General features: G+C 35.5%; 1 protein-coding gene, 2 long non-coding RNA genes and 4 other non-coding genes across 19 annotated transcripts; 4 read left to right on the top strand and 3 right to left on the bottom strand.

Annotated features, from left to right (window-relative positions):
- Window positions 1–60654: 60654 nt before the first annotated feature.
- LOC141707114 (uncharacterized) lies at window positions 60655–84402 on the top strand. Of its 13 annotated transcripts, none has more exons than XR_012568986.1 (7): window positions 60655–60946; window positions 61753–61831; window positions 62316–62442; window positions 62968–63107; window positions 76052–81594; window positions 82116–82227; window positions 82312–84402. It is a non-coding gene; the product is annotated as an uncharacterized LOC141707114 (long non-coding RNA). The 13 variants fall into 13 exon arrangements; XR_012568989.1 differs by having other exon boundaries at window positions 76052–82043; window positions 82320–84402; XR_012568985.1 differs by having other exon boundaries at window positions 76052–82043.
- TRNAQ-UUG (transfer RNA glutamine (anticodon UUG)) lies at window positions 62031–62102 on the top strand. Its single transcript has one exon. It is a non-coding gene; the product is annotated as a tRNA-Gln (tRNA).
- An 8106-nt stretch (window positions 84403–92508) lies between the features above and the next one.
- Window positions 92509–107258, top strand: LOC141707113 (uncharacterized). Its single transcript, XR_012568980.1, has 2 exons — window positions 92509–93961; window positions 106334–107258. It is a non-coding gene; the product is annotated as an uncharacterized LOC141707113 (long non-coding RNA).
- A 149-nt stretch (window positions 107259–107407) lies between these two features.
- On the bottom strand, window positions 107408–107479 carry TRNAP-AGG (transfer RNA proline (anticodon AGG)). The gene has a single exon. It is a non-coding gene; the product is annotated as a tRNA-Pro (tRNA).
- Window positions 107480–108749: 1270 nt separating this feature from the next.
- On the bottom strand, window positions 108750–111799 carry LOC141707112 (elongation factor 1-alpha). The gene is made up of 3 exons (XM_074510109.1): window positions 111647–111799; window positions 110083–110566; window positions 108750–109983 (listed from the first exon to the last, which is right to left on the bottom strand). Exons 2-3 carry the CDS (start codon window positions 110542–110544, stop codon window positions 109102–109104), a joined length of 1344 nt encoding a protein of 447 aa, XP_074366210.1. The 5' UTR covers window positions 110545–110566; window positions 111647–111799; the 3' UTR covers window positions 108750–109101.
- A 17269-nt stretch (window positions 111800–129068) lies between these two features.
- LOC141710151 (small nucleolar RNA R71) lies at window positions 129069–129175 on the top strand. The gene has a single exon (XR_012570685.1). It is a non-coding gene; the product is annotated as a small nucleolar RNA R71 (small nucleolar RNA).
- Window positions 129176–141299: 12124 nt separating this feature from the next.
- On the bottom strand, window positions 141300–141406 carry LOC141709871 (small nucleolar RNA R71). Its single transcript, XR_012570426.1, has one exon. It is a non-coding gene; the product is annotated as a small nucleolar RNA R71 (small nucleolar RNA).
- Between the last annotated feature and the right edge of the window lie 2773 nt (window positions 141407–144179).

Genomic DNA, 144179 nt, shown 5'->3' with positions numbered 1-144179 from the left:
CGTTAATGGTCATATTTTACGGAAAATTACAAAAGGGGTATAACGTGAAACGGGTTTTAAAGTTAAGGGATACAACTGCAATCTGCAATTTATCAAAACAGGTATACAACTTTGAATTTTGGCCAAAGTTCAGGGGTGCATTCTGCAATTCTCTTTAAATCAAAATACATGATATTTGGAAGCATACACTGGGCAAGAAGACTCAAGCATGATTTGGGCCCAGATCGAAATGCTTGAGACTTGAAAGCAAGAGTTTAACCACAAAACCTTTCACGAAAGTTATCTTGTGGATAAATTAACAGTAGAAATATCTCAAAAAAGATATGTCATAACATTTACATGTTTGAAATGATTATTTGCATAATAGCAGGAAAATATATTCTAGAGAAACTAAGAGAATTATTCGTGAGCACAAATATTTAACAATTACAAACCACTTATTTGAAATGATTATGTGCTTAGTAATGGGAAAATATATTCCCCAGAAACTAAGAGAATTATTCGTAATTATAAAATTGAACAATTATAAATCACAAGGTTAAAGACCCTAGTACAGGTCAACCTTAATCTAAAGGCAGAGGGCATGACGCATGAGCACCCTCGAATGCCTAAATATTAGGGATTTGTTGATCCCTAATAACGGGGATTGACACTTATTAAAAAGATTAATATAGTCCCAATGGATCATTAATGTTTTATTTTAAGAAATATATTACAACTGGAAACATATTAAATGAAGAAATTTTACAAATACGGGTAACTTGCTCAAAGGAAAAGGAGTATTGGTCCACCGAAAAGTATGTGGGCTTAATTCCTATATAATGATATATAGGCACCTTGAAAATGGATCCTAAGCACAGGACCAAGTCATAAAAAAACTCTAATTGTTTTTTCAAAATTACCAATCTCTAATTTTTTGGCTCTAAAATAATACTCGAACAAAATCTTAATTTGATTTCCGTGATGAAAATTGGCATCAATAATGTGTTAACGGTTTCAGCTTCAAGATCAAAAAATTTTAAACCAAATACAAATGCATTGCATATTTAAATAGCATATGCTATACTTTCAAAATCAATATGAACAAAGTAGATATTTACGGACTATATTTTATTACAATAAGACAGGTACAATGTTACAACACAAGATCACCTTGCAGTGATCACAATATCTTCTCCACTATCATAGTCATTCTATTTCATTACTTCCTTTTTTTCAAGAAATTATATTTCGTACTTCTTTTTATGTGTTTTGTTACTCTCAATATCTACCTTAACCATAGTGAAGTACAAATTTATATATGCGGCGCTCCTTGTAAATTCTTGTGAAACTTCTATACTCTACTGGATATTTATTTTATGTACCTACAGAATAAACACCTAGAGTTATTTCGAGTAAGTTTAAAAACTTATAGAAGAAACACTTCACAATACTGAGTAATCTGGAAACTTTACATAGAGAAAAAGGTGGTGAACTTTACCAATTATGTTATTATAAAACTTACATTTGAAAATACTATTACAAATACTTCAATTTTTTATTAAAATATAGGTGTCTAGGATGAAACTGATAAAGTTTAATAACGATTATACTTGACATTTTAAATCTAATTTAGAATCTCATAAAATATACATATATATATGTTATATATTTTATTACGATTTAATATAGGTTTTCATTTAACCCCCCCCCCCCCCGCCCCAATTACATGTTATGTTTATCAAATGTGTTTAATATGATTCATTAAATAACTAATATCATTTTATTAAGATTATTGAAAATTATAAATCTAAAAATTAAATACAATATTAAATAAATAGATTCATCAACATTACCTTTAGATATATCATATGTTAATACTTTTAGTACTCATTATTTGTTTCACATAAGTAGAAAAATTTTATGAATTAGAAATATCAGTCACAATCATCATATAATATCTGAGTCGTTCGTTTAAAGTGCATATCATGCATTTCATATTGGTCAAAATCATTTCACGCGGATCGCGCTAACTTCATATTTGAGTCGTTCATTTATTGTGTAATATCGCGTTGTCCAATTGTTGATCCAGGTGGTAGGCTTTTATTGGTGAAGATCATTTTGTGCGGATTACTTTTGCATCTTACCATTCGTCTATTAAAATTGTATATTATGTGTTCTATGATGATCCGCGTGAAAGTAACAAAGGTTCGTCCCTACCCTTAACAGATGTTTCTCCTTTCTTCTTCTTGTAGACCCATTTACAAATGACAATCTTTATGTCTCGAGGCCGCTTGACTAATGCCCAAGTATTATTCTTCTAAAGTGACTCCATTTTATCTCTCACTGTAGCAAACCATTTTGTAGACTCAGTACATGTAACTGCTTCTTTGTAAGTGGATGGCTCATCAAAGCTAGGATTCACCTCTTCAGCAACCTGTAGTGCATACATCACCATCTCTTCAAAATCATATTTCTTTGGAGGCACCCAATAATTAGCTCTCCTCGATCGATCAAGAGCCAAATTATGTTGATTCGCTACTAGTAATGATGAAACTGATAATTCTGATTCTGGTTGTGGTTATTGAACTTCCTGTTGTGGTTCACTCTCATCTTGAGTGACTCCCTGCTCCACCTGTTTCACAACACCACCACTTTCTGAAATAACAGTAGACTTCACAGTACAGTTAAACATAGAATTTTCATCAAAGACCACATTTTTACTTAGTATAACCCTATATTCGGATGGAGACCAGATTCTATAACCTTTAACCCCATCATCATAGCCTAAAAATACTCTTTTTTAGCTCGTGGCTCCAATTTTCCCTCATTTATATGATAATATACAGTACAACCAAAAACTCTTAAATCGGAGTAATCAGCAGGCTTACTAGACCATTTTTCAATAGGAGTTTTGAGATGAATACTTGTGTGAGGTCCACGATTAATCAGATAACACGTTATACTAACCGCTTCTGCCCAGAATCTTCTAGTTAGTCCAACATTAGAGAGCATGCATCTAGCTCTCTCTAGAAGTGTCTGATTCATAAGTTCTGCTACACCATTTTGTTGTGGTGTATCCCTGACTGTATGATGCCTATAAATCCCCTCATTCTTGCAGAATTCATTAAACTCAGATTAGCACAATTCCAGGTCATTATAAGTTCGCGGCCTCTTAATCTTCTTCCATGTTTGATTCTCCTTTATCTCCTTCCACTGCTTGAAGATCTTAAAGGCTTTACTTTTATGTTTTATGATGAACACCCAAGTCATTATTAAGAAATCATCAATCATTGACATAAAATATCCGTGACCCCCCAAAGACTCCACCCAGGAAGGACCTCAACAATCAGAATGGATATAATCAAGTGTGCTTTTTATTATGTGTGTTACTTTAGGAAACTTGTTGCGATGTAGCTTTCTAAAAACACAATGTTCACAAAATTCAAGACATGTGACCTTATGACCACAAAGAATATCAGTTTTTGACATAACTTGCAGCCCCCTTTCACTTATTTGACAGAGCCTCGTGTACCATAACCTGATCGTGTTTTCCTTTTCAATCTCAGAGGACACAACAACAACGAAACCTATTAATGTAGAACCTTGAAGAAGATACATTGTACCATGTTTAACACCTTTCAGAATCACATCAAAACTCTTACAGACATGGAGAACTCCACATTCACCTTGAAAACTGAAACCCTTGTTGTCTAACATACTCAGAGATATCAGATTCTTCGTCATAAGTGGGACATGCCTAACATCATTCAATGTGCAGAAATTAATATCATGTGTCCGAAGTTTAACCGAGCTTATCCTAACGGCCTCACAAATAACACTGTTAGCCAAAGAAATTTTTTCATCGTCCACTTGCTCGTAGATTGTGAACCACTCCATGCGCATACATATATGGTAAGACACTCCAATATATGGTAAGACACTCCAGATTCAAGAATCCACGCATCAAAGTGATGCGTATGATTAGCAACAACTAGAGCAATATCTTCTTTAGAATTATCAACAGCGGTACCTGCAATAGTACCCACCAATTTATCATGTTACTTCTTTTTCTTGGGACAGTCAGATTTTTAGTGCCCCTTCTCTTTACGATAATTGAAGACATCGTTAGATTTGGAACCCTTGGGAGCTGGTTTCTTGGATTTATTTTCCCCCCGAGTTTCCATGTCATGTACTCCTGCTGGCTACCAATCCAACAATCTGATTATCTGTACTTGTATCATCCGCCTTATGGCGCAGCTCTCTAGAATGAAGAAATGATATAACCTCCTCTAGAGAAATAATATCTTTACCAATAATAAACGATTGCACAAAATTCTCATATGATAATGGTAAAGAAACCAACAGCATTAAAGTAGCATCCTAATCTTCAACTTTAATATCAATATTACGCAATTCTGGTAAAATTATGTTTAACTGATCAAAGTGATCTCGACGAGGCATACCTTCCTACATTCGCAGACTAAACAGACATTGCTTCAGAAGCAACTTATTTATTAAAGACTTTGTCATGTAGAGACTTTCAAGTTTCAACCATAAACCAGACGTGGTATCCTCCTTCGTGATTTCAGTAATAATATCATTTGTATGGCACAACAGAATTATTGAGTGTGCCTTTTCTTCAAGACTGGCTATTTCGGCGCTTTCAGAAGCAACTGATTTCGTTTTCAATGACGCCCAAAGCCCCTGTTGCTTTAACAAGGCACACATCTTGATCTTCCATAGACTGAAACTGTTTCCCTTAGTAAATTTGTCGACCTTCACGTTAATACTACTAGACATCCCTTACATCTTTCTTCCCGAACTGAAATTCAAACCCTAGAATTAGAACCAGGATTTTATACAAGTTTGTTATAATGGAAGCAAGAAAGATTATAATAAACATAAAGAGGAGAATACAGATAGGCAGAAGAAACAAGTTTTATTGATCTTGATGATACAAATTACAGCATACATTTAGATTATGCCCTATAGAGTATATATAATACTCTCTAGGAGGTTACAGAAAAACCCAGAAAAATAGGCTCAAAATATATAGCCCTAGCGTAGAACATAAGATACTGTAAAGGTCGGGGGCGTTGCCCCCAAAGTTCCAGCATTTTGGGCATATACCAATTCAAGGCATATGCTAACATTATCAATACCGGTATAAATACTAAGTCGATAGTAATAAAACAAAAGTAAAATTTTCTTCAAACCATGTAATGAAAACTGATTACATCAGTTTCCAACAAATTTATTCAAAATACACCATTTCGAACAAATTTAACCATAATACACTAATTTCCAGGAAATTTATTCAAATTTAATTTGTCCAAATTGCTGGGATGTCTTTTAGTCTTTGTAAGCATGTATATTTGAATGCCTTTTCTCCCTCAGCAGGCGTATTGAAAATGACATTTCAAAAATAAAAAAGTTTTGAGAGAAAAGATTAGTGATTCTTTTCTTCTTGTACAAATTGAACATATTGGCTCTTAGAGTATGCACATGTGTGTGTGTAGGCACATGATCAAATAGAAACTAAACTTAAATTGGAAACTAGAAACCAATTCAAGCCATTAGATCAATCCAATCTAATGGCCCTCCTAAAAATCACCACACCCAACTAATCTGCACCCTCCCACACACAATCTCAGCTTTTTCCCTCCATTTTTAATTTGACTTTTTCCGTCAAACGGTAATTTTTTTAAATCCGAATTCATTGTATTTTTCTTCATCTCTCAATGATCAATTTGCATACCATATGTGTTATATTTTCAAGTAATTTTTTTAAAAAAAATATTTGGTTTCCGGTTTCTATTCTAAAATTGGTTTCTATTATAGTAGATATATATATATATATATATATATATATTAACATATATATATTTAGGGTTAAATGGCGTTTTGGTCATGCAACTGATCGAAAACTTATAGTTGGGTCATCCAACCCAAAAAACTTCCAATCACGTCATTTTACTCTTAAAACTTTTCATCCATGTCACTCGATGTTACATTCCGTTAACAAATTTACGGAATGCTAACTAAGTTTGGTGACTTGGCTTAAATAAATGCACCGGGGCATGTACAGTCAGATGAAACAGCTTTTTGATCACTCAACTGGCTCAAAATTTATATTGTGATCATCAAACTAAAAAAAAATCATTCAATTCACTGACCATTACGGCCATTAAAAGCTAAAAAGAAAACCGAACAAAGAGCTCTCCTACAATACCTCTTTTCTCTCTTAAAAAATTCTGGAACATATAAATGCAATAAATAAATGAATCAATATGTTATTCAATCCCCATATTAAAGTCGTTACATATCTCAAAATGGTTAATATCAAACTAGTCACTGAAATGAAGGTGATATATCAATTCATTTACTGATCTCAACGATATATCATTTTGATCATTAAAGTCATATAAATATCAAATAGATACCTCAAAAAATGCAACGCGAAAGAAATATTATATTTTGTTAAGTAATACACATTTTTTCAACGCTGCTATAACCAAATGAAAAGTTATGAACTCTAATATTTTAGATAAAATATCTAGATTTTAAAAATTTTATTCATTATTTATCTTTAATTAAGTAAGATAAATAAATATACATTTAAAATAAATAGTAAATAATTTTTTTAAAATCTAGATATATTATCTAAAATACCAGAATTCACAACATTTTATTTGGTTGTAGTTGCGTTGAAGTCACATGTATAGAACTTAACAAAAGATTATATTTATTTTCTCATCACATATTTTGAGGTATCTATTTGATATTTATATGACTTCAGTGATCAAAATGATATTCTGTTAAATTTGGTGAAGGAATTGATATACGGCCTTCACTTCAGTGACTACTTTGATATTTAACCATATCCCAAAATATCTCAGAAATTTTATTGGAATTTTATTTCAAAATACCAAAATTGTTCTCTAATGACACGTCATGATTTTATTTTTGGAGTCGTATGTTTGCACGACAGTCTCTTATAAGGATACATTTTTTAACAATTAATTTTTAAAATGACTTTTAACAACCCGTTCAACCCAACCCAAACCGAGCCAAACCGACGAACAAAGGGTAAGTTATATTGCATTTTTATTTTTTATGGGTCGGATTACAAAATTTCAAACTTTGGGTCGGGTTGCTAAAATACATTTAACCCGGCCAACCCGACCCATGTGCAACTCTAGTTTCCGTTAGTAAAATTATTGATGATAATATATGTATTTGTTATAAGGAGGTGTGGTAGGAGAGCCCTTACCATTGTTGTAGGAGACTTTTCGTTCGATTTTCTTTTCAATTTTTAATTAACATAGTGGTTAGGGTTCTAAATGAAAATTTCTTCAGTTTAATGACCAAATTGTAAGTTTCAAGCCAATTGAGTGACCAAAATGCCCCTTCATGCCATGATAAATTTATTTAAACCAAGTCACCAATCTTAGTCAGCATTCCGTCAAATTTTTAATAGAATATAACAGCGAGTGATCAGGATGAAAATTTTTAATCGTAAAATGATGTAGCTGAAAGTTTTTTGAGTTGGAGGACCCAATTACAAGTTTTCGGTCAGTTGAGTGACCAAAATATCATTTAACCCTATATTTTTATGTTACCCTTCTGCATGATATGACACCTGATATGATAATTTTGTCTCCGGTAACAAAAAAGACATGACAACTAATATGATAATTTTTTCTCGATAACAAATGAGGATCGATACTATAAAAATCATACTTACGGAAATACGTTTTTGTGTATTTAGGGTTTTTATATAGTAGGTTGCAAATGTTAATACTTTATGCAATACGGGTATTTTGAAAAAACCTCTAAAATAAAATTAATATTTAAAAAAATATGACTTGTGACCTTACAAATACGTACGTTATAAAAATTATCGGGATGATTGAGGGTCAAACCTAGAACCTAGGATAAACTTTTAAAATAATGAGAAATGGACCAAAATGTCACCATTTCGGTAAAAATGCCCAAAATGTTATTTTTGAGAATTATGGCCCAAGATTTCATTTCAAGAAGGGTTGTCATGTAACATTTTAAAAATAGGCCAAAACGCTACAAGAAGTAGCGTTAAGGCCCCTTTTAATTTTTAAAAATACATACCCCACGCTACATAAAGTAGTGTTTAGGTATTTATTTGTTTTTTATTTTTTAAGTTTTTATTGTGTATCACTTTGGGACCGGAAATATTACTTAATGTTACGTTTTCAACAATCATTTTTAAATTAATATTTTTAAAATTTTATGATGTACCATAAGTTAATAATTTTTAATTTTTTAGGGTTCAATAATCTCGTTTTGGGTCTAAGAAATTGTAATAACCCCAATTTTTGGAAATTTTTGAAACCCTTATGAATAGTGTTTTTGCTGAATGAGAAAACTGTTCATGCCACGCTATGTAGGGGTTCTGTTATTGATCTTATGGGATATTATTAGTACTCTATGTGGTATATAATAAGTGTATGTAAAGATCGTCTGAATCCAATTCTGAACACTTTGATTTTTCCCGGAAATCCACTAGATACGGAGAGAATTGAGTATAAGGTAACAGGATAAAAAGGATTTAAATTAAAGGATTATAAGAGAGGATCATAAAAGGAATACAATATATTGAGAAAGGTTAAGGGAACCTAAGTAATAAGATCCCGGGTATGATCCCTCAAACGATAAACGAGAACGAAAGATAAGCGAACCGTAAAACAAATAAGTGACCAAGAGACAAGCTTGTACAAGAAGCCAGGGATTGTGACATCATCAAACCACAAGGTGTGGACAAGTGGGAGCATTATGACATGTGCAAGGTGACATAGGCATGACAAGAAAGGAAGGAGATGTGGTGACTTTTTAACCACACAAAATCAAGGGCAACTAGGTAATTTACTAAATCAAACACAAAAACCAAGCCAACCAAGCCAAGCAAAATCATTTTCATCAAAAATCAAAAAGAAACCAAGGCATGGTTCATCATGCTCTCGGCTTTTACTATTGCAAATGGGCAAAAATTTCAAAAATTCAAGATCCAAGCTTCCTAAATTGGTGAGTAAATTCCCTAATCATCTTCATGCTTAGTTAGGGCTATATCATGAGTTTAAGCCATTAATTCCTTCTCAATCTTCTTCATTTAATCAAAGAAGAAGACTATAAATAGTGTTTTCAAGTTTTTAACTTGAAGTTTTTCTTGTTTTCTTGAAGATCCAAGCTTTCCTAAGACTTCTCAAAGCTTCTTAAGGCTTCCTAGCTCCTCCCACCACTTCAAGGAAGGTATACCATCTCCAAACCCTAGATCCCTATGTATTATAAGATGATTTTAATTAGTAGGATGATATTGTAGCTTGTTGTTGTGATTTAGAGTTTGGGATTTGGAACGGTAGTGAAATGGAATGGTAAATGTTGTGGTTTTGATTAAAAGAACTTAAGTATGATTAAAGTTAAGCTTAGGCATAAGTATGAATGATTAAATTGAATTGGTTGGGGTTGTTATGATGTGATAAGGATGGATGTTGGTTGTATGTTGGATTTGAGGTTGGTTTGTGGTTGGTTTTGAATGGCTTAAAATTGGGAAATCGCGTAAACATAGCCGTCGTAACGTCCGATTTTCTTTGGACTGTTTTTTTGCATAGCATTAGGACCCGAGAACCCCCTGCTAGATTATGACCACTGCCATGTTTAGATAGCTCATGTTACGAGCTTCGTTTTGATATGTAGTTCGTTCGATTCCGATGCACGGTTTAGGAGAAACGACCGTTTCAAGTAACGGCGTTTCGCGAACGAAACTTTTTCCCTCGCCTTACTTCGAAACATAGGTTAAAGACCAAAAAGGGTTAATTAATGTATGAAACATTTATGGTAAGTGTGTTAGGCAGTTGGTAAGACACTCGCGAAGGAATCGCTTTAAAACTCGTAAAGGTTAAATTATTAAAAATGGTGGAGCCGAGGATACCCGAGTGACTTAAGCAAATCAGTGAGCGCAAAACAAGCGTTAGAGTCTAAGTTAGTTAAAGTATAGATTTACAAGTGATTTTGGTTTAATTCCAACTTACTTGTTGTTTATAGGTTACCAGACTCGTCCCGAGCCTTTTATCACCCCAAGTCGCTCAGGCAAGTATTCTATCCGTTATACTGTTGTTGTGATGTATACATTTGTATATGCATGATCTTGCGATAAATGCATATTGGTTAATTAGCAAATGTTGCGATATATTGAAGCATGCTGATATGGTATATATATATGCATGCCTGTCTCATATTCTTGAGTTATATATCTGTTGGTTCAGTTGATAATACCTATGCTAAAGGATAGCGGTAACTTGCATATACCCTTAGTATAGGGACCTAAAGGTGAAAATATTTTCTAAAACCGGGAGTCGAGGATCCCGAGTAGATTTTGTATATATGGATATGGATATATATATATATATTTATATATATATATATGGTTATAGTTTTCCAAACTATTAATCGAATAAGGTTTATTCGATAACTTTAACTTTATTTTATTATTGAATATTATTTCGAATATAATTCGAAGGCGTATGACTCCTTTTATTTATTTATTTGAATATTCATTCGAGGACTTATGACTCCTTTTATTTTATTAATGAATATTATTTTGAATATTCATTCGAGGGCTTATGACCCTTTTATTTATTTATATGAATATTATTTTGAATATTTATTTGAGGGCTTATGAATCTTTTATTTATTTATCTGAATATTATTTGAATATTCATTCGAGGGCTTATGACCCAGTTTATATTATTTATTGAATATTTTTGAATATTCATTTGAGGATCTATGACTCCGATTATTTGCTGAGATATATTCTTTATTTTATTAAAGAATAAGGTGTAAATAATCAAACTTATTTTCGATTATTCAAATAAAGATAGTACTTTTATATAAGTATATCTTTGGTTATTTAATATCCATTTCAAGTATAAGTTTTAATACTTCTACTTCGATTATTTTTATAAGGATTATCTTTATGAGAATATTATTTAAATAATAATATTCAGGCATTTTTCTAAATATACTGGGGACTGATTTACTTCATTAAATCAGCTTTACTCCAAACACTCTTTAAAGTGTTTTCGAGTCTTCAAAATGATTTTTAAAAGTTAGAGCGGATCCCAAAACTCATTTTTATATTTAAGATCTTCCTTTTTAAGGGGATTTAAATACTCGCTCAAAACCTGGGGAATCCGGCTCTGTGGTGTATTTTATATTCGCAACAAGGTTGCTATTTTGATAAATGAATTGATTACTTACCCAATATTCGGGAAGTAAAATTCTTGGAACAAGTTAATCCATTAACAGGCATCGCCTGGGAAATATCGGTGAGTTTTCCTTTCCAACTAGATACGACTTCTTGGTGAAGCCGTATCAACAAGTTTCTACTTGGGGAAAGGGGGAACGAGCTTTACGTTTCAGAGTCATGGATTTCATCTGAACTAGGAGTGGCATAAGTGGCCGAGTAGCGCCGGCCCAGCCTTATTATATTGGCCCAAATGGCCTGGAAGTTCCGCTAAGGCGGTCCATTCCTTAGGAGTTCAGTGTTCGGTTGATAAGTAAATCCGACAGGTTCTCCTCTACATGTAGAAAATGGTGGGGTTGCACTACTACGACTGATCATCGTAAGTGGTCTTCCTGGCGCGGCAAACTCCCGTAATGAGTTCATCATCCAATTGGATATTTCTGCAACACTACCCAGAGCATTTCAATAGAAAGGCTACGGTTGGGCGATTGTTGAGTGTTGGCAGGGTCAAGTTTTCAAAATAATGTTTGCATCAAATGAAGTATCTCGTAACTTCATTTTATTTTGATGATATTTTAAAGATTTAATCTATTCAAATCTTGTCTTGTAGTTTCATCTATGTGATGAACTGTTGAAAGCTCATTATACTAGCTTCATAAATGATATAAGTATAGTGAAGTATTTGGTAACTTCATCCCTTGTTTCTACTTATATCTAGTAAGTAATTATCTTACTCGTGATAAAAGATTCTGGTAAGTATCCATTTAGATACTTATATTATTGTTATCACTACATATTATCTTGCAAGCTGTAAGGCTCACTCTTGCTTTATTTTTTCATCACACAACAACAGTTAGGAAAGATGGCCAGACTCCAGCAGACCCAGCGCAAGCGCGTGGGAAGCATCCTGCGTCTTCCCGATGATGTTGTGGTTGCTATAGCTGCAGAGGTAGATCTATTGGTAGATCAGGCATTCTATTTTTGAGAATCAAATTATGTATAATTATAACTTGTGGCAGATAATGGCAATTAACTGTAAATTTATCAAGTAATCATTTTGGGTTGTAATAACTTTTAAATTGTGGATTCAAAGACTTGTACTTATTTAAATTTCATCTCTGAGACTATAACGGGTTGTGGTGTGTGTTAGTGTGGGGTCACAGCATAAGGTTATTATTATTAATTAAGTGAAATGATATTGTGGAAAGAAAGACCGTGACGACCTGGATCCCCGACCCCGGATCTGGGGGTGTTACAGAAATGGTATCAGAGCTAAGCGTTATAAACCTCAGAGATGATGGGACGTTAAGATAATAAGTTCACTAAGATAATAAGAACTCTTGTCAAGTTCATAGTCGGACTACCTAACGTAGTACTGACAGTTAAAACCCTTATGGGAACCCTTATAAATGTAGCGATAGAAGCGTAGTTCGTTATCGTATAGAGTAGCGGGACTCCGAACCCTGAGGTTGAGGAGCAACAGCGCGATGATGTTTTATTACTAATTGGGGATCGGATTGTGGATCCGATAGAGTGTCCTAATGCAGGACCGGATGATGTTGATATTGAGGATGTAGCGGTTGAGGATGTTGTCCTAGAAGGGATAGTTGCTGAGAAGGATCCCATGGAGGATCCTGACAAGAATGAATAAAGGACCACTGATGAATTGATGACCATGGTTAGGTCGACTACCAGAGGTAGGATTGGTCGGTCACTACCAGAGGTTCGTTCAAGTTTGTAAAGACAGTAGCCCCTTTAACGCGGCTTACTCATAAGACTGAGAAGTTCGAATAGGCAGAGAAATGCGAGAACAGCTTTTAAGAACTGAAGCAAAGGTTGGTGACGGCCCCTATGTTGGCGTTGCCGGAGGGAAAAAGGAGATTTTGTGATTTGTAAGTGACGCTTCACATAAGGAATTAGGGTGCTTCTTATATAGCACAGCAAGATAATCGCGTATGCGTCAAGACAATTAAGGGAATTTAAAATTCGATATCCCTACCCATGAGCTTGGGCTCGTGGCAATAGTTTTGCCCTAAAGATTTGAGGCACTACTTGTATGGAGAGAAGTGTGAGATTCACAAACCATAGGAGATCTAGTACATTCTTACGTAGAAAGAGCTCAACATACGCCAGAGGAGGCGGTTAGAGCTAATCAAGAATTATGATTGGGAGATTCTTTATCCTTCGGGGAAAGCCAATATGGTGGCTGATGCCCTTAGTAAAAAGGAGAGACTCAAGATGATAATGTCTTCTGGAGAGTTTATAAGAGATTTTGAGAAAATGGAAATAGTGGTGAAGGTAACCGGAGCCGGTACCGAAAAGCTGTTTGAGATAGCAATACAACCCGAATTATTGGAAAAGAACATATTGTGCCAGTAAAAGTGATGAATGAAGGCAGAGAGCCAACAAATAGATATGAGATTAATACCGAGAGAGATGATAAGGGAATAATGAGGTATTCCTATAGAATTTGGGTTCCAAATGTTTAAGAGCTTAAAGATGAAATCTTAGATGAAAGCTAGTTTGAGGAATAAGAGTTAGAGCAAACCCTGAACGTGATAGTCAGGGAGGTTGCCACCAAGACAAAAGGAACCCATAACATGATGAAGTGGAAAATGAGGATTTAAATTATGTAAGATGACCCCAATTATGGGGAGTAGGAAGAAATATTTAGACTGAGGAATCAAAAGTCGAGTAAGGAAAGGAGACCCGAGATGGTACCCCTATACGGCAATTCATGGACCTGTCTAAAGAGAACTTAGACTATTATCCCCAACCACCACCCTGAGGAGACAGTACGGTGGGAAATTCTTTCATGACCTTTAAGTCGCTAAGCTCTCAGAGTTCCAAGGAACAAGCTGACCCAGTCGAGGCAAGAGCCTGGCTAAAGGAAATAGATGAATCATTTGAGACTCTAAATGATTGACGAACCACAAAAGACTGTTTTGTCACTTACCCTCCTAAGAGAGAGACCACCCGCTGGTGAAAGGCCAAGGAAGACACGGAGCAAGAGATTATAATAAACTGATTTAAGTTCAGTCAATTGTTTTCAGGAAAGTACTTCCCAAGGTTATGGAGATAGTGTAAAAGCTTAAGAGCCAGAACAAAGGCAGACGAGTATGATGAATTATGAATCTAAGTTGTAAAAGTTATCAAGATTCGTTCTGAAGACACGAATCCAGAATGACGGGATGTTTGAAATCAATGCTTATGTTGTGTTGGTTCATGAAATAACGATAAGAGAAAGGAATATAAAGGCAAGAGAGTTTGAGGAATGATAAGGGAGTTGGGTATGAGGAAACCCTAAAGACTCGTAGAAATAGAAATAGAAAAGTATGTAATCGTCCGGATGAGAGTGATTCACCATGAGTTAAATTGATGGTTGAAGGTATAAGAGATACATATATTTTATCCCCTGTAAGTTGGGAAGATTCGAGGAAACCTTGAGATAATTCGAAGGATAAATAATGAGACGCGGATAGACTGAGGAGACAAGAAACTAAGAAATTAAGAAAATTGGATGAAGGAAGTGACCTTCAAGAAGGTAAAGTGTAAGACCGGTGGCATGATACCCAGAAAGGGAGACGTCAGATATGAAAGATATCCCAACATTGAGATGACTGTTGAGATAAACAACAAAAGTAAATAAGGAATTATTAAGAAGAAGTTCACGTTGAACATGACCAATATCTTCCAGAACATCCATGTTATCATTACCAAATCAGGAAAGAAAAGCAGATGACCATTGTTATCTTTTGGAGGCCATATGGATTGACCTCAATTTGAATAAGGATGCTATTATGAAGTTAGGTATAGACTATCGAGGTGGGAATGATGAATAAGATAATCTATCAAGGATATATGACTTGATTTATCCATGGAAGGATGCAGGTACCTTTTAAAGGTGGAATTAAGGATAGAACATTGGTAACTTAAAATGAATCCTAGGGGAATGCATACAGGTTGGCATTTCACCCTTAATAGGGATAGTATGAGTTTTGACAGTATGAATTGAAAAATATTAAGGTAATGATGACCTTTAAGTATCAGTGGAGAAAATTTTTCAGAAACATATAGATAATGGTTCTAGTATTAGTAAAGGGTATGTTGATATGCCCTGTATCTAGGGAATACAGGAGGAACGAATCAAGGATAACCTTAGAGGTTTTACAAGGAGAAAGGTAATATTCAAAATTCTCAAGAATAGAAATGTTGATAAAGGAAATATGACGTAATTATAATGTTGCCAAGTGGGGCACGTGTTAAACCACGAGAAAGTATGGATCGAACCAGTAAAGGTCGAAATTGTTCAGGGCAATTAGGACCTAAGATAAAAGATGTTCTAAGTATGATTGAGAGTCAGTCATGACAAGTGATTAGCCTCTAAAGACTGAGGCAATAACTTATGGAAAAATGGTGATATTTTTTTTCCCATCTGATTTTAAGGAAAACATCTTCACTCAAGAAGTGATCGGAAATAAGGTAGAAAATTTATTTGGAGGTGATTAAAATGACATTGACTGTAAGGAAATTTTACTATCAGGAAAGGCCAAAGAGGTGGCCGACACTTTAAAGGTAAGAGGATAATTATAGGCGCTTGTGCCAAAGGAATGCAGTGATGATGGTTACAGCTATGAAGGTTGTATTATGGTTTGGAAGATTGACATTCCTTCTGATGACTGTGCAATACCCAACCGTAATAGTAGTTGGTAAAGGTTTAATTCGTGTAATCGCCATGAGCGGGCTATCTATCTTAGAAGGTCCTATCTTGAGAATAATCCAGGACCATGTTTCAAAAAGGACTAGATGAACCCTTGAGTTAATTCTTCTATTTAGGGCGTATGATTAAGAATGGTATTAACCTACTATCGTTGCTTTGATTGAAACTCTTCTGCACTTTTATCTGCTTCATGTCATGAAGGTACGTCAGAGTTTGGAGTGTTCTTCATCAATTGTGATTGATGGTTATTATGTTACCTCCTTAGAAGAATTCGATACGATATGTATGGACTCCGTATAGTTAGCTATTAAGACTTCAAGGAAAATGAATGACTACAGTAGGTCAGTGGTGGACCATAGTAAGGCAGCAATGATTCTGCGAGTAATGAGCTGATTACAACCGTGAGAGTTGTATTGGAATGGTTGTTGAGATTGAGTATCACTAATCGGGTCGTGGTAGTGTATAAGTTATCATTGATAGACTAATTAAGTAGAGTGTCTACCTATTGAATATTTATTCTTTCTTATCAATAGAGAGTCGTATTATTATACGAGGAAGGTTGCGGTGCAAGCATAGAATTCAAGTAACGATGATGTCTAGAATGAGATCCCAGATTCGATTTTTGATGTCGAGGGAGTTTCAAAGGTAATTGTGTATAAGCTCGAGGAAGGGCATGGGTCCATAGAATGATGGACGGGATAGCGAAAATATTTAGGCACGTGAAATGCGATGCTATAATACTTGATGTTGATATAAATACATATATGTTTTGTTCTTCTATGACAAACCTCTATAGTTCAGAGGTAGATCCCAAGCCAGATATTTTATGGCAATAAAATTTTTTTTATGAATATACAATTCTCTTCAATTCGTTCTTTTCTCTTCTTTTCATTTCATGTAAGCTGAGAAGAACAACCCTTCCAGAAGGGGAGGTATTGCCGAATGACTATCTATCTGTGTGATAGAAGCCGAGTAGGATACCAGCTATTGTTTAATTGCTTGTCAAGTACTAAAGGCTGGCCACCTTCTGTACTAACTATGCAATATAACAAGTGTTCATGATCATAGTGATCTCTCAACAAATTCCTTTACTTCTATTTGATTGATCAAATTTTGGAAAATAGAAACAACTGAAAAAGGAGTAATAAAATTGTGATAGTATTCGGGATGGGAACACATTCGTGATACTAAGGTTGACGTGGTTATTAAAAGGTTAAAGAACGCTAACGAGCAAAAGTATAACCAGTATAATATTAGAAACGGAAGGTGATAGCGATTACGAACTGGAAAAGAATGGGTATTGAGAAGCAAAAGCTATAATGATTAGAAGCTATGATGAGAGTCTGTGTAATAGACTTGAAAGAATTTGGAATGATCACTTAACGCGGATTAAGCTATCTTACGACAATAGATCATATGTCATTATCGAGATGTCGCCTTATGAGATCCTTGAGGGAAGACAATGTCAATCTCCCTTATGTTAGGATGAAGTTGTAGAGCGCAAGATGCTCAGACCAGTAGTGGTCCAAAGGACCAAGGATATAATAGATCTAATCAGAGGATGGCTGGTAGTAGCCCAAGATGGACATGATAAGTATGTTGATTTGACACGAAAGGATAAAGAGTACGAAATAGGGGACCTAGTAATGTTATAGGTATCCCTTGGAAAGGATTGATGAGATTCGGAAAGAAAGGAAAGCTAAGTCTACAATTTGTTGGACCCTTGGATATATTAAGACGTTTGGGAAGTTAGCATATGAGCTAGCCCTAACCCCGAACATGTAGCAGGTCGTAACGTGTTCCACGTATTAATGTTAAGGAAGTGTAATTCAGATGCCAGACAAATAGGGGCATATGAGCGCATAGACATGCAACCAGACGTAACCTATATGGAGCAACCAGGAAGGGTTATAGAGTGAAAAGGACCGAGTGCTTAGGAGAAGGGTTATCAAACTAGTAAGAGTTTGATGGTAGAACCACAATGTGGGAAAATTGACTTGAGAGTTAGAAAGTGCAATACTAAGAAAGTATCCCTATTTATTTCTATCTGATTCCGGGACGGAATCCTTTTAAGGAGGGGAGACTGTAATAACCCCAATTTTTGGAAATTTTTGAAACCCTTATGAATAGTGTTTTTGCTGAATGAGAAAACTGTTCATGCCACGCTATGTAGGGGTTCTGTTATTGATCTTATGGGATATTATTAGTACTCTATGTGGTATATAAGTGTATGTAAAGATCGTCAGAATCCAATTCTGAACACTTTGATTTTTCCCGGAAATCCACTAGATACGGAGAGAATTGAATATAAGGTAACAGGATAAAAAGGATTTAAATTAAAGGATTATAAGAGAGGATCATAAAAGGAATACAATATATTGAGAAAGGTTAAGGGAACCTAAGTAATAAGATCCCGGGTATGATCCCTCAAACGATAAACGAGAACGAAAGATAAGCGAACCGTAAAATAAATAAGTGACCAAGAGACAAGCTTGTACAAGAAGCCAGGGATTGTGACATCATCAAACCACAAGGTGTGGACAAGTGGGAGCATTATGACATGTGCAAGGTGACATAGGCATGACAAGAAAGGAAGGAGATGTGGTGACTTTTTAACCACACAAAATCAAGGGCAACTAGGTAATTTACTAAATCAAACACAAAAACCAAGCCAACCAAGCCAAGCAAAATCATTTTCATCAAAAATCAAAAAGAAACCAAGGCATGGTTCATCATGCTCTCGGCTTTTACTATTGCAAAAGGGCAACAATTTCAAAAATTCAAGATCCAAGCTTCCTAAATTGGTGAGTAAATTCCCTAATCATCTTCATGCTTAGTTAGGGCTATATCATGAGTTTAAGCCATTAATTCCTTCTCAATCTTCTTCATTTAATCAAAGAAAAAGACTATGAATAGTGTTTTCAAGTTTTTAACTTGAAGTTTTTCTTGTTTTCTTGAAGATCTAAGCTTTCCTAAGACTTCTCAAAGCTTCTTAAGGCTTCCTAGCTCCTCCCACCACTTCAAGGAAGGTATACCATCTCCAAACCCTAGATCCCTATGTATTATAAGATGATTTTAATTAGTAGGATGATATTGTAGCTTGTTGTTGTGATTTAGAGTTTGGGATTTGGAACGGTAGTGAAATGGAATGATAAATGTTGTGGTTTTGATTAAAAGAACTTAAGTATGATTAAAGTTAAGCTTAGGCATAAGTATGAATGATTAAATTGAATTGGTTGGGGTTGTTATGATGTGATAAGGATGGATGTTGGTTGTATGTTGGATTTGAGGTTGGTTTGTGGTTGGTTTTGAATGGCTTAAAATTGGGAAATCGCGTAAACATAGCCGTCGTAACGTCCGATTTTCTTTGGACTGTTTTTGTGCATAGCATTAGGACCCGAGAACCCCCTGCTAGATTATGACCACTGCCATGTTTAGATAGCTCATGTTACGAGCTTCGTTTTGATATGTAGTTCGTTCGATTCCGATGCACGGTTTAGGAGAAACGACCGTTTCAAGTAACGGCGTTTCGCGAACGAAACTTTTTCCCTCGCCTTACTTCGAAACATAGGTTAAAGACCAAAAAGGGTTAATTAATGTATGAAACATTTATGGTAAGTGTGTTAGGCAGTTGGTAAGACACTCGCGAAGGAATCGCTTTAAAACTCGTAAAGGTTAAATTATTAAAAATGGTGGAGCCGAGGATACCCGAGTGACTTAAGCAAATCAGTGAGCGCAAAACAAGCGTTAGAGTCTAAGTTAGTTAAAGTATAGATTTACAAGTGATTTTGGTTTAATTCCAACTTACTTGTTGTTTATAGGTTACCAGACTCGTCCCGAGCCTTTTATCACCCCAAGTCGCTCAGGCAAGTATTCTATCCGTTATACTGTTGTTGTGATGTATACATTTGTATATGCATGATCTTGCGATAAATGCATATTGGTTAATTAGCAAATATTGCGATATATTGAAGCATGCTGATATGGTATATATATATGCATGCCTGACTCATATTCTTGAGTTATATATCTGTTGGTTCAGTTGATAATACCTATGCTAGAGGATAGCGGTAACTTGCATATACCCTTAGTATAGGGACCCAAAGGTGAAAATATTTTCTAAAACCGGGAGTCGAGGATCCCGAGTAGATTTTGTATATATGGATATGGATATATATATATATATATATTTATATATATATATATATGGTTATAGTTTTCCAAACTATTAATCGAATAAGGTTTATTCGATGACTTTAACTTTATTTTATTATTGAATATTATTTCGAATATAATTCGAAGGCGTATGACTCCTTTTATTTATTTATTTGAATATTATTTGAATATTCATTCGAGGACTTATGACTCCTTTTATTTTATTAATGAATATTATTTTGAATATTCATTCGAGGGCTTATGACCCTTTTATTTATTTATATGAATATTATTTTGAATATTCATTCGAGGGCTTATGACCCTTTTATTTATTTATCTGAATATTATTTGAATATTCATTCGAGGGCTTATGACTCAGTTTATATTATTTATTGAATATTTTTGAATATTCATTTGAGGATCTATGACTCCGATTATTTGCTGAGATATATTCTTTATTTTATTAAAGAATAAGGTGTAAATAATCAAACTTATTTTCGATTATTCAAATAAAGATAGTACTTTTATATAAGTATATCTTTGGTTATTTAATATCCATTTCAAGTATAAGTTTTAATACTTCTACTTCGATTATTTTTATAAGGATTATCTTTATGAGAATATTATTTAAATAATAATATTCAGGCATTTTTCTAAATATACTGGGGACTGATTTACTTCATTAAATCAGCTTTACTCCAAACACTCTTTAAAGTGTTTTCGAGTCTTCAAAATGATTTTTAAAAGTTAGAGCGGATCCCAAAACTCATTTTTATATTTAAGATCTTCCTTTTTAAGGGGATTTAAATACTCGCTCAAAACCTGGGGAATCCGGCTCTGTGGTGTATTTTATATTCGCAACAAGGTTGCTGTTTTGATAAATGAATTGATTACTTACCCAATATTCGGGAAGTAAAATTCTTGGAACAAGTTAATCCATTAACAGGCATCGCCTGGGAAATATCGGTGAGTTTTCCTTTCCAACTAGATATGACTTCTTGGTGAAGCCGTATCAACAAGTTTCTACTTGGGGAAAGGGGGAACGAGCTTTACGTTTCAGAGTCATGGATTTCATCTGAACTAGGAGTGGCATAAGTGGCCGAGTAGCGCCGGCCCAGCCTTATTATATTGGCCCAAATGGCCTGGAAGTTCCGCTAAGGCGGTCCATTCCTTAGGAGTTCAGTGTTCGGTTGACAAGTAAATCCGACAGGTTCTCCTCTACATGTAGAAAATGGTGGGGTTGCACTACTACGACTGATCATCGTAAGTGGTCTTCCTGGCGCGGCAAACTCCCGTAATGAGTTCATCATCCAATTGGATATTTCTGCAACACTACCCAGAGCATTTCAATAGAAAGGCTACGGTTGGGCGATTGTTGAGTGTTGGCAGGGTCAAGTTTTCAAAATGATGTTTGCATCAAATGAAGTATCTCGTAACTTCATTTTATTTTGATGATATTTTAAAGATTTAATCTATTCAAATCTTGTCTTGTAGTTTCATCTATGTGATGAACTGTTGAAAGCTCATTATACTAGCTTCATAAATGATATAAGTATAGTGAAGTATTTCGTAACTTCATCCCTTGTTTCTACTTATATCTAGTAAGTAATTATCTTACTCGTGATAAAAGATTCTAGTAAGTATCCATTTAGATACTTATATTATTGTTATCACTACATATTATCTTGCGAGCTGTAAGGCTCACTCTTGCTTTATTTCTTCATCACACAACAACAGTTAGGAAAGATGGCCAGACTCCAGCAGACCCAGCGCAAGCGCGTGGGAAGCATCCCGCGTCTTCCCGATGATGTTGTGGTTGCTATAGCTGCAGAGGTAGATCTATTGGTAGATCAGGCATTCTATTTTTGAGAATCAAATTATGTATAATTATAACTTGTGGCAGATAATGGCAATTAACTGTAAATTTATCAAGTAATCATTTTGGGTTGTAATAACTTTTAAATTATGGATTCAAAGACTTGTACTTATTTAAATTTCATCTCTGAGACTATAACGGGTTGTGGTGTGTGTTAGTGTGGGGTCACAGCATAAGGTTATTATTATTAATTAAGTGAAGTGATATTGTGGAAAGAAAGACCGTGACGACCCGGATCCCCGACCCCGGATCTGGGGGTGTTACAGAAATATTAAAAAATTGAATTGAAAACACAACTAGTTTAACAATTTTAAACATTTTAGGGTTCACCAATTTCATTGTGGGTTTTGGAAATATTAAAAAAAATTAATAAAAGTTACACTAATTTAGGGTTTAGAGTTTAGAGCATAAACCCTAATTTAACCTATTATGAACCAAAAATAAAAATTTTAAATTAAACAATTTTAAAATTTAAGGGTGTAACTTTTTTTAAAATTTTTAAAATTTTAGGGTTCATAATAGGTTAAATTAGGGTTTATGCTCTAAACTCTAAACGTTTTGGGTTTTAAAAACACTTTAACATAATATTTTTAGTATAGGATTTAGCAATTTTTAATTTGGATTTAATTTTAAAAAAAAATATTATGTGTAAAACGTTACATGATGCCAAAACACCATCATGTAACGTTTTCCCATTAAAATGTTTTTTTTAAAAAGTGGTAGCACACAATGCTATATAATGCAGCGTGTGACTTGTAATTTTATTAAAAAAACAAGATTACAAAACGCTACACGATGTAACGTGATCAGTATTCTAAAAGTCGGCGATTAATCGCTGTTCTATAGGAAATCGAACTGATTAAGTGAAAAATCGGGTCAAAAATCTTTTTTTTACGAAAATCGGTCAAAAATCGGGTTAATTGGTCAAAAATTAGCCTCATTTGTAAAAAATATAAAAAATATTTAGAAAAGTAAAAAAAATAAAAAATATATACAATTGTAAAAAAAATTAAGAAATATAATAATCTCGTATACATATTTACTATTTTAAATGGTGAAATAATAAACTTTCTTATTTTTTATCTCAAATTAATCTTAAGATTATACATCTTAATAATTATATTTAGTTTAATAATATTCCATATTTTAAATTTATTTGTACAAGTATTTATTAAAAACTATATTTATAATCAAAATAGTAAAATAACTATAAGTATTTTTATTTATAAATAAAAAATAATTTTAAATTAGTTCTAATTAATAACCCGATTAATTATTCCAATTAATCTCCGATTACCTGATTAATCGCTGAAAAGTGCCTCCACCGATTAAATCTGATTCCCGTGTTAGGTCCCGAATTATCGTAGAAGGGGGGGTTGAATACGATAATCACTAAATTAAAAGTTCTTTCGAATCTTTAACGGATAAAATATTTAGTGCTCGGTTAGTGGTTTCGTGTTCTTGAGAGGAATAGTGTTTGGAACGATAAAAACAAGGAAGACAAGATATTCGGGGAAATATATATTCGTATAAAAATCCTCGAGGGTGTTGCTACACTCCGGTAAATAAAATAACCGGCTATAATCTAAGAACAATAAAGTTCCTTGCTACTACAAAGATTTACAAATTAAATCCTATACAATAATCTAGCTTTTGTTTGTACTAGGATTTAATTACCGGGTAACGATTATAATGCCCCTAAGAATATACAAGAGTTAAATCGGGCATTATAACGTTACTCCGGTGAGAAGTTAAACGGATATTCAAGTAGCTTGAACTCCTCTGTAAATCTCCGCTTCTTGTTTTTATCAGCTCTCTTTTTGTTGGAGAAGAAGATAAAACAGTTCTCTATTTAGATCTGCTGCAAGTGTAGACTTTATACATAATAAAATTGTGTGGCTGAGGAGAGAGTACTTATGTGGCGACAACTTTGTTCTGCTGTGGCGACAGGAGTGTGTGGCGACAACAGCATTATACTTAACCAAACAAAAAGGCTCTGTGGCGACAAAGGGGGGAGGGGGAATCTCTCTGGCGACACTTGCTATACTACTAGTACTGTACATCAAAATTTGGTTACTATAAAACTAACTCCCCTGTGGCGACACAGGGGGTAACTAGTACCCTTTGTACTTAATCAAATAAAACAAACTATGAACACGTTTGTTTGTTTTTGTTTATTCTTTTTTTATTTTCTTTTCTTTTTCTTTTTTTTTCGTTTTTCTTTTTCCTTTTTCTTTTCTTTCTTTTTCTTTTTGTTTTCTTTTCTTTTTCTCTCTTTTTTGTTTCTTTTCTTTTTAAGTTTAAATTGTAATTAAATTAATTTATAAAATAAACTAAAATATAACTTATATAAATAAACTAATTTAGATTTATAAAATAAACTTATTTAAAGTTTATAAGATAAATCATTTTAAGTTTATTAAATAAATTATATTAAAGTCCATTAAATAATTTATTTAATTTAACAATTAAACTTTGAGCTTCGCCAGTCCCCTGAGCTGTTTAGCTGTATATCCCGCGCATCTCTTCTCGTACTTTAACAGATAAACGTTCAATCCAAGTACGTTCCTCAACTTAACAATCCTTCTATAAATAATACTCAGATTCCTTTCACGAGCTGTTGACGCCTGGTGCAACTGGTCTGGTTCACAGACGACTAACCCCGATTCAGGTCTTCGTATTATAGCCTTGATTACATTGTTAAGCTTGCCTCAACTTTATTGCTTCAAACACTGACTGTCAATAAACAACTGTACTTTCACTGGAATCCTTTCTGGTACTTTAGACAACGTCTTCATTAACCTTTGTCTATACCATGTCTTCAATTCTTCAGATTCCTATGCTTCGAACACTGTCTATCTTCAATCAATGCCAATACACTGAAATCTTCCGGTAGCACTTGTATACTGAATCTTCAACCTTTCTGAGACCCTGAAAGTCTTTAACCTTTGTTCTTCACTGAGGCATGATCATATTAATGAACTTCTTTCAGTGACCTGTAGACAGACTTCAAGCTTTATTCTAATCTTCTGATTCTTGTATTTGTCTTATCTTCATTCTTCCTGATTTTTTGTGTAAACGTAGTATTATTAACCTGTCATGTTCTAGTGTTGTTATTGTGTTGAGTTATCACGTAACTGTTCATACAACTACGCAGTCTCACCAACAATCTCCCCCTATTTGATTGTTAAACTTAACAAATAAATTAAATAGAGAGGATAACTCAACTAACAACTAGAAAAAGTAATGTTCCAGGACTTGTAAATAATGCTACTGGTTTTCTGGATCAAATACTGCATTTCCAGATTTCTTGAGTAGTTGAAATGAAAGATGTTTGTTCCTCTAGCACTGAACTGATATTCAAGTAGTTTCATCTTCATTTCCTTGGTTCTTCAAATCTCTGCCAGATAATACTTCTCAGTCTTGAAGTAATCATCAATAACTTTTTTTGTACAACCACATTTCCTGTTGAGAAGCGCATATCTCTCTTGCTTCTCCTCCTATGAGAATCAACTGCTTAAAGGAGATCACCTTTGTCTACCACCTCTCCCGTAAAATAGGATCCGCAGATAAGAACTAATGGTATTCCCCTTTTGGAAAACAGCTTCTCCCCTTATGAAGAATAGTGATCAACCGAACCACTTCTTTTGATTACTAGGAAATCACCTTGTGTTTACCACCTCTCCCGTACAATAGGATCTGTAGTTACAAACAACAATGGTGTGGTGTAGTGTACATGTGCTTTACCTTGTTCCTCCTTCCTGCTATTTCTCCCTCTTAGTTGAGGAATCCTCTAAACTATTATATAAGCTTTTATCTCCCCCTAGAGAAGGAATGTATGTTGTTGTCTGAAGGAGTTCTCATATGTTACTTGGTTGGAAAAGAAATAACAAGTCATAGTCTGATCAACCATGTACCTTTAAATGCTGCAAGAATGACCTCACTGTTGATCATCATGTTCACCAATCTTCCCAACTCCTTATACCTCCCAAATGTGAGATCACCAAGTGTTACCAATTGTGAGCTCCCAAAGGTCTCGAAGTATTCTAATCTAAACTGTAAATATTAGGTCCCTAAGAGTTAGGTTCCAATCATAAACAGATTCGAGACCCGAAGTATCAAGAACCATGTTTAGGGATAGGGAATGGGATATGGTGTTTATGTCTTTCTTCCTCACTGTGAGTGTGTGATTCTGTTTCGTGTACCTCACAAGTGTTTCACTCTTCTCTCCACTCGTGTTTACACTCATTCTCACAAGTGTATCACTCCTCTCATTGCTCCAAAATCCAGTTGTACCTGCAAGGAAAATCACCTTAGCCATCCTTAAGGAGGTCACTGATGGTGCAATGGGAGTTCACAAATCCCCATCCTTGTTAGACTTGTCAGATGAATCTAAGTCATAATCTATAAGTTGCTAGTTTCCCTTTTAGGGTTCCAGATTTGAACTCTGGGAAGGTAAACAATGATCCAAATAATTTAGCATAAAGATCAAAGTTTCCTTCTAATGTCTGTGAAGACATTTCCTTGTGACTCATCAGGTAATATATGAATTATTATCGACATGTTGCCGATCTGCACCTATGTCAGATCCAATATCCGCAGATGCATCCAGGTTTATTAGTTCTCGGGAGGTAGACACTGACCACTGACATATGGCTATTGGATTAGTATCCTCTCCTAACACCTGTAAAGGCAATTGGTCCATTAAAGAACATTGAACAATCGAATCTGACCTTAAAATGGTCGAAACTCTTGTTTCCGTCAACTCATCCTTTATGTGTGTAACATTTCCTTGTGCATCAAGAATTGTTTATGTTTGAGGTGGTGACACTACATCGGATACCCTGGCCGACATGCAAATTTCAATAGACGCACCCTGTTGAGAGGATGAATCTAGTAACTGTTTTAGTGCCTTTTCAGCCATTACATCTTTTTGAGAAGATGTATGGGAGCTAGCAGTTGTCTTGTTTTAAATACTACTCATCTTTGTAGGAGATAGAGCTGCTGGGTTGACGTCAGAACCTTCCTTATGTGGTGCACTAAGGCACTTTCTCCCTCACGCTCGTTCATACTTCATTTTAGTGGTAAGAGAGTGTTGGTTGGTTATGTTTCTGTGTTTGTCTTTACAATCTGGGATATGAGTTGTGGGTTTTCAACCTCATGACTATCAAATGAAAGAATGCCATTGGAGGCTGAACCTGCATCACAGAACATATGGTAATATAGAGATAAAATGCACTTAAGATTTATAATGAATAAAAATTATGCATTTAATCTTTGAGAGAAATGATGTACAATAGTGATTTCAAAAAGATTTTAATGAAATAAGAAATCACCAATGTAGAAAGAAGTTTGAGTTTCTCTTAAAACTATTCGAGTACACAAGTCTGTTTTTATGCCTAAAAAGATAAATGATTTGACAAGACACGGACCGATGACCTAGCAGTATTAAGAAGAGAAAGAAAGATTTTGTCTTTTAATATGAATGAGTTTTTGTAAAAGTATTGATCACTAAGGGTAAAGTCTAAGCAATTCTCATTCATGTCAAAAGCTCCATAATCTATCTTTATAAGATTATAATCAACAGAAATTGTTTATTGATAAATAACCTTAATAAGAATGACTATGCTGTTGATTTCAAATTGTAGTGAATCTGTTAGATATAGCAACTCATATAAATCCACTAGAACTTAAAATCTCACAATTATCTGCAACAAAATATTAACAATATATCATTATATGATACTTGTCAAGTACTTATATACTAATAATTATGTTGCATCCTATTTTAAATATTAAAATAAGATATCAATGAATTAAATACCAATAATCTATCAAAAAGACATCAGTATTCAATTTCATATATCATACAATTGTTAACTCCTAACAACTGTAATATCTCAAACAATATTGGTTCGATAAATAAAGCAACATTAACCAACATTGACTTGTTTGCAATCTTATAAAAATATTCTAAGTTCCATATACTTTGATCCATTGAGTATTGCATCTATTATCAAAGTGTTTAGGAATTTGCAAATAAGTATAAAAATTATTCTAGGTGAACAACATATGGTTACTTCTAATAAAGCAAAATCTTCATTGACCATAGTTGTACTTCAAGAGATATTTTTATACTTTTTATATTAGTATAAGTGACTGAGGATAAACATTGATTACTTAGAGGAGTTTTAAGTAATGTCACAAATACTAATACTCCATAATTAGTTCATAGTTAAACACTTAACTAAATATCATTAACTGATATAAGTCAAGAATTAGCATTCAATTAATCATGCTACAATCATGATTCTTATTTCAGTAAATTCTTGAGATATCAGCATTGTTAAATTCACTAAAACCAAAATCTCATAATTAACTTATAACACATAAGTTACAATTAATATACTAGATATCAATTGTTGACAGATTTAGTTACAATCAATCATGCTGCTTATTTATTTTAAGTTAGTTTGAATTATGGAGCAAATAAAATCATTAAATTACTTCAATTTCCATAATCCAAACTACCCAAAATAAATACTTAAATATATAAATACTAAATATCTATGAGTTAGATACCAGCACTTAAATATTTTCATAATTATCCTTGAATAATCATCAAAAGGATATATGATTGATATACATGGCAATCACTCTCTGGATAATTAGTAATTTTAGAAATACTTTCTAAGCATATAAAATATTGAGAGTTTTATACACATAACTTAGAAAATACTTCAACTTTCAATATCAGTGATTTTAGAAATAAACATTGATTACTTAGAACAAAAATTCTAAATAATATCACTAATACTAAAAGTATCACAATTATTCGTACATGATACAAATAACTATGCTGCATATTATTTTAATATAATTTAAATTATGAGACTGATATAGAATGGAATTGTCTATAGTCATAATTTAAATCAATTAAAATAATATTCAAACTTAATGCTATAATACTCAACTACCACAAATGTATATGACATTGTAATCATGATAATCAAGATAGTAGCACTAAGTACGAGGTACTAGATTACTGATAAATTCACAAGTCCTTTAAATATTGAAGATTTAATACTTGTGAACTTATATTAAGAATTGCTTACAGATGGGATTTCGAACTAATATGCAATGAATGATATCCCACACTTACAAACCAGTCTTGAAAAATTAACTTTATCAAGTGATTTAATAAATGTTTCTGTCAGTAACTCTTTAACTAAAAGACATGCTCTCGAATTAAATGATACCTGGTGTGAAGGTGCATTATCATAGAGTGTTCACCAAGTTGTTGGATTTGAGGTTGTTTCTCATCATAACAAGAAATCAATCTTCTTCCACGAAGTTGACAGCTTCCTGAGATGCTTCTCCTGTCACTTAAGTTGACAGCTTCAGATATGCTTCTCCTGTCTTTATTACAACCTGCATAATCTATATCTATATAGCCAAACATGTTAAGCATAATATATTTAGGGTACTTTACTCCAAGAGTTGATAGTCCCTTAAGATATCTAATAATCTTGTTAATAGCTATAAGATTAGATTCTCTAAGATCCACTTGGAACCTTGCACTTGGCATCTTGAGAACATTACATGTGTTTTCTATTAGCATTTGAGTAAAGAGTGAGCTCGTCATGCCTCTATAGCTCGTCATTATACCTGAGCTGCACTGATCAAGCTTTAGTGGTTTCTGTTGGTAAGTAGTCTTGGCATGTTCAGAATCTTCTAAATTTTACATCTTCAGAAGATCCTTGTACTTACTTGTATTGCCATCATTCTTTTGGTTTACTCGTGCTTCTAAAAGAATTGTTCTTTTGGCTTGCTTGAGCTCCTAAAAGAATTATCCTAATGGCTTGCTTGAAGTAATTCCAAAAAGAATTGTAACCTATCCAACATGCTCCTCCATACCTACTCTGCAATTACTTAGCAAATAATCTTGCATAAGTTTGTGTTAGTAGACCAACGTATAACATTATCATTATATCAGAGCACATATATAACATTATATTTGTGCCTAGTGATAAGAGAGTTATTAATATGACGACTCTACTAGTTCATATTAAATTGTAACTTCAGTTAGAGTGCCATACCATGTCCTTGGTGATTTCTTGAGTAGTATACTAGTTCATACCAACCTGACATGAGCTTGTGAAGAAGAGATATACATTGACTTCCTCTTTATACTCACCAACCAGGAGTGCACTTGTACACATCTACTAGAGTCCAATTCCAAGTGTAATGTGCATCAGGTACCTGATATGTCGTAATATCCTCAAGTCTCGTTACTGGTGCTATCTGTTAGATACTGCTTCCTGATAATAACCTAGCATCCAGTTTGGCCTTGTCCCTAGTAACAATGTCATTGTCATCCAGTTTGACTTCTGGTTATCCTTGTACCAATTACAATATTGTCATTTGGTTTGGATACCAACTTCCCTATAATCTGCTAGCTGACTGATTGAGTTCATCTTGCTTTGCGATCACCCAATCAATCCGGATCTATCAGAGCTTTTATAACTTTCTTACTTTCTTCTTCAGATAGAAAACTAGAGAAATATTCATTCATACTCAGTAGCCCTACTAATCATTACTCTACCATCTGGATCACTTAAGAACTAGGCTCTGGGAATAACATAAATATCAAACCCTTTATCTCAGCAGATATGTTCTTGTAGTGTCCTCTTGATTTTCAATGTGGTGTTGTATCTGACTAGTTGATCCTTCTTTTTGCTTCCCCTAAGCTGTTGCTGGGATTACCTGAAAATCCTTACCCTTGCTGACTGGCTTCATTGAATTAATGAGTTATATTATACACTGCCATTCCACTGCTTGGATATGAATCATCAATACCATTAATTTCTCCTTTAACAGCTTGGAGCATTGAGTTGTTGAACTGCGCACTTAGACTTTTAATCATCTTCTGTTGATCAACCACAAATGCCTTGTAGGTTGTAGACTCCACTGAGTAGCCATGAAGAATATCCTCACAATTCTTAGCTGCAAATGCCAAGATCTTCAAACAACTGAAAATATTTCATTATTTGCTTCTGTTGGCCATTAACTAATTAATGGTCTTCATGTATACATCACGATCAAGGCTTGATCTTACTTGTTGCAAACTATTTTGACTGCTCCAACCCTTTGGTATTTAGAAAGTCTTGATTAGCTTGATATTTCCCTTGTAGCTTTAATCAAGTAATGGTTCTTCCTTTGTACCACTCCATTTTGATACGGAGCTCCCTGTGTTGAATATGTCTCAAATATAGTTGCTTTCAGCTTGATCTACTGATATGATCAATCACCATTTGTGATGTCTTGTCTTGAGAACGCATAAACAACAACTTTATGTTAAGAGTAGTCATCCACCATCACTAAGGTATATCTTTACTTTGATATGATGTTGTCCTTGACTTCTCTTTCTGACATGCCTCGCATTTATCATCCTTCTGAATTCCAGACGAGGCAGTCCTCTCACTAACCACTTTTCACAAAAGAGTTCCTTGAGTTAATGTTCAAGGGTGAGAGCTTCTAACTTACTCTTAATCAGAGCAAGCTTCTCAATCTTCCTGCTTCAGATGAGACATTAATCCTTCATTGAATTGACATTTTTGTCCTTTGATGCAGAACTGTATGATAAGAGGATTTGTGCCTTGATTCTCCAGCAAGGAAGTTACTTCAATTGTTATCAGTGACTCCAATGATTAGTTGTTATCAGTGATAGCAATTGTTGAATCCATGATGACATCCCTTTTCGGTATAGCTTGTCCCGTAGTGAGAACCTTTGCTGTCATCTCCAAAGATTACTGACGGAATAGCTTTTGTTCATCACATTTGATTGTGAGGCTCTTTCTTTGATCATGTGCCTTGAGTATTAATTACCAAGTATACATATGAATCAATTAACCTGTCATGTCCTGCACTCACAAATGGATTAACAGTTCTTGGTACCCAACTTATCAGTTTGGGTCCAGATGGATTGGAGATATTATTATAAACAGAGATAACAACAGCTGCAACTTTATCATGCTAAATCTTATCTTTGACTGGCCATTTTCTCCATTTTAATACCCTTGACAGATTTGTCTCTAGGCTAGGGGAAAAATGGTTCCAACCTTACATAAGGTGGACTGGCACTTTTTGCCCTATTGTAATCATAATCATGCTTTTTCTACAATTAATGCAAGTACTAAGAGATGCATTCATGGCATAAAGAATAAGCAAGCATTGTATTGGAAATACATGGCATTCATTCAGAAACATTACACATAAGAATTAAGCAATATAGGCATGATATAGAACAAACAGAATTAACAAATAAATCACTAATTCTATCTAGTCCAATCATGTTGAAGAAACTCATCTAGTTATCTCAATCCAATTATAAACTAACACATCTTAACAAACAATTCAGAATAAATGAATAAATCACGATGTAGTAGGATACAGAGATTAAGTATTAACAAAGGTCTTATATGCTGGAAAACATCTATCTCACTAAAGCAATTAATCATGTTCAACAAGTATTTAAACACATTTTTAAGATCATCTAAAGTAACATGAACAAGTTAAACATCAGTCCTAGTTACCAGAAAAATAATCTAGTGAACTAGTTCAGAATTATCTATGTGTGATCCTATCATGCTTGTGCGAGTGTTAAACTATTAGATATATTTGATAATGTCATGTCTAATATGATTTGTGTTTAGTTTTCAGATCTTACTTAAACAGGACAAATCAGTACTTAACTGAAATCAGCACTTATACTGAAGTCAGAACCTAAGTTATCAGTTCTTAAGGTTCAGGAGATATTTATCAGGAGATAATATCAGGACTTAAGGAGACTTTCAGATAAGGAAGGCGGCTGATTGAAAGGAAAGAAGATCAAGACAAACGTAAGAAAAGATTTGCATGAAGAAGGAATTCTATGAAGAATAGAATACTTAAAAGAAAAGATATCTGATTGATATATTTTAGGAAGCAGAATTATATTCCATATCAATTAGCGATTATCTTGTAACTGTGTAGTATATAAACACAGACATAGGGTATACACTATAAGTGTTATCATTATCGAGAATATTATTCATTGTAACCCTAGCAGCTCTCGTGATATTTGTTCATCACTGAGAGAGAACAGTTCCATATTGTAACAGAGTTTATTGCATTGAATAAAGACTATTTTCTGTTACTTGCGTTATTTGAATTCGATTTGATTATGCTAAACACTGTATTCAACCCCCTTCTACAGTGTGTGTGTGTGTGTGTGTGACCTAACAAGTGGTATCAGAGCAGATCTGTTAACACACAAACAGTTTAAGATCTAAAAACAATCATGTCTGAAACAGAAACTCCAACCAAGCCCACCAAAACTGAAGAACCACCAAAGACTCAAATCCATAGTCGATATGAGGCTATTAGAGTTCCCATACTGAAGCCATCTGAATATCCCATATGAAAGGTGAGGATGACTATGTTTCTAGAAGCTACTGATCCAGAATATCTTGACAGAATCCATGAAGGACCTCACAAGCCAACAAAACTCACTGTTGTAGTTGCAGGTGAAGCAGCAAAGTCTGTACCAAAGGAGAAGAGTGATTATACTGCTGAAGATATTGCTTCAATTGCTAAGGATGCTAAGGTACGACACTTGTTGCATAGTGCCATTGATAATGTAATGTCAAACAGGGTAATTAACTGCAAGACTGCAAAGGAGATATGGGATGCCTTGGAGACAAGATGCCAGGGAACTGATTCGATTAAGAAGAACAGGAAGACAATACTCATTCAAGAGTATGAACACTTTGACTCAAAGCCTAATGAGTCATTGACTGATTTATATGACAGATTTGTCAAACTCTTGAATGATTTATCACTAGTTGATAAAGAGTATGATATTGAAGATTCAAACCTTAAATTCCTGTTAGCTCTTCCTGAAAGTTGGGATTTGAAGGCAACAATTAGTGTAACACCCCCAAATCCGGGGTCGGAGATCCGGGTTGTCACGAGTTCCATTTCCCCTAATAATACTTAATCTTAATAATCAACCAACTAATGCGTACTGTGACCCCACAATATACACACACACCACAAGTTATAGTCTTAGAGATGAATACCAAAAAATAACACAAGTCATTTTATTCCACAAGTATAAGTCATTACACCTCAAAAGGGTTTCCGAATAAATTTACATATTTTTTGCCATTATTACAATTCATAAATATACATAAGTCTGGTACATCAAAAGTTGAAAGCCTAGCCTATTGGTAGACCCTACCTCATCTACAACGGCATCAACGCCTACAGGAAACTGTGGAACGTTTCCTATCCGCTCACGAATTGGGAGCTTGATCCTGTTCATCTTATCTATATGTTGTTGTGTGATGAAAGAAGAAAGCAAGGGTGAGCAACAAGCTCACCGAAATAATATGTATTATAATTAACAATATATGAGCATTCTCATAGTACTCATGAAAGTCTTGGTCAAGAAGAAATGAACCAAGTTTGTTATTTTAATGCGACGAAGTCGCAAAATATTCAGTATACATATATACTTCTCAAATCTTTGAAATCCTCTGACATGTATAATGTACACAGAGTTCCAGTTTATAACTGTATAAAAATATCGTTGCAAGGTGATCTAATATATCTAACCTTGTCTCAACGTTTTTGTGAAAATCTTTGTCATGCATAAGATAATCATTAACCAGATATAAGTTGAAAAGATGAAGTGTAAGTCATATGTCATAGCCTATTTGTATATTCGAGGATTCAACTCAACTCAAATAAGAATGTAATAAGTAAATAGTGGATCTACCGTCAAAAGAGATCTCACAGAGTAATATCTGTCAAAGGATTCAGAAACAAGGTTCATCTACAAACTTGAGGAATTAATTCACTGGAAGAAGTTCAAGAAATTGATCATGCCTCAGTGATATAAATCAAGAGTGTGGATTTAATCAAGTGACAGAGATCTCGTCAGAGTATCATTAATTACAAGGATTTAATCTGAAGAAAATCAAAGTATCAAAGTCAAGACATGAAGAAACGTCACGGAAGTTAGTCACTCATGAACCAGACAGTACATCGAGTGTCAACGTTGAAGTGGTGGAATTGATTCATAATTCTCAGTGATTTTCAGAAGATATTCAGAAGATTGGTTGCTGCTCAAGGTTAGTATTAATTCTCTATTAATTAATTAAGTCATATAATTTAATTAAGAAAATAAATTATATCTGCAAAGATTAATTTATTTGATTAATTAAATTAATTGATTAATTAATTCAGAATTAATATTAAGGTTTTTTAGAATTTAAATTGGATTAAAATTCATTTAAATTCAGCAAGTCAAACTGATTGTACTAGTATGACAATCGGTATGACAATCAATAGTCATACCGAAAGTCATGCTAGTACAAACAATTGTCTTGCCGAAAGTTACACTGGAAGAGAATTGTCTTGCTAGTTCAATCAGATTGTCTTGCTAGTACAAACAATTGTCATACCGAAAGTCTCTCCAGTTCAACAGATTGTCTTGCTAGTACAATTGGATTGTCTCACCGATTGTCATTGCAGTTCATTCTATTCTGTTATTTGATTAAAAGAAGCAGAAGCAGAACACAATCAATCATCCAACAATACAGAACCCGAGAATAAAAGAAAAAGAAGCAGAACAATATTTCATCTTCTCTGCAAAACTTCAAGATCAATTTCTAGATTGTAAAGTTAAATCCAATCAACTAGAAATCTTTATCTTGTTCTTGTGTAACAATATAGCGAATCAAAATCCCTAGAACTTAATCTCAAATTGCGTTTAGCATTTGAATCTTTTTATTACAAAAATAGAAAAAGTTCATGTCGAATTTATTCTAGATTTTTGATAATTAATTTGAGATTAATTCCTTGTAATCGATACAGTTGTTGTAACACCTTTCAAGTTTAATAATATTTTTAATTAATTTGAATTTTGTTTCAATTTTTTATTCCGCACTAAATTCGATTATTCGGTATAGTTTGTATTCAACCCCCCCCTTCTACAAACACATTGGGACCTAACATGAAGTTACAAGATACTCCAATATACTTATATCTTTTCCGAATACTACTTGAACTACCACCGTTCAAGTTATAATTAGTTTCAAAAGTTCATCACATGGATGAGAATACAAGATAAGATTTGAATAGATTCAGTCTTTGAAATATCATTCAAAAGAAATAAAGTTATGAGATACTTAATTAAGTCCCGATATATATCCATATATATCTCCCATACATTTCCTGAAAACCTCTGTCATGTAAAGTATGAACAGAGTTGTAATATCCAATGAATTTGGAAAGAAAAGAATTTTGGCATAAACCCGATATCTTGCTGATCAGGAAAAGATACCAATAAGTAACCTTTTCTACTGTAGATGGATGAATTCCTCGCCGATCATCACCCTGGCCGCATTAGGACCTCGCGCTAGACTGTTACCCGGCCACTCACGCGTGGATGGACTGTCACCCAGCCTCTTACACCTTCATAGACCGTACCCCGGCATGCCGCTTATGCCGACTCAATTAGATGGACTTACTTCCCGAACGTTGGGCAAGTAATCAAATTGTTTTCTCAAAACAGCAACCTCGTTGCGAATATAAAATACACCACAGAGCCGGATCCCTAAGATTTTTGAGCGAATATTCAAGTCTCCTTCGAAAGGAAGATCTTAAATCTGAAAATGAGTTTTGGGATCCGCTCTAACTTTTAAAATCATTTTGAAGACTCGAAAACATTTTTAAGAATGTTTGGAGTAATGCTGATTTAATGAAATAAATCAGTCCCGATATATTAGAAAATATCTGAATATTATTATTTAAATAATATTCCCATAAGGATAATCCTTATAAAAATAATTGAAGTAAAAGTTTTAAAACTTATACTTAAAATGAATAATAAATAACCAAAGATATACTTATACGAAAGTACGATCTTTATTTGAATAATCGAAATTAAGTTTGATTATCGAAACATTATTCTTTAATAAAATAAAGAATATTATTTAATAAATAAGCGGAGTCATAAGTCCTCAAATGAATATTCAAAATAATATTCATTAAATAAAATAAACGGAGTCTTAAGTCCTCGAATGAATATTCAAAATAATATTCATTAAATAAAGTAAGCGGAGTCATAAGTCCTCGAATGAATATTCAAAATAATATTCATTAAATAAAATAAAGTTATCGAATAAACCTTATTCGATTAATAGTTTTGAAAACTATATCAATATATATATATATATATATATATTATACTCGGGAACATCGACTCCCGGTTTAGAAAAATGTTCACCTTTGGGTCCCCTATACTAAGGGTATACACAACTACTGCTTATCTCTAGCATAGGTATTATGCAACTTATAAGCAATTGAATCGACAATTAGATATCAAGATTATGAAACAGACATGCATATATACCATATCACATGCTCCAATATATCGCAAGATTTGCTAATAACAATCATGCACTTATCACAAGATAATGCATATACATATATTTACATCATAACAACAGTATAACGGGTAGAAAACTTGCCTGAGTGTTCCGGGGTAGACTTAAGCTTAGAGTGGGTCCGGTAACCTATGAACAACAACATAAGCCGGAATTAAACCACGGTCGCTTAAGAAACTAGACTTTAACCATTTAGAGCCCTAACGTTCGCTTTCGCGCTTAACCATTCACTTAAGTCGCTCGAGTACCCTCGGCTCCACCATTTTTAATAAATTAACCATTAAGAGTTTTAAGGCGATTATTTCGCGAGTACCTTACCAACTGCCTAATACACTTAACATAATTGTTTCATACCCCAATTAGTCATTTAAAGTCCTTAACCAAGGTTTCAAAGTAAGGCGAGGGGTAATGGTTCGGTCGTGAAGCGCCGTTACTTAAAACGGTCGTTTCTCCTAAACCGTACATCGGATTCAAACGAACCACATATCAAAACGAAGCTCGTAACATGAACTATCTAGGGTCCACCGTTGACCTACTGTAGTCATTCATTTTCCATGAAGTCTTAATAGCTAACCATACAGAGTCCATACATCTCGTATCGAATTCTTCTAAGGAGGTAACATGATCACCGTTCATGATTCATGAAGAACACTCCTGAACTTGACGTACATATGACATAAAGCAGATAAAATTGCAGAAGAGTTTCAATGAAGGCAACGATAGCAGGTTAATACCATTCTTAATCATATGTCTTTATTGGGAGACATGCATCTCAAAGGTTCATTTAGTCATCCCGTAACATGGTCCTGGCTTATCTCAAGATAGTACCTTCTAAGATAGATAGCCCGCTTATGGAGATTATACGAATTAAACCTTTACCAAACTACTATTACGGTTGGGTATTGCACAGTCATCAGAAGGAATGTCAATCTTCCAAACCATAATACAACCTTCACGGCTTTAACCATTATTACTGTATTCCTCTGGCACGAGCGCCGATAATTATCCTCTTACACTTAAAGTGTTGGCCACCTCTTTGGCCTTTTCTGATAGTAAAATTTCCTTACAATCAATGTCTTTTAAATGACCTTCAACTAAATTTTCTACCTCATTTCCAATCACTGCTTGAGTAAATATGCTCTTCATTACGCCTTGGTAAAAAAATATATCATCACTTTTCCATTAGTTATTGCCTCGGTCTTTTAGAGGTTAACATTGTCACGATTGACTCTTGGTCATACTTAGGACGTCTCTTATTTTGGGTCCTTCTTGATTTCACCAATCTCGACCCTTATTGGGTCAATCTATACTTTCTTATGGTTCAACATGTGCCCCACCTGGCATTATTATAATTACATCACATTTCCTTTATCAAAATTTCTATTCTTGAGAACTTTGAATATTACCTTTCTCCTTGTAAAACCTCTAAGGTTATCCTTAAATCCTTCATCAGGTACACCCTAGGCACAGGGCATATCAAGATACCATTTACTAATACCAGAATCATTGTCTATATACTTCTTAAAAATTTCTCCACTGATCCTTAAAGGTTGTTGTTACCTTAATCCTTTCCAATTTATACTGTCAAAACTCATACTATCCCTATTAAGGGTGAAATGCTAACCTTTATGCATTCCCCTAGGATTCATTCTAAGTTACAGATGTACTATCCATAATTCCACCTTTAAAAAGGTACATGCATCCTTCCATGGATAAATCAAGTCATATATCCCTGACAAGGGTGTCTTATTCAATCATTCCCACCGAGATAGTCTATACCAATTTCACAATAGCATCCTTATTCAAACTGAGGTCAACACATATGGCCTTCAAAAGATAACAATGGTTACCCGCTTTTCTTTCCTAATTTGGTAATGACAACAGGGATGTCCTGGAAGATATTGGTCGTGTTCAACGTGAACTTCTTCTTAATAATTCCTCATTTACTTTTGTTGTTTATCTCAACAGTCATCTCAATGTTGGGATGTCTTTCATACCTGGCATCTCCCTTTCTGGGTATCATGCCACCGGTCTTACACTTCACATTCTTGAAGGTCACTTCCTTCATCCAATTTTCCTAATTTCCTACTTTCTTGTCTCCTCAGTCTATCCGCGTCTCATTATTTATCCTTCGAACTATCTCAAGGTTTCCTCGAATTCTCCCAACTTAAAGGGGGTATAATATGTACATCTCTTATGCCTTCAACCATTAACTTTAACTCATGGTGAATCACCCTCATCCTGAAGATTACATACTTTTCTATTTCTATTGCTACGAGTCTTTAGGGTTTCCTCATACCCAACTTCCTTATCATTCCTCAAACTCTATTACCTTTATTTTCCTTTCCACTTCAGTTTCTTTTTATTTTCCTTTCTCTTATCGTTATTTCATGAACCAACCCAACATAAGCATTGATTTCAAACATCCCGTCATTCTGGATTCGTGTCCTCAGAATGAATCTTGACAACTTTTACAATTTAGATTCATAATTCATCATACTCGTCCGCCTTTGTTCTGGCTCTAAAGCTTTTACACTATCTTCATAACCTTGGGAATTACTTTCCCGAAAACAATTGACTGAACTTTAATCAGTTTATTCTAACCTCTGGCTCCGTGCCTTTCTTGGTCTTTCACCAGCGGGTGGCCTCTCTCTTAGGAAGGTAAGTGACAAAAATAGTTTTTTACGCTTCATCAATCATTTAGAATATAAAATCAGTCCTCTATTTCCTTTGGCCAGGCTCTTGCCTCGGCTAGGTCAGCTTGTTCCTTGGAACTCTGAGAGCTTAGTGACTTAAGGGTCCTGAAAGAATTTCCCACCGCATTGTTTCCTCAGGGTGGTGTTTGGGAATAAAAGTATAATTTTTGTTTAGGCAGGTCCATGAATTTCCCCATAGGAGTACCTCTCGGTTCTCCCTATCTTGCTCGACTTCTGTTTTCTCAGTATGAAATGTTTCATCCTTCTCCCATAATCAGGGTCATCTTATACGTTAAAATCCTTGTTTTCCATTTCATTATGTTATGGGTTCTTTCTTTCTTGATGGCGACCTCCCTGACTATCACATTCAGGGTTTGCCCTAAATCTTATTCCTCGAACTATGGCTTTCATCTAAGATCTCGTCCTTAAGCTCTTGAACGTTTGGAACCCAAATTCTGTAGGAATACCTTATTATTCCCTTATCATCTTTCTCGGTATTAATCTCTTCTCTATTTGTTGGCTCTCTGCCTTCATTCGTCACTTTTTCTTGGCACAATATGATCTTTTCCAATAATTCAGGTTGTATTGCAATCTCAAACAGCTTTTCGGTACCAGCTCCGGTTACCTTCACTTATATTTCCATTTTCTCAAAATCTCTTATCAACTCTCCCAAAAACATTTTCATCTTGAGTCTCTCCTTTATACTAAGGGAATTTAGCCACCATTTTGGCTTTCCCTGGATGATAAAGAATCTCATAATCATAATCCTTGATTAGCTCTAACCACCTCTTCTGGCGCATGTTGAGCTCCTTCTGCGTGAAAATGCACTAGAGCACTTATGGCTTATGTAAATCTCGCACTTCTCTCCATACAAGTAGTGCCTCCAATCTTTAGGGAAAAACTATTGCCACGAGCCCAAGCTCATGGGTGGGGATATCGAATTTTATATTCCCTTAATTTTCTTGATGCGTACGCGATTACCTTGCTGTGCTGTATAAGAAGCACCCTAATTCCTTATGCGAAGCGTCACTACACATCACAAAATCTCCTTTTCCATCCGGCAACGCCAAAATAGGGGTCGTCACCAATCTTTGCTTTAGTTCTTAAAAGCTAATCTCGTATTTTTCTGTCCATTCGAACTTCTCAGACTTACGAGTAAGCCGCGTTAAAGGGGCTACTATCTTTACAAACTTGAACGAACCTCCGGTAGTGACCGGCCAATCCTACCTCTGGTAGTCGACCTAACCATGGTTATCAATTCCTTAGTGGTCCTTTATTCATTCTTGTCAGGATCCTCCACGGGATCCTTCTCAGCAACAATCCCTTCTGGAATAACATCCTCAACCGCAACATTCTCAATATGAATCTCATTCGGTCCCTCGTTAGGGTACTCTATTGGATTCACAATTTGATCTCCAATATGAAATAAAACATCCTCATGCTGATGCCCCTGAACCTCAGGGTTCGGTGCCCCGCTGCCCTATATGAGAACGAACTATGTTACTATCATGATATTTATTAGGGTTCCCATGAGGGTTTTAATTGTCAGTACTACGCTAGGTAGTCCGACTATGAACTTGGAAAGAGTTCTTATTATATTAGTGAACTTATTATCTTAACGCCACATCATCTCTGAGGTTTATAACGCTTGGCTCTGATACCATTTCTATAACACCCCCAAATCCGGGGTCGGGGATCCGGGTTGTCAGGAGTTCCATTTCCCTTAATAATACTTAATCTTAATAATCAACCAACTACTGCGTACTGTGACCCCACAATATACACACACACCACAAGTTATAGTCTCAGAGATGAATACCAAACAATAACATAAGTCATTTTATTCCACAATTATAAATCATTACACCTCAAAAGGGTTTCTGAATAAATTTGCATATTCTTTGCCATTATTACAATTCATAAATATACATAAGTCTGGTACATCAAAAGTTGAAAGCCTAGCCTATTGGTAGACCCTACCTCAGCTACAACGGCATCAACGCCTACAGGAAACTGCGGAACGTTTCCTATCCGCTCGCGAATTGGGAGCTTGATCCTGTTTATCTTGTCTATCTGTTGTTGTGTGATGAAAGAAGAAAGCAAGGGTGAGCAACAAGCCCACCGAAATAATATGTATTATAATTAACAATATATGAGCATTCTCATATTACTCATGAAAGTCTTGGTCAAGAATAAATGAACCAAGTTTGTTATTTTAATGCGACGAAGTCGCAAAATATTCAGTATACATATATACTTCTTAAATCTTTGAAATCCTCTGACATGTATAATGTACACAGAGTTCCAGTTTATAACTGTATAAAAATATCGTTGCAAGGTGATCTCATATATCTAACCTTAACAACGTTTTTGTGAAAATCTTTGTCATACATAAGATAATCATTAACCAGATATAAGTTGAAAAGATGAAGTTACAAGATACTCCAATATACTTATATCTTTTCCGAATACTACTTGAACTACCACCGTTCAATTTATAATTAGTTTCAAAAGTTCATCACATGGATGAGAATACAAGATAAGATTTGAATAGATTCAGTCTTTGAAATATCATTCAAAAGAAATGAAGTTACGAGATACTTCATTAAGTCCCGATATATATCCATATATATCTCCCATACATTTCCTGAAAACCTCTGTCATGTAAAGTATGAACAGAGTTGTAATATCCAATGAATTTGGAAAGAAAAGAATTTTGGCATAAACCCGATATCTTGCTGATCAGGCAAAGATACCAATAAGTAACCTTTTCTACTGTAGATGGATGAATTCCTCACCGGTCATCACCCTGGCTGCATTAGGACCTCGCGCTAGACCGTTACCCGGCCACTCACGCATGGATGGACTGTCACCCAGCCTCTTACACCTTCATAGATCGTACCCCGGCCTGCCGCTTATGCCGACTCAATTAGATGGACTTACTTCCCGAATGTTGGGCAAGTAATCAAATTGTTTTCTCAAAACAGCAACCTTGTTGCGAATATAAAATACACCACAGAGCCGGATCCCTAAGATTTTTGAGCAAATATTCAAGTCTCCTTCGAAAGGAAGATCTTAAATCTGAAAACGAGTTTTGGGATCCGCTCTAACTTTTAAAATTATTTTGAAGACTCGAAAACATTTTTAAGAATGTTTGGAGTAATGCTGATTTAATGAAATAAATCAGTCCCGATATATTAGAAAATATCTAAATATTATTAATTAAATAATATTCCCATAAGGATAATCCTTATAAAAATAATTGAAGTAAAAGTTTTAAAACTTATACTTGAAATGAATAATAAATAACGAAAGATATACTTATATGAAAGTACGATCTTTATTTGAATAATCGAAAATAAGTTTGATTATCGAAATATTATTCTTTAATAAAATAAAGAATATTATTTAATAAATAAGCGGAGTCATAAGTCCTCAAATGAATATTCAAAATAATATTTATTAAATAAAATAAACGGAGTCTTAAGTCCTAGAATGAATATTCAAAATAATATTCATTAAATAAAGTAAGCGGAGTCATAAGTCCTCGAATGAATATTCAAAATAATATTCATTAAATAAAATAAAGTTATCGAATAAACTTATTCGATTAATAGATTTGAAAACTATATCAATATATATATATATATATTATACTCGGGAACATCGACTCCCGGTTTAGAAAAATGTTCACCTTTGGGTCCCGTATACTAAGGGTATACGCAACTACTGCTTATCTCTAGCATATGTATTATGCTACTTATAAGCAATTGAATCAACAATTAGATATCAAAATTACGAAACAGACATGCATATATACCATATCACATGCTCCAATATATCGCAAGATTTGCTAATAACAATCATGCACTTATCACAAGATAATGCATATACATATATTTACATCACAACAACAGTATAACGGGTAGAAAACTTGCCTGAGTGTTCCGGGGTAGACTTAAGCTTAGAGTGAGTCTGGTAACCTATGAACAACAACATAAGCCGGAATTAAACCACGGTCGCTTAAGAAACTAGACTTTAACCATTTAAAGCCCTAACATTCGCTTTCGCGCTTAACGATTCACTTAAGTGGCTCGAGTACCCTCGGCTCCACCATTTTTAATAAATTAACCATTAAGAGTTTAAGGAGATTCTTTTGCGAGTACCTTACCAACTGCCTAATCCACTTAACATAATTGTTTCATACCCTAATTAGTCATTTAAAGTCCTTAATCAAGGTTTCAAAGTTAGGCGAGGGGTAATGGTTCGGTCGCGAAGCCGCCGTTACTTAAAACGGTCATTTCTCCTAAACCGTACATCGGATTCAAACGAACCACATATCAAAACGAAGCTCGTAACATGAACTATCTAATCATGGTAATGGTCAGAACCTAACAGTGAGTTCATGGGTCCTGATGTTAAGAACAAAAACAGTCTAAAGTAAATTGGCATTACCATGGCTATGTTTACACGATTACCAAATTTTATCCTACTCCAAATCAATCCACAATCAACCACAATTCAACCATACAACCAAACTCCATCCATACATTACTAAAACAGCCCCAACACCTCAAGTTCTCCAATTTATATTATTCTCAAACATGAACTAAAACTATTCTTAAGTTCATTAGCTAATAACCAAGATTTACAACTCCAAAAACATCACAAAACCAACTAACCTCTACATATTCAATCACCATGCTTCTCATGAACTATCCTACTCATAATAAGCTCTTAATATTCAATAACAATGCTAGGTTAAGAGATTATACCTTCCTTGGTGAGTAAGAGTAACTAAGGAGCTTGGAATCACCCTTGGAAGTCCTTACCAAAGCTTAATCTAACCAAAAACACAAGATCAAACAATTTAAATTTCTTGAAAACACTATTCACTCTCTTCTTAAATGATTTATTGAAAGAGATTGTGAAGGAATTTGGAGCTTAAACTCCTAGGATAGCCATAACTAATCATAAGGAACCTTGGATAATTACCTTGTAATTTAACAATGGTTGGATCTTGGATTTTGAAATTTTCCTCTTTGAAAAACAAGAAAAGCCGAGAGCTTCTCTTGAATAATGAGAGTCAACTTTGTTTTTGTGTTTTTTGATTTGTTTGGCTTGGTTGATCCACTTTTGTTTTAATTTATTACCTTTTAACCATGGTGAATTTTGTGTGGTTTATAATCAACCAACCTTCCTTCCTTTTTGGTCATGCTTAGGTCATCATTCTTATGTTATATTCCCATGCTTGTCCTCTTCTTATTGGTTTGATGACATCATCCTCACTAACCTCTTTGATTAGCTCCTAATTACTTGGCTAATGACTGCTGATCTGTTATACGGTTCGCTTAACTTTCGTTTTCGTTTATCGTTTGAGGGATCATACCCGGGATCTTATTACTTGGATTCCCTTAACCTTTCTCAATACATTATATTCCTTTTATGATCCTTTCTTATAATCCTTGAATTTAAATCCTTTTTATCCTGTTCCCTTCTACTCAATTCTTTCGGTATCTGGTGGATTTTCGGGAAAAATCAAAGTGTTCGAATTTGGATTCTGACGATCTTTACATACACTTATATCCCATATAAAGTACTAATAAGATCTCAGAATAACAATAGAAGAACCCCTACATAGTGTGGCATGGAAAGTTTTCTTATTCAGCATAATCAGCAAAACACTATTCATAAGGGTTACTAAAAGTTCAAAAATTTTGGGGTTATTACAATTAGACAACTATAATCTTGAAGAAACAACTCTTGATGAAATTTATGGGATGCTCAAGACTCATGAACTTGAGATGGAACAAAGAAGCAAGAGGAAAGGAGGAAAGTCAAGGACAGTTGCTCTTAAGGCTGAAGAAGAATCCCCCAAGGCAGCTACCTCAAAGAAAGGCAAGGGAAAAGCGCTCATCACAAAGTCTGATACTGAGTCATCAAGTACTGATAGTGATGATGACTCAGAAACTGAAAGCTTGCCTGAGATGGATGCTGATGAAGAGATGATGAAGCTGTGTGCTCTTATGGTGAAAGGAATCACAAGGATAACATACAGGAAGTTCAGGAAGGGAAAGAGGTTTTCCAGGAAAGGTGTAAGTTCTGATAAGAAGAATTTCAGAAAATCTGAAGGCAAAGGAGGGAAGTCTGACAGAGGAGATCACTCAAACATCAAATGCTACAACTGTGGTGAAAAAGCCCACATATCTCCTGATTGCAAGAAAATGAAGAGTGACAAAGGCAAGGCTCTTGTCACAAAGAAGAAAAGATGGACAGACACTTCAGATTCTGAAAGTGAGGAGAACTATGCCTTGATGGCAAATGCTGATATGGCAAATGCTGATAGCAGTCCTGAAGCTGCTGAGTTAAAGGGCAACAAGAAAAACATCCTAGTTCTGGACAGTGGATGTTCAGGAAATATAACTGGAAATAAAGCCCTGCTATCAGACTTTGTGAAGAAGGCTGGCCCAAGTGTTTTTTATGGAGATGGCAACATTGGAAAAACATTGGGATATGGCAATATTAATCTTGGGAATGTCATCATTAAAGATGTAGCTCAATCTGTTGAGTGTTAGTCAAATCTGTGACAGAGGTTATCATGTGGATTTCTTTGAAGAACACTGTGAAATTGTAAGTAAATCTAGAGGCAAAGTTGTTCTGAAAGGATACAGGCATGGTAACATTTATGAAGCCAAGCTTTTAACAAGTACTGATGGTTCTGCAGTCTGTCTGATGAGTAGAGCATCAATTGAAGAAAGCTGGAACTGGCACAAGAAACTCTCTCATTTAAATTTCAACAATATAAATGAACTAGTCAAGAAAGATCTTGTGAGAGGACTGCCAAAGTCAGTATTTGCTCCTGATGGCCTTTGTGATTCTTGTCAGAAGGCTAAACAAAGAAAATCTTCATTCAAGAGCAAGACTGAATCATCAATTCTTGAGCCATATCACCTACTACATGTTGATCTATTTGGTCCAGTGAATGTCATGTCTATTGCAAAGAAGAAATATGATATGGTCATAGTGGATGAGTTCACCAGATACACATAGGTGTATTTCTTGCACATAAAAAGTGAAACTGCATCTATCTTGATTGATCATGTCAAGAAACTGGATAAATTGGTCAAAGATTCTGTGAAAATAATAAGAAGTGGTAATGGCACTGAGTTCAAGAATTTGACAATGAAAGAGTTCTGCAAAGACCATGGAATCAAGCAGGAATTTTCTGCTCCTGGAACTCCACAGCAAAATGGAGTTGTTGAAAGGAAGAACAGAACTCTCATTAAAGTTGCACGAACTATGCTTGATGAAGCAAAGCTTCCAACCTATTTCTGGGCTGAAGCTGTGCAGACTGCTTGTTTTACTCAGAATGCAACACTCATTAACAAGCAAGGAAAGACACCATATGAGATGGTGAAGAAAAAGAAGCCAAATCTGAAGTATTTTCATGTATTTGGATGCAAGTGTTTTGTTCTTAAGACTCATCCTGAACAGCTATCCAAATTTGATTTAAAAGCTGATGAAGGAATTTTTGTTGGATATCCACTTTCCATAAAAGCCTTCAAAGCCTACAATTTAAGAACAAGGGTTGTCATGGAATCTATCAATGCCTCCTTTGATGATAAGAAGATTACTGGACTTGAAGATTTCAATGATCATGATCAGCTGAGATTCGAAAATGAAAACTTAAATTCTGATACTGAAAATCCTGACAGTTTAAATCCTGATACTGCAAACTCTGATATTATTGAAACCGTGGTAACTACGTCAAAGGAAAATGCACCAATGCAGGGGGAGCATACTGAAAATACAACCACATCTCAAGAAGCATCAGAACATACAACTGGCTCTTCAAGTTCTGATTCATCAAGTTCTGATAAGCCAAGTTCTGATAGTTCCGAAAACTTAAATTCTGAAGGATCCGACTCAGAGAGCATAGTATCAGGGGGAGCATCAGAAAATGTTGATAAAGATAACATGGATCATGGGGGAGCATCCAGTTCTAGAGAAAACCTTCCATCTGCAAGGAAGTGGACTAAATCACATAAACCTGACTTAATTATTGGAAATCCTGATGCAGGTGTCAGAACTAGAACAGCTACTTCAAGTGAATGTCTCTATAATTCTTTTCTTTCTCAGACTGAATCAAAGAAATTGGAAGAAGCTCTTCAAGATGCTGATTGGGTGCAAGCAATGCACGAAGAGTTAAATGAATTTGAAAGAAACAAAGTCTGGACCCTAGTGCCAAGACCAAATAACAGATCTGTTTTCGGTACAAAGTGGGTGTTCAGAAACAAAACTGATAGTGATGGCATAATTACAAGGAATAAAGCAAGGTTGGTTGCAAAAGGATATTCTTAACAGGAGGGAATTGATTATGATGAAACATTTGCACCAGTTGCTAGATTGGAAGCCATAAGGATATTTTTGGCTTATGCTGCTCACAAAAAGTTTATTGTCTTTCAAATGGATGTGAAAAGTGCTTTTCTCAATGGAGAATTGGAAGAGAAAGTATATGTTGAACAACCTCGAGGCTTTGTAGATCCCCAATATACAAATCATGTCTACAGGCTTGATAAAGCACTTTATGGCCTTAAGCAAGCTCCAAGAGCATGGTATGAGACTTTAGCTCAGTTTCTTCTGGAAAGTGGATTTAACAGAGGAACTATAGACAAAACACTGTTCTACCTCAACCATGGAAAGGACTTACTTTTGGTTCAGATATATGTTGATGATATCATCTTTGGTTCTACAAATGACATACTTTCCAAGAAGTTTGCCAAACTGATGCAGTCAGGATATTAAATGAGTATGATGGGGGAACTTAGCTATTTTCTGGGCCTTCAAGTCAAGCAGAATGAAGAAGGCACTTTTATTTGTCAAACCAAGTACACCAGAAATTTGTTGAAGAAATTTGGAATGCAAGATTGTTCAAGTGCATCCACTCTCATGGCCACTGCAACAAAACTGGATAAGGATACTGGTAAATCAGTAGATATTGCTGATTACAGAGGTATGATTGGATCTCTACTCTATCTAACTTCTAGTAGACCTGATATCATATATGTTACCTGTCTTTGTGCAAGATTTCAAGCAGATCCAAGAGAACCTCACTTAACAGCTGTGAAAAGAATTTTCAAGTATCTTAAGGGAACAGCTGATCTGGGATTGTGGTATCCCAGAGAATCAGACTTTAAACTAATAGGTTACTCAGATGCAGATTTTGCAGGTTGTAAAATTGACAGGAAAAGCACAAGTGGAAGCTGCCAATTTCTGGAAGGCATATTGGTTTCTTGGTTTAGCAAGAAATAAAAGTCAATTTCCACATCAACTGCAGAAGCAGAATACATTGCTGCAGGAAGCTGTTGTGCACAGATTATTTGGATGAAGAATCAGTTACTGGATTATGGGTTAACATACTTTAAAATCCCTATTTACTGTGATAATCAAAGTGCTATTGCTATGACAGGTAATCCAGTTCAACACTCAATGACAAAGCACATCAGCATAAGGTACCACTTCATAAGGGAACATGTGGATGAAGGTACAGTGGAATTGCACTTTGTTCCAACAGATCAACAACTAGCAGATATCTTCACCAAACCACTGTGTGAAGCTACTTTTACAAGATTGGTAAATGAACTTGGGATGGTTTCAGGTTCTTTCTCTAAATCTGCTTAGTTTTTGTTCTGATGCATCAGACTTTATGATCAGTATTTACAGATATTACTATCTTTGTGTATTCTGTGCCTAATTGAAAATTGCTTAAGTACTGATTGTTGTCTGATGTGAATTTCTAAACTCTGGTAGTGATATGAATATTTCTGTGATTATTCAATCCAATGAGGATAAATATGCTAGATGCTGACCTAGCAGTCTTTAATATACTAACAAATCCCGTGTTAGAAGTTATTATTTATGTGGAAATCTATTGACACAAGCAAATTCTGATATTGAGCTTAGTTAAGTTTACTTTGTCTATCTTATTACTAAGCCAACAACCAGAATAATGCTTTTCATCTGTTAAGTTCTAATGTTAGTAAATCTGGTGAATGTACTAAGTGTTGATAAGCCTCACTTATCAAAAGAAAAGGAAAAGAAAAAGATTAAATATCAGGTACTCCTTTGAGATCTAGAGTAAAAACCGTGGAAGGGAAGACCCAAGTGCATTGCTGGTATTAAGTAATATGCATCAGAAAAGTAAAAATAAATATTTTTCTTGGTGACTTTTCATACTCTATGATTATTGGAGAAATACTCTGATAATTGCATAAATTCTGATAAGCAGTCGTGACTCACTTACACTGAGAAGCCACTGTAAAATGGAATTTCAAAAGATGCATAAAATAAGCACAAAACAGTTGAGGTGGACTCATGCATGAACTTATTCTAAAGTAGACTTCAGAATCATGACAGATTTTGAGCAAAGTTCTTAGTTATGCCTTATTTTTAAGATGTACTGAAGTGAATCAGACTTTAATCTTTATCTGATATTTAGCTTACTGCACACACATACACTTCATATGAATGATGAAAATTACTGTGGTGATAAATGGTGTTTTAGATGAACATTTAAGTGTCTGTTACATAAATTCTGAGGACAAGTTATGATGGAAGTTCTGATGATTAAGTTCTAAAGAAATGAAATCAGAATTTGTGTGAAGAATTACAGAAATGGGCATTCACTCTTCGAGTTAAGAAATCATATTCTGATGACTACTAAGTTCTGATATAAGTCTAAGTTCTGATATTAAACTCTGATTCTTTACTTGACTTATTTGTGGTTAAAATCTGAAATAGTCTTATTTAAAATCAGAATATGTTTGGGTGAGCTGTTAACAGTCAACATAATTTGGGTTAATGGTACACGTCTGTGCACAATAATTTTTACTTGCTTCGTGTGCGCATTAAATCCTGTTTTAAACTTCCAATGGCTGTTTTTATTCTCATCAGTCTAGGGAGACGAGGTAGAATTAATTTTACCTATCACTATTCAATTTTCCTTGCGTCTCTTGGCATTCTATTGGCTATATAAACCAACACCTCTTTCCAGCCATCACATCTCTCACTTTCTCTCAAACCCTCCTACTCATTTCTTTTTCACTCATCACAACCATGGTTCATTACGACTTATCTCTGAACTATGATACTTTCACTCTCACCATGAGGTGTACAGAATGGCAGCAGGAATGGCATGTCACTGCCATACCTGATGAAATTTGGGACTCGGTTCCCCAAGAGGTCCTCACAGACCTCTTGTTCTTCTACATGGATTACCATCGCCATCTTAAGTGACTGGAAGAGGAACGGCTAGAAGCTCTTCGACAGCAGGAGCGTATTATTCGTCTTGCTGTTCTTTTTGTTGAGAGTAGGAAGAAGAAATAGTTTCTGCTTCCTGGTTCTCTTCACTGTCAGCTTTGTCTAGCTTCTAAAGCTTAGGACAAAAGCTGTTGATGTTAGGAATTGTAGCTTAGGACAAATCTTGTACTTTTGTGATGTAATTTAAATTTCATGGAATGTATTTGCTCAATATATTAATGAAATTTTATATTTATGCAAGATTTTATCTCTGAGTCATTTGATATTCTGATGCATTTATAAATCCTGATTTACCCAAATTCTGATGACCATTTTCACTCTGATACAAATCAAGTTCTGATTCTGACGTGTCAATATTTGCTACTTGGTTTCTTTACGGTCATACTCTAATTGGTCATATTTTTACAGAATATTGGTCTCGCAGTGAAAATAACTTATTAAGTGGGAACAATTTTAAATTTTAATCTAAAACTGAACTACCTTAATTAATGGGATTACTTGGTAAGTGGAACGGTTTTTCCTTGAAAAATTGCATGTGATAAGTAATGATTACTGTATTTCCGTGCCCATTAATCATCCTTTACTGCTGCATGTCTGACAGGTGTCCAACGGTTACTTTTTCTCCCGTGAATAAGTAAAAGAGAAAGGATTCTAAAATCTTTTATTTACTTTAACATTTTATCTCTCTCTTTTTACTACTATTCTCTCTCATATCCTGACGCTTTTTCATACAGACATTTTATCAAACACCTTACAGACAACCTTATTTCTCAATTTTTCTCATGACACCTAAGGATTTGATTATAGATGGAGCCAAGTTTGTACCCAACAACTATGCCGCAATCTTGAACCATGCTGAAGCTCCATCTGATTTGCACTTTGTGCAAGATCTTCTAGCACACAGTGAGATTGGGTATGCGTTGACCCAACCTCAAGTAATTCCAAACCAACAAGTTCTGACGTTCTGGTGAACTGGGCATTTTGATAATGGTGGTGCTACTGGTACTCCAAGCATTATTTTTGAAGTAAATGATGTTGAGCATGTGGTAACTCCTGGAGCAGTTCGTAAAGCTCTACACTTATCAGAAGGCTGCATTTTCTCAACAGCGGAGGAACCTGTTCTACAGCAGCTCATGGCCAATTTGGGGTATGAGAAGAGTTTGGCCAAGCTTGGACAGTTGAAAAGAACACATATCAGGAAGGAATGGAGCTTTTTCTTCGACTGCATCACTAAGGCCTTCGCCAATAAGTGTTCCAACTTTGATGTCATTCCAATTATGAGTCAACACATCGGTTCTTTAATTCCACCGTTTAAGCTTGCAAAACGGGCTTTTAATGACTTGGTAAATGTTGACCTTAAGAAAAAGGTGTTTAGACCCTTACAGATACCTCAGTCTGTAAAACAGATCTTGGTAAATAATGATCCTCAAACCTACAGATCTGTTTATCCTGATGTTCAACCCACCAACACATCCCAAACACCACAATAACCATCAGAACATACCACATATACACCTCAACCTACTCAACCCTCTATCAGAACATATATCACACCTTCACAGATATCTCAACCTTCATCATCAGCACATACTGTGAGGCATTCATCTTCAAAGCCCAAGAGGACAAAGACTGTACCTCAGACACCACAGAAGAGAAGGAGGATTGTTCTGAGAGATGAGTCAGACAGTGAGGAACAGGTTCCTGTGTCAGAACATGTTGTCAAAGAAGCTGAGAACGTCTCTTCTCAAAAGGATACTGGAATTGGGGGCTTTAAGCTTCTCAAAAGGCTTAGAAGGATGTATTCTGCTGAAACTCCCAAGGAATCTCCATCTTCAAAGAGATACAAGAAACAGAGAGCACAAAGGTACATGGCTGAGTCAGTTTCAAAGGATGAGGAAACAACAGCTAAGGAAGGAGATCAGGAATCTCTGATCTCAAAAGAGTCAAAATTTGCTGAAGCTACTGCATCTAAACCTCCATTGTCACCAACTCAGGAAGCTGCTCAAGATAAAGTCTCTACACCACCTGTGTCTCATGTCAATGAACCAGTGTCTACTGTAGACCCAGGCACCAGTGCTGAGATTGATATTCACAAACTAATTGTGCCTGAGGTTCTCTACTTAGAAGCTCCACCAGCTCAAATCAATCCATCAACAACACCAATTCCTGATGCTAATCAAACTCCATAATTGTCTACAACACCTTCTCTGCATCTAGACATTGAAGATCAGACTATAGGTGAGCATCAGAATATGGCTGTTGATCAGAACTTGGAAGCAGATCAGTACTTAGAGGATGATGTTGAAGCCTCAATAGCCTCTCATACTGTTCTTTTATCAGAGGATGTTGACTCTGTAAGTTCTAATGCTGCAAATGCTGATGATACTGGTGATGCTGCTACAAATGAAGATGATAATGCAGCTGGTCCATCAGGACATGCACCTCAACAAACTATTCATAAAGCTGAGATAGTTAAGAAGTTTTTTATATGGGAAGCACCAGTACCTTGGAGTGAAACTCCTAGAGGACAGGAGTGGACTAAGGAGTGGAACACAGTCACCTTTGTTCCATCTGAAAAAATTCTTGCTGAGCACTTGGCAAAAGCTGATGAGATGCTAATTAATGATGATTTCAAGACACAGCTACGAGTTACTGCATTGAGTACTAGACATCTTCAAGGTCAACACTCAACAACTCATGCCGTGGTGCATAAAATTCAAGAAGCATTACTCAAGCAAGAAATGACTATGAAAATTGAAATTCCAACCTATCTTTGACAGAGTTGCTTACATTGAGAAAACCCAAGAGAAGTAACAATCTCAGATTGATGAAATTTTGAAAAATCAAGCTTCTCAGCAATTTCAACTCGATGAAATCCAATCCTTGGTGGAATTGCTTGTCTCTCTTCTTTTACCTGCTGATGCCAAAAAGGGGGAGAAAGTAATTAAGTCCAAATGCAAAACTGTTAAGACACTCAAGGGGAAGGATGATGACAAAGATGACCATGGAAACTCTGGAATGGGTGGAGGTCATGATCAAGGTAGAGGTCTCTCATCAAGAAGAGCTGAAACTACAAGTCATAGAATAAGTTCTGATACTGGGAGAAGAATAACTTCTGATACTGGTAAAAGGATAAGTTCTAATGAACTTTTGGATCTTGATGAAGAAATTTCAAGACAGTTATTTCTGAAAGAAAATCCAGGAATGGACTTTGAGAGTCTAATGGAAGAAGAAGCTAGACTTAAGTCAGAAAAAGTCAACTCTAAATCTGAAGCTTCTGTTGGTAAAAAGAAACTTCCTAAGGCCAAAGGCATTGTGATAAAAGAAAGGACAAATCTTGAGGCAACCAAGGCCAAATCACAATTGCAGATAGATCCAAGGTCCAAGGGCAAAGAAAAAGTTGGTGAACCTATAAAGGTTTATGTGCCTCCTATGGATGAAGAAATTTCTGTTGAAGATGCTGATCTTACTCTGACTTCAAGGAAGATTTCTAAGACAACCTCTGACATGTCTCAAGTTGTTCAGAGTCAAGATATAGTTAATTCTGATATAACCATGAAGCAAGCAACCTCTGACATAGCTCAAGTTGACTTGATATCATAAGATAAATGAAAGGGAACCTCTGACATTGCTCATGTTAAATCCTCAAGGTTACTCCTACCAGGATTCACTAAAGCCAAATATACTCAACCTTTGAAGACTGCAGCAAGTGGTTTTGAAGCAAGAGTGGTTACTGGAAAGGAAGCAAGAGATAAATCTGGATTGGGTAGTGCTGATGAAAGGAGAGTGCAGAACACAACCAATGATCCAACTTCCTTAAGTGAACCAGATGTTGGAGCAACTCCTGAAAGATTGAATCAACTAGAATCTGTACAGATGGTCTACCATACCTACTTGAAAGAACACATCTTGTTATATTTCATGACAAGTGGTAGGGTTTACCATATAAGGGAAAATACTATACCACTGAAGTATTTTGAAGAACTAGAACATGTCTTATTCTTACTTCAAGTGAATGACAGAATAACAGAAAGTGCTGCAAACTATTTGAAGACTCAAATTCAGAGACAGAAAAGGCTTTATTTTGTAAAGTCTGACAGCACATATCTTCCAAAGTACAGAGATCACAAGGGTGATATTGTTGAGATGAAGCCTAACTCTGCTAAGATTATAACTACCTTTCTGGGTTATAAGGCTGTAGAATTCAATCTTGAGTCTGACAAGGCATATTTTATCAGACTAGATCAGGACATAAGGAAAGCTAGAATAAATGATCTCAGGGTTGCTATCTTCCAAACTGGTGAAGATACTGCAGAACTCAAAAATGCTAAAAGGAGGATGATTGATGAACTCAGATATGTTGAGAGATGTTTGTTAAAAAACTATCTCAGAACAACTCCTGACATCAGAGAGATCAGAAAGTGAAGCCAAGTCAAGATCTACAACTGCTCAAATTTTGATATATATACAGACTGAAGTTGTTGTCAGAAGTTAAAATTGGTAAAGCTTTAAGGAATGTAAGTTGTAGTTATCTAGTCAATTTTCTCATGCATTTGTACTTAATGTTTTTGACATCATCAAATATCTGTTAAACTTGTATATTATGCTAATTTACAAGTTGGGGGAGATTGTTAGATATATTTGATAATGTCATGTCTAATATGATTTGTGTTTAGTTTTCAGATCTTACTTAAACAGGACAAATCAGTACTTGACTGAAATCAACACTTATATTGAAGTCAGAACCTAAGTTATCAGTACTTAAGGTTCAGGAGATATTTATCAGGAGATAATATCAGGACTTAAGGAGACTTTCAGATAAGGAAGACGGCTGATTGAAAGGAAAGAAGATCAAGACAAACATAAGAAAAGATATGCATGAAGAAGGAATTCTATGAAGAATAAAATACTTGGAAGAAAAGATATCTGATTGATATATTTTAGGAAGCAGAATTATATTCTATATCAATTAGCGATTATCTTGTAACTGTGTAGTATATAAACACAGACATAGGGTTTACACAATAAGTGTTATCATTATCGAGAATATTATTCATTGTAACCCTAGCAGCTCTCGTGATATTTGTTCGTCACCGAGAGAGAACAGTTCCATATTGTAACAGAGTTTATTGCATTGAATAAAGTCTGTTTTCTGTTACTTGCGTTATTTGAATTCGATTTGATTGTGATATACACTGTATTCAACCCCCTTCTACAGTGTGTGTGACCTAACATAAACATTTAAACACTATGATCTTATCATGCATTGAATATTGAGAGCAAAATATTGTAATGGTTCAAGAAATTGAAACCTGAGATATGTGAGTTGGATCATCTTCAGAGTTTGCTATGAAAGCAAGATATTCATTATTCTCGTCATCTGATCCATCCCAACTCTTTCCCGTGCATTATAAGTTTTGACCGGCTGCTTCCCTAAGAAAACATTCCACCTTTGTCTCAATTCTTCAACTGAATCCCTACTCATCCTTGTTTGTCAAGCTTCTTGTTCTGTTGTAGAAAAACCCCTTGATAGTTACTTGACACATATGTCATGTCATTATTGTAGCTATCAAATCTTGTTTATGTCCCATTCTCAGTCTTGTAATCACCCCTTGAACTGAATCTGTAAGAATATCTACTTCAGAATAAGTAGGCTTGATCCTAGGATTTAGCTTATGTACTCCTTGTGAATCTGATACGACCAAACTTCCCTGACATGTGAAACACTGCCCTGACGTCTAGTCCCTCAAGTACTTCTACCTGAGCTTCTTCTGATTCAGCTATCAGTAACTCTTACATTCTGTCCCGAGGTTCCAACTATACTGCATGTGACTGAGATATTTGTTTGTCCCCACTATTCTCTCTGACCTCCACAATTCCTGCATGTTGGATCTCATTGATTCCTGGATAAATATAGCATTGGTACAAACCACTGTGTGACTGTATAATCTGGAATCATAGAGTTGTCTTAAAATCTCCGAGAAAAACTGTACCCATAGAAATTTCATTCATTTCCTGCGTCTGAAAACCCAGTGGTATCCTATGGAGTAAGCCTTTGAGGAAGATCCACAATTTTCGTCTGTAGGTATTGAAATCAGTTCCACTGGAGTAAGAAAACAATTTACTATAATTTTCGTCTGAATAGCACATGGTCTTCGTTTTGTTCGAAAGATTAAAATCCACTTTAAAAGCCCGGAGGAATCTTGAGTCTACCAATCTTTGAGTACCTTTAATTTAATATTTAAGAGAAATTTAAATTTCCAATATATTTAATTTTCTTAGAAAATAAATTAATCAAAAATAAATATTTACATAGAATCTAATTTTCAAGAATTTCGAATTTTCTTAAAAATTAAATAAAACGTAAATTATTATCTAAGAAAAATTTAAATTAAAGAATTTTAAATTTTATCGAATTATCGTAAAAGGGGGGGTTGAATACGATAATCACTAAATTAAAAATTCTTTCGAATCTTTAGCGGATAAAATATTTAGTGCTCGGTTAGTGGTTTCGTGTTCTTGAGAGTAATAGTGTTTGGAACGATAAAAACAAGGAACACAAGATATTCGGGGAAATATATATTCGTATATAAATCCTCGAGGGTGTTGCTACACTCTGGTAAATAAATTAACCGGCTACAATCTAAGAACAATAAAGTTCCTAGCTACTACAAAGATTTACAAATCAAATCTTATACAATAATCTAGCTTTTGTTTGTACTAGGATTTAATTACCGGGTAATGATTATAATGCCCCTAAGAATATACAAGAGTTAAATCGGGCATTATAACTTTACTCCGGTGGGAAGTTAAACGGATATTCAAATAGCTTGAACTCCTCTGTAAATCTCTGTTTCTTGTTTTTATCAGCTCTCTTTTTGTTGGAGAAGAAGATAAAACAGTTCTCTATTTAGATCTGCTGCAAGTGTAGACTTTATACACAATAAAATTGTGTGGCTGAGGAGAGAGTAATTCTGTGGCAACAACTTTGTTCTTCTGTGGCGACATGAGTGTGTGGCGACAACAGCACTATACTTAACCAAACAAAAAGGCTCTGTGGCGACAAAGGGGAGGGGGAATCTCTTTGGCGACACTTGCTATACTACTAGTACAGTACATCAAAATTTGGTTACTATAAAACTCACTCCCCTATGGCGACACTAGTACCCTTTGTACTTAATCAAATAAAACAAACTATGGCGACACTAGTACCCTTTGTACTTAATCAAATAAAACAAACTATGTACACGTTTATTTTTTTTGTTTATTCTTTTTTGGTTTTCTTTTTCTTTTTTTTTGTTTTTCTTTTTCCCTTTCTTTCTTTTTCTTTTTGTTTTGTTTTCTTTTTCTCTTTTTTTTGTTTCTTTTCTTTTTAAGTTTAAATTGTAATTAAATTAATTTATAAAATAAACTAAAATATAACTTATATAAATAAACTAATTTAGATTTATAAAATAAACTTATTTAAAGTTTATAAGATAAATCATTTTAAGTTTATTAAATAAATTATATTAAAGTCCATTAAATAATTTATTTAATTTAACAATTAAATTTTGAGATTCGCCAGTCCCCTGAGCTGTTTAGCTGTATACCCCGCGCACCTCTTCTCGTACTTTAACAGATAAACGTTCAATCCAAGTGCGTTCCTCAACTTAACAATCCTTCTATAAATAATACCCAGATTCCTTTCACGAGCTGTTGACGCCTGGTGCAACTGGTCTGGTTCACAGACGACTAACCCCGATTCAGGTCTTCGGATTATAACCTTGATTACATTGTTAAACTTGCCTCAACTTTATTGCTTCAAAGACTGACTGTCAATAAACAACTGTACTTTCACTGGAATCCTTTCTGGTACTTTAGACAACGTATTCATTAACCTCTGTCTATACCCTGTCTTCAATTCTTCAGATTTCTATGCTTCGAACACTGTCTATCTTCAATCAATGCCAATACACTGAAATCTTCCGGTAGCACCTGTATACTGAATCTTCAACGTTTCTGAGATCCTAAAAGTCTTTAACCTTTCTTCATCACTGAGGCATGATCATATTAATGAACTTCTTTCAGTGACTTGTAAACAGACTTTAGGCTTTCTTCTAATATTCTGATTCTTGTATTTGCCTTGTCTTCATTCTTCCTGATTTCTTATGTAGACGTAGTATTATTAACATGTCATGTTCTAGTGTTGTTATTGTGTTGAGTTATCACGTAACTGTTCATACAGCTACGCAGTCTCACCAACATCCCGCTTTTTACAACAGTGAATGTGATCAAAGGAAATTTTGGATCATAATTTTCAGAAGTTATATTTTGGATCATTTTTCATGTCTCACGTTTAAGATAAGAAATGTTAGGTTCCCCAAATTTATTTTCCAAAAACTTTTCCAATAATGATGTGTCATGTAATTACGGGTGTAAAATGATACGGGCGATACGGGCGATATAGGGTATCCTTTTTTAAAAATATATGTAATATTATAAATATACTAAACAATCATAAAATTAAAAACTTAAATATATGATGCACTGGGTATATAAGATTACAATTTTTCCATTTTAAAATATTAATAAATTATAAATTGATATTTATTAAAAAAATTAATGAGTTAAAAACTATAATCAATATCCAGGTTTTAATCAAATACAGAGCACGAATCATATTCAGGTAGGATTATTTTATAGAAAAAAATATGAGATATAATCTGAGCGGGTATATAGGTACTCGTATTCAGTATTATATTTTATTCGAGCATGATTTTTCTGCCAAATTTGAATCATATAAAATATATATTAACCATATATCATATTTCCGGGTCTGATATTAACCGGAACACCCGGATTCTTTGGATTATTTGACTTCCAAAACGGGAAAAATATCAAGTCGGTCACTCGTTTCATCCAAATATATCAAGTATGTCATTACTTTCCAGTTTGACTCAATTTGATCATTAATTTGAAATTTTGTATCAAATAAATCATCTTCCGATGACTAAATCGATATAAAATTTTAACTTTTAAATAACTAAATTGATACAAAATTTTAAATAGGTAACCAAATTGAGTCAAACCGGAAAGTAATGATCTATTTGATACATCACCAAAACCTCCCTAAACCCAATATCCTCTTATTCAGGGATCATGTACACACACAGTTATACAAACGTGTCCTCCTCCTCCTCCTCCTCCTACTATCAATATGTTACCGGGTGGAGGGTTCAAATCTTTTCAAACTCCAATTCCACTGACCCAATTCAAGATTTCCCCCAAAACCAAACAAAATCATCAAAACACAAAAAACAGTGATATGGGGGTTGTAAAGCTACAAGCTTTAAAAGGCTCACTCAGTCTTTTAATCATCAATCTTGAATGAAATTGAAGACGAGCACTACAAGTATAGAAAGGCTAGAGCTTGACCATATTGTAAGCTCCTTCTTTGTTTCTTGTGTGTGTTTGTTATGTATGTTTATCTTTCACACTTTTATTTACTTCATGTACATTACATACGTGCTTCAATTCAATTGCCCCTTACAATTTCAACATACCCAATCAAACATATACCAAGCACGCCTCATTCGAAATTTATGTAAAAATATAAAATTTTAGGAAAAACTAGGCAAGTTTTGGAAGATATTGTAAACCCCCTTGGAGTTTTAAGGGTTGGTTTCTTTTATCAAACGGTTAAGTTTGATCATAATTCATGTAGTTCTACGATTTTGTCTGACATAAACATCCAATGAACGTTTATATTACCATCGAAGGGGATGATTGGTGCAAGCACTGACAACATGATCAAGTTTCTGACTTTAAAATTGTTTTTTTCTTGGGTTGTAAATTGAGTTGCCTGAAAGTGAGGACAGCTGGCATATGCATAAATAGCAATACATTTGGAGAGATTTAGTATTTGTGGAAACATGCCTTCTTCTTCAACCTTTGCATGTAGGTCATAATGTTCATTCCTTAACGAATGTCATTTTAGGTGGCGTAGCTCGATATAAATTATATCCGTGCGTGCTTATAGTATTAGCTTGTTATGTGTGACAAGTACGTACCTCTGATAAAATTTAATTTAATCTTGGTCCCGAATTTCGCAGTTTTTAATTATTTTTGTTGTTATCCTCTGTGGCTGCCTGCATTAAACTTTTAACTGAAATTAGGGTTTTTTTTGTATAAATCTTCTGTTTTAGTTGAATAGTTGATTTGTGAATGTTGTTGAACTAAATACACAGGGCCACATTGGAAACATATGTAATGCGGAATGACCTTGTTGGACGACCATCTAAAACTCCCCATGTGATCCCCAGTAAGGTAAATTTTCATCAAGCAGCTTTTAGTTTGACACTACTGGTTTTTGTTGTCTCTTTTCAAAAGAATTTTTGTAATCACACTGGTTTTTGGGGATTGGGGATGCCTTTTCTCTATTCCATGTTCTTCCAAAATTGATGAATTCATCTTAGGTCTACCTATATGCATATAGGTGGTCCTAAATATAGAAGTAACCACATATGGTTCCATGGTGTAGTGGTTAGCACTCTGGACTTTGAATCCAGCGACCTGGGTTCGACTCCCGGTGGGACCTTCTACATTGTTTTTGCTAATCTTTTTAAAAGAGACTATCCTTTTTTTAAGTGTTCAGAAACTAGCCTCATGTTACGAATTTTATTCATTATATTATTAAAATAATATAATTGCACTCATTAGGAATGTTTTTTTTATGGTTTTGGTTTATCTAGATAAAATATTAGATAGATTTGCATCAATGTGATTTCATGGAACAACATGATCTTTTCAGGTGGTGACGGAGAGGGGGTTTTTATAGAGGGAGAGGTGAGTTTCCATATCTGATAATCATGAAGTAGAAGGCAAGTTGGTGTCTGACATTCATTGTGAAATGTTTACAGCTTGCGTCTACCTACCAGGTACTACTGTACCCATCATACCATTGAACATGTGGTAATTTTTAGTTTTGGAAGTGAGTGCTTTGTATGGCCAGTTAGTCAGAGAGTGTTATACTAACTGTTTGTGTTAGTGTAATGTATAATTGATTCTTGGAGTTTCGTGTTGGATCTATGTAATTCAGTGGCTGTACATGCAGTGACCGTACAAATTAACAAATTCATTCGTCCATAGAGCTAAAAGATTCTTAAAATTTGCGCGGTTGTGTTGTTTACGTGGTTAAGAAGAAGCTGAGAAAGCAGTACATACATTTGAACTGAAAACAAATCGAAACTGAAGAAATTTGGTATTAAGGTTTGTGATCAATGAAGAATTGATGGGTTTGATAATAGATAAACCCTTTTTCCATGTAGATTATGAATACCGGTTTGTATCTGGAGATTTTTTTTATGAGAGATACAACATCGGACTTCTCCTTGTGATCTTCGCAGTGCCAATCCATTAAAGCATAATTTCTTTTAACTGAGGTAGGATCTTTTGTCTTGCAGACCCCCCATTCTCCCGACTTCTTTTTATTTCTTTGGAGTCTGCATTGGAAAGAAGTTTATGTAACAGTTCCCTCTTAGCTGTCTACCGTTGGCAGAGTGTTGATTTTTGAACATTATAGAACTAAAGAAGAAAGATAACGGTAAGCATGATACCATTCCTGTGTTCCAACTTCTTTCCACAGTAAATATGCTATATAATGCTTCATTGTTACTCACTTATTTGATGAAAAATGAAAATGTTATCAAATTAATATGTCCCCAGGCTGTTACTCTTACAAGTCAATTTGAATGTTGATAGGCGAATTCCCTAAATTAACTTTATACAGTGTTGGGCCTAGTCATACTGATATATTTGAGGTACTTCATGTTTTGCAAATATTGGGCTTCGAGACAGGACTACATATATAAGAGGAACCTAGGAAGCAGTGGTGCGCCACTCTATTGACGAACTGCGCACGGAGTACGTATGAGGTGCGGGTGCGTTCCGGGGTGCGGCTGGAAACGTACGGGGTGCGCCAGGCGGCGTGTCCCCGTATTTGTCAGATGGGATTCGCGGTGGTGCGGGAAGGGCATAATTCGTAATTTTTTTGTTTGATTTTCAATCAAACTAAACACCACTCACTCACCATATAGGTGTGAGGTGTATGTATGTGTAATATTATATTACTTAAATTGAGTGGACATGATTTTGTAGGTGTCTATACAATTAAAACTTCAAAGGAATAAGCACTGTACCCCAATCATTTTATAGTGAAAATAAATTGAATTTAGAATTATAAAAAATCTATCATTTTTTAATTTGAATAAAAAGTACTATATTACATTCAATTAAAACAATATTTCATTAAAAATATTATTAAATATATATATTTAAAATAATTATTTATTATGACGTATCCCACCGCACCCGAATCCCCATAATTTAAAATTAGCCGAATTTACGTATTCCCGTACTATGCACTCACTCGCACCCCCACACCTGCACTCGTGCTTCTTAGAGTGGAACTAGATGTTAAAAATACTTCAGGAAAGATTAAAAAGAGATACATCCCCTTCAGATTTTTTTTGCAGAGATCTCTGTAGGTTTTTTTTTAAGCAAACAAATTCTAGTACCTTGTTAATGAATTTTCAGTTTCTGAAGTACCTTGATCATGGCCCATACTATATGGATACAGACAAAACCTTGCTTCTAATTTAGCGAAAAGAAAGAAAACTTGTTGGTGATTCATCTGTTCATGCTACCATAGGGAGGTAGAGGAAGGTCTTCAAAGAATCATATATTATTTAATACTCTTTAATGATAGCAAAGCATACAATAAGTTGTTAATCACCGATTGATCGCTAGACGGTGCCTAATCGACTTGATTATACTAAAATGGGATCAAAATCTTTTTTTACAAAAAACAGTCAAGAATCGGAAAATATCAGATTAGTCGTTAAAAAATCGGCCTAATTGGTAAAAAAAATGAAAATTATTAGTTTTTTTTATAAAAGTAGGAAATTGAATAAAAAATTAAGAGAAATGTTATTCTCATATACATATAATTATTATTTTGACCGGTTAAACCATGAACTTTCTTAATTTTTGCTCTCAAATTGACCCCAATTCAAAATTTTGATTTTAGAAATTGTTTTTACTTTATTAATGCTTAATATTTCAGATATACTAGTCTAAGACCCGTGCATCGCACGGATTTCTTAATTTTTTTATTTAATTTGAATTGAAATATTTTATATTATATAATTCATTTGAATTAAATTTTATAATGCCTTTTAGTTGAAAAGAGATATTTGTAAGTTATTAATAATTATAAACTTATTATTTTTTGAAATAAAATTGCCAGTTTTATTTTTGAAAATTAAAGGCGGCTTGGTAAGAAAAATAAAAAAGTAACGTGTTTTAATTGAAAATATTAATTGGCTAGCTACTAGTAATCATTATTTTTATTGATTTAATACATAAGTAAAATAATCTTATGAATCTAAAATATTAGTCAGAATCATCATATAATATCTGAGTCGTTCATATCTGAGTCGTTCGTTTAAAGTGTATATCATGCGGTTCATATTGGTCAAAATCATTTCACCTGGATCGCGCTAACTTCATATCTAAGTCGTTCACTTATAGTGTAATATCATGTGGTCCAATTGGTGATCCATGTGGTAGGCTTTTATTGGTCAAGATCATTTTGGGCGAATCGCTTTTGCATCTTATCATTTGTCTATTAAAATTGTATACCATGTGGTCCATATTGATGATCCGCATAAAACTAGCAAAGGATCGTCCCTAGCCGTTGGATGGTTTGGTTTTAGTTATCAAAAGGAAGCGTTACCAAAGTCACTCCTATAGTCCTATATATTACTCATATATAGTCCTATATATTACTCATGTTCTCATTTATAATTCAAATCTTAAAACACACACTCTCTCTATCTCTGTCTCTCTCCTTATATATCCCACTCGTTTTCTCTCCGTCCCTCATCAAACACATCTCTTTCATATTTTAGGCGAGTTTATCATCTCCTCCGACCAAGTTCATCGCTCACCTCTTCTCAAACATCATGCTTCTTGTCATTCTATACACTGTTTATCCCTCAAAATTCATCTCAAAATTTGAGTAGAAAAAAAGAGGATTGTTCATGATACATCAAAACGATGAGGAGAACAACCTGGCCTCCTCAACCAATCTTTTCTCTTGGATTCCTGCTATAGAGGTCCCTGATGAAGAATCCGCAAGTTAATGTGCTGCTGGAATGTTTGAAGAATCCGACGCTTGTCTGGGAGATGTGTGGCGACATTTCAATGATTCAAGAGCTGTGTGACCAGGATGTAGGATTTGTTTATCTACATCAAAGACGTTTAGAGATTCTGAGGATGAGGACCAGGATTGTCAGTGAGTTGCATGAGAAGGCCTTCAAGGACTTTTTTCCGAATGGAGTAATAAAATCTCGAAAGAAAAACTAGACTCCACTTCTTTTATCACCAAATGTTATTATTTTCGTTGGTCAAATTATTCCCATGCCAGAAGAATATTGTGTATATCGCTTAAATTTACAAATTTTCTCAAGATAATACTAATAAATCGAATCTTGTGCACCCCAGATAATGAAATATCGAAAACAATACAAAAAATAAATCTATACTATATTATAATAGAGGAAACATTAAAAGTTTGTTAGTCGGTCGATCGGTACTTGCTGAAATTACTTAATTACCCTCATTTAATTATTCTAATTCTAATTATTGGGTCGATCAATTCTAATTTTAATTGATATTGAAGTCAACTTACTCTATTGCTTTACCAATTTCAATTCTATTATATATCGAACTCTATATCATTATAATTTATATTGAATTCAATTTCTTCTGCCAATTTATATTTTAATTCATATCGAGTTCTATATTATTCTAATTTGTTACTTCGGGATAAATTAAATTTAAGCAAACTAAATATAATTATTAAGATTTAGTTGATATATCATGTGAATCGGGCTAAGATAAAATAATAATAATATCCATCCTCTTAAAAATTATACTAATGAACTTGGATAAACAAAATAATATATTTTATTTACCGGGATAAAAAAATACATTATACAATTGATTCACACTAACACAAAACTAAAATAAAAATACAATTCGACCAAATAAAATCATATATACTAATTATTCAGTGTAAAACAAAATTATCTTATTGATCCAGATTTTAAAAAATAAATAAAATTAAACTAAAAATAATTAGTTTGATTTGGTCGGTGTATTGAACATCGGGCTAAAATAAAATAATGTAAACCACTGATCCGAGATAAATCAAATTAATATTAAACTAAGTATAATTCGTATCCTATTGATGTGAACTAAAAAATCAAATTTTAATTAAAACATATATAATATTGTTTTTAAAATACACATAAAATTATCAATAAAATTATATCGTTCAATCAATAATATAGTCTTTTTCATATATCTTTTATAAAATTATTGTTAATCGATTAAGTAATCGCCATGTTAAAATAATATTTTTTACAGTCCGAACATAATGGAGACATTAAATTTTACCCTCAATAAAATGATAATTTCGTTATAATAACATTCCCCTGTTACCAATGCTATCACTTTAAATAAGTTTAAATATTCTAAAAAGTTATAAACATATATATCTACTAATATAATTATTATGAAGTCATATTATTTAAAGTTTTAAATGAACAAAATTAAGAAATGAATTCAAAAAAATTTAAAAAATAATATAATCTTAAAAAAAACTGTGCGATTTGTGCATCGCACGGGTTTTAAGCTAGCAATATTAAATATCTGAGGACCTATTCTTATCTGTAAGTGTATATAAACTAGTACCAGCCAGCTCCATAGCTCCGCTCTTAGCTTCCTTTGCATTTCACTTGCATCGCTAAAACTCTAAGAATACTTTATACCTACCAAACACAAACAATGGCCTCCTCAAACAACCTTGCCTCCTCAACCAATCTTTTCTCTGCTATTGAGATCGCTGATAAGGTGTACAAGTTGTTCCACACAATTGACAAGCGGCCTTTTTTTACCCTGATTCATACCCTTGGCCGCGATTCGTTTGATTCAATCAGCGTGGTTGCATTCCTGAGAGGAGCAGGCTTGGTCCCAAGGCTGTTCACAAAGTCAATCGGGACTGGCCTAATCACTTGATCAACATGCTGGCAGATCAAGTTTGTCTTGCCGGAATGGTTGAAGAATCTGACGCTTGTTTGGGAGATGCTACGTGACATTTCTATAATCCTGAAGCTGTGTACCGAGGATGTATTATCTACATCAAAGACGGTTGGAGATTCTGAGAAAGAGGACCGAGATTGTGAACGAGATGGCTAAGAAGGTCTTCAAGGATATGTTTCCTAATGGAGTTGTGGCCCCGAGTGTTCAAGTTGGTGTTGGACAATGAATTTACTTCAGTTCCCATATCTCCTATTTACGTCTCTTATCAGAGGACGAATCGAGGAATTTCGAGCAACCATGCGTGCCTACAGTGCGTGCACCTTCTCTACAACTTTATTTTTATGAACTGGCTTTATGAAGTTCCCGAATATCCTGTTTATGTCGCATATCGGAGGAAGATAAAGAAAAAATTTAATAAAAATAATGAATTGAGCACATTATACTTATATAAAGGTTATCTTCATCTATAGAATGTAGAAATCATATAGGTTCCATCCTTATTTTTTCTTCAAGTTCTTAGTTTTTCGATTTTTACAAAGATGAAACCCTCAGTGTTTTTTCAAGAAAGACCCTTAACATGACTAATTCAAATCTCATGCTCAATCTCACTATAGGTTTAAATGTCTTTACTCTGTAGTTCAAATTTAGTCTGTATATGCTTCCAAACCAGTTAATGACATATATCAAAATTTGGCCTTATCTCTAAATTTTTCTTAATTTCCAGAAATACCGGTGATATTAGCTCAAAATTGCTTCTCTTTGTCTGCCTTTGTCTTATGTTTCTCGTCGCAAAGACATTGCATGAATTTACTTACTATATGCACAACATAAGAGATATTCGGTCGAGTAATAGTAAGATATATAAGGTTACCAACTAGCTTCCGATATAAAGTAAGATCAGAAAGTAGCTCTCCTTCTTCTCTGCTGTATTTGACATTAATCTCCATTGGGGTTTCAACAGAATTAGCGCCCTTGAGTCCGGCTAATTCAACCAAATCTTGAATATACCTGTGTTGATTCAAGAAGATACCATGTGGTAGATAATGTACCTCTAATTCCAGGAAGTAATAAAGTTTACCAAGATCTTTCATTTGGAAAGTAGAACGTAACTGATTCTTAAGACGATCAATGGCAAGGAGATCAGAACCAGTGACAAGGATATCATTCACGTAGACAAAAAGCATAACTATACCTGTACTTGTCTTTTTCAGAATAAGAGAGGAGTCATATTTACTTTGCTTATATGAAAAACCAAGTAGAGTGGATTTGAACTTTTCAAACCAGATTTTAGGTGCCTGCTTTAAACCATATAAAGAGCGCTTCAGTTTGCAAACATGATTAGCTGAAATAGGCATACAATTGGGAAGTGTTATATAAACTTCTTCCTTAAGTTCACCGTGCAAGAAAGTGTTCTTTACATCCATTTGAGACAATTTCCATGATTGAGTTGCAACAAGGGCTAGTATAGTTCGCGCGCTGGTCATTTTAGCTACCGGTGCAAATGTCTCTTCGTAATCTATGTCGTACTCTTGTCTATTTCCAAGAACTACTAGTCGAGCCTTATACCGCTCAACGGAACCATCTGGATGTAGTTTTACAGAGAACACAAACTTGCTGCCCAGAGGTTTCACGGATTGGGGACGCACTACAACATCCCATGTTTGCAAGAAGCTCAGTTTCAATAGCTTCCCTCCAACACTCATGCTTCATTGCCTGTTTATATGATGTAGGAATAGGAATGGTTGATACAGTAGTTGTCAATGATACAGGATTAGTAAAACCATACTTATCTAGAGGCCGGCTCACTCGAGTGCTATGTCTACGAGTGGCAGGATCAGCAGCAAAAGAATCAATTTGAGGTGCAGTGGCTTGAATTGGATTAGATGGAGTTTCTGGTATTGTATTCTGGTTTGGTATGACTTTAGTGCGTCGTTGATACACCAAAAGTAGTAGATATTCAGATTTGAATGACATTGGAGTGGATGAAGGATCTGCAGAAGAGTTAGTATATAAAGGTATAGCTGAACATAAAGGGGAAGGAGGATCATTGTAGGTAGAAAAAAAGGTTGATTTTCCAAGAAAATTACATTTCTTAAAATCCGAGTATGTCGTAAATTAGGATAATAACAGAAAAATTCTTTCTGGTGTAGAGGATATCCTAAGAAAGCACATTTTGTTGACTGAGCTGTGAGTTTTGTGCGTTCATGTGGAGGAAGGTGAACATAACATACACATCCAAAATTACGAAGACCTGAATAATCTGGAATACGACCAAATAACCGAGTGTAAGGTGAAACATGATTTAAGGATGGTGAGGGTAATCTATTTATGAGGTACACTGCAGTGGAGAGAGCTTCACACCAGAACCTAGAGGGCACACATGATTCCAACAAAAGGGTACGGAGAACATTGAGAAGATGACGGTTTTATCTTTCAGCTATCCCATTTTGTTGGGGTGTTGAAGGACAAGGCCTTTGAGAGATTATGCCATTGACTTGTAAATACTCTTGAAACAAATGAGACATATATTCACCCTCATTATGTAAGCGCAGAATTTTAATTTTTGTATCGAATTGAGTTTGAACATATGCATGAAAGATCTTGAAAGTCGAGAGTACTTCGGATTTGGAACGAAGCAAATATATCCATGTGAAATGACAATATTCGTCAATAAATGTGACAAAGTACTTAAACATAGCATGAGAAACAACTGGTGACATATCCCAAACATCAATGTGTATTAAATCAAAAGGTTGAGTTACATTCGATGTATGAATGGGAAATGGTAAGGTTTTGCTTTTTTCAAGTTTACAAGAATTGCAATCAAATTGGACAGAACTAAGAGAAGATAACTTTTTATTCCCAAGTACACCAGATTTCAACAAACTACAAAGAATGTCATTATTAGGATGTCCTTGACGCTTATGCCATGCATGGTAATCAATATGGGTAGAATTACAAGAAACAATATGAGAAAAGCGACATGGTGATGGAAATTGGATAGAAAAGAGACGTTCAACTTTAGGCCCCCTCGTGATCACCCTCCCTGACTGCTGATCCTGCACAACACAACCAGATCTTGAAAATGTCACTTTGCAATTATTTTCTACCAATTGACCGACAGAAATAAGGTTAGTGGTAAGGGCGGGAGAGACAAAGACATCGGTTAGAGAGGAAGAAATATCACTAATGGGTAAATGACTTCCATCTGCGGTACCAATTTCAAGATTTCTGCAATATTTACTTATATTTTTAAGAAAATCAGCATCATTTGTCATATGATTAGAAACTGCAGAATCAAAGTACCAAGTAGGTGATTTAAGAGAATATTTACCAGAAATTCCTAAAGTCGAAAATGCCGACATGATCATTTGCTGAATCATTTCAGGTGTCACATGTTGGATAGGAGCAATATCATTACGTGCCGTATGTCCAGTGTTCATCGTACCGTTGGTACTTGATCCAACCAAGGCTGTGTAGGCTGTCTCAGATTTCTTCGGTGGACGAATAAGACATTCCTTGATTATATGTCCATTTTTCTTACAATAATTACAAAACGTTTTGAAACAATTTGAAGCCTAATGTCCAAAACTTTTGCATGACAAACATTGAACATTGCGCATATCCCTACCTCTTGGTTTACCTTGTGTTGCATACGTCACATGAACGAACTCAGATTGTTGTTCTTTCAAGGTGTCTTAAGTAAAAAGACGTTGTTCCTCCCGTAGCACATCACTGAGACATGTATCCAGAGAAAGAAGAGGATCTCGATTTTTTAAGATTTGACCTAGTAGCTTCAAACTCAGACCACAATTTCATAAGAAATTGATCTCTTTTAGTAAATTCATGTACATCTTGAACCGACTTGAAACCTTCAGCAGGTACAGAAGCATAGACAATATTAGTTTATTTAACCCATAAATTCATGAATGACGAATAATAGTCAGAAACTGAAAGGCCATCTTGCTGAAGTTTGCCTATGTCATGTTCTAGCTGAAAGTGACGAGCTGTCAGCTGACTATATATCTTTTTCAGATAAGCCCACATCTTGGCTGAAGTCTTGAAAGGTCATAAGTTCAATATAATATTGGGGTCGACGGATCTTAGCAGCCAACCCATGATCTGAGCGTCTTTAGTTTCCCACTGAGTATATCCAACCTCGTCTTTTTCTTTGTCAGGAGCAGGATTGGTGCCACTAACATAACCCCATAAATCTTTCCCTTTGACAAAAATCTGAAAGTGAAACGCCCATGCTGAATATTTTTTTCCATTAAGGCGAACCAAGAGAATGTGATACTTGTCTAAAGACATGATTTTGAGAGAATGATTAAGAATAACTAGGAACAAGAAACTTTATCAAGATACAAGAACGATGTAAAAGAATTAATCGAAAACATAAGGGCAAATCGGAATTGTGGCTCTGATACCATGACAAGATTATTGGTAGGGTATAAAGTGTTCTCCCTATTGTTTTAGAGTCCTCATTATATAACAATAGTACAAGCTGAATTCTCTCCTGAAATGCAGCTAATTTGCAGATCTCGACCTTTACAACAGCTGTTATACTCTAACTCTGGAAGGTAACTATCTAAAATGATTTATACAACTAATATATCTAAATCTGATTATGGACAACTAATACAGCTAATGTATCTAAATCTGATTAAGGACAGCTAATGCATTTGACATTATGTTTTGCTGTTTTACTTAAATTTGGTTTATGTAAATTACAATTTATTTAATGGTGTTTATAAAATAGGAAGAATTGGAGATGAATGTATTATGATAACAATTTGAAGTTTACTTAGGAAAAACTAAGTGTTAAATTTAGAAAAATAAATAAAATTTTTAAAATAATTAAATTATTAATAAATGATTAAAAATGTACTAATAAAAACATTTAAGTGATTAGTAATAATTTATTATTTATAATATATATAAATTTTATCCGAGCCGAGTCGAGTTATCGAGTTCCCGAGTCCGAGATAAGTCCGAACTAAACGAGCCGAGTTCGAGTCGAACAGACAAAAAGTTCGGCTCGGCTGATTTATTTATCCGAGCTAATTTTCATGTTCAAGACCGGCTCGGTTAAGAAAACGAACTGAGTCGAGTTCACTTAAACGAGCCGACCCTCAGTTTTGTTCACGAACAGCTTTGTTCATTTGCAACCCTACTAGTATGCTAACGGGTTAATAAAAAGGCTCATCGCTCTTAAAGTTGCTTCCTAGCTATAAGTACGTAAGTTATTTTACAATTCTGAAATACGTATAATACACCTGAGGCAGGTCGATATATATGAGCTTCATAAAGTGTTGAACATTATAGTAATTGTTCATCTTTCAAGTCTTTAATAAATGAAACGGTTGCTCGCAAGATTTTTTTTTGAAGCATAGCTTATTCTCAATTAAATATAATATTTTACATCATAATGGATACCTCGATGGTGAGAAAACTTCCTGAGACATTGCTGCTTACATCGTAGTGGTGACCTCGATGGTGAGAAAATTTGTGGACAAGTGGGGTTCTCATAAGGGAGATCGTCAAGGGAAATCGTATACCCTAAGGCAGAGTTCTGCAGCACGTAAAATAATGGGCTCCCATGTATTCACACCAAACACCCTATTGTATGCGTAGTAACAATCGTTTGCCCTAGACCGGAGCCCTTCTCATAAATCTAAGGATTGTGCCAAAAGTGAAAGAAAAACTTTTTTGGAACGATGGGGGTACTTGATTACTTTTGGTTACACCGAATTATATGACCCATAAATTGGGGATTAATTTGTACCAACCTTTTTTAAATATTTGCAATTCCTCGTGCATAATTGTTGCGTGATGATCCATGTCCACTGGTTTGACTGCTTAATGGGAGTTTAACGAGTATTGTTTATCACTGTAGTTTTAGGCAAACATTTTATAGTGGTGAAGTATTATGCAATTGAACTTGACGTATCTTTCCAAACTAGAAAATCTGAAAAGTTTTGTAACAAAAAATAGATTTTTTTTTGCATTTGGTCTCTCTGCTACTCGGATATCTTTTTGTGTATGTGTATATGTAGAACACTAAAAAACAATTTACTATGTTACATATTCTTCAAAAAAAATGTAAAGATTATTTCATGTTATAAACATTGTTAGTAATGTTTGTTGTCTTTTGTCGATGAAATATTAATATTGTCATGGTGCACTTTAAATTCGTTCATTTTCTATTCTGTCATAATTAAACATGAGAGATCGGCTATTTATATCTGTTCAAGGCAAATATAGTTTGATCTTATAATGCCTACGTTAACAGGGTTAAACTATAGTGTGATTTTTTTTTTGAAATGCAATTTCTCAATAATCAAGAATAGAACATAATATTCATAAATATATGAATTATTAAGGAGGCCCGTACCTAGCACGGGCTCCTATACTAGTTTTTTTAAAATATTTAATTTAAATTTCTTCACTTTTATGCAGAATTTTATCCAAGTAGATCTTTGAACTTCTTTATGCAAAGATTGGTATTATTATATAACTATATAAATAATGTGTACATATACTTCAAGTGCCTATATTTTGATCTTGTTATCCAGTGTCTCAATAGTTTATGTGGCTATCTTAATTTGCTACATGCCCCATTACATTTCGTGTTACTTAAATTTCTCCAAAAATAATATTTTGGACATTATTAGCCCTAGATACCTTAACTTTTCATCTTTAAAAAATGTTTCGTCATTAGATTGAGGCTAATAACGAACCAAATTTGCAGAATTTTGATGTCAAAGGTTCTAATGAGAGTAATATAGCCAAAGTGTAATTTTTAAGAAAATGTACTGTTAGAAAACGACATTGTTTTAAAAAAATATTATATATCAAGTCAAGAGTCAGAACATAAGAATATTCAGGCCATTTATATGCCTACTTATCCAAATTTTGATGTGAACTGTTTTAAGTGCTCGGTGATATACCATTAAAAAGATGAACTTTAATTTATAATGAAATTTACCTTAGATAAACATACATTATCTCCAAAAATTTATCATATTTTTTGTGAGAGTTGGTCAATCGGTCCAAAAGGATAAATTGCTAAGAAAAGTATAATCAAAATTAAATTGGAGGTATTTTCATTTGTTCTTGTTAGTTCTCAAAGTCTAGGAAACACATACAAGCCTGGATGAATGAAGCAAATTTTCACTCCTTGTGAACCTTATGTTATTGTCTGTAGTTGTGATGGCACCTACGTGATCGCTCATCTCACCCTGAATCATGATTATGTGCATTTTATCATCAAGAAAAATGTTTTTCAAGCTGTGAAGAAACAATTTGGGGTTTTCTGTATAAGACCCTTGGCAAACTGGAGTTTACTTCTGATGAGGTAGATGCAACAAAATGAAAGATCGAAGTGTCGTACAGTGGGAGCGTGTTTTTCATTTTCAGATCCTTCTTTTGAAATGACTGCCAATAAAAAAATGAAACGTTAGGAAGGCTTGTTCTGCTCGCAAAATATCCGAATTATCTAATAAAATAATGTCTTAGGAAGACTTGTTCAGCTCGTAGTTTATATAAATTATTTAATTACTGGTTCCGCACTTGCAGTGTTTAAAAAATTGCGTACGAGTTGGGGGGGGGTCTGATCACCAAATTAAGTATCTGGCTAGATGTTTCAAATTTCGGAAAACACTTAGGAGGCAGCTACATTGTGAATTTCAGAAACAACAGTAGATTTCCAGTGCTAATGAATGTTGACATAAACTTATTCAGTGGAGGCTAAGGAATTGCTATTTTGTTTTCTCCAGCAGAATTGAAAAACTTTATTTTCTGATTTTTAGGTTAGGCGGAGGAAATCCTCTAAATTAGTAACAGGCGGGGACACTTTTCGATTTATATTATCAAATTCTAATCATGAAGTAGAAGGCAAGTTGGTGTGAATTGTTTACTGCTTGTCTCTTCCTGCTAGGTACTAGTTTACCCATATACCATTTATCGTGTTGTGGTGATTTTTTGTTTTGTAGCGGGTGCTTTGTAAGGCCAGTTAGTCAGAGAGTGTTATAATACTATTTGCATAAGTGTATTGGATAATTGAGGAAGAGAGTGTTATAATACTATTTGCGTTAGTGTATTGGATAATTGATTATTGGAGTTTCGTGTTGGATCTAAGTAATTCAATGAAGTACGTGTTAGATCTATGTAATTCACTGAGTGTAAAAATTTACAAATGTATAGCCCATAGAGCTAATAGATGCTCAAAATTTACTACACTGTTTCTTTTACTTGGTTAGGAAGAAGCTGAGAAAGCAATGCATACATTTGAACTGAAGATATTTTGTATTTGAGGTTTGTGATCAATAATGAAGAACTGATGGTTTTGATGATAGATAAACTTCTTTTTCTGGGCAGATTACTGATATCATTGTCTCTGGAGGTGTCTTTTATCAGCCGTCAACATATGCATTTTATGTTGGACACTTGGACCTGGAATATGTTACGAGAGACAGCTGCAAGGAAACTGGATGCAGTCCATACATGAAAATTTGGTAAACAATTTGAAACTTCAAAAAAATTAGAAGAATCAAAGAAGCATATGAGATCTATGGGTCAGCAAAATCGGGGATGCCGGAAAAGCCAAACATGGTTGTAAGAGTCTATCCTTGGTGGCTGGTGCCATCATCTAGGGGCTTCAAAATCTAAAAAAAATATGTGAACATCAAAGATTTGAAGTTCCAAAATTATCAAGAAACAAGTATTGGATGTGTTTCAAAAGATTATAAATCAACTTGCAGGGGCATACGAAACTTGCAAGGACTGAACAACCTGATGAAGCAATAAATAGAAATGTTGGTGAGATGATTATCGGAAGATAGAATTAAAGGAAGGTAGCTTAAAGCAACAGGAAAAAGTACAAATATCCTACTTCCTAACAAACATGATCTGCAATCGAAGGAAGGTAGCTCAGGGACTGAATGTGTGAATGGAAACATACAAGGAACAAGTCTGTGCCAAAATTCTTGCTAAAGAAATCCAGCAGCAGGAGGATAAGAAAAATTGCAGGGAAACTGAATAATAAAAGGTTCTTAATGCAACAATCTTTAGTAAGAATAAAAAGCATTACAAGCTGACTGAAAAAAAAGTTATGAAATAAAAAGCTGTAACTGACGAGAATAGTACTAGGAGGTGTTGTAATGATGATGCTAGACCAGACTTATCAAGTTAACTGTCTAGGTTAAAATGCAGAAGTTGTGGAAAGAAAAGGAGACAACTAGCAACAGTTTAAAAAAGAAAATATGTGGGGCACAATAAAATAATTACGCTCTCACTCAAGGGAAAGCAAAGCACTCTTGCTACAGAGAAAGCAAAGCAGCAAGTGAAAAATTGATATATAGTGGTAGCTGCGGCAGACATAGTACATGATGCACAATTCTTTGAAATCAATGGTGTCTGATATTTGAACTCAAACTCAAGGGAGGATTGTAACTACTGATCAGTAGGCCAACGAGCCACACATGTTCACTGCATAGTTCAGTATGCAAGCTTGTAGCTACTCTAGAGCTTTGTTGCACTTCCGAAGCTGTACTTGCAAAACTTCTGGAAGGATTGATGTGGTATCTATCATGTCGAAACCACATCATCACCCTCATGTTGTCTTTATATAGAGATGAAGCCTGCAAATCGGTCGGCAAAAAGGCTGCTCAAGTTATTAGAGACTAATTTTGACAAGCAATGCGTAAATCGAAAAGGAATCACCAAGATGCAATTTAGACATCAAAATCTCATTCTGTACTCGGTAACTGAAGGACAAACACTCTGCAACAATAAAATCGAAAGCAGAGAAAAGGACTGCCAAATTAAAAAATTAAGTGTTGGCTGCATAAAGAAGTGCCAATTTTACAACACAACTCTCTGGCTGAACATGCAATTTTGAAATCAGAATTTGCTTGCCTGACTTGAGGTAAGTTACATTTGTTCTAAACTTCTGTATTATGCCATGCATTAGAAATATATATTTTTATGTCATTTATAAGTCTATATATTTATAAATGTGCATACATGTGATTTGTTGACGATAACATGAGGTTAATAATAAATTTAATCCTAACTTGTGATCCGTCGAATTTAGTGTACAGTCCGAATAAAAGATATATATACATACATATATATATATATATATACTATGATAATTCCCCATCAATATATTATGGATATATTATACTGCCCGCTTTGGGCCAAGTCTGCACAGTTTTTTTTTGGTCACTCCCAAAAGGCCTCGTACTAATGGATTTATCTGACTACTTATATACTAGTAATGTGCCCCTCCCACAATCGATGTGGGACAACTCTTAACAACATATTGGTAAGTAGAGTCCTCGGATAATTTTGTGGGTTATAAATGACCTCATCCATGTGCAAGTGGAATTGAGTATGATGTTTGATAAATCAAAATACATTATGCTTGGAAACATACATTGTGCCAGCAAGCAGACTCAAGTATGATTTGGACCCAGGTCGAATTGCTTGAGGCTTGGAAGCAAGAGTTTAACCACAAAACCTCTCACGGAAGTTAACTTGTGGATAAGCTAACAGTAGAAATATCTCAAAAAAGATATATCCTAACATTTACGTGTTTGAAATGATTATCTTGCTTAGTAACTGGGAAATATATTCTAGAGGAACTAAGAGAATAATTCGTGAGCACAAAATCTAACAATTACAAATCATATGGTTAAAGACCCTTGTACATGTCAACCTTAATCAAAAGGTAGAGGGCATGATGCATGAGCACCCTCGAATGCCTAGCTAGCATGATAAGTAAATCCTGTCAACCTTAATCAAAAGGTAGAGGGCATGATGCATGAGCACCCTCGAATGCCTAGCTAGCATGATAAGTAAATCCCACCTGGGGACTTGTTGATACTAAATATAAACTCGATTCAAGAACGGGTATTGACACTATTAAAAAGATTAATAGAGTCCCAACAAATCATCAATATTTAACATCAAGAAACATATTACAATGGAAACATATTAATTGAAGAAATTTTACATATACGGTTGACTTGTTCATAAAGAAAAGAAGTATTGGTCCAATAAGAACTACATGGGCTTGATTCCTATATAAGGATAGGTAGGCACCTTAAAAATGGATCCAAAATTTTATGATTATTAGTTCTCCCAAGCGCAGCCCCAAATTACAAAAACTCTAATTGTTTTCCCAAAATTACCAATCCCTAATTCTTTTGGCTCTATAAGAATACTCAAACGAAATCTTAATTTGATGTATGTGAAGCAAATTGGCATCAATAATATGTTAACAGTTATACAAAATACAATTGCATTGCATAATTAACTAGCTATGGAATACTTTCAAAATCACTGTTGGACAAAGTAGACATTTGCATACTATACTTTATTGCAATAAAACTGATATAATTCTACAACACAAGATCACCTCACAGTTACCATGATGCTTCTCCTCCAACAAACTATCTATTATGTTTCATACTTTATTTTTTCGAGAAATTATGTTCCATGCTTCTTTCATTTATTTTGTTACTCACAGTATCACACATAACTATAGCGAAGTATAAATTTATATATGTAGTACTCCTTGTAAATTATTGTGAAATTTCTGGAATTCAGTTAGAGGACAACAAGATATTTATTTATATAACTATAGAATAAAAATACTTCGAATTACAAGGACGTGGCGAAGTTCAAAATTACATTACTTTAAAATTAACATAAATGAAATCTTAATCCTTCATTTAGGTGATTAAGATTAAATTTAAAATTTTTAATAACAATTAGACTTGACATTCTAATATAAAATTAAAAAATTAATATGTTATATATTTAATTACGATTTGTTTAATATTAAAAAATTAAAAAAAATTATATTAAAAAATTAAAAAATTAATATGCTTGGTTAATATGCTTGGGGATCAAGTTATTGCGCTGCTGAGGTGTACCGTGTACAAGTTGTTCCACACCATTGACCACCAGCTTTTTTCTACTCTGATTAACACCCTTGGCCGCAACTCATTCAATTCAATTAGCGTTATTGCGTTCCTGTTGTGGCTGGAGAGGAGCATGCTTGGTCCCACGGCGGTGGAAAAAGTCAATCAGGACTGGCCTAATCACTTGATCGATGTATTGGAGGATCAAGTTGTTGTGCTGCTGGAGTGGCTCAGGAATCCTATGCTTGTTTGGGAGATGCATGGTGATACTTCTCTGATTCAGGAGTTGTGTACTCAAGAGATGTTGGATTTGTTGATTTACATCAACGTCATTTGAAGATTCAGAAGGAGATGGAGATTGCCAATGAGATGGCTAAGAAGGCCTTCAAGGATATGTTTCCTAATGGAGTTGTGGACCCGAGTGTTGTAGATGGTGTTGGACAATGAATTGACTGAAGTTCTCAGATCTCCCACTTACGTCGCATGTCAGAGGAAGAGTCGAGGAATTTCGAGCAACCATGCGTGCATACAGTGCTTGCACCCTTTCTACAACTTTATTCATATGAGTTGGCTTGATGAAGTTCCCGAATCTCCTGTTTACGTCGCTTATCAGAGGAAGATATTGAAAAAATTGAATAAAAATAAGGATCTTTTGTTGAGCACATTATACTAATATGAAGGTTATCTTCATGTATTGAATGCAGAAAACATATAGATTTCATCCCTATTTTTTCTTCAAGTTCGTAGTTTCTCGATTTTTACAAAGATGAAACGCTCAGTGTTTTTTCAAGAAAGACCCTTAACATACCTAATTCAAATCTCATGCTCTATCCCACCATAGGTTTAAATGTCTTTGCTCTGTAGTTCAAATTTAATCTGTATATGCTTACAAAACAGGTAATGACATATTCCAGAATTTGGCCTTATCTATATATTTTTATTAATTCCAGAAATATTGGTGATATTAGCTCAAAATTGCTTATCTTTGTCTGCCTTTGTCTTATGTTTCTCGTCGCGAAGATCCTTTTCCTCCGCTTAAACAGGCATTGAAAATCACACAAATTCCTTGAGGAAGAGTAAAAGACAAAGTCGATTCTACTAACGAACATGTATTCACTCTTTAGCCACAAGGTGCATTCTCTATTTGGCCTCGACATAACCGCTGTTATTACCTCCAGGCTCCAACGAAGATCTCTAGCTAGCAACCATTTGAGATAGGAAGTGCACATTGTTAGGCATTATTTACCTTGTGTACTTTTAATATCAATAATTTGTAGACACTATATATTTCCATATAATTTTCTTTGCTGTTAGCTTGACCAATATATATCTTTGCACATTAAAATTTGGTGAGATTTAGAATATAAGCATCATATTCCATTTCAATTTATAATCTGGTATGGTGTAGATTAACCGTAGACAATCACCGGTGCTTAGGATATATCAGAACTAACTGTGGACGAAGGACCTGATAACAGATCCCTATTTTTGGTCTTACTTATCTACCTTGGCATTTTTGTCTAACATATTTCAGCACTCTCATAGAAGAGTGAGCAATCCCTCGATCCCATCCCATTTCAATTAGTATATGCCAGGTTAGCTCTCACCTGCGCATGTTTTGTGTAGTCTACTCTGATGGTCATTATATATAGACACTGTTTATCTCAACAGGTCAATTCAGTTGTTTCTTTAGTTAAGAATTTACTATTGTCTAGAAACCATCTTAAGGGTCTGATAAAATTTTAAACTGGTGATAATGTCTGGACATATGCATCATAAATAGTCAATATATAAGGAGTTGGGAGAATCACCATAGTCGGGGACAAAGATAGAGTTTGTGAGCCATACTCAAGCCTCAAGGTCTGATCGAATGCTTTCTATTTGTGTGCCATACTCAAGCCTCAGGTGATGATCTGGTCAACTGCTTTGTGCTTGTTCATACTCAAGGCTCGATGGTTATGATGTGATCAACTACTTTCTGATTTCTGTGTGAGTATTATCATTTGATTTTATAAGTATGAATGCATTTAGCTTTTTAGGTGTATGATGATAGTTCATGTTTAAATCTATCATTACTGGTGTATTTTATGAATTCGAGCATATTTATAAAAAATGTCTACACTAATCGAGGAATTTTAAGGTAGCTCGCATCTTTCCTGTGAGGTAGCTCATGTCAGAGCTTTTGTTTTTTAAGAGAGGAATTTTGTTGGCAAGAGAGGATATTGACTTATTTAATGGATAGTCTGATCAATGTCTATATGTGGTCTCTTTATTAAAAAACTTATGAGAGTCGAGACTACCTACAGGGAAGCTAATAGAGCAGCAAATGGGTTTGGCCTGATTAATATGCAAAAATGATGTTTTTGATGTGAAGGTTTCACTTTTCGTTTTGCGTGAGCTTTAGACACTCTTTGAAACAAAGGAATCATATGTTAAAGGTTGTATTATTTCTATTTGTCATTCTTATATTTGTGGGAACAACATGATTCTTACACATCAAATTCTTGTAGGTAAAAAATCGTTAACCAATGAAAAAACCTGTGTTGTGAACCTCAAAGTCTCAGAACAAACATGTGTGGTAACCAATCTAAGGGAGATAAGTGAGGGTGAATCTCAAGTAATGTATGATACATTAGTCGATCTTACGTACTCGATACCTATTGATCTTTCATTCTCATGTAATAAGCTTGATCACTTTCCTTTAAGGTGTAAAGAAAGGTTTCACGAACAACTCTTGAAGCATTTGAGATATATGGGTCAGCAAAATTGGGGATGCCGGAAAAGCCATACATGGTTGTAAGAGTCTATCCCTGGTGGCTGGTGCTATCATTCAGGGGATTCAGAATCTAAAAGAAATATGTGAACATCGAAGAATTGACGTTCCAAAAGTAACAAGAAACAAGTTTTGGATGTGTTTCAAAAGATTATAAATCACCATGCAGGGGCATTCAAAACTTTCAAGGACTGAACAACCTGATGAAGCAATAAATAGAAATGTTGGTCAGATGATTATCGGAAGATAGAATCAAAGGAAGGTAGCTTAAAGCAACAGGAAAAAGTACAAATATCTTACTTCCTGCAATCATGATCACAATCGAAGGAAGGTAGCTCAGGGACTAAATGTGTGAATGTGAAGCATACAAGGAACAAGTCTGTGCCAAAATTCTTGCCAAATAAATCCAGCAGCAGGAGGATAAAATTAAATTGCAGGGCAACTGGATGATAAAAGGTCTCAATGCAACAATCATTAGTAAGAATAAAAAGCATTACAAGCTGACTGAAAAAAAAGGTTATGAACGGTGACGAGAATGGTACAAGGAGGTGTTGTAAAGATGATGCTAGACCAGACTTATCAAGTGAACTGGCTAGGTTAAAATGCCGAATTTGTGGAAAGAAAAGGAGGCAGCTAGCAACAGTTGTTTAAAAAAGAAAAGGAGCGTAATAAAAGAATTACGCTCCCACTAGAGCTGGGAAAAAAAGGAAGTACTTATGCAGTCTTGCTACAGCGCTGCGACAGACATAGTACATGGTGCATAATTTTTTGAAATCAATGGCGTCTGATATTTGAACTCAAATTCAAGGGAGGATTATAACTACTAATCAGTAGTTACTTGCAAAATTTCTGGAAGGATTGATGCGGTATCTATCATGTCAAAACCACATCAACACTCTCATGTTGTCTCTATATATAGAGATGAAGCCTGCAAATCGGTCGGCAAAAGGCTGCTCAAGTTCACTCCTAAACTGTATTACAGACAAATATTACAAGAAATGTGTAAATAAAAAAGGAATCACAAAGATGTAATTTAGACATCAGAATCTCATTATGTACTCGGTAACTGAAGGACAAACACTCTACAACAATAAAATTGAAAGAAGGACTGCCAAAAAAAGTGTTGGCTGCATAAAGGAGTGCTAATTTTACAACCCCTCTCTGGCTGAACATGCAATTTTGAAATCAGGATTTGCTTGCCTTGACTTGAGATAAGTTACGTTTGTTCTAAACTTCTATATTATACCGTGCATGAGAAATATATATTTTTATGTCATTTATAAATTTATGTATTAATAAATTTGCATACATGTGATCGTTGACGATAACACGGGGGTAATAATAAATTTAATCCTAACTTATGATCCGTTAAAAATTACTTGGATAGAATAAATTTTAACTGTCATGTACAACTTCAATATTGAAGTAATAAATCAATTGGGGCAGAGAATATGTACGATTTAGTGTGCAGTCTAAATCAAATATATTTATAAACACTTTGAAAATTGGAAGCACAAATTAGCCGAAAAATTGCATTTAATTTTATACTAATTCATATACCGGGGACGACTTACCAGAAGATGAGATGTGATATTGGTAAGTAGAGTCCTCGGATAATTTTGTGGCTTATAGATGACTTTATTAATGTGCAATTGGAATCGAGTATGATATTTGATAAATAAATTACATGATGTTCGGAAGCATACACTGCGCAAGAAGACTCAAGCATGGGCCAGGATCGAATTGCTTGAGGCTAGGAAGCAAGAGTTTAACCACAAAAGCTCTCACGGAAGTTAACTTGTGGATAAGCTAACACTAGAAATATCTCAAAAAAGATATGTCCTAACATTTACGTATTTGAAATGATTACGTGCTTAGTAACGGGGAAATTTAAAATATATTCTAAAGTAACTAAGAGAATTATTCGTAAGTACAAAATTTAACAATTTCAAATCATTAGGTTAAAGACCCTTGTACATGTCAACCTTGATCAAAAGGTAGAAGGCATGACACATGAGCACCCTATCAGGATAAGTTTGAAAATTATGCAAGCTTATAGACATAAGAGAACGAAAGCATAATAAAGTCCTACTATTGGGGACTTGTTGATACTGAATATAAACCCGATTCAATAACGGGTATTGACACTTATTAAAAAGATTAATAAAGTCCCAATGGATCATTAATCTTTAACTTCAAGAAACATATTACAACTAGAAAAATATTAAACGAAGAAATTTTACAAATACGGGTGACTTGCTCATAAAGAAAAGGAGTTTTGGTCCAACAAGAAGTACGTGGGTTTAATTCCTATATATAAGGATATGTAGGCACCTTGAAATTGGATTTGAAATTCTATGATCGTTAGTTCCCCCAAAGTGCATGCCCATATCACAAAAACTCTAATTGTTTTTCCAAAATTACCAATCTCTAATTTTTTTGGCTCTATAATAATATTCGAACAAAATCTTAAATTGATGTCCGTGACAAAAATTGGCATCAATAATCTGTAACGCTTTCAGCTTCAAGATCAAAAAATATTATATCAAATACAATTGCATTGCATATTTAAATAGCATATGGTATACTTTCAAAATCAATATTTGAATAAAGTACATATTTGCATACTATCTGTTGACGGAGGAATTTGGTATCAACAAAGTTTGAGGTTCGTCGCCGGAATCAAGATCTATGATGGTGGTTCTTTGCCTGAAAAGTGAGCGGAGTGTGGTGGTTGTGTTGAATTGGGGGCTGAGATTGCTTAGGATTGGTGGCGTCTCCTTATGGCTCTCGCTTTCGACCCCCCTGCAATTTGCCTACGTATCCCTATTTAATAGGGAATCAAGCAGACGTAGTTCTTGGGGAACAAGAAATCTAATGGGCTTAGACTTCTTATTCCTAGGCCCGGTAGAAGTCCTACCAGAATCAATCTTTCGCTAGCTTTAGGAATGTCCAACTATGAGGCCCAAACACAAAGGCCCAAGCCTCGTTTGTAATCGCAGGATTTCACGGATAATGCATCTCCCTGCGCAAGGATAACATTCCGCTACAGCTATCTCCCTTGAGTTACGAACGCAGGTGGTTCACCTCAAATGCCAGACGCGTCCCTGTCCCCGAATGAGGATAACCCACCAGATATCAGGACAGGTTATCCCAAGCTCTTGGGTTTAAAGTGTAGGATGACTCCAAAGTTCTCCAACGAGGACACCCGTTGAATACAAGAACAGAGCTCCCAAAGCACACACCAATGATAACCCCGCATCCCCAACGAGGACACCCTTTAAATACAGAAGGAGGCTTTCAATCATCAAGCATGCCACTGGAGGCCTTCAAGTTTTTCAAGGACATCGCCCTCCTTTACCGACTCAAGGGGGAAATTCTTCAAAGAGTACTTACAACAAATATGTTGGTGAAAATAATCCTCCATTGCTCCTTCCATGCTTGCCTTGTCCTGAACTTGTCCTTGTTTTTCTTGTCCTAGGTGAGTACAAGCCCAACTATCCAAATGAATCCAAAAGTATGCATCTCAATAGACTGGGACGCGTCCTCACTCTATGGAATGCACACATTTTCCCTTGTATTGTAATCCAAACACATTGATAATCCATATCCTGCATTGCATTTAATGAGAGCGCGTCCAATCCTGGGGCATGTCATCACTCTATGGGGTGCACCCATTGCATCTTACTTCCACATGACTCATATTACTCACTTCACCCAATATTGGGCGCGTCCAACCCCTAGGGCGCGTACTCCCCTCATGCGTTGCAGTCTAAAACCTAATTCTTCATTCTTTTGCCCCAATTCAATTCCATTTGACTCGAGATGATCCACTACCAAATTTTGGCTATAACACTATATTTTATCGCAATAAGACATGTACAATGCTACAAGACAAGATCACCTCACAGTGACCACAATGTCTTCTCCATTGTCACGCTCATTCTCTTTAATTACTTTATTTTTTCGAGAAATTATGTTTCATATTTCTCTTTATTTGTTTTGCTGCTCTCAATATCTCCCTTAACCATACTGAAGTACAAATTTATATATGTAGTGCTCCTTGTTAATTTTTGTGATACTTTTATACTCTGTTAACTCTGGATATTTATTTATGTACCTATAGAATAAATACTTAGAACTGTTTCGAGTAAGCTTAGATACCTATAGAATAAATACTCTGAATTATTTTGAGTAATCTGGAAGCTTTAGGTAGAGAAAGAGGTGGTGAACTTTGACAATTATATTACTATAAAATTAACATTGAAAAACATTCATTTTTTTATTAAAAAATAGGTGACTAGGATGAAACTGATAAAGTTTAATAACGATTATACTTGACATTTAGAATCTAGTTCAGAATCTCATATAAAAATAAAAAGTAAATGTGTATATATTTTATTACGACTTTAATATAGGTTTTCATTTACCCCTCAATTACATGTTATGTTCATCAAATGTGTTAAATATGATTTATTAAACAACTGATATCATTTTTATTAAGACTATTGAAAATTACAAATTTAAAAATTAAATATAGCATTAAATGAATAGATTCATTGCAACATACACCTTAGACATATCATATGTTAATACTTTTAGCACTCATTATTTGTTAGAGAATTGATTGTACATACGTAGAAAAATCTTATGAATCAAAAATATTAGTCAGAATCATATAATATCTTAACCGTTCGTTTAAAGTGCATATCATGCAGTTCATATTGGTCAAAATCATTTCACGCGGATCGCGCTAACTTCATATCTAAGTCGTTCATTTATAGTGTAATATCGTGTGGTCCAATTGGTGATTCGTGTGGTAGAATTTTATTGGTCAAGATCATTTTGCGCGGATCGCTTTTACATCTTATTATTTGTCTATTAAAATTATATATCATGCGGTCCATATTGATGATCCGCGTGAAAGTAGCAAAGGATCGTCCCTAGCCGTTGGATTATTTTAGTCATCAAAAGGAAGCGTTACGCAAGTCACTCCTATATATTATTCATGTTCTCACTTCTAATTCATATCTTAAAACACACACTCTCTCTATCTCTGTCTCTCTCCTTGTCTCTATATATATATCCTACTCTTTTTCTCTCCGACACTCATCAAACACATCTCTTTTATTTTGCGAGTTTGTATCTCCTCCTACCAAGTTCATCGCCAAATTTTTTGAGCCACCTCTCAAACAAACATCATGCTTCTTGTCATTCGGAACACTGTTTATCCCTCAAAATTCTATCTCAAAATTTGAGTACAAAAAAAGAGGATTGTTTATGATACATCAAAACATTTCATTGATGAGGAGAACAACTTTCTACATACCATACACAAACAATGGCGTCCTCAAACAACCTTGCCTCCTCAACCGACCTCGCCTCTTGGATACCTGCTATCGAGATCTCTGACGAGGAGTACAAATTGTTCCACACAGTTGACAGGCGGCTTTTCTTGACCCTGATTAACACCGTTGGTCGCAATTCTTTCGACTCGATTAGCGTTATTGCGTTCCTGTTGTGGCTGGAGAGGAGCATGCTTAGTCACAACACGGTGCAGAAAGTCAATCAGGACTGGCCGAATCACTTGATCGACATGCTGGCGGATCAAGCTGTTGCGCGGCTGGAATGTTTGAAGAATCTGACGCTTGCCTGGGAGATGTGTGGCGACATTTCAATGATTCAGGAGTTGTGTAACCAGGATGTAGGATTTGTTTATCTACATCCAAGACGTTTAGAGGTTCTGAGGGAGAGGACCAAGTTTGTTAGTGAGATGGCTGAGAAGGCCTTCAAGGACTTTTTTCCGAATGGAGTAATAAAATCTCAGAAAGAAAAACTAGACTCCACTACTTCTATCACCAAATGTTATTATTTTCGTTGGTCAAATTATTCCCATACCAGAAGGATATTGTGTATATCGCTTAAATTTTACAAATTTTCTCAAGATAATACTAATAAATCGAATCTTTTGCACCCCAGATAATGAAATCTTGAAAACAATACAAAAAATAAATAATATTGAATATCTGAGGACCTATTCTGATCTGTAAGTGTATGTAAACCAGTACTAGCCAGCTCCATAGCTCCGTAGCTTGCTCAAAGCTTCCTTTGCATTTCACTTGCATCACTAAAACTCTAAGAATACTTTCTACCTACCAAACACAAACAATGGCCTCCTCAAACAACCTTGCCTCCTCAACCAATCTTTTCTCTTGGATTCCTGCTATTGAGGTCCCTGATGAGGTGTACAAGTTGTTCCACACAATTGACAGACGGCTTTTTTCTACCCTGATTCATACCCTCGGCTGCTATTCGTTTGATTCAATCAGCGTGGTTGCATTCCTGTTGTGTCTGGAGAGGAGCAGGCGTGGTCCCATGACTGTGCACAAAGTCAATCAGGACTGGCCTAATCACTTGATCGACATGCTGGCGGATCAAGTTTGCGCTGCTGGAATGGTTGAAGAATCCGACGCTTGTCTGGGAGATGCGCTGTGACATTTCTATGATCCGGGAGCTGTGTACCGAGGATGTAGGATTTGTTTATCTACATCAAAGACGGTTGGAGATTCTAAAAATGAGGACCGAGATTGTGAACGAGATGGCTGGGAAGGCCTTCAAGGATATGTTTCCTAATGGAGTTGTGGACCCGAGTGTTCAAGATGGTGTTGGACAATGAATTGACTTCAGTTCCCAGATCTCCTATTTACGTCTCTTATCAGAGGAAGAATCGAGGAATTTCGAGCAACCATGCGTGCATACAGTGCTTGCACCCTCTCTACAACTTTATTCATATGAATTGGCTTTATGAAGTTCCCGAATCACCTGTTTATGTCGCATATCAGAGGAAGATATAGAAAAAATTGAATAAAAATAAGGATCTTTTGTTGAGCACATTATATAAAGGTTATCTTCATGTATAGAATGTAGAAATCATATAGATTCCATCCTATTATTTCTTCAAGTTCTTGTTTTTCGAATTTTACAAAGATGAAACCCTCCGTATTTTTTCAAGAAAGAGCCTTAACATACCTAATTCAAATCTCATACTCTATCTCACCATAGGTTTAAATGTCTTTGCTCTGTAGTTCAAATTTAGTCTGTATATGCTTACAAAACAGGTAATGACATATTCCAGAATTTGGCCTTATCTCTATATTTTTCTTAATTCCAGAAATATTGGTGATATTAGCTCAAAATTGCTTATCTTTGTCTGTCTTTGTCTTATGTTTTTCTTCGCGAAGATCCTTTTCCTCCTCTTAAACAGGCATTGAAAATCACACAAATTCCTTGTAGAAGAGTAAAAAACAAAGTCGATTCGACTAACGAACATGTATTCACTCTTAGAGTCACAAGGTGCATTCTCTATTTGGCCTCGACATAACCGCTGTTATTACCTCCAGGCTCCAACGAAGATTTCTAGCTAGCAACCATTTGAGATAGGAAGTGCACATTGTTAGGCATTATCAATAGTTTGTAGACACTATATATTTCCATATAATTTCCTTTGCTGTTAGCTTGACCAATATATATCTTTGTACATTAAAATTTGGTGAGATTTGGAATTATGAGCATCATATTCCATTTCAATTTATAATCTGGTATGGTGCAGATTAACCGTAGACAATCATCGGTGCTTAGGATATATGAGAACAAACTGTGGACGAAGGACCTGACAACAGATCCCTATTTTTGGTCTTATTTATTTCCCTTGGCATTTTTTTCTAACATATTTCAGCACTCTCATAGAAGAGTGAGCAATCCATCGATCCCATCCCATTTCAATTAGTATATGCCAGGTTATCTCTCATCTGCGCATGTTTTGTGTAGTCTACTCTGTTGTTCATTATATATAGACACTGTTTATCTCAACAGGTCAGTTCAGTTGTTTCTTTAGTTAAGAATTTACTATTGTCTAGAAACCATCTTAAGGGTCTGATAAAATTTTAAACTGGTGATAATGTCTGGACATATGCATAATAAATAGTCAATATATAAGGAGTTGGGAGAATCGCCATAGTCGGGGACAAAGATAGAGTTTGTGAGCCATACTCAAGCCTCAAGGTCGGATCAAATGCTTTCTATTTGTGTGCCATACTCAAGCGTCAGGTGATGATCTGGTCAACTGCTTTGTGCTTGTTCGTACTCAAGGCTCGATGGTTATGATGTGATCAACTACTTTCTGATTTCTATGTGAGTATTATCATTTGTTTTTATAAGTATGAATGCATTTAGCTTTTTAGGTGTATGATGATAGTTGATGTTTAAATCTATCATTATTGATGTATTTTATGAATTCGAGCATATTTATAAAAGATGTCTACACTAATTGAGGAATTTTAAGGTAGCTCGCATCTTTGTTGTGAGGTAGCTCATGTCAGAGCTTTTGTTTTTTAAGAGAGGAATTTTGTTGGCAAGAGAGGATATTGACTTATTTAATGGATAGTCTGATCAATGTCTATATGTGGTCTCTTTATTAAAAAACTTATGAGAGTCGAGACTACCTACAGGGAAGCTAATAGAGCAGCAAATGGGTTTGGCCTGATTAATATGCAAAAATGATTTTTTTGATGTGAAGGTTTCACTTTTCGTTTTGCGTGAGCTTTAGACACTCTTTGAAACAAAGGAATCATATGTTAAAGGTTGTATTAATTCTAATTGTCATTTTTATATGGCTTATTAACCCTTTGGCCCTTAAAAGTATATGTGTTTATAACCATAAACCCCTAAATTCTGTGAGCGTACTCTTTGACCCCCAAGGTATGTATTTTCATACCCTTAGCCCTTTTTATCGTGATGATAAATAATCGGAAGGGCAAATAAGATATTTGATCCCCGAGTTGTATTGTTATAAGGGTTAAAAGATACATTTCTCATATCTTGAGCGTTAAAAGATACATTTCTCATACCTTGAAGGTTAAAAGGTACATTTTTCAAAGAAATGTTGAGAGGTTGATGGAGGAGAAATTTTTGCTCTCTTACGTGCCTTGTCCATATAATACATAGTTTCTCAATCTTTTAGTGCAATGCTTCTGGCTTTCTGTGCCTTCCTGTATCAAAACTGAATGACCACAAATAGTTTATGTGTTTGTACCATTAATATTAGTGCTTTTACTCTTAATCAGAGATAGGGGTGAGCAACGGGAACGAATCGGAACGAACCGAACCGAAATTGAAAGAACCGAGAACCGAAATAGGAATATTTTAAAAACCGAACCAGACCCGTTTATATGTAAGAACCGAACCGAAACCGAACCGTAAATTTCGGTTCGGTTCGGTTCTGAACCGAAAGAACCGAATTCATATTTTATTTCATAATAATTTATTTTGCATAATATTTTATATTCTAACTTTTTAAATTTCGACTTGTTTTGATTATTTATTAAGGGTAACTTACTAAAGAATATTTTTATTAGTCATGGATCATTTTGAATTCGATTATTTTCAAATATTTAAGAAGAACAATATTAATAAAAATATTCAGAAGTCCATGTATATTTGAAGAAACGAGTAATACAATAAAAATCATATTTTTCTTATAATTTTTTATACTATTATAAATAAGAAAACATAATACGTAAAATATATACATATATGTATATATTGTATTGATTCATTTATATACGATTCGGTTCGGTTCTTACGTTTCTAGTATGTTAAGAACCGAACCGAAACGAGAACCAAAATTTCTAGAAAAATAAGAACTGAACCGGACCCGAAATAGTTAAGAACCGCAATTTTTTATCAGTTCGGTTCGGTTCTCGGTTCTGAACCGGGAAATGCTCACTCCTAACCACAAGGCTCCACTGACCCTTAAAGTATATGTGTTTGTACCTTTTCACCCTTAACATATGAGAAATGTACATTTTAACCCTTATAACAGTGCAACTCGAGGGTCAAATCTCTTTTTTGCTCCGTCGATTTTTTATTGTCACGGTAAAAATGGCTAAAGGGTATGCAAATACATATCTTGGGGGCAAAGGGTACGCTCGCAGAGTTTAGGGGTTCATGGGTACAAAAGCATATACTTTAAGGGTCAAAATGTTAATAAGTCTTCTTATATTTGTGGGAACAACATGATTCTTAAACATCAAATTCTTGTAGGTACAAAATCGTTAACCAATGAAAAAACCTGTGTTGTGAACCTTAAAGTCTCAGAACAAACATATGTGGTAACCAATCTAGGGGAGATAAGTGAGGGTGAATCTCAAGTAATGTATGATATGTTAGTTGATCTTACGTACTCGATACCTATTGATCTTTATTTCTCATGTAATGAGCTTGATCACTTTCCATTAAGGTGTAAAGAAAGGTTTCATGAACAACTCTTGAAGCATTTGAGATATATGGGTCAGCAAAATTGGGGATGCCGGAAAAGCCATACATGGTTGTAAGAGTCAATCCCTAGTGGTTGGTGCCATCATTCAGGGGCATCAGAATGTAAAAGAAATATGTGATGATCGAAGAATTGAAGTTTCAAAATTATCAAGAAACAAGTATTGGATGTGTTTCAGAAGATTATAAATCACCTTGCAGGGGCATTCAAAACTTGCAAGGACTGAACAACCTGATGAAGCAATAAATAGAAATGTCGGCGAGATGATTATCGGAAGATAGAATCAAAGGAAGGTAGCTTAAAGTAACAGGAAAAAGTACAAATATCTTACTTCCTGCAATCATGATCACAATCGAAGGAAGGTAGCTCAGGGACTAAATGTGTGAATGTGAAGCATACAAGGAACAATTCTGTGCCAAAATTCTTGCCAAATAAATCCAGCAGCAGGAGGATAAAAATAAATTGCAGGGCAACTGGATGATAAAAGGTTCTCAATGCAACAATCATTAGTAAGAATAAAAAGCATTACAAGCTGACCGAAAAAAAAGGTTATGAACGGTGACGAGAATGGTACAAGGAGGTGTTGTAAAGATGATGCTAGACCAGACTTATCAAGTGAACTGGCTAGGTTGAAATGCCGAATTTGTGGAAAGAAAAGGAGGCGGCTAGCAACAGTTGTTTAAAAAAGAAAAGGAGCGTAATAAAAGAATTACGCTCCCACTGGAGCTGGAAAAAAAGGAAGTACTTATGCAGTCTTGCTACAGCGCTGCGACAGACATAGTACATGGTGCATAATTTGAAATCAATGGCATCTGATATTTGAACTCAAACTCAAGGAGGATTATATCTACTAATCAGTAGTTACTTGCAAAATTTCTGGAAGGATTGATGCGGTATCTATCATGTGAAAACCACATCAACACTTTCATGTTGTCCCTATATATAGAGATGAAGCCTGCAAATCGATCGGCAAAAGGCTGCTCAAGTTCACTACTAAACCGTATTACAGAAAAATATTACAAGCAAAGCGTAAATCAAAAAGGAATCACAAAGATGCAATTTAGACATCAGAATCTCATTCTGTACTCGGTAACTGAAGGACAAACTCTCTGCAACAATAAAATTGAAAGAAGAGGAAAGGACTGCCAAAAAAAAATGTTGGCTGCATAAAGAAGTGCTAATTTTACAACACCTCTCTGGCTGAACATGCAATTTTGGAATCTGGATTTGCTTGCCTTGACTTGAGATAAGTTACGTTTGTTCTAAACTTCTATATTATACCGTGCATGAGAAATATATATATATATTTTTATGTCATTTATAAATTTATGTATTAATAAATTTGCATACATGTGATCGTTGACGATAACGGGGGTAATAATAAATTTAATCCTAACTTGTGATCCGTTAAAAATTACTTGGAGAGAATAAATTTTAACCGTCATGTACAACTTCAATATTGAAGTAATAAATCAATTGGGGCAAAGAATATGTACGAGTTAGTGTGTTGTCCAAATCAAATATCAAAAATATTTATAAACACTTTGAAAATTGGAAGCACAAATTAGCCGAAAAATTGCATTTAATGTTATGATAATTCATATACCGGGGACGACTTACCAGAAGATGAGATGAGATATTGGTAAGTAGAGTCCTCGGATAATTTTGTGGCTTATAGATGACTTCATCAATGTGCAAGTGGAATGGAGTATGATATTTAATAATTAAAATACATGATGTTTGGAAGCATATACTGCGCAAGAAGACTCAAGCATGATTTGGGCCCAAATCGAATTGTCTGAGGCTTGGAAGCAAGAGTTTAACCACAAAGCCTCTCACGGAAGTTAACCTGTTGATATGGATGCTTTTATTTGATAGATATTTATGAGAATTTGCCATGTCTTATTGAATTAGTCTAAGGTGGTATATGTTCCTAAATAATAGCAGATTAGATATGTTTCCACGTTTTGTTTTAGATAGAATTAGTCTGATAGAATCAGTTAAATAAGGTCAGTACTAGTTTCTGTTTTGTAGGAGAGTCAGTTTAATGTTAGCTTATATGTGTAGGCAGTCTCAGATTAGTCTATTGTATGCATTTCTTTCTTCAGTTTCAAATAAAAGATATTCTTTGTATTCTGCTATATGCTAACAGTGGTATCAGAGCTTACTTCCTACGGGCTGTGATAGTGAGATTGGTGTAAAATGTCATCTTCTGGAAATACTTCTTTAATTCCAATGTTTAATGGTGAACATTATCATATATGGGCTGTCAAGATGAAGTTTTATTTGAAGTCTCAAGGGTTATGGAATGCTGTGTTAACAGAGACAGATCCACCACCGTTGAGAGCAAATCCTACAATAGCTCAGATGAGAGCACATGAGGAGGACAAATTCAAGAAAGACAAAGCTATCACTTGCCTGCATTCTGCGCTTGCAGATCATATTTTTACTAAAATCACGGACTTGGAAACACCTAAGCAGGTATGGGAAAAGCTTCAGGGTGAGTATGAAGGCAATAACAGAGTCAAAGCTGTCAAGCTTCTCACTTTAAAGAGAGAATTTGAACTGACGAAGATGAAAGATGATGAATCTGTCAAAGATTATTCTGGCAGGTTAATGGATGTTGTAAATCAAGTGAGGCTACTGGGAGAGGCATTCACAGATCAAAAGGTAGTTGAGAAAATCATGGTTTCAGTGCCTCAAAAGTTTGAAGCCAAGATCTCTGCAATTGAGGAGTCATGTGATCTGCAAAACCTGACAATTGCTAAGATAACCAGCAAGCTTCATGCACAAGAGCAACGGATCTCTATAAGAGGTGACGAAGCTACTGAAGGAGCATTTCAAGCAAATTATAAAGGGAGATACGAAGGGTCTTCTAGGAAGGGAAAAGTTTTGGCGTGTTCTCATTGCAGAAGAACAAATCATGTTGATAAAGACTGTCGGTACAAAGACAAACCATCTTTCCGTTGTAATATTTGCAACAAATTGGGTCATGGTGAGAAGTATTGCAGAGCCAAAAAGAAACAAACTCAACAGTCAGCACATGAGAACGCAAACATAATTGCAGAAGATAAAAATGATGATGAGCATTTATTCATGGCTTCACAAGCACGCAGTCCCAATGAACATAATATGTGGTTGATTGACAGTGGATGTACTAGTCACATGACAAATTATATGTCGATATTCACCTTCATCGACAAATCAGTTCAGCCTAAGGTGAAGCTGGGAAATGGTGAAGTTGTGCAGGCAAAAGGAAAAGGAACAATCACTGTTAACACAAAACGAGGTACGAAAGTTATAGCTAATGTTCTTTACATTCCTGATTTAGATCAAAATCTTCTTAGTGTTGCTCAGATGGTTAGAAATGGGTATGAGGTCTCCTTTAAAGATAATTTTTGTGTGATCTATGACGTAAATGGAATAGAAGTAGCAAAACTAAAGGTGAATGGTAATAGCTTTTATCTTAAGCTTGATATAGTTGAAGGTCATATTTTTAGTGCTAAGATTGATGAGAGCATTGTTTGGCACAAAAGATATGGTCATTTTAACTATAAGTCCTTAAAATTTATGCAAGAAACTGGTATGGTTGAAGATATGTCTGAAATTATAGCAAACGATGAAATATGTGAAAGTTGTGAGCTGGGAAAGCATCATCGGGAATTTTTTCCTCAGAATATAGTAAAGAGAGCTACTGGGAAGTTAGAACTAATTCACTCGGATATTTGTGGACCTATGAGCACAACATCATTGAGCAACAATGTTTATTTTGCTCTATTTATTGATGATTTCAGCCGAATGACATGGGTTTATTTTCTAAAATCAAAATCACAAGTGTTTCATGTGTTTAAAATCTTTAAAAATGTGGCTGAAACTCAAAGCGGGGAGAAGGTTAAAGTGCTCAGAACTGATAATGGCGGTGAGTATATATCAAGAGAGTTCAAGGTTTTTTGTGAAGAAGCTGGAATTGTACATCAGCTCACGGTCCCTTATTCACCGCAGCAAAATGGAGTCTCCGAAAGAAAAAACAGAACAGTAATGGAGATGGCAAGGTGCATGTTATTTGAAAAGAAGTTGCCAAAATTTTTATGGGCTGAAGCAGTCAATACCTCTGTTTATTTGCTTAATCGATTACCAACAAAATCAGTTGAGGGAAAAACACCGATAGAGGCATGGTCTGGTGACAAACCTTCTGCTAAACCCCTCAGAATATTTGGCTCTTTATGCTACATTCATGTGCCATCTGTAAAAAGAGGGAAGCTTGATGAAAAAGCTGAAAAAGGTATACTTATTGGTTATCCAGCAGAAGCCAAAGGATACAGAATTTATAGCTTGAGTGAAAAGAAAATTGTGACAAGTAGAGATGTGCACTTTAATGAACATTCTTACTGGAATTGGGATTTAAATAAAGTGCATAATTCAGATTGCACCACTCAACATGTTCCTAAGGTTAGCTCATTGTTGGACGTTGAAGGAACTTCGGACACACCGGTGCTAAAGGTGAAATCACTGTCTGATGTGTATGAGAGATGTAATCTTGTACATGTTGAGCCTACATCTTACAAAGAAACTGCACAAAAATCAGAATGGGTTGAGGCGATGAAAGTTAAAATTGATGCTATTGAGAGGAATAAAACATGGAAGTTAATCGAGCTACCAAAAGGTAAGAAGGCAATAGGTGTAAAATGGGTTTTTCGGACAAAATTCAATTCAGATGGTTCAGTTTATAAGCACAAGGCCATATTAGTTGTTAAAGGTTTTTCTCAAGTTGCTGGAGTGGATTATGGTGATACATTTGCACCGGTGGCAAGACATGACACGATAAGGCTGCTTCTTGCACTTGCTGGTCAAAAGGGATGGAAAGTGTATCATTTAGATGTAAAATCAGCCTTTCTAAATGGCATACTTCAAGAAGAAATATATGTACAACAACCAGAAGGTTTTGAGGTTGTTGGACATGAGCACAAAGTGTACAGACTCCTTAAAGCATTATATGGATTGAAGCAAGCACCGGAGAGATGGTATAGCCGAATTGACTCATATCTAATCGAGCTTGGATATCGGAGGAGCGTAAATGAAGCTACGTTGTATTTGAAGAAAAATAATGATAGTTTGCAGCTAGTGGTATCTCTTTAAGTCGATGATATGTTGGTGACCGGAAGAAATGTAGAAATGTTAGCTACTTTCAAAAAGGAAATGCAGGATGTGTTTGAGATGTCTGATCTTGGTACTATGAACTATTTTCTTGGAATAAAGCAATGCAACTCAGGTATTTTCATTTCTCAACGAAAATATGCTATTGATATACTCAAAAAATTTAATTTAGAATCATGCAAAGAAGTAGCAACTCCTTTGGCTCGAAACGAGAAGATATCAAAGCATGATGGTGAGAAGCTTGAGGATCCCTCAGCATATCGAAGCTTGGTAGGTAGCATGTTGTACTTAACAGCAACAAGACCTGATCTGATGTTTCCAACTAATTTACTTTCAAGGTTCATAAGTTCTCCAAGTAACGTTCATATGGGAATTGCAAAGAGGGTGTTGAGGTACATAAAAGGTACAACTAATCTTGGTATATGGTACTTAAATTCAGGAGGAGTTAAGTTGGATGGCTACCACGTTGACATTAAAGAAGTTCAGCTAGATGGCTACGCTGATAGTGACTGGGCCGGAAGCGTTGATGACATGAAGAGTACTTCAGGTTATGTATTTACAATTGGTTCTGGTGTTATTTGCTGGAATGCTAAAAAACAAGAGGTGGTGGCACAATCTACCGCAGAGGCCGAATATATCTCCCTAGCAGCTGCTGCAAATCAAGCAATATGGTTGAAGAAATTGCTTGCTGATTTAGGCCAAGAACAAAGCTCTCCAACTGACCTTTATTGTGACAACAAGTCGGCTATTGCAATTGCTCAGAATCCTGTACAACATGGCAGGACCAAACACATTGATGTAAAATATCATTCAATCAGGGAAGCTGAGAAGAATGCTCTTATAAAGATACATCGCTGCTCAACTGATCTGCAACTTACTGATATTATGACTAAGGCGCTTCCAAAAGCTAGACTGAAGTATCTCATTATGAAGCTCGGGATGACCAAGGCAAATCTCAAGGAGGAGTGATAGATATTTATGAGAATTTGCCATGTCTTATTGAATTAGTCTAAGCTGGTATATGTTCCTAAATAAGAGCAGATTAGATATGTTTCCACGTTTGGTTTTAGATAGAATTAGTCTGATAGAATCAGTTAAATAAGGTCAGTACTAGTTTCTATTTTGTAGGAGAGTCAGTTTAATGTTAGCTTATATGTGTAGGCAGTCTCAGATTAGTCTATTGTATGCATTTCTTTCTTCAGTTTCAAATAAAAAGATATTCTTTGTATTCTGCTATATGCTAACATTATTGGGCGGTGTTATGAAAGAAGAAGAAACAAATCTGCATAATGCAGGAAGGAAAGGAAATCAGGAAGATTGTATTTGATATTCTGAATTATCTGATTTATCTGCTTTCCACTATAGCTATTATTTCACTAGTTATGATCCTAAAATATTGCCTGTAATTTAGGATATGGTCAGTCTATTACATGTAGCTTTTATATAAAGCATGGAACAGGGAATAAGAAAAGTAATTTTTCTGGATTCAAAGTTTTGTGTAAGAGGGCTCTGTCAAGGACGAGTCTTGCTTAGACTAGTTCACTATAGATTTATTTAAACGACTTTTTGTGTCAAGGCATGTGACTAGATCCTACGCCAAGGAACATAACATCTTGGTATCAGAGCTTGGCGTCATGGGTGACACAACGAATCTGATAACCAAACTTGAGGCCTTCATGGAACAGATGGCTATACGACAACGAGCGCTGGAAGAACAGATGGCAGAGTTGTCAAATTCAGTTAGAGAGAAAAGTAAAGTGGGCGGAGGCGACAAGGACAACATCGAAGGACAAAACAGTAAGATTAATGATGACCAAGGAAGTTCAGGAGTGAAAAGCAGATCTGAATCGCAGATGGGAGGAACTATGGTACCTCAGTATTCTAAAATGGAATTCCCTACTTATGATGGCAGACCCTTTAGGATGGTTAAAAAGATGCGAGAAGTTCTTCATCAACCAAAAGATTGCAGAAGGAGATAAGATAGGATTACTTGCTTTTCATTTATTAGGAGAGGCACAATTGTGGTTTGATCAGATAGAACAGGAAGAGCCAGAACTAAACTGGGAACAGTTTAAGGAATTTTGTCATGTGCGATTTGGGCCACCCATGAGTAATAACCCTTTGGGGGAGTTAGTCAATTTTAAACAGGCCGGATCTGTCGAAGATTATCAACGCCAATTTCAATCATTATTGGCCAGGTGCTCAGATCTTACCCCACGTTAGCAAGTGAATCTTTTTACTGTTGGATTGAAAGAAGAACTTAGGATTGATATTGAGTTGCAGCAACCAGAGAATCTTGGAATTGCGATGAATATGGCACGTGCCTTGGAACAGAAGCAAATAGTTTCACAAGGAATATTAACATCACGAGCTAATTTAAGTTGGCCTGTTCCCAAATCCAACAACAATGAATCTGTTGCTACTTCTAACAAGAATATAGGTACCAAAGGCGGGGGACAATCTGGAAAACCAAGTGGAAGTAGTAACAAGGTGAGCACTTCTACACAGTTTATTAAAAGGTTAACGCGAGCAGAAATGGTTGAACGAAGGGCTAAGGGACTTTGTTATAACTACGATGAATCCTATAAATAAGGACATAAATGCAAGCGATTATTTTGGATCGAGGTTCCTGATGATGATGCTGAATCAGAAGAAGACCTAACGGCAGACCTCGGAATTTCTTTAAATGCCATCAGTGAAACTCGCAATTCTCCTACCATGCAGGTGTTAACCGAAGTATCTGGTGTTACTGTTTCCGTATTGGTAGACTTCGGCAGCACACATAACTTCTTGCGAGAGGGGTTAATTCCCAGTTTGGGACTAAAAGTGTGGAAAAGACCAGGACTACAAGTATGTGTGGAAAATGGAGAACGTGTACCAAGCATGGGAATATGTAAGTCAGTTTTCCTTCAAGTTGCGCATGATAATTTTCAAGCAGATTTTTATACTATTCCACTGGAGGGTTTTGATGTGGTCTTAGGAGTAAAATGGTTATGCACCCTCAGACCGATTTTGTGGGATTTCAGTTCTTTGACTATGCAATTTGTTCTAAACAGACATAAAGTTTTATGGCGAGGGCAGCCTCCTATAGCATAACCACGACTTAGTTTGATGCAGACACATAATTCAGCTACAATAATATTGGATAATTTGTTGTCCGAATTTGCAGATTTATTTATGGAGCCTTCAGGTTTGCCTCCTAGCCGTGATAGTGATCATCATATACATCTTTTACCTGGAAAAGGGCTTGTTGTAGTGCGACCTTATCGGTACCCGCATTTTCAGAAAGATGAAATTGAAAAACAATGCGAACAAATGTTACATCAAGGGATCATCCTGCCAAGTAAATCTCCCTTCTCTTCTTCGGTCCTTTTAGTGAAACAAGATGGCACATGGCGTTTTTATGTGGATTATCGTGAGCTTAATTCTAGCACTGTTAAGGATAAATTCCCCATACCAACAGTGGATGAGTTATTAGATGAACTCCATGGAGCGCAGTACTTCACAAAGTTGGATTTACGAGCAGGTTTATATCAAATGAGGGTGGCCTCGGAAGATATAGCGAAGACAGCTTTTAGAACTCATCACGGTCATTTTGAGTTTTTGGTCATGCCCTTTGGCCTTACAAATGGCCCTTCCACCTTTTAAAGTTTGATGAATGAAGTTTTCAAGTCCCATTTACGTAAGTTTGTATTGGTCTTCTTTGACGGTATATTGATTTATAGTAAAACGTGGGTTGAACATATGCAACATATAAGAATAGTCTTTGAACTCTTACGCTCTAACTTGTTGTTTCTTAAGAAGTCTAAATGTAGTTTCGGCGAGTCAAAAGTAATTTATCTTGGACATGTCATCCATGGGGCTGGTGTTGAGGTTGATAATACAAAAATTAAGGCAATTACTGATTGGCCTACTCCTCAATCTACCAAGGCTTTACGAGGTTTTCTTGCTTTGACCGGATACTACCGGAAATTTATTAAGGATTATGGACATGTGGCTGCGCCATTAACTAGTTTGTTGAAGAGAAATTCGTTCAAGTGGAGCCCAGAAGCCGACAATGCATTCAATAGCTTAAAGAACTCTCTCTCAATAGCCCCCGTCTTGAAGCTACCCAATTTTGAAGAGGAGTTTGTAGTTGAATGTGATGCTTCTGGCATCGGGTTTGGGGCTGTGCTACAGCAAACCGGTCATCCTATTGCTTTTTTCAGCCGTAAAATTGTTGATCGTCATATTAAACTTGCTGCATATGAGCAAGAATTGATAGGTTTGGCAAAGGCGATTTCTCATTGGCGACCGTATCTATGGGGCAGGCACTTCCTTGTCAGAACTAATCATTTTAGCTTTAAATATTTGCTGGAAGAGCGGATCACTACATCCCCACAACAGCACTGGATCAGCAAACTAATGGGTTTTGATTTTCGCGTTGAGTTTAAGGCAGGAAGGTTGAATAAAGCTGCAGATGCGTTGTCTAGATGCGATGAAAACTCTATGCAACTTATGGCAATCTCTTTTCCACAAGTTGAAATCCTTGATGCAATTCGAAACGAAATATCAACCTCTCAAGAATTACTACAATTGCAACAGCGTATTGAACAGGGGGAGTTAGGGGCAGCTTGGTATGTAAGGGAGAAGCTGATATTATATAAGGGAAAGGTATATCTTCTACCTACATCACCGCTTATTTCTACCATTATTTCAGTAATCCATAGAAGGTGGGCAAAAAACTACTCAACGCATTCATCATGATTTTTATTGGAAGGCAATGAAACGTGTTGTACTGGAATTTGTGCAAAATTGTTTGGTTTGCCAACGCCACAAATGGCAAAATCTCCAACCAGCGGGTTTGCTTCAGCCCCTTACCGTTCCACAACAAGTTTGGGCTGATATCTCTATGGACTTTGTTGAAGGGTTACTAAGGTTCGGGATAAATCAGTTTTAATGGTGGTGGTTAAACCGACTTTCCAAGTATGCTCATTTTTTTCCATTGGCTCATCCATATACTGCTATTTATGTTGCCACTACCTTCTTTACCGAGGTGTTTCGTCTTCATGGACTGCCTGAATCAATAGTGCCCGACAGAGATAAGGTATTTCTTAGTTTGTTTTGGAAAGAGTTATTTCGCCTTAGTGGATCTAAGCTTGCCTTTTCCTCGGCTTATCATCCCCAATATGACGGTCAAACTGAAGTTGTTAATCACACGATTAAAATGTATCTACGATGTCTCACCGGAGATCGACCGCAACAATGGGTTACTTGGCTGGCTTGGGCCAAATACTGTTACAACACATCTTTTCACACTTCTCTTGGCACTACCCCGTTTTATTTGGTTTATGGAAGAGAGCCTCCTCGACTTCTTTCTTATACACCTGGTTCTACACGGGTCGAAGAAGTGGATAAAGCTTTACAAGAACGAGACACAATACTCAAGATTGCTCGTGACAAACTTTTACAGGCTCAACAACGGATGAAAAACGCATATGATTCTGGTCATCGCGAATTAACTTTTTCAGTTGGAGAATGGGTATGGATGCGCCTTCAGCCCTATCGCCAACTGACAATAGCTCGACAGAAGTACCATAAACTACTTCCAAAATATTTTGGGCCTTATAGAATCCTGGCTAAAATAGGTTTTGTTGCATATAAGCCGGAACTTCCTGAAGATAGTAGAATACATGATATTTTTCCCGTGTCTCTGCTCAAAGAATATAAAGGACCTGCACCAGGTAATGTGAGCAATCTGCCACCTTTATTTGAGGGAAAAGCTTTACCAATCCCTCAGTCTATTGTCTGCTGCTTGTGAAACGTCTATACTCTATTAACTGGATAATTATTTATGTACCTATAGAATAAATACTTAAAATTATTTTGAGTAAGCTTAGATACCTATAGAATAAACACTTCAAATTATTTCGAGTAATCTGGAAGCTTTAGGTAGAGAAAGAGGTGGTGAACTTTGACAATTATATTATTATAAAATTAACATTGAAAAACATTCATTTTTTATTAAAAAATAGGTGATTAGGATGAAACTAATATAGTTTAATAACGATTATACTTCACATTTAGAATCTTGTTCAGAATCTCATATAAAAATAAAAAATTAATATGTTATATATTTTATTACGATTTTAATATAGGTTTTCATTTACCCCTCAATTACATGTTATGTTCATCAAATGTGTTAAATATGATTCATTAAACAACTGATATCATTTTTATTAAGACTATTGAAAATTACAAATTTAAAAAGTAAATATAGCACTAAATGAATAGATTCATTGCAACATACATCTTAGCCATATCATATGTTAATACTTTTAGTACTCATTATTTGTTAGACAATTGATTTAGTACATAAGTAGCAAAATCTTATGAATCAAAAATATTAGTCAGAATCATATAATATCTGAGCCGTTTGTTTGAAGTGCATATCATGCGGTTCATATTAGTCAAAAATCATTTCACGCGGATCGCTCTAACTTCATATCTAAGTCGTTCACTTATAGTGTAATATCGTGTGGTCCAATTGGTGATCCGTGTGGTAGGATTTTATTGGTCAAGATCATTTTGCGCGGATCACTTTTGCATCTTATTATTTGTCTATTAAAATTGTATATCATGTGGTCCATATTGATGATCCGCGTGAAAGTAGCAAAGGATCGTCCCTAGCCATTGGATTATTTTAGTCATCAAAAGGAAGCGTTACGCAAGTCACTCCTATATATTACTCATGTTGTTCTCGCTTATAATTCATATCTTAAAACACACTCTCTCTATTTCTGTCTCTCGCCTTGTCTCTATATATATATATCCTGCTCTTTTTCTCTCCGACCCTCATCAAACACATCCCTTTTATTTTATAGGCGAGTTTATATCACCTCCTACCAAATTCATCGCCAAATTTTTTTGGACCTCCTCTCAAACAAACATCATGCTTCTTGTCATTCTGAACACTGTTTATCCCTCAAAATTCATCTCAAAATTTGAGTACAAAAAAAGAGGATTGTTTATGATACATCAAAACTTTCTATATACCATACACAAACACTGGCCTCCTCAACCAATCTTTTCTCTTGGATTCCTGCTATTGAGGTCCCTGATGAGGTGTACAAGTTGTTCCACACAATTGACAGGCGGCTTTTGCCTACCCTGATTCATACCCTCAACTGCGATTTGTTTGATTCAATCAGCGTGGTTGCATTCCTGTTGTGGCTGGAGAGGAGCAGGCTTGGTCCCAAGGCTGTGCTCAAAGTCAATCAGGACTGGCCTAATCACTTGATCGACATGCTGGTGGATCAAGTTTGCGCTGCTGGAATGGTTGAAGAATCCGACGCTTGTCTGGGAATTTCTATGATCCGGGAGCTGTGTACCGAGGACGTAGGATTTGTTTATCTACATCAAAGACGGTTGGAGATTCTAAGAAAGAGGACCGAGATTGTGAACGAGATGGCTGAGAAGGCCTTCAAGGATATGTTTCCTAATGGAGTTGTGGACCCGAGTGTTCAAGATGGTGTTGGACAATGAATTGACTTCAGTTCCGAGATCTCCTATTTACGTCTCTTATCAGAGGAAGAATCGAGGAATTTCGAGCAACCATGCGTGCATACAGTGCTTGCACCCTCTCTACAACTTTATTCATATGAATTGGCTTTATGAAGTTCCCGAATCTCCTGTTTATGTCGCATATCAGAGGAAGATATAGAAAAAAATTGTATAAAAAAAAGGATCTTTTGTTGAGCACATTATATAAAGGTTATCTTCATGTATAGAATGTATAAATCATATAGATTCCATCCCTATTTTTTCTTCAAGTTCTTAGTTTTTCGATTTTTACAAAAATGAAACTCTCCGTGTTTTTTCAAGAAAGACCCTTAACATACCTAATTCAAATCTCATACTCTATCTCACCATAGGTTTAAATGTCTTTACTCTGTAGTTCAAATTTAGTCTGTATATGCTTACAAACCAGGTAATGACATTCCAAAATTTGGCCTTATCTCTATATTTTTTCTTAATTCCAGAATTACTGGTGATATTAGCTCAAAATTGCTTCTCTTTGTCTGCCTTTGTCTTATGTTTCTAAGATCCATTTCCTCCGCTTAAACAGGCATTGAAAATCCCACAAATTCCTTGAGGAAGAGTAAAAAACAAAGTCTCCGATTCTACTAACAAACATGTATTCGCTCTTAGAGTCACAAGGTGCATTCTCTATTTGGCCTCAACATAATCGCTATTATTACCTCTAGGCTCCAACGAAGATCTCAAGCTAGCAACCATTTGAGATAGGAAGTGCACATTGTTAGGCATTATTTACCTTGTGTACTTGGATAAAAGCAATAATCTGTAGACACTATATATATCCTTTGCTGTTAGCTTCACCCATATGTATCTTTGGACTTCAAAATTTGGCGAGATTTAGAATTATAAGCATCATATTCCATTTTAATTTATAATCTGGTATGGTGCAGATTAACGGTAGACATTATTGGTGCTTATGATATATCAAAACAAACTGTGGACGGAGGACCTGACAACAGATCCCTATTTTTGGTCTTATTTGTTTCCCTTGGAATTTTTGTCTAAACATATTTCAGCACTGTCATAGAAGAGTGAGCAATCCATGGATCCCATCCCTTGGCAAGACTTTGTTTGGTAGATAAGATTATGGAATATATAACTAATTTTCTCAGGGCTGAAGGAAACAGCGATTGTGGTTACATATTTGATGGTATACTGGAGATTTTGCGTTTCAACATGTTGGGTGTGTGTAAAGGAAGATACGTGGAAGAAAACAGAGAAGAAGAGATTGTGTGTTCCGTGTGCTTTGAAAATCTGACGACAGGGATGATGTTTGGTGCATTGCCTTGCTATCATATGTTCCATAGCATTTGTATTGATCGCTGGTTGAAGAGAGTTGGCGTTTGCCCTAATTGCAGATATAGCCTAGATGACGTAAAAGATGTCGAGGACATGCTGACAGAATTGTTGAGTTTGAATGTCCATAAGAAGAATTCTGAGTACCTGAGCAAGCACGCCGGATGATATTTTGAAAGATTGCAGAACTTGGGTTTTAATAAGTTGTAAAATTCTTTTATTTATTTTGTCATTAAGTTGTCAGTATTTTATTTTGTTACAAGACCTTCGGTTAGAAGATATTTTTTTTGAGTGCAAGAAATTCTTGGTTCAGCTATTGTATTCGATACAATTTATCTACGACCAACGTAGAACCCGACAAAAAAGAGGAAGACTTGTTCCTTCCGCACTTGCAGTGAGTTTGATCACCAGAGTATTTCAACAAACGCTTGTGAATTTCAGATTAACAGTAGATTTCCGGTGCTAATGAACGTTGTCTTTAAACTTTTTAGTGGACACTCAGGCTTTGCTATTATGTTCTCTCCAGCACAACTAAACCTTTCGATTTAGAAGTTGAGCATTTGAGTCTGGAGATCTTTTAAATTACTTTTCTACTTCAATTTTATTGTCCACTTGACCTTGAGCAAAGTTTTCAAAAAGTTAGAAAAAAAAAATTAATAATCAAACTGGGGGCATTCCGAGAATTGAACTCGGGACCTCTCGCACCCTAAGCGAGAATCATACCACTAGACCAAATGCCCGGATGTTTAAATTTTGTCGTTTAATAATATACATAGATCTTATTTACGAAAAACCCTCCAACTATACCCTGTCAATTGCACCAATTCGAAGAAAATAAAAATGGAAAAGCAGGAATTTTAATGTGATGTTTACTGGCATTGCTGCTTTTACAGAACAGCCTCTCTCCATTTCTCTCTTTAAACTTCCATCTCTATCTATTTTCTGGCAAAATTTTCTCTTCCATCCAAAATGGTTTCAACCTTTTGTTGGATATGTGGATTTGTTCTATATTCGTATATTATCTTAAGATTTAGAAGATACATGTTTCTTTCAACTTTTTAGGGTCAGTTCTTTTAACTACCAAGAGATTTGCCAACGAAGTATTGGTGCAGTGGTTGAGCCCTTATACCTCTTGCGAGAGGTCAGTAATTTGATTCCTGACATGTGCGTGTGTTATCAATTAGGAAAAAAAAACTACCAAGTGATTTCTCAATTTGAAACTCAACCCCTGCATTTGCTTAATGGCAAGTTTTGTACAAGATAAGAGAGTTAATTGAATTGTCTGTCAAAGACTCGTGTTTCTCAGTATTTTGATGGCCTCAATTTGACAAAATAATTTCCTTTCGCTACCTTATCAGTTATCAGGCTTGCTAGGAAATAAATACTTGGAATATTATGGCACTGATCAAACAATCAAGTAAACAGCAATTAGAGATTTAGAGTTTCCTGCCTAATCTTAAAAATTTCTTTCTTTTGATATTTTGTGCCCGATTGGAAAATATTAAAGTAGTAACTTATGATTTAAAATGAATAAATAACTTAAAAATAATAAGTACATTAATTCTTATAAGTTATTTAACTTAAATAAAATAAAATAAATCATTTTTTAAAATAATTATTTTCATTCATAAATTTTAAATTAGATTAACATTTAAAAACATATATTTTAAAACTGAAATTAATAAAAAAGCGAAATATCAAAATAAGTTGAGAAAAAGTACATCGTGACTAACATTCAAGTTATCAGCTTATAAGTTATAAATTCAACTTAGAAATTGAGTCGACAGTCATTAATAAACTGATACGAACTTATAAGCCCCTTATAAGCCCCTTATATGATCAGTGTTAAAGTGGTCAAGCAGATAACATCACAGTAGTATTCAAATTTCTACCGGCCTAGTGAAACATAAGGGTAAACATTTTTTAAAATATACATATTATTTACCCGATGAATCACAAATTGTATGGAAGAAAAACAACTTGTGGTTACAATAACTAAAGATCACGATTGAACCAAGGGAACAACTAAGCTAAGGATATAGAATACGGCTAACATGCAAGCTATAAATGGGCAGCAAATTAAAATCCTGTTAATCCACAGGTAGGTATTTAAAACATCCCAGAAACCAACTTTTACGACAAACAAAACATACTAGTAACAGAAAGCATAATGACCCTGCCACCGCCTATCAAGCACCCAGTGCTCAGACCAGGTACCAGTTGACGAGACAGCCACAACACATAGACCTAAACAGAAACAGACCAAGTCTTGACACTTAATAAAGATGCGGAAAATAGAAACTGAGTCTTTATTGGAGATATGATAACGGCCCCCTGGGAAACAGGGGACATCCTGCACGGTTCACTTCTTCTTGGCAGCAGCTTTCGTGACCTTCGCTCCTGTGGGCTCCTTCTTCTCCACACTCTTGATAACTCCCACCGCCACAGTCTGCCTCATGTCCCTAACAGCGAATCTGCCAAGTGGAGGATACTCGGAAAAAGTTTCAACCACCATAGGCTTGGTGGGAATCATCTTAACCATTCCTGCATCACCATTCTTCAAGAACTTGGGCTCCTTCTCAAGCTCTTTACCAGACCTCCTATCAATCTTGGTCAAGAGCTCAGAGAACTTGACAGCAATGTGGGAAGTGTGGCAGTCGAGCACAGGTGCATATCCATTTCCAATCTGCCCAGGGTGGTTCATGATGATAACTTGAGAAGTGAAGTTTGCAGCCTCCTTGGCAGGATCGTCCTTAGAGTTTGAGGCAACATAACCACGCTTGAGATCCTTAACAGCCACATTCTTCACATTGAACCCAACGTTGTCACCTGGAAGGGCCTCTTGAAGAGCCTCGTGGTGCATCTCAACTGACTTGACTTCAGTAGTCAAACCAGAGGGACCAAAAGTCACAACCAGACCAGGCTTGATGGTACCAGTTTCAACACGTCCAACAGGGACAGTTCCAATACCTCCAATCTTGTAGACATCCTGAAGCGGAAGACGAAGGGGCTTATCAGAGGGCCTCTTTGGCTCATTAATCTGGTCAAGGGCTTCAAGGAGAGTGGGTCCCTTGTACCAGTCAAGATTGGTAGACCTCTCAATCATGTTGTCGCCTTCAAAACCAGAGATAGGAATGAATGCAATCTTGTCAGGGTTGTATCCCACCTTCTTCAAGTACGAAGACACCTCCTTCACAATTTCATCAAACCTACCCTTGGAGTACTTCGGAGTTGTGGCATCCATCTAGGAGGAGAAAACATCAAGATTTCAATTAGTATTTATCATATTTCACAACAACTATCATATAAGCAAGTAGCCAAAGTGGATGGCAGAGCAAAATACCTTATTGCAACAGCAAATCATCTGTTTCACACCAAGTGTGAAAGCAAGCAATGCATGCTCACGAGTCTGACCATCCTTAGAGATACCAGCTTCAAACCCTCCAGTAGTTGAGTCGATGATAAGGACAGCACAGTCAGCCTGAGAAGTTCCAGTAATCATATTCTTGATGAAGTCACGATGTCCAGGGGCATCAATGACAGTACAGTAGTACTTGTTAGTCTCAAACTTCCACAGAGCAATATCAATAGTGATACCACGTTCACGCTCAGCCTTAAGCTTGTCAAGCACCCATGCGTACTTGAATGAACGTTTGTTCATCTCAGCAGCTTCCTTCTCGAACCTTTCAATCACACGCTTATCAATACCACCAAGCTTGTAGATGAGATGACCAGTGGTGGTTGACTTTCCAGAATCAACATGGCCAATGACAACAATGTTGATGTGAACCTTTTCCTTGCCCATTATGATCAGCTAGTAACTTGTACTGAAACAAAGATACATATATATAACATCAGAATAGGGTAAAAATTGTCTGGAAAACACAGATTAAAACAGTACTCAGCAGCTCAGTAAATCACATCAACAAATCTGTAATCTCATATACGAAACACATAAATCTCAAGCTAAAAGACTGCAGTCAACAATAATACAATTTAAACTCAATAGAATCACAGAAGCACATACTGTCATACACTTTGGAGCTTCGATTATAATCAACTAAAGGAGAATACCAACACCAATACCTCTGACAAGCCAAAGTACATTACAAACTAGTACTACTTCGCTGTTTATTTAAGCCATATAATAAATAGCAGGTACATGTACAGAACATATATGATCCCGGTACAATAGACCTAAAACAATTAAGCCTATACATGAAGTGTAGGCTATTGTTCACATACATAATCACTGCATGCATAACACAGATGATTTAATAATCAAACCACGATGAGCATTTACTTAACAAATTATCAACAAAAACTTAAAACCGAAAAAATAAACTAATTCAGTTCGAGAGATCAAAATAATTTCGGTTTAAACATGTTGAATATAAGATAATTACAGTATCACACAAAGTTATAGCTACAATCAAAATTGTAAATAATCTCAAATCATTTACATTATTATCCAAAAAATAATCACATCACTACACCTAGAGCTTGAATCGCTAGTAAACCGTAAACCGAAACGAATAACATTTCAAATAGGACTTATAACCTACCTATGTACCAGTACTCTTCTAGCTCAAATCAATAATTCACATCACACACAAATACTTTCATTACTTGTAATGACTAATCGAGATAATAACAGAGACTAACGAAACAAACCTAAATAATGTGCAAATCAAACAATTCGAAACAACGCGATAATTACAAAAAAGTTATATATATACACACATGTGATGAGAAGATCTAGATATATACACAAATCAATTTAAGCAACAATTAACAAAACTAGATGATCGTAAAAACGAATCGAACAATGTAACAAAATTGAATTACATAAATCAACAAACATATAGGTGATAATAGATACATAAGATTTGTGTGTATATACTAACCGAATAGATGAAAATCGGCAGCGGAGTCAAAAACCCTTGCGAGAGAAAATGAGAGTGAGCGGTGAGGGTTTGTGAAGTACGTGCATATGGTTTTTATATAGGACAGTGTGGCAATTTTTGAATTTACGTCAATGGCCTTGTTTTTATTGTGGATTGACTTTTTTGACCTTTGGTAATACTTGGCCACCAAGGCGAAGGTTCTAGAACTGGCATTTTGCTTCCATTTTTGGGTGATTTTGTGAATTTGGTCGGTTCAGATAATTGTTTCCTTTTCAAATTGGTCCATATAAAAACTTGTTGTTTTTAAATTTTCACTTAAATAGTATTACTTTTTTTAATCAGTTTCGGACAAAATATAATGACAAATTTATTTATTTATTTATTTGTAATTTATCGAAAATAAAATAAGTGTTCTTATACTATTTCTCGCACAATTTTTGTTTTTCCTTGAAATAATTTTTGCTCATGTATAGAGAAAATTGTAATACCAAAAAATTTGGAAACAATAAAATTTATTTATAGCAAGTCTTTTCCAAAAAAATGTTTCTATGTATATGAACAAATCTTGTAGGGGTATGTTTTTTATTTGATAAACGGATAAATTGCGTAAATCTAATCTATTTAATTTTAAAAGGTACAGTCAATAACCACAAAAAAAGGACAAAACTCATTATATAAGACACATGTTCCTTGGGCTCGATCAGGGAAAATAAGACTGGACTTGGATCCAATTTTTATCAACAAATGGATCTATTTCAAACAGCCTGTAAAAGTTGGTCCTGTATTGGGCCTGATCTCTGACCGAAAAAGATCACTCTTGTTGTTTGATGTTATTACATATTCTTTCCGGCCCACTTGTAAACATTTCGGTAGGCATGGCCACCGAAATTAAGATTGGTAATAAAATCTACTTTAACTAGATTAAGAGAAAAACGGTCCTGACAACTTCCCTCAGATGCATGTGTATTTTAGTGTAAAATAAATTGTTTTTTTAAATGCGTATAATATTATGTAATTATTATAATAACCTCGTGTATTAGTATGAGGTTTTTTTTATCTAAGGAATGTATCTCAGATAATATCTGGAATATCATTCTTTAAGATTATTTAGCTTGATAAAACTAACAACTTAAAAAATAAAAATATATTTAAATTTAAAATCATATTAATAAAAAGTAAATTTAAATTATTAATAATCATTCCTAAAGCCCGATGATAAACAAATCACATTACATAATTATATTAAGTCAATCTGTAATCTTCTATGACTAACCTTCCTAAGGATTAGTAATTGAAGTAGTAATCTATCGAATGATAGGATTTTTGTAATATGAGACTCCTGTAAACTAAATAGCTATGTAGTTATCCATTCAGAAATCATGTTAACTTAATGAATAATCTATAATAAGGTCGATGTTAGGGCTGAAACACAGGCTAATATTAACGCAAGTATACATGATCGCAAGTAATATAGAATTATTTCTAGTTCGTACCCACAAGAACTGGTTTAGGTTAATTTCAATCAATGTATCTATGCAACAATGGTATGGCTATTATCCAATGCTAAGACGAATAACAAATTGAAGTTGTTTATAACTAAGATTAACTAAGGGATTATAATAAAGGACATTAACTACGAGAATAAAGAGAGTTGAATACTATATGACACAAACATGAGATTCTAACTTATTAAATACTTCATTCAATAGGCTTTTCGTTCTTAACCTTAGCATGCAATGGTGATGACACTAATCAGATAACACGAAACTGATATATGCCAACTTTCATTGTACGCACACCAATTATATTGAGACTCTATATGTCTACAGAATTTGACAACATGACGGTTTAATGCACAAGTTATCTATCATGATTACATAGGACAAGTAATATGGTTAAAATTACCTACGAATCATGCATAACTAATACATGAACCTATGCTAGCATGGCAAGTTCTAAACCCTTAAATTCACTTTCGCTTCATTAAAGATTAACACGTTATCTTATAAGTTCGCGACACTCATAAGACGAATAAGCACAACCAATACTAGGATATCATACAATCACCACACACTAAGGCATCAAAACGAATTAACTAAAGAAATCCATAAATAAATCCGTTAGTATCCCACGATAATGATTAGCCCATAATCGGTCTCATCGTCAACATGAGTTCCGATGAAAGCATGGTACAATAAACGTAGTCTTTATACTGAATAAATAATAAACCAAGTATGACACAAGAGTATAGGTTCACGAGCAAGAAAACTAGCATCCAAAGTTACAACTTAAAACAAAGAATCACAAGTATAAACTAGATCCTCTTCGCCTTTGTTGAATTATGCTCTACGGTCTTCTTATACACCTTTTCCTTAAGCTCTGGTATGTCTTGTTATGAAAAACGACCTTAAGTTATGTTTATATAGCAGCCCATGCAGATTAGAAGTCTTCTGGATCAAAATCAGAGGAGAATCAGGATTCTGAAATCCCGACCCGGCGCGGCCGCGCGCTTGACCAGCGCGGCCGCGTGCTTGACCAGCGCGGGCGCGCTATACTTCTGCCATCCCGGCGCGGGCGCGCGCTTCAATAGCGCGGGCGCGCTGACTCTCTGGAAAATTTTCTGAATTCTTCTTTTCTTGCTGGTTTGAGTTGGTCTTTTCACGAGTTTTTATTCTAGGCACCATCCTAACATCATATTAGCATCAAAACAATGCAAAATCACCTAGATTCATGTTAAATGCCCAAAATGCAAAAACACTACAAAACACGTTAAAAACACCAACAGCTCGAGTACAACACACCAATTCAAAGTTTTACGGAGCGTTATAAAGTGACATAAATGCCACTCAACATACCCCCAAACTTGAATCGATGCTTGTCCTCAAGTATAAACAGACTCAAAGAACATGAAATAAAAATGCATGAATGCAACTATATGAATGCAACGATCCCCATAGAATAACTAAATCAATCAACAAGCAACATCTCAACAAATGCAGTTATTCGTACAAAGATCAATCAAGCCCCACAAATCAACTTACAAGCCAAAAGCGTGTGTGTGTGCAAATGCTTACAGATATACTATCGCAACTAGATCAATAATCATGACTTACTACTCATCAAGGCAATCGCAAGGTTATAAATAGAATAAAAGCAAAACTCAAAATAACTTATAACACTTCAATTCTTATATCGAAGTTTTACATGGATTCATTCTTTTATTCACAATATAAAACAACACAAATATGCTTATTTGACCGTGCAATGAGTGAGGTCCACAAAAAACTTATAAAATAATATCCACGTAGCGAGCGTTAGGTTAGTGGATCCTAGACTATAAAAAGCCTTAGGTCACTAGGCACAAAGTCCCCTAAGAACTTAATAACTCGAGTATTAAAGAGCCCACTCGTGATCAATTATGTATAAACACATAATTTTCTTTTTTTTTCCTTTCTTTTTTTCATAATTTCTGAATGAGTGCGTTTCGCTCCATCTCGTTCAACCCTAGACTACTCATATAAAATAAGCCGGCTACTAGCCATTTGACAGCTAGCCACAACAACTAGCAATGAAATCCAATTTTCTCCAATTCCTAAATTTCCATGTTTTTTTATCATTAAGAGAATATCCTAAATTCTAATTATAAACAAGCGATTAAACCTCGACAAACAAACCATGACCATGATCTAGCCCTCAAGCAACCTATAAGACTTAGTGAAATATAATTATCTCTAGCATGCAAATCAACTCGATACGACTTAACATCACTAAGCACGACATGACTACACTAGCATCAATATCACAAATTAATCGGAAAAATCATCTAAGGGATCATGTTATTATGCAACTGCATGAAACTATATGCAACAAACTATCATACAAAAATAAAAAAAAACTACTACATGGTAAATATGCAACTATATGAACTAAACTAGCATGAATATGCAAACTATATGCGATTCACACAAAACACATAATCCTTAACTAGTACCACCTAACTTAAAATATTCATTATCCTCGGTGAAGGTAATAGCAAGGAATCAGGCATACCTTATCAGAATCAGGATCATCACCCTCAAGGGGTGGAGTGTCAGGAGTGTCCGGAGGTGGATACACAGAATCCTCACTGAATACTGGCCACTGGATGTCAACTCATGTGGCTCTGAATGCAGTCCCCAACGTCTGGGTGAGATCATGTGCAAATTTGCTATGGATGTCATGCATCGCATCCATCCTCCTAGCTAAACGCATATACTGCGTCGTACTCAAACCAGCACTGCCCTGTGCTTTCTACTGCTGCTGCTGCAATCCCGAAGGACCGGTCTCTCCCAACTCAGCTGGCCACGCTGCCTTGCTCGCATGTGCCATACCACCAGCATATGCCTGAGGAGATGGCCTTCCACCTGGCCATAATGGTCATAAGAATATCCAATTCCCTTAGATTCGGGCTTTCCACCATACCATACTGTCATATTTAACAGCGTCGAACTATCAATTAGAGCACTAGAAAGCTGCAACTGCTCATGTGCGGGCCAATGAACGCCAACCGCCACACACAATTTCGTCACAATGGACGCATAGGGTATCGAACCCGTAATACTCCCCGGCAAGAACCTCAGAATACCTTGATGAATCACCATCCCAAGATCCACATAGTCTCCCTGCAGAATACCCCACAACAAATTTGTACGCTCCACAGTAACATCATGCACGTGAGAAGATGGCATGATGTTAGCACAAATAAAAGAATTCGATGCACGTGCAAACGTGTTCATGCATGACGCAGGGAAAGTGGCATACTCGTAGGTGCCCTTCTTGAACTTCCAATGAGTCTCAGGCACACACAGGGTAGTAACAATCAAATCCAAGTTAAACTCCTCCGGCGTCTTCTCGTTCCAATTCTCCGGATCTGGCCTTCTCTCGGGCTGCTCAATCGCCCTACGAATAGCCTCAGCACTGTAATCCACCGTCATCCCCCTAACCGCCATAAAACCGTTCTTCTCCGCCTTAGCATTGGTGTAGAACTCACGCACCACACTCATGGGCACAGTAGCGGGTGTCTCGCAAAAAGCAACCCAGCCCATCTCCAAGATCATCTCCAACAACTTACCTTCTTTCCCCGATGGTAGAAAACCACGCTTCTTGGCTATAGGCTTCGAAAGCAGTCTCACATACTCCGCCTCGGCCTCGGGAGTTGAAAGTCTAGGCCTCACATCACCTGCACTCGAAGAATCAGTGGTGTTGCTGCAACTTGGGTTCATTATCTTTTTGGTGCCATTGAGATTGAATAAGTTTGAGAGAATAGAAGTTTGTAAGAGAGATTTGTGTGTTTGAGAGTTTGAGAGGTGATTGAGAAGTTTGTGTATAAGTGTATGTATATGTAGGAGTTTAGGATTAGAAATGGTTATGGAAAAGGAGTGGGAATTGATTATGGGAGTAATGGGAATAATATGTTTGATTTGGAGAGGGAAATTTGGGATATGGGTGAGTAAATATCGGGTGGGAATTGATTTTGCATTAAAATCCCCGAATTTCTCTTTATTCTGACTTATATTTTTTCTTCACAAACAGTGACCCAGCGCGGCCGCCCCGCCTGGCAGCGCGGGCGTGCCGTGCTTCTGGAAAACCAGCGCAGCCACCCCGCATGCCAGCGCTGGCGCGCCGTGCTACTGGAGTTTCAGCGCGGCCGCCCCGCTTCTCAGCGCGTCGTGCTACTGTAGTTGGCACTGAATTTTTCTGATTTTTTGATTTTTTTTATGTTTTTCTCCTTTATTTCTTCTTCCTTTATCTACTAATGTACAACGAACTTGGATTGCCTCCAAATAAGCGTTTGGTTTACGTCATTAGCTTGACGTAGAATCTTGAGATCAAGTAGACAATAGAACGGCACTAACCACCTCACGGTTTGCCGTATCCCCATAATAGTACTTCAACCTCTAACCATTTACTTTGAACGCTTGGCATAGATCATTCTCAAAAATCTCCACAGCTCCATGCGGAAACACAGTTTTGATTATGAAAGGTCCGGACCATCTCGACTTCAATTTTCCAGGAAAAAGACAGAGACGAGAGTTAAATAACAGAACTTGTTGCCCTGGCACAAATGATTTGAGCACTAGACCCCTATCGTGCCACCTCTTGACTTTCTCCTTGTACATTTTATTGTTTTCATACGCTTGAAGTCGAAATTCGTCGAGTTCATTCGATTGAAGCATTCTTTTCTTACTAATTACATCCAAATCAAGGTTCAACTTCTTCAAAGCCCAATACGCTTTATGCTCGAGTTCCACCGGTAAATGACACCCCTTACCATAAACCAACTGAAACGGCGACATTCCTAACGGAGTCTTGTATGCTGTTCTATATGCCCAAACAGTTTCATCAAGCTTCAAAAACCGATCCTTCATTGATGGACACACAACTTTCTCTAAAATGTGTTTGATCTCTCTGTTAGACACCTCAGCCTGACCATTAGTCTGAGGATGGTAGGCTGTAGCAATGCGATGATTCATATTGTACCTTTGCATCATGACGGTGAACTTGCGATTGTAGAAATGCGATCCCTCGTCACTGATTATGACTCTTGGAGTCCCAAATCGTGTGAATATCTGCTTATGAAGAAAATTAAGCACTACTTTCGCATCATTTGTCGGTAAAGCCTTGACTTCAACCCATTTTGACACATAATCGACCGCCAACAAGATATACTGATTATTGCATGATGAGATAAACGGCCCCATGAAGTCGATTCCCCAAACATCGAAAACCTCAACCCCGAGAAGCACATTAAGAGGCATCTCATCCCTCTTGGACATATTACCCATACGCTGGCACCGATCACACTTCAAAACAAAGTGATGCGCATATTTAAACAATGTAGGCCAGAAGAATCCCGCTTGAAGGACACGAGCTGTTGACTTTTCTCCACCATAGTGGCCTCCATAAACAGTCGAATGTCAGTCTCGCAAGACCCCCCCACCCCCTTTCGCTGTACGGAATACATCTCCTGATGATTTGGTCAGCTCCTTGCCTAAACAGATATGGTTCATCCCACACATACCACTTCACCTCATGAAGAAACTTCTTCCTTTGAGCATAAGACTAGCCTGGAGGCATTATATTACTCACAAGGTAGTTCACAATGTCTGTAAACCACGATTCTTCTTCTTGCGCCCCAAACAGTTGTTCATCGGGAAAAGACTCATTTATCAATGTATTATCTTGTGAAGTTGCACTTGGACTACAACCGTGATACCTCCTTTCTTCAGCACACACTGAACTGGACTCACCCAAGAACTGTCAGAAATGGGATAGATGATCCCTGCATCTAGCCACTTGAGAATTTTCTTCTTCACCACTTCTTTCATGATTGGATTAAGCCGTCTCTATTGCCCAATAGTAGGCTTGCTACCTTCCTCTAGCATAATTTTATGCATGCAATAAGAAGGGCTTATTCCCTTAATATCTGCTATAGTCCATCCAATTTCCGATTTGAACTCTCTCAGAATTTTTAAGAGTTTTTCCTCATCACTACCTGAAAGGTCAGATGCAATAATCACAGGCAAAGTAGATGCATCACCCAAAAAAGCATACCTTAAGTGTTTAGGCAATGGTTTAAGCTCAAGTGTAGGAGCTTCCTCAATAGATGGCTTGAGGCGCTTTGGAGATTTATTCAGCTCCTCCATTATAAGAGATTCAAAAGGCATATCCATCTTCCGCTTTCAGGGAGAAGCATTCAGATATTGCAACTGCTCATCACCTTCATCATCTTCACTATCTAAATTCCCCAACAAGGCTTTTTCTAAGGCATCAGACATTAGCAATTGATCAAGTTCTGTAGTAATTTACTGAATCGACCAACTCCACCTTTAAGCACTCCTCATTTTTTGTAGGGAATTTCATGGCATTGAATACATAAAAAGTTATATCTTGATCCAGCACTCGCATGATGAGCTCACCCTTCTGCACATCTATCTGAAAGGAGTATGTCCTAAGTCCAATCATGAATTAGGATTTAGGAATAACTTCCTGTGTAATCTGTTTTGATTTCATTGATATTAATAAAAGACTTGTTTTGTTTTTATTACGGGCTCTATCTATTTAAGTGTTTAAATAAGATATACCATAGTTTAGAGTAAAGCTTTTTATGGATTATGATGAGATCATAATAGTGAGACCTAAAAGATGATAACTCTAAACTTAAATAGTTCCTAGTCGTAGGATTACTAACTGGTAATTAATAATCCGCAGAGATCGGTACATACTATGCCTGCTTCATTATGAAGGATGTCTGTTCTCATAGACATTTGTGTGGTGACACTATAGCTAGTATGTAGGTGCTTATTATAGAATAAGTTCACTGAACATGACTCGCACAGCTGAACAACTGATGGAGTTCACTCACGTGTCAGCAGTTATTCACATAGTGATAGTTGTACAAGTATCCTTAGACTTGAGGTCATCATAGTCATCTTGTGTACACTGAACTATGCTTTGGTTTAGTTCTTAGTCTCAAGGGACAATTATTAGGGCTCTACTGGGTATAGGAATTTGTACACGAAGATAGTGTATGATCAATATAGGATCTACCCCTTCCAGTGAAGGAAGTGAATGTTCAAGGCTGATCCACTTATGCTAGTTCAGGAATCTCTGGTCAGAGTGAATGAAATTAGAAAGGAGTTTCTAATTTGCATAGAACTACGCATAGTAAATGGTAAGCAAGTGATTAAATTAGATAGGCTTGACACGAGATCCATGCCTTGTATTTAATCGGGACATTGTAGGGTAGAAGGAGTTTATTGTACGGTAACTATTCACTGAATAGGTTCTTGGTATTCTAAGCAGTGAATTCATATTATCCGGATAATCGCGATATGCTGAGAAGTATCCCTCACGATGTAGAATAAATGTGATTAATTAATTAATCATATTTAATAAATTAGAGAATTTATATAAATAATGATAAAATAGTTTTATTATTATTTATTTCTACTACCGGCTTAATATTGAACCTACAGGGTCACACCATAAAAAGAGAATGATTTAATGGTGGAGGAATTAATTAATAATGGCTAATAATTATTTATTTGTGAAATAAATAATTAATTGGCAAATTTAATAATTGATTAAATGAGATTTAATTGATTATAAATTAATTAAGAAAAGTTCTTAATATTATTAATTAAGGATTTAATTTTTGGAAATTAAATCAAGAGAGAGAATTATTTCTAAAGTGTTTAGAAAAAGGATTAATAATTAAAAGGTGTTTTAATTATTAATGAGAATAATAAATGGGATAATAATAATATTTATGGGAAAATTTCAGCTGAAAATTTTGCCTATAAATATACTATTATAAACCCTATTTTAATTTGAAACCCGAAAACCCAAAAGTTTTATAAAACCCAATTCTCTCCACCTCCTCCTCCTCCTTAACGTCGTTTTCTTGGTGGATACCGGTGGAGTGCTTCACGTTTGAGGAGCAGCTGCTAAGGATCTCCGATCGTTGCTTTTGGATCGCATATTAAAGGTTAGTAATCGATCCCTACGTTTTTACCATGATTTACATACTTTTATTTGGATTTTATGTGTGTAAAAGTGTTTTACCATGCCTCCGCTGCGATTAAAATCCAACAATGGTATCAGAGCATAGGTTGTATGCATATAGATCTGTGGTAAAAAATTCAGAATTTTATGTGCTTGTATGAATTAATTATGATTTTTACAAGTTATATCATGGATTAATTTTGTCTGATGAGAAATCGTTTCTCAGAATAATTTTGAATGTTGATCTGGGTTCTACAAGTGTTGTAGATCGTCTGGGTATTTTTTTCATAACTTTATGATGTATAGATTTTTTATTATGATTTTTTGAAGTTCTTGTAATTAAATTCGTAATTAAATTAGTATAAATATATGTATATATAGTATATATATATATATATATGTTTGTATTGTCTGTGTTGTTACTGTATTGCTGATGTGTTACCTGTTGAATGCTGCATGGAAGCACAGACAGAGAAAAGCAAAGTTAGGCACGGAGTTCGAGGAAGAATATGTCAGGCGGCTGTAGAAAATAAAAAAAAGGGGTGTCGCGCATTCCGGGAATGCGTTACACACTTGTGACGCATTCACGGAATGCGTTACACCTTTTAATGGCTTAAAAGGGTTGTAACGCATTACCGGAATGCGTTACAGGGCTTGTAACGCGTTATTGTAATGCGTTACAGCCCGACTGTCCACATTAAAATTGATTTTCTGGGAGTTTCGTAACTCTGTTTTGGGCGTGCAATATACCGTTGGATTCGTTTTTCCGAGACGGATCTAATGGAGTGATCAATTTTAGTTTATATAAAAGTTTTGAACTGTTTATATTTCCATGAAGTGTTTTGAAGCTGTTTTTAACTATTTTAACTGCTTTTAAATGCTTCATGTGATACATAGAGATGTATAATGCTTAGACTAATGTGCTAGATAATGTAACATGCCTACTTTGATGTTTATTCATGTTTATATATGTGATATATGCTTAGTTTATCATGCGATGATAGATTTAGGTGAACTTAAATGAACATAAGGCGTTTGTTAGACAACCTAGTATAGTGAAATTGTTTCATAACCTTAAGAACAATATTATGAATACAATCATGAGATTCTTGTGTTTGTGAAACACGTAATTGAATATGAATTTTAGATATGAGAGAAAGGATGATTCTATCAACAACAGATTTCTATCTGTAAGAAAGGGTTATTAAGTGACGCCTCTTGACAATGCTTCACCCGATCTGGGAATCATCTGATTATTGATTATTGATTTGAAATATTTAATTTAAAAGGAAGAATCTCTTTATAATATGATTATGATTGTAACGTAATATAATCCCTCTAAAATTAAATAATATCAAGTAGTAATTGGCCAATGATACAACGGGCTTATGTCGGTCATAGCCTTTCAACATGATAGAAAATAGTTCTTATTTTTGAATCATTGTCGGTTCGTGCTACAGCCGAGGGATTTGATTTTGAAATAAGAAATACTTGTCTATTACATAGAGATGTGTACATTGAATAAGAATCTAAAGGTCGGTACGTGCTACAGCCGTGGGCCTTTGGGGACTGATTCAACTGTACGGAATGTTGGGTTTGACTTGACTTAGAATATTTAGTTTGTCGTGCCACGGCCGAGACTCAATTATTCAAGAGGCTAAAGTTTGATTAGGGAATAACATAAGATGTAATTGACAAGAGTTGTCTGCCTATTGAACATTACATGGTGGTTCGTGCTACAGCCGGGGTTGTGTAATGGAATGTAGGATCCCTATTCCCACTAGCATTATGAATGCTTAATTTTTCGCGTAGGGGGTTGAATAAATTAGATAAACTAGTGGGAGCCACTTATGAATAAAGACCCGATTCATATAGTGTTTTTGAAATGAAATCGAATATTTGCTAAGTGTTGTTATGTGTTTATCATTTACAGATTTACTATACATTATGTCTTCTGCACTATCACTCAGGAGCATACTGGATGCTCATAAATTGACTGGTCCTAATTATGCTGACTGGCTTCGAAACTTGAGAATTGTTCTCAGGATTGAGAAGTTGGAATACGTGATTGACTCACCTAAGCCTACTGAACCTGCTAGTGATACACATAATGATGAACATGTTGTGTATCATAAGTGGATAGATGATGCAAATGTTGCTCAATGCATCATGCTAGCTTCCATGAACATTGAGCTACAGAAGCAACATGAGCATATGGATGCTCACACTATCATAATGCATCTACAAGAGTTGGATGATGTGGCGGGGAGGACAGCTCGATATGAGATATCGAAGGAGCTGTTCGGTTGTAGGATGTCTGAGGGATCATCTGTGAATGACCATGTACTTAAGATGATCAATTTGATTGAACGTCTTGGACAACTTGGTTTTGCCATGGATGGGGAGCTGAGCCAAGACTTGGCCTTGCAATCTCTTTCGAGTTCGTTCTCGCAGTTTGTTGTGAACTTTCACATGAATAAGTTGGATGTCAGCCTGCCTGAACTCCACAACATGTTGAAGACTGCGGAATCGAATTTTCCCCCTAAGAAGAGTTCTGTTCTTCTAATTGGTGAAGGTTCCAATCCTAAGAAAAGGAAGAGGAACCCTTCCAAGAAAAATAAAGTAGGTGAGAAAACGCCGGTTCCACCAAAAGCTGAAGACCCCAAGAGCAAAGTTGTTTGCTTTCACTGTAACAAGGTGGGGCACTGGAAGAGGAACTGCAAGGTTTAACTTGCAGAATTGAAGAAGAAGAAGGGTAGTGAGAATACCGCTTCTGATTCAGGTATGTTCATGATAGAAGTGAATATGTCATTAAATCAAATTTCTACTTGGGTATTAGATACCGCCTGTGGTTCTCAAATCTGCAATTTGTTGCAGGGACAAGGAGAAGTAGGACTCTTGAGGAAGAGGAGGTGATTCTACTGATGAGAAATGGAGCAAGAGTTGCTGCTGAAGATGTAGAATCATTTCATTTATATATGTCTACGGGCAAGACTATTGTTTTAAATAATTGTTATTTTGTTCCCTCGATTGTGAGGAATATTATTCCCATATTAGACTTGGCTGGATTTTCATTTATTATTGAGAATAATGAATGTTCTATTCTTAGAGATAATATTCTTTATGGACGTGGTACTTTAAATAATGGTCTGTATAAATGTGACATAATTTACTTCAGATTGAACAAACTAATAAAAGAAAAGGGATGATGAAAATCTCACTTTATTGTGGTACTGCAGTCTCCATTTAGTAGACATGGAAAAAGGACTGCAAATTTGCTAGGAATAGTACACACAGATGTATGTGGACCAATGTCTACGCAAGCCATGGGTGGATTTTCATACTTCATTACTTTCATAGATGATAGATCTAGATTCGGATATGTGTTTGATGAAACACAAGTCTGAAGCCTTTGAAAAGTTCAAAGAGTATAAGTATGAAGTGGAGAAACAAACCAAATATAGTATTATAATTCTTCGATTAGATCGAGGTGGTGAATACTTGAATGGAGAGTTTCTGGATTATCTCAAAGTAAATGGTATAGTCTCCCAGTGGACTCCTCCATATTGGTATCTGAAAGGAGAAATCGAACTTTGTTAGACATAGTTCGGTCCATGATGAGCTATGAGAATCTTCCACTATTCCTATGGGGTTATGCATTGGAAACCTCAGCATATTTACTGAATAAGGTGCCTTCCAAATATGTTCCTCAAACTCCGTATGAGATATGGAAAGAAAGGAAACCGAGTCTTAAACAGCTTATGTCAAGTAAGTTGACCCAGATAAGCTGGAATATCGATCCGTAAAATGTAGTTTTGTGGGATATCCTAAAGAGACTTTAGGGTATTACTTTTACACCGATCATCGTGTGTTTGTCTCCAGACATGCTACCTTCTTGGAAAAGGAGTTTATCCTTGAAGGAAACAGTGGGAGCAAAATTGAACTTGATGAAGTTCAAGAAGCACAAACTACTACGGATCAAGTGGAAACACCTGTTCTGACTGAACAACCTTTTGTGGAACAGCCCATTCATAGAACAGGGAGAGTGTCTCGCCAACCTGAGAGGTAATATGGCCTTGTCATTGAGAATGACAATGAGTTGTCGGTCATTGATGATGACGACCCTGTGACCTATAATGAGGCTATGAGTAGTGTTGACTCAGAGAAATGGCATAGTGCCATGAAATCCGGAATGGAATCTATGTATACGGTATACAAAAGATAGATTATAGCAGATGGCCAGGTGGAGACCTTTAAGGCCAGGCTTTTGGCAAAAGGATTCAAACAAAGGCAATGGATTGACTTTGATGAAACTTTTTACCTATAGCCCTGTTAAAATCAGTTCGGATTTTGCTTGCGATTGCTGCTTACTACGACTATGAGATCTGGCATATAGCCAGATGGTTTTCTTTCCAAGGGAAATGAAAACCTAGTGTGTAAGCTACTGCGAACCATATGTGGTTTAAAGCAAGCTTCTCGAAAGATGGAACATTCGTTTTGATGAGACAATCAAAGAGTTTGATTTTATAAAAAACGTAGATGAACCATGCGTCTACAAAAGGGTTAGTAGGAGCGCGGTAACATTTCTTATATTGTATTGAATTAGAGTTGACACACATAACAACATAGCAGACCCACTCACAAAGCTACTTTATGAAAGTCACTTTGATCGTCATAAAGACAAGATGGGTATTAGATATCAGAGTGATTGGCTTTAGTACAAGTGAGAGATTGAAAGGAATATGTCCTAAGTCCAATCATGAATTAGGATTTAGGAATAACTTCCTGTGTAATCTGTTTTGATTTCATTGATATTAATAAGAGACTTGTTTTATTTTTATTACGGGCTCTATCTATTTAAGTGTTTAAATAAGATATACCATAGTTTAGAGTAAAGCTTTTTATGGATTATGATGAGATCATAATAGTGAGATCTAAAAGATGATAACTCTAAACTTAAATAGTTCCTGGTCGTAGGATTACTAACTGGTAATTAATAATCCGCAGAGATCGGTATATACTATGCTTGCTTCATTATGAAGGATGTCTGTTCTCATAGACATTTGTGTGGTGACACTATAGCTAGTATGTAGGTGCTTATTATAGAATAAGTTCACTGAACATGACTCGCACAGCTGAACAACTGATGGAGTTCACTCACGTGTCAGCAGTTATTCACATAGTGATAGTTGTACAAGTATCCTTAGACTTGACGTCATCATAGTCATCTTGTGTACACTGAACTATGCTTTGGTTTAGTTCTTAGTCTCCAGGGACAATTATTAGGGCTCTACTGGGTATAGGACTTTGTACACGAAGATAGTGTATGATCAATATAGGATCTACCCCTTCCAGTGAAGGAAGTGAATGTTCAAGGCTGATCCACTTATGCTAGCTAGTTCAGGAATCTCTGGCCAGAGTGAATGAAATTAGAAAGGAGTTTCTAATTTGCATAGAACTACGTATAGTAAATGGTAAGCAAGTGATTAAATTAGATAGGCTTGACACGAGATCCATGCCTTGTATTTAATCGTGACATTGTAGGGTAGAAGGAGTTTATTGTACGGTAACTATTCACTGAATAGGTTCTTGGTATTCTAAGCAGTGAATTCATATTATCCGGATAGTCGCGATATGCTGAGAAGTATCCCTCACGATGTAGAATAAATGTGATTAATTAATTAATCATATTTAATAAATTAGAGAATTTATATAAATAATGATAAAATAGTTTTATTATTATTTATTTCTACTACTGGCTTAATATTGAACCTGCAGGGTCACACCATAAAAAGAGAATGATTTAATGGTGGAGAAATTAATTAATAATGGCTAATAATTATTTATTTGTGAAATAAATAATTAATTGGCAAATTTAATAATTGATTAAATGAGATTTAATTGATTATAAATTAATTAAGAAAAGTTCCTAATATTATTAATTAAGGATTTAATTTTTGGAAATTAAATCAAGAGAGAGAATTATTTCTAAAGTATTTAGAAAAAGGATTAATAATTAAAAGGTGTTTTAATTATTAATGAGAATAATAAATGTGATAATAATAATAATATTTATGGGAAAATTTCAGCTGAAAATTTTGCCTATAAATATACTATTATAAACCCTATTTTAATTTGAAACCCGAAAACCCAAAAGTTTTATAAAACCCAATTCTCTCCACCTCCTCCTCCTCCTTAACGTCGTTTTCTTGGTGGATACCGGTGGAGTGCTTCACGTTTGAGGAGCAGCTGCTAAGGATCTCCGATCGTTGCTTTTGGATCGCATATTAAAGGTTAGTAATCGATCCCTACGTTTTTACCACGATTTATATGCTTTTATTTGGATTTTATGTGTGTAAAAGTGTTTTACCATGTCTCCGCTGCGATTAAAATCCAACACTATCAAGGTTCGGCCAGTAGCCAAGAAAGACCTTCCCAAGATTATGGAAATCTTCTTATCCTCCTCGAAATCAATAATTACAAAATCAACAGGAAAGATGAATTAATCCACCTTGACCAAGACATCCTCAACAATGCCTCGTGGATATGTAATATAACGATCGACCAACTGCAAGGTTATATAAGTCAGCTTTGGCTTAGGTAAGTCCAACACCTTGAAGATTGACTAAGGCATCAGCTTGATGCTCGCTCCCAAGTCACATAAACATTTGTCAAATGACAATTTTCCAATGGTGCAAGGAATAGTGAAGCTTCCAGGATCCTGAAGCTTCGGAGGCAACTTCTGTTACAGCATAACACTGCATTCCTCCGTGAGAGCAACGGTCTCTAAGTCATCAAGCTTCACTTTCCGAGAAAGTATACCTTTCATAAACTTCGCATAACTAGGCATCTGTTCAAGAGCTTCAGCAAAAGGTATGTTGATGTGAAATTTCTTGAACACCTCCAGAAACTTCTCAAACTGCTTATCCAGCTTTTTCTTCTGCAACCTCTTAGGAAAGTGAGGTGGAGGATAGATCTGCTTCTCCCCTGTATTACCCTCAGGAGGAGTGTGTTCAACAGTAATCTTCATTGGTTCCACTTCTGCTTCCTTCTGCACTTGTTCTTCAGCCATAACTTCTTCATCTGAAACTTGAGAGTACTTGGGATTTGCAACCTTCCCATACCTCAATGTAATTGCCTTTACCTGCTCATTAGCTTCCCTCTTTACTGGTACTTCAGTATCACTATGGAATGTACCAGGTTGACGATTTAGCAAGGTATTGGTAATCTATCCAATTTGATTTTCCAAGGTCTTGATAGAAACCTCTTGGCTCTTACACATGAGCCTCAACTCCTCCAATTCAGATTTTTTATTAGACTTTACAGCTGGAGTTGTTGCCTTGGTGTATATTGCAGTTGCTGAAAATCAGAGGGGTTGTACTGTTTTGCTGGATACTACTGATAAGGCTGCTGAACCACATTATGAGTGTTGCTCCAAGTAAAGTTAGGATGATTGCGGTTGTTGGGATGATAGGTGGTTGGCACAGGTTGCTGCGACCTCTGAAAGTTTCTCATGAACTAAGATGATTCACTAGAAATAACACACTACTCCGTCTCATGGGCACCAGCACAAAGCTCACAGACACTAGTGATCTGATTAACTCCATAAATAGCCAAACAATTCATCTTCATCGTCAAAGCCTTAAGCTGAGCATCTATAGCAATAGTTATATCTAACTCTAGAATTCTTGCTACCTTGCCCTGAGATAGTCTCTGAGTAGGATTCTGATATTTATTTGCAGCCATCAGTTCAATCAATTCATAAGCTTCATCGTAGCTTTTAGCCCACAAGGATCCTCCTGATGCTGCAACAAGCATGGGTCTAGAAGTAGCACCCAAACCATTATAGAAACAGTTAATGATCATCCAGTCAGGCATCCCATGGTGAGGACACTTTGTAAGCATCTCCTTATAACGATCCCAAGCCTCATATAAAGATTCTCCAGATTGCTGAGCAAATTTAGTAAGTGTGTTTCTGATTGCAGCAGTCTTCGACATAGGAAAAAATTTAGTTAAGAATTTTTTAGCAAGATCCTCCCATTTGGTGATAGACCCTGGTGGCAGAGAATGTAACCAGCACTTCGCTTTATCCCACAGAGAGAATGGGAAAAGCCTCAACTTAATAGCATCTTCAGAAACTCCATTAAACTTGAAAGTGTCGCAGATCTCGATGAAATCTCTGATGTGCATGTTGGGGTCTTCTGTCGGAGAACCCCCAAACTAAACTGAGTTCTGTATCATCTGAATCATGATCGACTTGATCTCAAAGGTATTAGCCGAGATGGCGGGTCGAACAATGCTAGACTGAATATCATTTATCTTTTGTTGAGAGTAATCCATCAAAGCCTTCGGATTCGCTTCTAGTTCTCATAAGTTCTTCTTCTTCCTTCTCAACTAAGATCTCTTCTTCAACTTTTTCCTCGACTACAACTTCTTCCTCAGCTTAATCCAGTATTCTCTTACGAGACCGAGAACGAGTATGCATACACACTCGCTAGAGTACCTGAAACACGACAAGGAAATAAGTAAGTAACAATGTCCGAGTCACTGAACTTTAACGACCAATGATGACAAACACATAAACTAAAAATTAACACCGAAGTCCCCGGCAGCGGCGCCAAAAACTTGTTAGGGCTGAAACACGCGCTAATATTCACGCAAGTATACGTGATAGCAAGTAATATAGAATAATTTCTAGTTCGTTCCAACAGGGGCTGGTTTATGTTAATTTTAATCAATGTATCTATGCGACAATGGTATGGCTATTATCCAACGCTAAGACGAATAACAAATTGAAGTTGTTTATAACTAAGATTAACTAAGGGATTATACTAAAGAATATTAACTACGAGAATAAAGAGAATTGAATACTATATGACATAAACATAGGATTCTAACTTCATTAAATACTTCATTCAATAGCCTTTTCATTCATAACCTTAGCATGCAATGGTGATGACACTAATCAGATAACACGAAACTGATATACGCCAACTTTCATTGTATGCACACCATATACTACCAGACATCCACAAAAGAGATAGAAGCTAAATAGACACCAATTATATTGAGACTCTATATGTCTATAGAATTTGACAACATAACGGTTTAATGCACAAGTTATCTATCATGATTACATAGGGCAAGTAAGATGGTTAAAAGTACTTACGAATCATGCATAACTAATACATGAACCTATGCTAGCATGGCAAGTTCTAAACTCTTAAATTCACTTTCGCTTCATTAAAGATTAACATGCTATCTTATAAGTTTGCGACACTCATAAGACGAATAAGCACAACCAATACTAGGATATCATACAAATACCACACACTAAGGCATCAAAATGAATTAACTAAAAAATCCATAAATAAATCCGTTGGAACCCCACGATAATGATTAGCCCATAATCGGTCTCATCGTCAATGTGGGTTCTGATGAAAGCATGATATAGTAAACGTGGTCTTTATACTAAATATATAATAAACCAAGTACGAAATAAGAGTATAGGTTCACGAGCAAGAAAACTAGCATCCAAAGTTACAACTTAAAATAAAGAATCACAAGTATAAACTAGATCCTCTTCGCCTTGGTTAAATTGTGCTCTACGGTCTTCTTACGCCTTTTTCTTAAGCTCTGGTACATCTTGTTATAAAAAACGACCTTAAGTTATGTATATATAGCAGCCCATGCAGATTAGAATTCTTCTGGATCAAAATCAGAGGAGAATCAGGATTCTGAAATCCCGACCCGGCGCGGCCGCGCGCTTGACCAGCGCGGGTGCGCTGTACTTCTTCCATCCCGGCGCGGCAGCGCGCTTCTACAGCGCGGTCGCGCGGACTCTCTGGAAAATTTTCTGAATTCTTCTTTTCTTGCTGGTTTGAGTTGGTCTTTTCACGAGCTTTTATTCTAGGCACCATCCTAACATCATATTAGCATCAAAACAATGCCAAATCAACTGGATTCCTTTTAAATGCCTGAAATGCAAAAACACTACAAAACACGTTAAAAACACCAACAACTCGAGTACAACACACCAATTCAAAGCTTTACAGAGTGTTATAAAGTGACATAAATGCCGCTCAACAGTGGCTAAGTGTACATATCTGATGTCATGTAATCCGGATTAATTGAACTGATCGAATGCTAAATGAGGAAATAACATCAAATTGTTATCAAGATTTGCCCATCAAATGCTAAGCATGCAACTATAGGTGGTTAGGGAAGTCGCAGGAAGAGACTTCTAATGGCTAAAGAATTATGTGGCTCATGACTATCAATGGCAAGGGAAGTCACAGCAACAGACTTCCAATGGATAAGAAATTTTGTAGCTGGTAACTTTCAATGGCTAAGAATGTACACAACTATTGATAGGGACGTGATACTGGTCAAAACCTAGGACTGTCACATCACATGGGTTGATGGAAATCTCAGAAAAGATAATGAGAAGTCAAGACAAATTTTGTATGTGATCTTGGATGCTGAAGAAGAAGAAGAAACAGTCTTTTTTCGTGCAATTCAGCCTCATTTGTCAAGTGTCACAGGAAAGAGAATCAAAAAGCAATCTTGCTAGACCTCGAAGATTGTGATATGCATTGCCTAGCAAGCATTGCAAGTTGGTGATATATAAACCAAGTAGAAGCACATGTTTCACTCAAGAAATAGGTTTCAACCCTCTCCCCTTTTATAAATTAATCTAAATTGATTATTAGTGAATAACACCAATAAAGTAATAAATTTAAAGTTACCCAAGATTGTAATATTATCTACTGAAAATGAAAAAAAATAAGATTATATAAATGATGTAAATTTATGTTTAATTTACAAAAAAAAATAAAAAATAAAGGATAGAAGAAGAATGTAGGTTGTCGAATAAAATTTTTTAAATAAGAAGAAAATCAGTTTAACTCAATGGTAATGACCTCAACTTTCTATTAAGAGTTTAGTGGTTCAACCCCCAACGATAGCACATATTTATCTATTTTTAGCAGAATTAACATAACAGTGACATTTTAAATAAAATTACAGTTTCACAACTATTTTATTGACTTAATTTGTCCTTCATTTCCTAATAATGTATAGAAAAATATGCTCTGGCATTGCTCGCTAAATTGCATGATAAAAACTCTCATTTACAACAATTTCACCTATATTGCAACAACTACTGCATAAATATACATATTGATGGCTTTACAATATTAGACGCCGGATCATTTCCCCATAGCCACTAAATAGATCCCCATGAGAAAAACTGTAGGCCTCCTCCTTACGCTCCTCCCTGATTGAAACAGCCCGCACTTTCGGACTAAGAAATCTAAATCAAAACTAATACAAAATCCAATTAATAAACTGAAATTCTATTATATAGGTGACTATTACAAAAGTGCAGCTAACGGAAGTCCAAAAGTCAGTATATTCAAATACTAAGGTCCTCGAACTCCAAGGTTATCCAACTCGAACTCTTAGACGAAACCTAAAATTGTAAGTAATGAGCTAGACAGTTCAACAAGAAAACAATCGATCCAACTAGTAGACCAAGTAACATGAACACATATAACAAAATACGATAATCTATACGATATGATATATGACATATGAAACAAACACTTTTGATACACTTTCATATTTGTATTCTTATTCTTATTCGATATACATAATACACATACCACATAAATAACAATAATTCAAAATCAATAACTCATGCTACGACCACTACAACCCGGTGATAACGGTCCTAAATTTTCTGAAAATTGTCACTATACAATCCAGTAACTGCAGTCCTAAGTTCTTATTCGATATTTTCACAAACCACGGCATAAATCACAGATCCAAAATTATCGCCTAGACACCACACATACACCTCGATACATATTCTATAACACATAATACATTCAAATATATCATCACTTAACCCATGTTTTGATAATAAAATATACACGCATAACACACAATTTTGAAAATACTGGCGAGATCGATCGAAAACTTACCTCAAATTCTGACCAGATCTGAATTTATCCCTTTTGACCCTCAAAACGATCATTTCTTGAAAAATATAAAATTCGAAAGTTGTAGATAATAAAAAGACCTTTCCGAAAAGTCCAGAATCATCGAATTATGACTTCCGATGATTTTTTTACGAATTTTATAAGATTTCTAATTTTGGTGAATAATAAACCTGCGAATTTTAATATTAAAAACGATGCACACGAATAAGATACAAAACCCTATATCTTAACCTACAAGTTATCCATATTAGAATCTGGTCCAAATTTTAGGCCTATTAGTTTCATTCAATATTAAATCCTAGTCCTTATCTAATTTTAATACTTTTTTTTCTATTATTCTATTATTAATCAAATTTTAAAAATTACGGAATATTACACTGATAATATCTATGGGCATCCTCCGTAGATATTAAAGGTCTATGTCCACCGAGGGCATGTCCATGACCTCGGTTGCCATAGTCCCCCACTATGATCTTATCCATTATTCCACTTTACACATGTCATTCACCCAGACACCCTGCCATTCTCATCACCTTTTCACTGCCTCCCACGTGTCCCCATAGCCCTCATCAGTCACTAAGCTATTGACATAGAGGATATGTGGCTATTACTAGGAATGATAAAATGGGAGAGGGAGGTTCAAGCACACACATAATCTAACAACTAAAAAAATACAATCTACCAACTAAAAAACTAAGACTAATCCCTACGGACCACAACTCAAAACCAAAATTACAACCATCACGTACCTTTTCTAGATAAATTTCAGTTGGAAAGAACCTATCTGTGACACAATATTCACATAAAATGCTTTATCTTATACCCCTTTTAATAATATATTCTTCATTAATTGTATTGTCCAATAAATATTATCCTTCAAGTCTCAATTCGCGTTAGGTAGACTAAGAATTAAATCATCCTCTCGATAAAATTAATTCTTATAAACTTTCCGTCACAACCGGCCAACCTCCATTTTTTGTAGTAAGGTTTATCAACCACTTAAAAATCTAAAGATCCCGAGGTGGGATAAATCTTCAAGCACCTCGACACCATTTCCTTCGGTCTTCAATCCTCTACCGATAATCTCTAACAAGTAACAAAAATTTATGTACCCCGCTAAATACGTCTCCAAATAATGTAAGATTTAGGAACCTTTTTTTATTTAATTGAGTCTATTTGCTTCCGTGACGTTTCTTTTTTTTTTGCACAAGGAATTTGGATTTCTAATACCTTTCCACACTTAGCAAGTAAAGCTTGATTAAATAATTTTAAATTCCTAAACACAAACCCCATATTTCTTAACTTATAAAATAGCATAATAACCTGTGCCTTGCACGGGTTATTTTCTAGAATATTTTTTATACAACATATAATTATAGTGTTTTTGATATTTTTGGTAAGTTGTGCACGGCTCACATGTATATGCTATGAGCTGAATTAAATCAATATGTATGATTTGCATATAAGACGTTACCAAACTACACGACGTTGCTAATTTAGTTCATTAAGCAAATTATACATTTTCTTGTTTATTTTATATACTTTGTAATCGGTGTAGGCTATTTAGTTAGTATACATTTAAAAAAAATAAAAGTTAATCTATAGAATGAAATCGTCAGTATATTCACACGAAGTAAACTAAGAATTATCTTACGTTAAATTGTATTCGATTTCAAATTTGAGCGAAATGTTTATTGTTATGCACAATAATATAAAATGTTTAAATAAACCATGAGTTGATGAACTATTATATTATTAAAGTCAATAATTTAACCAGTGATAAAAAAAATTATCGTTAAATCATGATTCCAACGCCTTTGATTAAAAGAAAAAAGTATTAGCACTCTGCTGTAAGTATTAGCGAAGTGATGGTGCTTCGCTAGTTACTCTACTAAAATTATAGCAGATAATGGTTGAAGCTTTAATTACGATGTCAAACACTTGCATCTACACTTGTCCAATTTCTTGATATCTACTTTCACTCTTATTCTTCCCCAAAGATCGATTATATTATGTCATCTACCAACACTAATGACATCAGTCCAATATTTAAATTTGGATGGATAAGGGTTCTTTATAAGAGTAAATAGAATGCTTGCATACTACAACATATATATCAGGTGGTATATAAATGAGTCCCCAATCTTTTTTGTATTAGGATCTATGGCAGAGAAGAATTAGAGCGATATTTTGTATTGTGTATTGTTATATGAGCTGTGTAATTGTATTTGTGATTTTAATTTTAAGTATACTAATATGATTGTAGTATTGTAAAGATATAAAAGTACATTAATATGATTGTAATATCTCCAGCCAATCCGCTATAATTTTTAGCAAAGCTATTGAAACTCCGCTATAAATTTTGGCGGAGCGACAATTGCTCCCTTAAAAATTATAGCAGAGTGCTGAGAATTTTTTTAAAATTCTAACCGTTAAAAACATGATCCAACGACCAAAAAATTGATTGTTGATTAAACAGTCCCTCACAAGTCACAACCATGACACGTTTACAAGTACCATTCTCAATTTTTAAAGGTGTAAAAATGGATAATCAAAGTCATATGTTAAACATGAACGTTACTGTAAGCTATTTTTTGACAAAAAATGTTAGTTTTTCAAGTATTGACATCTAGGCAGATGTTATATCATTTAAATGTCGGCTTAATGACCTTTTATACCTTAAAGGATCCGTTATACCCATCAGTCTCAAATGTATGAAATCATACCTTTTGACCCATATAGTATCCATCTCCATATCTTTTAACCCTTTTTCGCTCCAAAATAACATATCGGTGAATATCGGAGGGTAAAATCGGGTTTTACTAAAATTGTTCCTAAAGGAATATTGGAGCGGAAAAGGGTTAAAAGGTATGAAGGCGGATACTATAGGGGTCAAAAGGTATGACTTCATATAGTTGTGACAATTACGAGAATCAGAAAATCGTTTTCAGCAGCAACTCAAATCGTATAAGGTATGGTGCTTCAAGCCTGTCAACATGAAACGATGTTGAATGCCTTCGTCGTGGTGGTATAGTTGAGGCGTTCTATAGTGCTTAGTATTAATATAAATGATTTGCCAGTACACTCTATGCATAGCTACTTCAACACTGACGATATCCTACTAAGGTCTGATGAAAACATCTGGTATTAATATAACTCTGTTAAGAAAAAGGCCTTAAAGGTTTCAACTTCAATTTCCTTGGGTGAAATCAATAAGTATACAGAGAGCTTAGTTTCAAATACAGGATTTGAGCAACTGTATTAAATTTTATGATAATTATATCCAGGAAATAGACAGCTTTCAGTTATTGGAGCACTAGTGATTGATTGCACTAATTTTGTCACTATAGTGGTGTTTTCAAGGTGCCAACATCTACTTGATTAAGAATCTATCAATTTTCATGTTATTGTTCCCTAATTACATTGTATTATTGTTTTTTGTGAACTTTTCAGCCTTCCATTCTAAAAGACTATGACTTGTTCAACTAGTTGATCACTTTAAGTTTGTGTTGTTTCTCAAGTCTTTTGATTATGTTGCATACTGTCTGATTTCATCTAATAATAATAGTGGTTATAATATCCATATTATCTGGTTATAACTTTTATATGCAGACACATTGATCTGCACTAAGTATGATATAATTATTGTTCTGGCAATTTTATTTGGCAACCTACCATATATATTTCAAACTTCTAATAATACTGAAGGGTTTTTAGCACATAAACGCAATGAAAACGTAAATTTAAATCTTAAAAAAACCGAAACCCTCCGTAGGATCCATGCGAAAAATAATATTTAATTCGTAGTTCAGTATGTTTACCTTAAGAAACTTTACGTTAATGGAAAGATGGAGGTCTTTAATGGCGATCCAAAAATGATGAACGGAGATCCTTAGCAGCTGCTCCTCAAGTGTGAAGCACTCCATCGGTATCCACCAAGAAAACGATGTAATGAAGGAGGAGGAGATGGAGAGAATTAGGATTTTGTAAATCTTTTTGGTTGAGGCAAAAATAGGGTTTATAATAGTATATTTATAGGCAAAATTTTCAGCTGAAAATTTTCCCATAAAATATTATTATTATTAACCCTTTGTTATTCTCATTAATAATTAAAACACCTTTTAATTATTAATCCTTTTTCTAAACTCTTTAGAAATAATTCTCTCACTTGATTTAATTTCCAAAAATTAAGTTCTTAAATAATAATATTAAGAACTTTTCTTAATTAATTTATAATCAATTAAATCTCATTTAATCAATTATTAAATTTGCCAATTAATTATTTATTTCATAAATAAATAATTATCAGGCATTATTAATTAATTCCTCCACCATTAAATCATTTTCTTTTATGGTGTGACTATGTAGGTTCAATATTAAGCCGGTAGTAGAAATAAATAATAATAAAACTATTTTATCATTATTTATATAAATTCTCTAATTCATTAAATATGATTAATTAATTAATCATATTTATTCTACACCGTGAGGGATACTTCTCAGCATATCGCGACTATCCGGATAATACGAATTCACTGCTTAGAATACCAAGAACCTATTCAGTGAATAGTTACCGTACAATTAATTCCTTCTACCCTGTAATGTCTCGATTAAATACAAGGCATTGAACTTGCGTCAAGCCTGTCTTATTTAATCACTTGCTTTCCCATTCACTATGCTTAGTTCTATTTAATGTAAATTAGAAACTCCTTTCTAATTTCATTCACTCTGGCCAGAGATTCCTGAACTAACATAAGTGGATCAGCATTGAACATTCTCTTCCTATACTGGAAGGGGTAGATCCTTTATTGAACATACACTATCTTTGTATACAAATTCCTATACCCAGTAGAGCCCTTATAATTATCCCTTGAGACTAAGAACTAAACCAAAGCATAGTTCAGTGTACACAAGATGACTATGATGACCTCAAGTCTAAGGATACTTCTACAACTATCACTATATGAACAACTGCTGACACGTGAGTGAACTCCATCAGTTGTTCAGCTGTGTGAGTCATGTTCAGTGAACTTATTCTATAATAAGCACCTACATACTGGCTATAGTGTCACCACACAAATGTCTATGAGAACAGACATTCTTCATAATGAAGCAAGCATAGTATGCACCGATCTTTGTGGATTATTAATTACTAGTTAGTAATCCTACGACCAGGAACTATTTAAGTTTAGAGTTATCATCTTTTAGGTCTCATTATTATGATCTCATCACAATCCATAAAACGCTTTACTCTAAACTGTGGTATATCTTATTTAAACATTTAAATAGATAGAGCCCGCAATAAAAACAAAATAAATCTTTTATTAATATCAATGAAATCAAAACAGATTACATAAAAGTTATTCCTAAATCCTCATACAAGATTGGACTTAGGACATATCTCTTTCAATCTCCCACTTGTACTAAAGCCAATCACTCTGGTATCTAATACCCATCTTGTCTTTATGACGATCAAAGTGACTCTGAGAAAGTGGCTTTGTGAGTGGGTCTGCTACGTTGTTATGTGTGTCAATTCTCTCGACGTTGACATCTCCTCTTTCAACAATCTCCCTAATCAGATGAAAGCGCCGCAGGACATGTTTGGAATTTTTATGAGACCTAGGTTCCTTGGCTTGTGCTATTGATGCGTTGTTATCATAATACAACACAATAGGCTCTTCAACGCTAGGAACAACTCCCAACTCAGAAATAAATTTCCTCATCCAAACGGCTTCTTTTGCAGCCTCACTTGCAGCTATATTCTGCTTCCGCTGTGGAGTCAACCGTTGTAGACTGTTTGGAACTCTTCCAACTAATCGCACCACCATTCAGAGTAAACACGTACCCTGACATGGATTTGCTATCACTTTCTGATTGAAAACTAGAGTCAGTATAACCCTCTATTTTCAACTCAGATTCACCACCAAAAACAAGAAAAATATCCTGAGTCCTTCGCAAGTACTTAAGGATGTTTTTCACTGCTTTCCAGTGGTCTTCACCTGGATTGGACTGATATCTGCTCGTCACACTAATTGAATAAGCAACATCAGGCCTTGTACAAAACATCGCGTACATGATAGATCCTATTGCTGAAGCATAAGGAATCTTACTCATACGCTCTCTTTCCTCAGGTGTCTTAGGAGACATTTTTTCGGAATGGGACACTCCATGGCTCATCGGTATGAGACCTCTTTTGGAGTTTTCCATGCTAAACCTTTTAAGCACTTTCTGGATGTATGTACCCTGGGTAAGACCTATCATTATTCTAGATCTATCTCTATAGATCTTCATACCGAGAATGTAGGATGCTTCTCCCAAGTCCTTCATAGTGGAGTTCTTTGATAGCCATACTTTGACTGATTGTAGCATCGGTATATCATTTCCTATAAGAAGTATGCCATCTATATACAATACAAGAAATGTTACCGCGCTCCCACTAACCTTCTTATAGACTTATGGTTCATCTATGTTTTTGATAAAACCAAACTCTTTGATTGTCTCATCAAACGGATGTTCCATCTACGAGAAGCTTGCCTTAAACCATATATGGTTCGCAGCAGCTTACACACTAGGTGTTCATTTCCATTGGAAAGAAAACCCTCTGACTGTGTCATATACACTTCCTCCTCAAGTTCCCCATTGAGGAAGGCCGTTTTCACGTCCATTTGACAGATCTCATAGTCACGTCCGTTTACACTAGGTGTTCATCATGGGGTTGCAACGGATTTATTATGGAATTCTTTAGTTAATTGTTTAATACTTTAGTGTGTGATGATTGTATGATATCTAGTATTGGTTGTGCGTATTCGTCTTATGTGCGTCGCGAACATATAAGATAGGGTGTTAATCTCTTGTGAAGCGACGGTGGATCTTGAGATTTAGAACTTGCCATGCTAGCATAGGTTCATGTATGTTGTGCATGATTAGTGGGTAACTCTAACAGTTTTATTTGCCCTATGTAATCAAAAGAAATAACTTGTGCTTAAATCGTTGTGTTGTCAATTTCTGTAGACATATAAGAACTCAACATAATTGATGACTATTCAACTTCTATCTTAATTGTGGATGCTTGGTAGAATGGTATTAGTACAATAAAAGTTGGCTTTTATCAGTTTCGTGTTATTCGATTAATATCATCACTATCACATGCTAAAGGTAATAACAATGACTATTGAAGGAAGTAATAATGAAGTTGTGATCTCATGAGTGTTTTATTATTGATAAATTGAAGTGTTAGTTAAGTGGTTAATTAAGTAGTTAATTATAGTTAATATTTAATCATGTCTTAACATTGAGAAGTAATCATACATTGGTGAGTGAGTTTAATTAGACAATAATTCAGTCTGAGTCTCTGTGGGAACGAACTAGAAAGTATTCTATATTACTTGCGAACGCGTATACTTGCGTGAATATTAGTGCGTGTTTTCGCCCTAACAAGTTTTTGGTGCCGCTGCCGGGGACTCGGCGTATTTGTTTAGTTTATGTACTTACCATCATTGGTCATTAGGACTCAGTGATTAGGACGTAGTAGTTACTTATTTTTTATGGTTGTGTTTCGGGTACTTTAGCAAGCGTTTATGCAAACTCGTTCTCGTGCTCGCAAGAGGACTTTAGATACAGCTGAGGAGACAGACGAAGTTCTTGATATTCCGGAGAAGTTAGATTTTGAGGATTCGGATTCAGGAACTGAGCAGAAAGAACCAGTAAACATGGGAGTTCGTATTGTTCAAGCTGATCCAGCTATTATGGATTTTTCTCGGCCTAAAATTGATGACATTCAGTCAAGCATCCTTCATCCGGCTATTCAAGCTAACACCTTTGAAATCAAGCCGGGCACTATTCAGATGGTGCAGAATTCTGTTTCTTTTGGAGGAGCGGCAACTGAAGACCCCAACATGCACATAAGGAATTTTGTCGAGATCTGCAGCACTTTTAAGTATAATGGCGTGACTGATGAGGCTATCAAGTTGAGGCTTTTCCCATTCTCACTGAGGGACAAGGCTAAAGACTGGTTACATTTTGAACCAGCTGGGTCCATCACTACGTGGCAAGATCTTGCGCAAAAGTTTCTGGTGAAGTTTTATCCGATGGCAAAGACTGCTGCTATGAGGAGTGCTCTTACTCAGTTTGCGCAGCAACCTACAGAGTCTATGTGCGAGGCTTGGGAATGCTACAAGGAAATGTTGAGAAAATGTCCACATCATGGAATGCCGGATTGGATGGTGATCACTGGTTTCTATAATGGTTTGGGGGCCCAATCTCGGCCCATGCTCGATGCAGCAGCTGGAGGCACCTTGTGGGCTAAAAGCTATACTGAGGCGTATAATCTTATAGAGACGATGGCTGCGAATGAGTATCAAAACCCAACTCAGAGGATGACGTCAGGCAAGGTAGCAGGTATTCTGGAAGTTGATGCAGCCACCGCTATTGCAGCCCAGCTCCAAGCGCTATCAATGAAGGTTGATTCTCTGGCTACATATGGAGTTAATCAAATAGCTATGGTTTGTGAGCTTTGTGCAGGTTCTCATGCTACGGATCAGTGTTCTCTTGTCAACGAATCTGTTCAGTATGTGAATAATTATCAGCGACAACAGCAGCCTGTGCCAGCGACCTATCATCCTAACAACAGAAATTATCCAAATTTCAGCTGGGGGAATAATCAGAATGCTATTCAGCCACCATATCAGCAAGGAGTGAGTAAACAGTTTAACCCACCTGGATTCCAGCAACCACAGCAGTATGTTACAAGGTAATCATATCCTCAACAGGGAAGTACAGCTGCACCTACTAGTGCTGATTTTGAGGAACTTAAGTTGTTGTGCAAGAGTCAGGCGGTTTCTATCAAGACCTTGGAAAATCAAATCGGTCAATTAGCCAATGCAGTGCTCAATCGTCAACCTGGCACTCTTCCCAGTGACACGGAAGTACCAGGCAGGAAGGAAGCTAAAGAGCAAGTCAAGGCTATTACCTTAAGGTCTGGAAAAGTGGCTGATGCTGAAAAGGCAAAAGAAGTAGAAGCTGAAAGTAGAGATGAAGAATCTAAGCAAAAGGAGAAAGCGGCGGAACCAAGGAAGACTACTGTTGAACACACTCTGCCTGAGGCTAATACAGGGGAGAAACAACTCTATCCTCCACCACCTTTTCCTAAGAGATTGCAGCAATAAAAGCTGGATAGACAGTTCGGAAAGTTTCTGGAGGTGTTCAAGAAACTTCACATCAATATACCTTTCGCTGAGGCTCTGGAACAAATGCCTAGTTATGCGAAGTTTATGAAGACTATTCTTTCAAGGAAGGTGAAACTGGATGACCTTGAAACCGTTGCTCTCACGGAAGAATGCAGCGCTGTTCTGCAGCAAAAGTTACCACCAAAACTGAAAGATCCAGGAAGCTTCACCATTCCTTGCACCATTGGCAAACTGACTTTTGACAAGTGCCTTTGTGATTTGGGAGCAAGCATTAATCTGATGCCGTTATCGATCTTTAAAAAGCTGGATCTGCCTGATCCAAAACCCACATACATGTCGCTGCAATTGGCTGACCGTTCCATTACTTACCCAAGGGGTATAGTTGAGGATGTGCTCGTCAAGGTGGATAAGCTCTTCTTTCCTGCAGATTTTGTTATTCTGGATTTTGAGGAAGATAAGAAGATTCCCATAATCTTGGGAAGGCCTTTCTTGGCTACTGGCCGTACCTTGATAGATGTGCAAAAAGGTGAACTTACTATGCGGGTCCAAGATCAGGATGTGACCTTCAACGTATTCAAGGCAATGAAATTCCCTACAGAAGATGAGGAGTGCTTAAAATTGGATGTGATTGATTCTGCGGTTACTTCGGAACTCGATCGCATGCTAATGTCTGATGCATTGGAAAAGGCCTTAGTGGGGGATTTCGACAGCGATGATGAAGATGGCAACGAGCAATTACAATATCTGAACGCTTCTCCCTGGAAGCGAAAGCTGGACATACCATTTGAATCTCTTGGTACTTCTGACCTTAAGAATGCTGAAGGGAAGCTCAAACCATCAATAGAGGAAGCACCTACCTTGGAGCTCAAGCCATTACCTGAACACTTGAGGTATGCTTTTTTAGGTGATTCATCTACGTTACCTGTTATTATTTCATCTGACCTTTCAGGTAGTGAGGAAGATAAGCTCTTAAGGATTTTGAGAGAATTCAAATCGGCTATAGGATGGACCATAGCAGACATCAAGGGGATAAGTCCTTCATATTGTATGCATAAAATTCTGCTAGAGGAAGGTAGTAAGCCAACTGTGGAACAGCAGCGAAGACTGAATCCCATCATGAAGGAAGTGGTGAAGAAAGAAATTCTGAAATGGCTAGATGAAGGCATCATTTATCCTATTTCTGACAGCTCGTGGGTGAGCCCCGTACAATGTGTACCTAAGAAAGGAGGTATCACTGTGGTCGCAAATGAAAAGAATGAGCTCATCCCTACTCGAACAGTTACAGGATGGAGAGTATGCATGGATTATAGAAAATTGAACAAAGCCACAAGGAAGGATCACTTCCCTCTTCCATTTATTGATCAGATGCTTGACAGATTGGCGGGTCATGAGTATTTTTGTCTTCTGGATGGTTATTCCGGGTATAATCAGATTTGTATTGCACCAGAGGATCAGGAAAAGACTACCTTCACTTGTCCATTTGGCACGTTTGCTTTTCGCAGAGTTTCGTTTGGGTTATGTGGCGCCCCGGCCACTTTTCAGAGATGTATGATGGCCATATTCTCTGACATGATTGGAAATAACGTCGAAGTGTTCATGGATGACTTCTCCGTCTTTGGACACTCATATGATGAATGTTTGAATAATCTGCGCGCCGTACTCAAAAGATACGTGGAAACTAATTTGGTGCTCAATTGGGAAAAATGTCATTTTATGGTGCGTGAAGGCATCATCCTTGGGCATAAGGTCTCTAGCAAGGGTCTGGAGGTGGACAAAGCCAAGGTGGGAGTTATTGAA

Source organism: Apium graveolens, chromosome 2, assembly GCF_009905375.1.
Source record: "Apium graveolens cultivar Ventura chromosome 2, ASM990537v1, whole genome shotgun sequence".
In the NCBI taxonomy this organism is placed as follows: domain Eukaryota; kingdom Viridiplantae; phylum Streptophyta; class Magnoliopsida; order Apiales; family Apiaceae; genus Apium; species Apium graveolens.
The sequence above is the reverse complement of the archived record's forward strand: the minus strand, read 5'-3'. Positions and strand labels throughout refer to the sequence as shown.

Bases quoted from the DNA above. Each gene is read 5' to 3' on its own strand.
- LOC141707112 (XM_074510109.1), bottom strand. From the start codon at position 110,544: ATGGGCAAGGAAAAGGTTCACATCAACATTGTTGTCATTGGCCATGTT. The intron at 109,984-110,082 runs GTATTTTGCTCT...TTCTCCTCCTAG, and splicing joins TGATTTGCTGTTGCAATAAG to ATGGATGCCACAACTCCGAA.